The sequence below is a fragment of the Stegostoma tigrinum genome, chromosome 24 (genome assembly GCF_030684315.1).
Source record: "Stegostoma tigrinum isolate sSteTig4 chromosome 24, sSteTig4.hap1, whole genome shotgun sequence".
NCBI classification, from domain to species: domain Eukaryota; kingdom Metazoa; phylum Chordata; class Chondrichthyes; order Orectolobiformes; family Stegostomatidae; genus Stegostoma; species Stegostoma tigrinum.
The window spans coordinates 21,657,096-21,801,274 of NC_081377.1; the positions used below are offsets into that span (position 1 = coordinate 21,657,096).

Genomic DNA, 144,179 nt, shown 5'->3' on the forward strand with positions numbered 1-144,179 from the left:
AGCATGCAAGATGATGTTCATCCTCTGTTCTTAAAGGACAGTGTGAAAAGCAAGATTAAACAAGGGTGCTAAGTGTAGAACTCTGGAAAGTTCCCAAGGAGATTTGAGGGAAAATAGAGAAACTGTTGTAGAAAATGAGCTGGCTGTATTAAAAAGGTATGATTGGGACCAAACAAACAAGCTGGCCACTTTGTAGAACAGATTTTATGACTAATCTGAATATCAAAGAAAAATTTCATGTCATAGACTCAGTCAAAGAAAGTCAGTCTTCATCTACCAAGGTGGTAGGTGAACACTGCGGAAGAAGGAAATTGCACTTAAGAGATAAGAAAGAAAATGAAGGCAAAGCTAAGACTGAAAGGAAATTTCAACAACATGCTCAGGAACATGAAAAAACATAAATAAAATGGATAGAATGGAAGGATCAATGATCCAACATATTTCCATCACTCCTTTATGAAAAGAAAAATGAATTAGAAAATAATATAAAGGTTTTCAACTGAAGACTGGATTTTATGTAGCTGTGTAGTCAGATTTGTTAAATGATCTTATGGTTAACTATTCTGTTACTTATTATTCAAATAATAGCCTCAGGTCAGTTTAAAATTAGGTATTCCAAAATGCAACGTACTAATAAATATGCAAGATGTAATGTACTTTACCTCGTGCAGAACAGTGCATCCATTCACATCCATGAAATTTATGTTAGCACCTTGCTGTAGAAGTGCCTCTAAAAAATCTATATCAATCTAAGAAAAATGGGCATGCCAAGATTAAAAAAAATTCAAATTTAGTAGGTAAATATTCATCTTTGCTGTGTCATTTTGTTCCTACGTGCAAGAGACAAAATGGGTGTGAAGACATACAGTATATCATTATCCCACACTGGAAAATGGCCCCTTGATTTGATGGAGCCCTTAAAATGATATATTGATCAGTGGCATTAAATAACACGCATACTCATTTCTATGCCAGTCCTCACTGAGGCCTAAGAAACCCCATTCAACCAATGGAGGTATGCAGTTAATCCTCCTACTCGAAATCGTTACTCACAATTAAGATCAACATAGTAATCTGTGACTATATACCCTAGGCACAATCCAGGCACAGATTATTGTACTTAACCTTAAAACACAAGTTTAATCAGATAGTTAACTTCTCACAGAATTCTAACAGTAGTCAAGTGTAAATGCAGCTTTCACATCAAGTTGGAGGTTAGGCTACAGCTGAGGCAAGATGGGGGCTATATCATATAAAACAGCAGGATGAGCAAGGTACACTAAATTGGGACAAGGCCACTGGTATGAGGTAGGGGAAAGAGAAAGCAACAGAGAAGTTTAAGGATAGGATCGGTAAAACAGTAAGATAAGTGGTGGTGTACTGGTAGTGACTAGACTTGGAATTCAGGTCTCTAGGTAATGTTTTAGGATTATGGGTTTGAATCCCACCATGGCAGATGGTGAAATATGAATTCAACAAAAGTAACTTGGAGTAAGAGTTAGCTTAATGGTGATCACATAACCACTATTGTAAAATCCATCTTGTTTCAAGAATGTACTTTAGGAAAGTAAATACGTCATTCTTACCTGATCTGGCCAGCAAATGACAGCAAGCCTGCAGCCTCTCCTCTGGGCTATAAATGCTTTTTTCTAGCCAGCAACACCATGAACAAATAAAAAGCTTTAAACCTTCTGGAGATGGAAAATAATCAAAAGAAGCTGAAGAAGCAAAAGAAGTTGGACAGTTTTAACTAGTAATGTAATGGAGTGAAAATGGGCTAGAGTAGAGGAGAGAGAAAGAACTGGAAAGGGGGAGGGGAGTTCCCACTGTGCTTTTCATTGTAGTTTCTTCTGCCTAATGGCAGTACTGCTTTTGCTATATCCCTTTCTTGCTGCTTGCTAGGTTGCCTCCTTAACTGTTGAAAAACCACCACTATTTGGGGCTGCTACAGGATCCAGAGTAAAGCCAGTGAATTTTGGAATGTTTCTTTGCTGGGTTGGAAGAAAAAAGGTGTACCCAGACTAAGTATTTGGCTGTTACCTCATTTTTAGTTTTAGGATCGATGAATTGTTCAAAGAACGTCTTGCTGATCACTTCTGTTCGTGCTGACTCTTGATATTCATTGGTTATTATAGTTGTAAATGTTTCTGAAATACAGAAAAAGATCAGAAAAGATAACTATAAGAATATTGGAAAATCCTTAGTGTTTTCTCACGAATTAATGGCGGCTAACTCAAATATTATAGCCGACTGTACACTTTGTTAATTTCATTGCTATACGGAAGTACATCTTTAGTGCTATTATTTAGTTCTATCCAGGTAAAAGCAGTTTAGACATGACTTGGTGGGAAAATGTGGTTTGGGTCTTTGTTGAGAACACAGTGTGAAGCTGGAGGAACACAGCAGGCCAGGCAGCATCAGAGGAGCAGGAAAGCTGACACTTCGGGTTGGGACCCTTCTTCAGGTCCCACCCTGTAACGTCAGCTTTCCTGCTCTTCTGATGCTACCTGGCTTACTGTGTTCTCTCCAACTCCAGCATCGGCAGTTCTTACTTTGAGTCTTTGTTGACTATTTTATTAGATAAAAGGTGTATTCGATGTCAATTGGTCAAAAACTTCAATAACAGTCCAGTAAAGTTTATTCTTACATTTTACCCTGAATCCCATGAGATCTAACTTTAGTGATTAGTCTACTATGTGGAACCCTGTCAAAGGTTTTACCAAAGTCTTGTTAGACAACATCTCCTGCTTTGCCTTCGTCTTGCCACCCTAGACAGTCACTCAACTATGAGGCCAGTCAGCTTGGTAAGCCTTTAAACAAATCACTCTCTCCTAGTTCATCAGACATGCCATCTCAGGAATCAATTTAGTAAACTTTTGCTGCATTTATTACACCATATTAGAAAAAATTGTTTTCTTCATCAAATGAAATCTTAGTTGACGACTAATTCAGGAAAACAGTCGTCATCCATACGTTGAGAGCATGTGAAGGACACAATTCAACCGTCTGCATGAAATGGCTGGGAAATTGATATTGATAAGCTGCTGTCTCCAAGAAGTTCCCAGCTCTAGTTGGAGTTACAGACTTTGGGTGACTGTAACTTATTTACCTGAATAGTTAGTCAAGAAAAGTTAGAGGAATTAAAACTTGAGTTGTAATTTCTGGTTATTAAACTCATTAACCACCTAACACTGAGGTGCCCGATCTCCTTAAGAATCGACTTGCCAACCCCACCTCCCACCGGGACCGGACTTCCCAACCCTGGGACCCAACAGCTGCGGCAATTTTCCGTTCCTTCCTTTGTGGATTCCTGGACCGGAAAGTGTTGCTTCAGCTGGGAAGGTTCCTGATCCCAGAGGTTCCAGTTAGGAACTCCTCGACAGATACGTGGATAATTTTCAGTTTGATCTGCGTTGGAAAAGGGGATTCCAACCAACCCAGATCAGACAATTCGAGTCACTGTGTCTAAACTCATGGAGAGTTAAATGATATTGGCTGCATACATTGATCAACTGAAACTAACCAAGACGTGAAATACTAAGATTTGATCGTGTGTGTACAAGCATGCTCCTTCGTGGACTTTGTGATAACCACCATCGTCCATCAAAACGAGATATATGTTCCTACAGGGAATAGTAAGAAGAACATGTGACCACAAAAATTAACTAAGTTTAACATGGTGAAAAGTAGGGGGAGAGAAGTGGAGGAAGAGGGATGGAGGGAAGTGAGAGGTGGTAGAGGCAGCGGGGAAGGACTGGCGGGGAGACGGAAGGGTGAAGTCAGGAGTGGAGAAACGAGAGCGGAATTGGCAGGACACGAGTGAGGGGGAATACAGGAAGCCGAAGAATGAGAGTTATTATTAGTTGTGGAAGGGGGAGGTCGGAGAAAAAAAATGGTGGAGGAATGGAGACGGTCGGAGGAAAGCCCCGTCACCATCTGTGAAGTTAATCCAACTTCTCAGCGCCTCCGCCTTTGCTCACTAGTCACGTGGCCGCCACACTAACGGCTGTACCGGCGCGCGACAGCACGTGACCTGTGCGCGTGCGCGTCATCCTGGGCCGTCGTGGAAGAAGTTATTCCTGACTTCTAAACGATCGTCACAAAACTAATCATCCAACATTTACCTAGTCTTTTAGATGGAATAATCCATTGTTTCGGTATCTTTTGTTTTATAATTCCACGATTTGAGCTTTCTAACCCAGGCTTTTATTGCTTCTGGCCAATGTCATTTGTTTTGGTGAAAGCGCTGTTACTCAGGGGTGAATTTCTTATGCTTTCTCAAAACCTGGAAAGGGTGGCAGTTTTCTTCGATAATGAGCATTAGAGAACCAGATGGGCTTTCCCCTAACAATCATTAATTAATTTACAGTCATTATTAGATTCTTATTGAGTTCAAATTCCTCTGTATCTGCCGTGGTCGGATTCGAACCTGTGTGCCCCCAAAACGTTAGTGGGGTCTCTGGATTAAACAGTCTAGTAATAATATCGCTAGTCCATCACCTCCCCTTGTTTTCCAAGAGGGTCAGTCGAAAATATGAACATGTTTGAAATGTAAGCATGATCCTAAGTAAAAAGGTTAATAATCGAATAAAAGAAAATACTGTGGATGCTGAAAATCTGAAACAAACACGGAATGTTGGAGAACTCTGCAGGTGTGGCAGCATCTGTGGAGAGAGAACCAGGGTTAACATTTCGAGTCCGATATGACTTCTTCAAAACTGAACATTAAATTAATAATTTTTGTTAAAATGCTTTTTGATAAACTTTGTGCAATTTCCTCATCCATGAGGCCAATTCTGTCAAGTTTTACTGTTACTTCATGTTATTTAAGGCCAATCAAATGGAAAAAGACTACATATTGCATCATTTGCAACCTAAAGGTGTCCTAAACCACCTTTCAGCCAGTGAAATTTAGACACAAAACTGATGCAGTCCATGTTCAAATGTAGAAAGACCAGGACAACATCCAGGCTTGTGGAAAGTAATATGCCACACTAGTAACAGGCAAAGACTTCCAATAAGAGAATACCTAACAATTGCACTGTGATATTCCATGGCATTACTATCACTGAATGCCACCCACCATCAATATCCAGGGAACTGCCATTGAACAGAGACTGAAGTGGACTAGGCATATAAATACTGTGGTTACAAAAGCACGCTAGAGGCTAGGAATCTTACAAGGCATAATTCAACTGAAGACTTCCTGAATTCCGCCCACGATTGTCAAGGCATAATTCAGAAGTGTAATGGGATGCTCCCCCCATTGCTGGATGAGTGCAGATCCAACAATATTCAAGAAGCTTGACACTATCCGGGACAAAACAGCTCACTTTATATTCACCCCAGCCAGAAAACATTCAGTCCCTCCACCACTAATGCTGAATAGCAGTATTGTGTAACATCTACACGAAAGCACTTTAGAAGCAGCTTCCAAGCAGCATTCTCTCTAATTTTCGTGCCTCTGAGGTCTACATATGGCAACAATTTCTGGGATCGGAAGTCAGTTTCACAGTTGTGTAAATCCTCATGCTCGACACCTTGGTATGGTCGTGTGCATGCCACGGTGCAGTTTAGTGGAAACGTTGCTTCTGAGTGCACGATTACTGTCATCTCAAAGAACAAAGGCAAATACATGGCAACACCATAACTTGCAATTTCCCTTCCAAATCACTCACCATCTTTGACTTGGAAATGTACTGCCATTCCTTCTGTGCTACCAGGTCAAAATTGTGAAATACCCTCCTTGATAGCATGTGGCTGTTACCACAAAATGTATTGCTGTGGATCAAGAAGGCAGCTTACCATCATCTACTCAAGGGCAATGAACCGTTGGCAATCAATGCAGGGCTAACCAGCAGAACCCTCACCCCATGAATGAACAAAAAGAAAGTAAACCTAATTTTTGAATTACAGTATTGCTCAAGCAACAATCAAGTAAATGGACAGACACTCTGCTTTGATGTTGGTAGATAAATAAATATTGCACAGGCAAGAAACCATTGTTACTTGAACATCTCTTGGAATCTTCAACATATATCTGATATTCACCACCTAAGTGTATTTGCACTAAAATCAAATGGTCATCACTGCAAACAAGTGTAACTCTATAGGTTCAAATGAGTTAAAATTAGTTGGTAGCTTTCGTGTGAATTTTAATCTGCATCTCATTTTCTTCTTTGCATTGTTTTAATTCTTTTACATCTGTTTAAACCGTATGTGACTTAGAAAATTTGTAGATGGCCGTCTTCAAACCTCCAGTAATCTTGTCAAAACCCAAACATGCACAGATGCCTATGAGTACATTGGAATAATTTGTTTTTTTTAGACAAAGTGAACACAAAATAAGCAATAAAACAGTACCAATACTCCTGGCATTAAAATTTTCGAGTTGTAGAGCTGATTTTATAACAGTACAAGGTGCCATCTAGTGTTGAGAAATTGACATATGTATGATCATCTGGAAATTGGCCTCATTTATCTCAAACAAATAAAATAATTGCAAATCTTAACTCCTTTTATGATCACAGGTCTCTATATAAATTTTTAATAATGTCTGAGATTTTGATTCTCAGATTTGTATGCATTTTGCCAGTAGATGACTTTGCTATTTTAATGAACAGTCTGAAATTTCTGGAAAAGTTTGTTTCCTTATTGACTTTCTTACATATAAGGTAGTTAACTGGTTATTAGATTTGCTGGGACAACTACTTTTAAACATTTTTTCTTATTGCAAATATATACTTTATTCATTAAAAACACTTTATCTGCATTCACAGGTTCTAAGGCTGTAGCAGTGGCAGCAACAGCAGGACGAGCCAGACATTGCTCTACCCCAGTGCATGGTCTCCTGGCAAGCAAAGACCAGGTCCCAGGCTGACTCCCCGGCCTGGATTTGCAGGCTAGGCCATGGCTCCAGGTCCGCAGCTGGCCTCTGGCATCTGAAGGTGGAGAAGTGGAAGTCTTGGCGCAAGGTGGCTGTCTCCTCATGTGGTGCTCCTGTTCTAGCTTAGCATTCTTCTCCCTGTGTGGCAGTCTTGACCCAGAGTGGAGGCCTTCTTTGTCTTCGGCTTCCAAGTATTTCAGCCATCTGGCAGACAGTCTCGTCTAGAAGTAGCAGTCTTGTCCTGGCATGGTGGTTTTCTTCGGTAGAACCTTCTGGCCCAGTATTCCAGTGGCCCAGCCAATGATAGTCTTGACTGAGATTTGGTGATCTCAACCTGGAATAGCAGTCTCTTCCTGGCTGTGTCTTCAGGGTATTCCATTGTTCCTTTATCAGCTTTTCCCAAGGCCAGGAGCTGTTAACTGAACTGTGATGAACTTTGTCTTAATTTTATTTTTTAAAATTATTATATTTGACTCCTGTCATTGATGTAGGTTCTGTGGTGGAGTGACTTATAAAACTTTTCACTGTATTTTTCATGTAAAATTGCATATGACAATAAATCTCTATTTTCTATTTTAGCTTTGGATTCTCCTAGAAGATGAAAAATCCTTTCCACATATTCTCTGTCAAGAACTCTCAAGATCTTATAATTTTCAAACAATTTGCCATTTACTCTTCTAAATTCCATAGGATCCAAGCCCAGCCTGTCCAATATTCCCTCACAAGACAACCTCACCATTTTGTGTATTCAATAGCCAGCACTACCATTCATTATGATCATGGCTGATCATCCACAATCAGTATCCTGTTCCTGCCTTATCCTCATAACCTTTTATTCCACTATCTTTAAGAGTTCTATCCATCTCTTTCTTGAAAGTATCCAGAGAGTTGGCCTCCACTGCCTTCTGGGGCAGAGCATTCCATATATCCAACACTCTCTGGGTGAAGAAGTTTTTCCTCAACTCTGTTCTAACTGGCCTACCCCTTATTTTTAAACTGTGTCCTCTGGTTCTGGACTCAGTGGAAACATGCTTCCTGCCTCCAGAGTATCCAATCCCTTAATAATCTTATACGTCTCAATCAGATCCTCTCTCATTCTTCTAAACTCAAGTGTGTACAAGCCCAGTCGCTCCAATCTTTCAACATATGATAGTCCTGCCATTCCGGGAATTGACCTCGTGAACCTACGCTGCACTCCCTCGATAGCAAGAATGTCTTTCCTCAAATTTGGAGACCAAAACTGCTCACAATACTCCAGGTGCGATCTCACCAGGGCCCTGTACAGCTGCAGAAGGACCTCTTTGCTCCTATACTCAATTCCTCTTGTTATGAAGGCCAGCATGCTATTAGCTTTCTTCACTGCCTCCTGTACCTGCATGCTTGCTTTCATTGACTGATATACAAGAACACCTAGATCTCATTGTACTTCCCCTTTACCTAACTTGACTCCATTGAGATAGTAATCTGCCTTCCTGTTCTTGCCACCAAAGTGGATAATCACACATTTATCCACATTAAACTGCATCTGCCATGCATCCGTCCACTCACCTAGCCTGTCCAAGTCACCCTGTATTCTCATAACATCCTCCTCACATTTCACACTGCTACCTAGCTTTGTGTCATCAGCAAATTTGCTAATATTACTTTTAATGCCTTCGTCTATATCATTAATGTATATTGTAAGCATCTGCGGTCCCAGCACTGAACCTTGTGGTACCCCACTGGTCACCGCCTGCTATTCTGAAAGGGACCCGTTTATCACTACTCTTTGCTTCCTGTCAGCCAGCCAATTTACAATCCAAGTCAGTATTTTGCCCCCAATACCATGTGCCCTAATTTTGCTCACCAATCTCCTAGGTGGGACTTTATCAAAGGCTTTCTGAAAGTCCAGGTACACTACATCCACTGGCTCTCCCTTGTCCATCTTCATAGATACATCCTCAAAAAATTCCAGAAGATTAGTCAAGCACGATTTCCCCTTCGTAAATCCATGCTGACTGACCTATCCTGTTACTGCTATCCAAATGAGTCATAATTTCATCTTTTATATTTGACTCCAGCATCTTTCCCACCACTGACGTCAGGCTAACCGGTCTATAATTTCCTGTTTTCTCTCTCCCACCTTTCTTGAAAAGTGGGACAACATTAGCCACCCTCCAATCCGCAAGAACTGATCCTGAATCTACAGAACATTGGAAAATGATTACCAATGCGTCCACGATTTCTAGAGCCACCGCCTTAAGTACCCTGGGATGCAGACCATCAGGTCCCAGGGACATATCAGCCTTCATACCTAACAGTCTATCCAACACCATTTCCTGCCTAATATAAATTCCCTTCAGTTCGTCCATTACCGTAGGTCCTTCAGCCACTATTGCATCTGGGAGATTGCTTGTATCTTCCCTAGTGAGGACAGATCCAAAGTACATTTTCAACTCTTCTGCCATTTCCTTGTTCACCATAATAAATTCATCCATTTCCGACTTCAAGGGCCCAATTTTAGTCTTAAACATTTTTTTTCTTTTTACATACCTAAAAAAGCTTTTACTATCCTCCTTTATATTTTTGGCCAGTTTTCCTTCGTACCTCATTTTTTCTCTGTGTATTGCCTTTTTACTTATCTGCTGTTGCTCTTTAAAAGCTTCCCAGTCCTCCAGCTTCCTGCTCATCTTTGCTACGTTATACTTCTCTTTTATGTTTATACAGTCCTTAACTTCTCTCGTCAGCCACGTCCGCCCCTTCCTCCCCTTAGGATCTTTCTTCCTCTTTGGAATGAACTGATCCTGCACCTTCTGCATTATATTCGGAAATACCTGCCATTGTTATTCCACTGTCATCCCTGATAGGGTATTGTATCATTGAACTTTGACCAGTTCTTCCCTCATAGCTCCATAGTTCCCTTTATTCAACTGCAATACTGACACTTCCAATTCTGCCTCTCAAACTTCTGCCCTCCCCCCTTCTCCTCTCTCCCCCAACTCAGATAGAGTCCTTCTGGTCCTTAATTTCTGCTGCACAAGCATGTGCATGCAAAAGATCATAAGCAGCCATTTCAGTCACCTCCACTGGTCTGACACTATCAGATCATTTTCCTCTCCCTTCTCTTGTCAGCATCCTACTGGGACTATTTGCTCCAGGCACCTAGGTTCACTTCTCCTCCACCCCCAAGGCCTCTTCACACCCCAATGGCATCTTCCCATGCAATTGCAAAAGGTGTAAGACCTGCCTGTTTACTTCCTCTGTCCTCACTATTCAAGACCCCAGACACATCATCTGGGTGAAGCAGTGATTTACCAGAATTGCTGTATTTGTGTGTCACAATGTGGTCCCCTCTACACTGGGGAGATGAAGTGCAGACTGCATGTGGAATACCTACATTCTGTTAGCAAAAATAACCCTGAGCTTTCAGTTACCTGCCATTTCAACACACCACCATGTTCCCTGGCCAAAATTTCTATCTTGAGCCTGCTGCAGTGCTGAAGAAAGACTTAGTGCAAGCAAGAAGAACAACATCTCATTTTCCATTTAGAGATTCTGAAGCCCCTCAGGAGTCATCAAGTTCAATAATTTTAGGGACTGAACACCTTCTTCCATGTCCTTTATTCAACTGACAAACCCAGCTGTGTCTTAACATGAGATAACACGGTGTGAAGCTGGATGAACACAATGGGCCAAGCAGCATCGGAGGAGCAGGAAAGCTTGACGTTTTGGGTCGGGACCCTTCTTCCATCACTGCCAAATCATTTTGATCTATTAGTGGCCCTGATTATCAGTTTTTCTTTCTCCCTGGCTCACCATTTTCCATCCTTCATCTAAGTGCTGTTCTCTCTTGGGGGTCCATCTCTGCCTATTGCATACTCCTTCTGTCCCTATCCCAAAACCCCTGTCTTCAGAATATATGCCATCTTTTCCTAGATACTGTCAGTTTTGAAGAAGAAGACTAAACCCATAGCATTGATTCTGCTTTCTCTCTGCAGTTTCTGCCAAAGCAGCTGAATTTCTCCAGAGACTTGTTTTTATTCCGTATATTAGTCTGATAACCCTTCTTTGAACTGCTTTCGCTGCATTAATACCTTCCTTGAGTAAGGTGACCAATACTATACATAATATCTCTGATGTGGTTTCATCAGAACCCCGTGTACCTGAAGAATAACCTCCTTTTGTAATAAAATTCCCCTCACATCAAATGATAACATTCTATTAGTTTTCCTATTTACCTGCTGTCCCCACATACTGCCTTTGTAATTCATGCAATCGGACATCCAAATTCTTCTGCACCTCAAAACTCTGCAGTCTCTCACATTTAGATAACATGCTCCTTCTTTATTCTTCCTGTCAAAATGGGCAATTTTGTATTTTCCCACATTAGACTCTCTTTATTACATCTTTGCCCACTCACTCAACTTATTTCTGTAGCCTCCATTTACAACTTGTGTTCCTGACTATCTTTGTGTCATCAGCAAATTTGGCAGCTATGCCTTTGTTCCCTTCAAAGAACAATACAGTTCAGGAAGGGGTTCTCCAGCCCTCCAAGACTGCACCAACACATTTAGCCCTTCCATACTGAAACTGTCTTCACCTACAGGATCTGTAACCCTTTATTTCCTACCTATTCATGTATTTGTCAAGGTGTTTTTGAATGCTATTATTGTGTCTGCTTCCACCACTTCCTCTGGCAGCGTGTTCCAGGTACTCACCGCCTTTGTATGAAAAACCTGCCGTGTACATCTCTTTGAAACTACTCCTCACCTACCCACCCTGACCCACCCCCACCAGCGGCTTGAACCTGTGTCTCCTAGTAATTAATCCCTCCATCCTGGGAAGAAGCCTCATACTTCCCACTCTATCCATTTCATTCACAATCTTATAAACTTCTATAAGGTGACCCTCAACCTCTTGCATTCCATTGAAAACAAACCCAATCTATCCAAACATTCTTTGTAGCTAAAATCCCCCATACAATCCCCAGGCAACATCCTGGTAAGTCTTTTCTGTACCCTCTCCTTAGCATCCATGTTCTTCTGGCAGAGTGATAACCAGAACTGTACTCAAAATTCGAAATGTGGCCTAACTAAAGTTCTATTATGCTGCAGCATAACTTGTCGATCCTTCTACTCCTCGCCCCTTCCAATGAAGGCAAGCATGTCATCGGCCTTTTTTTACAACCTTATCTACCTCTGCTTCCACATTCTGTGATCTGTAGACCAGCACACCCAGATCCCTCTGCATACCAATACTCCTAAAGGTTCTGCCATTCACTGTATAATTTCCATGAGTACTTGACCTTCTAAAATGTATCACCTCATATTGTCCAGCCTCCATCTGCCAGTTTTCTGCCCACGCCTTCAACTGATATAAAGCCTGCTGTAAGCTCTGACAGGCCTCCTCATGATCCACCACTCCACAATCTTTGTATCATCTACAAACTTACTAATCAAATGAGATAAATTTTCCTCTAAATTATTTATGTAGATTGTGAACAGCAGAGGTCACAACATTGATCAATGTGAAACACCATTACTCACAACCCTCCATTCCATAAAGCATCCTTCCAATGCTACCCTCTGTCTCCTGTGACTGAGTCGGTTCTGTATCTACCTTGCCAGCTCACCCTGATACCATGTGACTTCATCTTTCGTATAAGTCTGCCATGAGGACCTTATCAAAGGCTTTACTGAAGTCCATGTAGACAAAATCAACTGCTTTTCCTTCATCAATCATCTTTGTTGCCTCCTCAAAAATCTCAATCAAACTAGTGAGGTACAACTCCCACACAAAACCATGGTGTCTATTGCTAATAAGTCCATTTGCTTCTAAATGCATATAGATCTTGTCCCTAAGAATCTTTTCTAATAATTTCCCTGTCACCAGTGTGAGGCTCACAGGCCTGTAATTTTCAGGATTATCTCTGCTACCCATCTTAAACAATGGGACTACATTGGCTGAGAAATTCATCCAAGTTGTTTACTTAACTTGTAAACAGCTGATATCCCAGCACCGACTCCTGTGGCACACCACTTGTTACATCTGGTCAACCTGAAAAAGATCCATTTATGGCTACTCTTTGCTTCCTGTTTAACCACTTTTATTCATGCCTTTACACCATGAGCTTTTATTTTCCAGAAAAACATTTTGTGTGGCAGTTTATTATATCTGCAGAAACTCTTACTCTCAGTATTTATAATTTCAGCTAGCTCTCTCTTTGCTCTAATCTCTCTCTTTTTATAGTCATTCTTTGCTGTGTATTACATTTCATCCTTCTGACTTGACACTAATCTTCATGGAATTGTGCTTTTTTTCAATTTGATTCTACCTTTAATTTCCATCATTAGCTACCGATATTGCATCTTTCCCTGCACACTTATCTTTCTCACCTACACCTGAAACAGAACGACAAAATAACAATTTACACACAATCATATACCATTTAGGAATTGCATCAACATGAGCTTAGCTTCCTTATTTGAACAGGATTGCAAATGATCAGTGAATATTTGTGCCATTATTAGTCCAAATTGCCCCTTGCCTGTTTTGTGTTCATCAGGTACTACTTCAGATGGATGTCAGCATTTATGAACATGCCTGTGAACATATGCTGAGGAGCAGAAGTAAGCCATTTGGCCCCTTGAGTTTGCTGTTTGACTTTTGCTGAGATTGTGGTTGATCTGTTGATGTTTCAAATTCAATACTGCTATTTACTTTTCTCTCTACAATGCAGAGTTCAGTTAATATAAATCATTTGAGTCAGCTGAAAGGCAAACAATGAAACTTGGAAAAAATACATAAGCAAGACAATATTATGTCTACGTTATTTAATCTGATGTTTCAACTACAATCTGAGGATGCATTAGTTGATTTGAGCCAATTAAGTTGTTGAGGCATTCCCTTAGCTGCAGCATTTCTACTGCTCCATTTTAAACACAACTTGGAAGAAGGACTTCACTTCCTACCACCATATTGACAATTTAGCTGAACAGTGAAAAGCACACAGTGGGTGATGAATGAAGGAAAGAAGGCAGGAACCTACATGACCTCATCCGACCAATCTGCTACGGGTGCACCTGTCCATGACAGTATTGATAGGAGTGACCACCGCCCTCCTGAAGAAGTCCTGTGGTTATGCCAATGATGCCTTCTGTTGTATGTCAATGCCACAGTGCTGAGTGAGACAGATTCAAAAGAGCTATCAGCTAAATATTGGTCTTTCAGGAAATGCTACGGATCTTTTACCACTATATTCCATTGCAGTCTAGAATCACATGGCCTGCCATGTCCCATAATCTCCCATTCCTATCATTCTACCATTATCATCAATCTCAGGCCTAACCACATATGATGAGGAGTGCAGAAAAGTGTTGCAGGTGCTGCACAAAGGGAGGGTAAAAATGAGATTACAAAATAGAACTACATGTATCACAGAAACATTTTACAATTTTTTAAACATTATGATTTTGACAGTGCTTTTCAATGTCATTGGCATTGTTTCCCTTTTACTGAAACTGTATTGCATACAGTAAAAATAATGCATGGCTCCCATTGAGCAATTGAGCTATAATTTAATCCCAGATTTGAGATGATACCTGTAAAATGTTTTGCTATTGTGGTTCATAATACTGTGGCAATATTATAATATATACACTATGCTGTAACATCGTATACAAAGGTATACTGAAACAAGTCAAGCTATTTGAATCCAACCATTTATTATTCTATGTATCTCTCCTCAGTAAGGGATGAAGACAAAACAAAATTCATCTACCAGGGCTGCTCTGTCATTAAATGGAGATGACTGGTAGTGAGTTAACCTGAGCGTCACCATGCCTCACATGAGGGGAAGATGTTGGAGAAGGATTATCTTCATGGTAATCTCAGCCCATGTGGAAATTAAACCCATGCTATCAGTGTCACTTTATATTGCAAAACAGCCAGCTAAGCTAAACCAACCTTCCAGGCATAAAGACCAAACCAAGACATAGAAAATCTGACAAGCCCCTCAAATTTAATCGAAAATTAGCAAATTTCCTTAACTTCTATGTGGGTTGAGGACTTAAATGAAAAGTTAACTGGATATGTTACTCACACACTTCAATATTATTTTAGGCAAGCAAATTCTAATCAATTAAATTCACCGTGTTATACCATGGAGGTTACATTGGTGTGACTTATTTTGCAAGTTTTAAATTTACGCTATTCTTTTTATTGATCAGAACAGTTTAACTCATATTCATAGCAAAAATAAATAAATTATAAATTTACATGTTGTTTTGACACTTTTAATCTCTTTTAAAGGCATTTATTGCTGGGAACACATCCACAGATATCTTTAGCCATTCTATAATGTAAGAAAGGGCCAATGGACAGGCTGCCAATTCAGAGCAGTATTTATGACATTATGTTTGTAGCCACATCAACACTTGTTAATTGCAATGGTAGCTGAATTGAATGGAACATTTTGAATTATGTAGAATTATTAACTGTAGAAACTTGGTCAAAGTCCGTACGTGACTAGGCAAATTGAGATGATTTGGGGATCAAATCTATCAGGCCAATCAAGTATCAGACTAACCAATCTGAATGCAGAAATTCAGGTTGTATATGAACTTTTTCAAAAACTACATTCTATTTCTAAACCCTTAAAAAAACCTCACAAAGCAGTGTTCTGGAAGGAAGACAGACAACATGTATTGACGGGGACATCTCAAAGAATGAAGCCAGAATGTCATGTATCAATGGTAAATGTCCTGGTGAGCTCATCAAGATAAAAGATCACTCTAAGCAACCTATAATCATTTCAGGATGGCCACCTAAGGGGTAATTATTATTTAATTTTACAACTATATAAGTGTTAATGAGAATGGGGAAAATCCAAGTGAACCAAACAGGAAGATCACAGCCAGAGCTCACTTGCATATAATATGACACGGTGTCAATTATAACTCTCGGCCTCTGAATTTAAGAAAGAAGTACAATGACCTACAATTCTTCTTCCAAACAGCCATTCCTCATTTTAATCTAAATAGGGAGTATTGGAAGGCACTTATACTCCAGCAGTATTATAACCAACGCTAAACTTGTCTCAACAAGTGCACTGGCAAATCAAGATCACCAGATAATACTGAGGAGTTAAGGGTCCAACCTGCTCCTGTTGCATGTGATAACATTGCTGAACAGTTTGATTAGAAAATAAAAAGCCAATAATGCAGAGTTGGAATCTTAATTGTTTACCATCTAACCATTCAGGATAAAGTGAGCCCAAGGTGAGTCTCTGAATGTTAACTTAGTAGAGTCAGTCAATTCAACACTAATTGAGAAAGGGATATGTGCCAACTGAAGAAACTCTGTATGTAAGTTTAATGCAACTGTTATTTCTATCTTTTCTATACCTACAAATTCAAACATGGAACCTAGTAGAAGCAGATAAAACTATGAATACTGGCTACTCCACCCAGAGCACGATCAATCTCTTCAAGGCTTTTGTTTTTTTCATGGAATATCATCTGCCTTGCTTATCCTTTCCTGATTGACCTGCAAATTTGCTGGTGAGTCTTTTTCTCAGACTGCTGCAGTCTGTCTGGTGATAGTATTCTTACAATGGATTTAAATAGACAATTCAATATCTTTGAATGAGCAGTTATGAAGGAACAGCAATGCAAGTTATTTTAGAATTGTGTATCAGTTGGAGATGATTGTATTCTTGTAATGTTGCTGATTTTACATCCAGGGTTGAGAATGTTCCATTGTGAGCAACAAATACAAGTCACTGTTTCATCTGAATGGAATGTTTGGTGTCTCATTTCATGTGTCTTCATGGAAGAGTGTAGTGGGAAGAGAATGAAGTGTCGGAATTAATTGCAGACTGGACGCAAGATGTCAAGTGTACAACAATCTCAGAAAGATAGGTATCATACTGGATTTGTGAAAGGCTAGAAGGTTCCTTTATATTGGAAAATTAAATGGATATTTGCTGACTGCATTGTGGAACACTGCCATTCAATCTTTAAGAGTAATCCCAAACTTCTTGTTACATATGTGATGAAACTCTATTTTCTTTATCAGTGCTAACTGTGGATACTAGCAGCCTGTGAACATTCAAGGCACAAGATGTTCTAATGCTGGTTACTTTTGATCCCGATGACACAAGTGGGGCTTGTTTTTCATGTCATTCAAATCAGTTCAAGAGTCAGTCAGTTTCTGTCAATCTGAAAAGTGGCTGAAGGCAGCTATTGTTAGCTCTGAGGAACAGAAGACTCGTTGAATTCTCAAGAGCCTTTTTTAAAAAAAAAATGCCCATGAATGTCAGTATCTCTGGCTGGGATATATTTATCACCCATCCCTAGAAGGTGCTATGGGTCTGGAGTCACATGTAGGCCAGACAAAGTTAAGAATGGCAGATTGACCTTCCAGAAAGATATGAATGAACTAGATAAGTTTTTAATAACAATGATTACATGGTTTCACTAGGATAGCTTTTAATTACAGATTTTTTAAAAAATGTGAATTCAGCTTTCACCATTAGCCGTGGTGAGATATGAATCCATATTCGCAGAGCATTAACATGGATTTCTGGATTACGAATCTAGTAACATTACTACGACAGGATTGACTGCCCAGTACAGCAGAGGATTGGGGCTCAAAGAAGCCCAGGAGTGAAATTTGTAGTTCAGTGTAGCTGAGAATCTGGCATTGGAAGAAGTACAGGGATTGTGCCAATTTAGTGAAACTAGGTGTCTATAAAAGAGCTGGAATTATGCCATGAACAGGTGCTGGAGTACAGCCTTAGAAATCCAGGAAGAGCAGTCCCAGAAAAAGTTCAAACCACTGGAAGGTGAGCACCCTTTGATGCAATCCAAAGTGAAATAGCTTTTGAGGAAAATCAGATGTTTAATCTTCAAAAGTGAAGATTTGATATTCCTTTGTGAAAGAGACAAAGTTTTAAAGAGATTTGGTGACTGACAGTGTTATTAACATTAGGCTGGGTTGCTAAAAATCTTGGGATCTGTCTTGGCTGCAGCTACTTTTTCAATGTCTCCTATGGGATGTTCATTCACATTTTGACTGCCAAATCATATTTAACTTGTTAATTCTAGATATTAGAAAATAAGCCATCTGTATATACTTGTGTTCGCTTTCTAATCTTGTATAGTGAAGTTTATATGTTGGTTTAAAATCACTGGAATCTGGTGGCTTTACTCGCTTAGTCAATACCTGAAAGGACAAATTTTGCATATTCTTAAAAGAAAGTTATTGATCCCTAACCAGATCATGATATAAATTTAACAGTTCTGTTTTGGATCTTAATATCGTGGGCTGAAGGGCCTGTTCTGTGCTGTACTGTTCTATTTGCCATTTAATTCTCTGACCTACTTCCATTTTGGCCTCTCTATCCTTGGCCTCCTAAACTGTTCCAATAAAATTGAAAATTAATTAGAACAATATAATCTTATCTTTTGATAAAGTACTTTACAGCTTTCCAGATTGACCTTGAGTTCAGTCATTTCAGATGATAATTTCTCCTGTCATTTTTAAAGACTGCAGCTATTTATGATAGCTTTATTTCCATTCGGAATTCAGCTAGCTCTGTCTTTAATTTATTTTCTTGTAATATTGGTATTGCCTTTTGTCTTGCATAATGACCCCTTATGTCATTTAATCTCTCCTTCATTTTGCCCTAGCACAGACCTTCACATATATTCTTCCAACTTTCTTTTGTACATGCTGAAAGTTGCTTATTTCTAACTTTTTCCCAGTTCTTATGAAAGGCCATTAGCCTGAATTGTTAACTCTGTGTCCCTTCCTCGAGATCATAGAATCACAGAATCTAGAATCCCCACAGTGTGAAAGCAGACCATTTGGCCAATCAAGTCCACACTTACCTTCTGAAGAGAATCCCAGTCAGACCCACCCCCGACCCTCTCCATGTAACCCTGCATTTCCCTCAGCAAATCCATCTAGCCTGCACATCCCTGGACACTATGGGCAATTTAGCACAGCCACGCCACCTAAACCGATGTCTGACGAACTGAGTATTTTTAGTGTTTTGTTTGTGTTTTTGATTCAGATTTTTTAAAAATGTATTTCCCTGTGGAATATTGGTATTGTTAGATAGGCCAGCATTTATTGTCTATCCTATTTGCATTGAGTTGGTGGTGATGAGCCAATTTCTTGAACCAATGTTAGGAAGGGAATTCCAGTTTCCGACATTAAGCATATGTTGCATTGTTTGTCTGTGATCATCATACTTTTTAAGAAGAACTTTCTGATGACAGTCAAATTTTGTTTTACTATTCTGGTAGTTAAGTTTAAAATACATATCTAGATTTATGTTTTCAATACTGGTTACCGTATTTCACATCTCCATAGTAGAAGTATAATTTAGAAATTTCCTTGATAGGCTGTAAAGTCCAAGACTCTCTTTCTTTCCTCATAACTCAGACACCTAACATGAGGCGGTCAGCCCTGTGGCCATTATGTACACTGCCTCCAACATTTTGAACCCTGTGTCACGATGACCAGAATTGGATACAGTATTCAGGGAGAGATATGAGTAAGGTACATTACAGTTAGATTGCAACTGATACGTCAAGCACATACCAGAAAACTTTTTTCCCTCGCTTTTTGCCATTTGGCTATTTATTTCATATTGCAGTTAAATATGGAGCTGGTGCCACTTCTGGTGCAGTATGAGTGAACAGTATGGAGTTATGCTGCTTCAGTTAAAACAGAGTTTGATGCAATTTGATTTAAGCAGATACTCAGTCTTTTTCCCACTTTTGATATACTATCAGTCTTTTTTTAAAATTAGAGTTGTTAGCTTTTGTCTCCTGTGAGGCAACTTACAATGTTTTACTGCATGAAATAAACCATAAAAATGCAAGTTGTTGCTGATGATTCTTTGAGTTTTTTAATTTAAAAAAAGTTTGTGGCCTAGATTTTGCCTTTGAGGGCATCGAATGGCAGCTTTGCTGTTTGTTAGTCGCTCTGAAGGTGTGTGTGATTCTGGAGTTTCAGGGCAACACAGCATTTGAGAGCTGAACTGACTGGGTAGGAATTGTATATCTTCTTAACTAATCAGGAACTGTAAAACTGTATATCTTCTTAACTGAAGGAATTGTAAATTAGAGAGATGAATTAAATGTCAAATCTGATTTAAAAAAACGAAAAAAGGTTGGATTGGGGCAAGAAAGTGGAAAGGAAAATATTTTTTAAAAATGTATAGATTATTGATACTTTCAAATCTTCAACAATTAGTACTTGAGGTAGTTGTTCTGTACAATTTTAATATTTGATTTTCAATGCCAAATAAGTCAAAAGTAGTACTTTTCATGTCATTACAAATCATTGGTCTATTTTATTTGGTGAGCGTGCATGTTCAAGTATCTTAAGTATAATAACTTTTAGCCAATTCAGTGGTAAGGCAAACAGTACAGCCGAGTAGTCCAACGAGGGCGGCAACTTTTTTAAGTTTTTCATCTGTCGCATAAATTTACTGTACTTTTCAAGCTTAAATTATAATGAATCTTACTGCCTTCACAATTATTTTGACAGCAAATCCTGGGCCGATTTTGAATTTAAAACGGTTCAGTAAATGGCCTGTATGATTTCACAGTTCTGTAGCTGGTGTAAAGAAAGGGTGGTAACAGCTAGCGTCCAAGCGCGCAACTGGATTGCGTGAATGGTTTCATCCTAGGCGAAGCAGAATACTGTTGTACCACCACTTCTCTGTGGGTCGCATTGAGTTTGGTGACAAAGGTACACAAATAAATCCTATCCCTAGATGATTATTTTTTAACATTGGAAACCTTCAGACGGTTTTCAGCCCTTACTTAGGGCAGGAGAAATTTATAAAGTTACCAGTAGATTCAACATATCGTCCAGGGACGTTTAGAATGTGTATTCGTACCAACCTGGAGTCAAGCTGCCTTCCACAGGTAATCTTGTGCTGATTTATAACTACGTGTACATTTTCGTTTTAAAGTGGTACATTGTTCTGGTTGTTTGTACCTTTCCTACTGAGTACTACCCACTAATTTAAATAGATTACTACCGGTTAGACGCAGATCTGGAATCACAATTTCTGAAACACTTAGTACTGTGTAGAAAAGTTTAGATCAGTTTTTTTAACAGAAATCATCAAATTTTGCTTCTGAGAAGAAGGCAAATGAGTGACTGGAATATAGACACCCACGCAACAGGGCTGCAAGATATCAGCATCATACCCCCAGCAAATAATCCTGAATACTCACAGAAAAATTGCAATTTCGTTTCAAGTAAAATCTAACTTCAATAACTTGTGGGGAGATGGCGATTACTGTTGCCTTCAGTTTGTACATGGAACAAACAGCTCATTGAATTCTGATTTTTCCCAGTGATAAAGTCATTTGGTAGGTGGCAGTGTCCTCGTGCGATTAACTATTTCAAGTCTTGTTACGTTGTGGTTGCAACAGACACAAACCTAAAAGGTTTCCACCTAAAACCTATAGTATGTTCGGAGATAGCAAGACCTGCAAGTGCTGGAGTGCACCATTCTCGGAGACACAGCAATATCAAGATGATGCGAGGATGGACGGAGCAAGTCCCTATTCCAACTCCCTGCTCCAAACATTAGATTAATATAGAGTCCTCCATTCAGGGACATATCAGACATTAAAGCTGCTAAGAACGGAGACTACACATGATCTTAGCCAAAAGGCCGAGAAGCTATCTGTTGTATATTCCACTGGGTGTCACTGTGACACTAATACACGGAACTGTCAGGGCGGAGAATGAAAATGGGAAGCCTGCTCTGTATCCAGCACACTGGCTGATAGATCGCAAAGTAGAACTGTGAACTCGATGCAGAAAAATCTATGAAAAAAACACTTTCTTTTGTGTTAGCAACTATAGAGCAAACATATGTTATCTTCGAATCAAAGATGAGTAGAAGTTGCAATTTGAATCTGACTTTAGAACGTTCATTTTGCAAGAGTTTGGAACTTGGCTTGATAGAAATCATCAAACAGTTGATTTTAATAATTTTAGAGATATCCTTTCATATTTGCATCTTACGTGTGCATTGGTGTGACCGTGCATGCTGGGGATGGAGCGATGTATGTGATTTACGGAGAGAAGTCGACGCGGAAAATAATTCGCTTTAAGGAACGTTTTGACAGAAAAATTTAAAATAAGTCGTCCCCCGGACAGGCTAACGATTTCTTGTTTGGAAAGAAAGATGAGAAAGTAAATCGATTAGTAGCTTTTTTTCTGCAAGGGAAATGAGATTTGTAAAGCATTTTATAGTGGGTTTAACTGAAGGTGAGATTAAACTGTTCCAAGAAGGAATTTAGGTCTCTTAAACGATAAGAGTCACCCCTTTCCATTTCTCTCCTGTCCAACGGCAACAACAGAAAACCGGGGATTGCTGCAGGCGACAGAGGGAGAATTCAATCGATTTTAATGTGAGATCATGAATCTGTGATGTCTCTCAAAGCTTACACCGAGAACCAGGACTAAATCTCCGAACAACATACGAATTACAGAAAGGCATGGCAGAAAGAATCGAATCACATACACTTTTATACCACATAGCATAACAGCAATGGAAGTTACACAAAGAAAACAGATCAACATTCTAAGCAGTTAAGGACGGGTAATAAAATTAAAATAAAATATTGAATGACATATGATGTCACAACTCGTTTAGAGAGGGCGACCAGGATCCCTGACGATTATTCAACATGAACACGCAAAAATGGAACCTATATGTAAAATGGCACGGTATTCAAATAGGGATCATTTTCAGACACGAGTATATTTGTACAGATGGAAAAATTCGAGATCTATAAGACATCGTTTTTCGATGTAATGTAATCAAAAAAGCGGTGGAGTCAATTATGAGGTTATAATCATTTCAAAACTGCAAAAGTATTTTTGAATTTAAATATGTGGAATATTATTAGAAGAGTCAGAAAACACTTAGTCAAGCGCCACTTGCTTCTGCCAAATTATTTCTGTATTATCATTTCCTGGCGTTAACCAGTAGGAAATCGTGCGGATGTTGTGCATCGAGTGATTTGTGTAGCTTTCAAAACTGGAGTAGACAGCTTCTCCAGATTTGGGAAGAGGCAAACGTTTCCAGTCTTGAACAATTGCTCAGTTGTGTTAATGCTAATAAGATACAGTCGGTCCCCTTTCTGTTTAAAGTATCTTATGAATAACTAATGTCATCTCTTCAAAACAAAACTTTAAAGGGGGCCATTAATTTCTTACGGAACTCTTGTAAAGCATGAATAAGGTAGACACCCAGCCTCAGTCCCAAAAGCAGTAAACTAGACGGGGAAATTGAGTTTATTTTTCCAGTTTCAGCGTTTCTCGAGGTCCAGCTACTGTCCCAATTACATTCGTAAATTTCTACACTTTCGCAGACTATGAAGCCTTATCGTGAAAAGGACATTACTATTCCATTCGCAGTGATGATAAAACCATCTATCTTTTGTTCTTAGGTGGAACACAGACTTTAGCCGTGTTGGCAAAAAAGTATGAAACATAGTTCAGATCAACGTAATAAAGTGATCGAACCAGTAATAAGATCGAGTATCTCCATGTGCCAGTTAAACTGTGAATAGCCTTCCGAAATTAATGTACATATTTACACACGCGCGCACATATGTAAATAAACATGGTAATAAACTTTTTATTCGTCCCTTATATCGATATTTGCATTCAAGTTAATTTTGTACACTTGGTTTTCCCCATTGATTTTCCGGCATTATATCTGTACTTTTTTTGTAGTAAAGGTAGGGCGACATGAATGTTCAGTGAGGGGGAATATCCCAGAATGTATTCCTTGCATTGAGTCTTCGATCACCGGCAAAAACATACCCTTAAAAATGCACAGGAAAATGCATTTCTTGGTTTTAGCATTAGTCTACAATAACTCCGAGGAAACAGTCCTTCGCTGGACATTATTAAAATGATCTGTTTGATTCAATGCGTGTGAAGTTAATTAGTATACACTGTGCAGCGTCTGCGAAGTATGCTTAAAACCTGTTCTTCTCGTTATGCAGCTTTCCCCATTTGCTTTAGTATGACAAATTCTAAATGTCTTGGATGATTCTGAGCATTCGTAATAAAATGCATTATCAGTGAACAGTTTGTCTAGGCTGCCTCGAGAACCCATTCTAGTCAGAAATCAAAAAGCTTTGATTTTCTTTTTCCAAGGTGTAGTTCTTGACACAAAGTGATCGTTACCGAGGTCTAAGCGATGCAACCGAATGAACGGAAGAAAGCCCACTGTGTGCATCTAGTACGCCAGTAAAGCTACCAGTGAGAGGCACTAGTATCAAAATCATGTACATCTGTAGATTGAAAATCACCTACACCTCCCCACGCCACACCTCCATCCCTCTGTTTCTTACAGACACCGTTTTTCTGAACTGAAAAGAGACAGCACTTTGTCATGCATTCAAATGCACTTCTCATAAACATAAGCTCCTTTTCAAAAAAAACAATTCCCATGCTCACAACAGCCTTTTTTTTCACTCAGTAATCTCTCTCCCGATAGCCAAAATATGTTACTTCTAGAAATCGCTGAGAAAGCTCTTGTTTCTCGTAAAGATTCACATGCTTTTCGATCCAAATGGACTACTTTCACAAGCTCCAAATTGAACTTACACATCAGTATCGCCCAGAGTCTGATTACGATCCTTGTTGCCACTAAGATCATTCTAATATAAGTTGCGTAGTTTTTTTTCGGGGTTGGGGGTGTATATTAATATTTACCGTGGATGGATTTAACGTTCAACAAATTTGAGAAAGTTTTCTTCGTATGGTTTTGTTCCTTAAACATTTTGTTTGGGATTTGAATGGAAATTGAATTATTAATGTTCGAATTATATGTGTAATGTTACCACCATAGCACATATAACTGACACGTTGGGGATTTAAAATGTAAATCAGATATCCCCCATGGCAATCCCGCTACGAAATAGTCATTACAACTGACCCAAACATTATTGTATTATTAACACTGCGGATATTCATACGTTGGAGTGAGGATGGAATATTTCTGAACACAGTCTGGTTTATAGGTAAAAACGAAGTTTAAATATTGTTCTGAAATGTTTGTTATTGTATTGATCCACCCTCCTGTCGAACAAATTGGAGTCTAATCTCCCCACGCCCGTTCTACTCAGCCCCTGTTTCGAATGGTCTATGTGCTGTTAGCGGCCATTTCTAAACTCTCCCATTCATTTGACGGGTAAATTCTAACTGAAATATAACAAGTACAACATTGGGTGGCCGGTTACGTGCAGTTGGAAGGGAGGACATGAACACAGTTCCGGACCTACATACTAAATCCACTAATTCATTCATTGCACCTGTTAGTGATCACCGTCCTCTCAATATTATTAATTTGTAAACGTAAATGCGGATTTTGTCGGCGCACTTTCACATTGCAATGGGAACGCTGCACATTTTCTACTACTGTTGCAATCTGAAAGTTTTATTTCAAAATACCTGCGGGAGTTAAGAGAAAATACAGTAGAGATGGACAGGAACGAGAAAAAACAAATTGATTACCTGAAGTGATGTTAACAAAAGCTACACAAAGGAAGTACCGTGCTAGATTTGTAAATGAGCTCCTCGGTAGATTGTGTGCGCGTTGACGTTTACTCGTGAAGCAATTTGTTAACTGTCTTTATTGTATGAAAATAGCAATATTTAACCATTAAATCGAAAAGGTCGATACGTCGACTATAGCACAGAAATCTACCGCGTACAGTTACCTACACTTTGCACAGAATGGAGTTTATGAATATTTAATTACCGCGCTCTGAATTTTTTTTGATATTATTTCATTTCCACACATCCACCGAACTATTACAAAAGGATACTAAACAATCATGAACTGTATTTGGTTTTTGCTTTGCTTTCGGCGGGGGCGACGATTCTCCGGCGCTGAAAACGGACATGGAAATTCGGGAAGAATTCAGCAGCAAGCCGGTCAGCCCTTTCCGACTGGTTTCAGAAGCAGCGAAGCCTCAAGCGACGCCAACTGCTCAATGCATTCAGATTTAAAATAAGCCCTGGGGCAACATCCCTGGACTGTAGAAAGGGTAGAAAAAGCTTAACAAGCGCAGCGATTGCCGGCTTCGACCGCCCAGGCGTCCCTCAAACTTTCACCAAGTTATCTTCCCGCAAGATTGGAACAGATTCCGGGCTGAAATTGATGTCGTTTTGTGTGTTTTTTTAAAATAGAAAGGGAGCCTTTCTTTTTTAAAAAAAGTGTTTATTTTCTGTAAAATGTCAACGATTAATCTGCCTTTCGAATGGCCCGTGTCTTTTTGGCCCCTGTCCTTGGGCTTTGGAGGATTTGCCCCCCAGCTGCAGTCACTTTGTATCCGGTATGTGAGAAGCTGCGAGCGGTGAAAGCAGAGGAGCGCGCACAGACAAGTCTTAATAAACAACAGCGCGCAAAACGTATTTATATCGGCTGTGGCTTTTCTTTGTAAATGTCTCGTTTCGGTTCCTTCGCTATTTCCCTCTCCCTCCCAGATCAGGAGTTGTTCCATTTGACACAGGAAGTGCGCGTCCCCGGAGCCGAGCGTCGGGAACGCGCGGTGCTCGTTCACGCTCGGCTGATTAGAGATTTGCTGATATTTAATAGAAGAGAAAGCCCGGACTCAGTGAGAGAGACAGAAAGAGAGAGGGAGAGAGAGAGAGAAACTCGGACCCGATCTTTGCCTCCAACGCCTTTAGCTTGGTACCTCTTGCGAACATATCCCCGACAGACGGATCTTTATGGATTTTGGGCTCGTTTTCTTTGGAATGTGTTCCGATTGAAACAAAAATAGAAACAAGAAACTGGGATTGTTCGGGATTTGGTGTCCCTAGATCGCACAGATGTTGGTGCACACATACGCTGCAATGGTAAGTACGGCACAGAGGGGAAAACGGGGCCGTTTTATGGGATGGAAACTAACTTGGTGAAATCGTCTGGGGGAAATGAAAAAGCTGATCTCACCAAGTAATGTACTACAGATGGTTTACCTGGGTCGCATTGTTTTTTTTCTCATTGCTTTCGTTGTTTTAGCCAACTTTCCACATTTCACAATGCAGCTGAAGCTCCCACATGGTGCAACTTTAATACGTTAGTACTCAAGAGAAATTAAACCGGGGACCGTGTGTGTTAAGGGAATGGGGAGGTATTTTCTGCTTTGGGCTGGCACTAGGTTTTATTTCTCGATATGTGGCCGATCTATTTGATCCCAGCAACTTACGGGGGTGGGGGTGGGGAGAGCGCAGATGTAGTTTTAAATCGAGGCAGAAGTCAAGCAGAGAAAAACAATTAAAATAATGGCACCAAGCTGTAAACAAAAGTAAGAATAACATTGAATAAAGAAATGTTTTTTAAAAACATCAACTATACATGAAGTCTCAGAGATAATGGGAATGTTAAAATTAGAAGGGGATTATTACATGGTTTTGCCCCATGAGTTTCACTCCTTTAATCATCTCTCTTGATTTCTCTCACCCAGGATCGACATGATGGGATGAACGGCAGCCACAGTGCCCGCCTCGCCCAGCTCGGCTCCATGAGCCAAGCGCCCTACTCCACGGCTCCGCCGCTCTCGCACACTCCTTCCTCGGACTTCCAGCCGCCTTATTTCCCGCCGCCCTACCAGCCTCTGCCCTACCCCCAGAGCCAGGAGCCGTACGCTCACGTCAACGACCCTTACTCCCTGGCCAGCCCCCTGCACCAACCCCAGCAGCACCCGTGGCAACAGAGGCAGCGCCAGGAGGTGGCGGCTGAGCAGGGTATCCTGCATCAACCCCGAGGTCTCTCCCAGTTGTCAAGCCTTGACCACCGCCGGGATTACCATGGGATCCGGCGGCCTGACGTGCTGCTCCACTCCGGCCACGGCCTCGACTCCAACCATGGACTGGTGGACACAATCGCTCTTCATGCCCTCAATCATCACGGACTGGATGATGTACAGGTACAGGCTCCAATACACTGAACACTTGATATGAGTTGTACACATACCAGAGAAAAAAAATGTTTCGAATGACTTCAGGAGAATATAATAGTTTTAGAGAGTGCGAAAGATCCAGGAGAATTTTACAAAAAAATTAAACCTACAGTAATTAATGACATGATGTTACAGTTACATTGGGCAACTTGTACCAATAAGCTAAAATTACAGAATTAAACGGAGTGTAAATGCTTGCTAAGTTTACAATGAAGTGTTTGGCATTTTTTTGCGCTGCACCCAGTACCCTTGCAGTAGTTTTACAGTCAGTCCGGGAGAAGGCGGCTGCATTGTTTGCAGACGCTGACGACTGTATTTACTGCAACCCGTTAATGTGGAAAAAAACCAACTCTTTTAATCTAGTCGAACTCCCTCAATTATATAAATATATTGAGGAAAAAGAAATACACCGCTTTATTTACGAATGCGTTTTTCTTACTCCGAGCCGAACATAGTACAAGTTTTAGTTTTATGTTGCAAATGTCTTTCCCAGTTGATCTTTAAACAGCTATCCGATTTGGCGAATGGTATGTTAACATATTTACTTCGTTGGTATAAGATAAATATTTTCACATTAACGCCTGCTTGATTGAGTCGCTGTCTGAAGGATAAGGCTATGAATGTGCGTGTGTGTGTGTGTGTATGTGTGTGTAGAACATATGATTTCGCGTCTTGCTACTTATGAATCATTGTGACCTATGCGCAGCGCTCTTGACAACAACGAGCTGGTTGGGGAAGAAACGTTAAGTAAAAACACATCTTAAGCCACGAAAAAGTGACAGTTTATAACACAGACATTTCATTATTTTCACACTTCGGATTGTGGGTTTTGTCCGGCTCACTCCCCTCCCTATATTTCTCTGGGTCTGTATGAAGGGTTTGTATGGTCTAATGGATTGTGTTTGAGCTATGACTGGCTGATCAGAGTGCAATCTGACAAATTTCACTAAACACGACTGGATTTGGAAGTGGTATCACGGTACAACGGCAGCAGCCCCCGTAACATGAACAATGATATACATATCTACGGGGTACTGGACAGGACAGCGGTGAGAGCCTCAGCGCAGAGTTTCCGAGCGCGTTATTTTTTCATTACTATTCAGTCTGTCTTTCCCCATAGATCAGCGGGGTTGGAGGCAGGGGGAGGAAGGGGAATGTGGGTTAGGTGGGGAGCTGTTCAATATATACCCTATGACGCCTTTTCCCGTTTTTTTCCCGTTAAACACCAAATGATTTCTAGTCACTGCAATCAGTTGGAAATATTTTGCAGCTTCAATCTCAGCCGTTAGCAGTCGCAAACAAGGCCACTTGGAACGTTCACGCCCACCGTTCGCTTTCCGTCTTCCATTAAGTGCAGTTGCAAAAAAAAGAGGTTAAAACTGGTTTGTTTTAGCGTGGAGCTCTTCATATCATTTGTTCAAGACGGCCCGAATCAAGTCGGGGGAGATTGGAGTTGCGCATTTCACTGGCGGCTCCCTGTCTTCCTGCATTGGCGGGATTTCTTCATTCTCATCTCGGTGGATTGATTGTTCCACTGAAAGATTTTTTTTGTCTAATTATAGGCTTTGTGAATACTGTTCGCTTTATTAATTCCGCAAGTTAATCCTGTGCGTGGCACATAGCAGAGGGAGAAAAAAATTCCAAATTCAACACCACAAAACAAACATTCCGAGAGAATTCATCTGTGATCGAAAGAAAAATCAATTTAGGCATTAGATAGAAAGATTGAGTAATAATCGTAAAGTGCCCGCTGTACGTGGGTTGCGACCATGAAGAAAAATATGTCCACTGGCGCGACAGTGCTTCCCTGGTTATACATGCAGTCATTGTCTATAATTATTTTATAAGTAGGTGCAAAGTAACATTTAATAGGATTTTCTCTGGTTGGATAAATTCAATCTTTCGTCCGCATTGAAAACAGTGCGCTGAGGTCGATTTGCTCACTGTTAATTGCGGGGTTTTAATTTTGTTATTATTGTTGAAAAGTGTTCTTTGACTTTTCAATCCCAGTTCCAAAGTGTAAGACTAATATCTAACAAAGAGGTGCCAAGAAAACGAACGCGTTTAAGGAGTCTCAGAATTGGCAAGCAATTTGCGAACATTGTGCGTATTAAAATTCCCCAATTCCAACCGGGCGCGCATTTTAGAAATTGTTATGCGAGTTTTCTCAAAAGGGGATGAAAATCTCACCCCGCCCCTGTCTCTCGGACACCACTCACTCGACAGCTCCCAGCAAAATTCGAGTAGAGGCAATGAGTTTATATTGCATTTTCCAAAACACGGACTGTGTATCAAGCCTGTGGAATGATAATTAATAGGAGATAGGATAGGATTTATAATCTACAGATACATAACAGTAATGTACTCAGCCGTTTTGCGCGATTGACCAAATTTATTGTCGAATGTCACATTAAAATGCATTGGGAACATTTCGATGTACCCAAGACTTTTACTAAATAAAAATCAAAATGTTAAACAGATTCAACCAGTACTTGCCCGGCTAATTGAAAATGGGATTCAGATAGTTGGTAAGTTAGCAAAATGTCCAGTGAAGATACGTCCTAAAAAAAGTGATATTTTTTGTTAAAAGGACTAATTCTGTCGCCACCCTAACTTGGTAGTCATATGACAATCGGACTTGCATAGGAAGCGAACTTTAATCACCGCTCTCGCTAAACTAGCTTGAAGATGTTTGCTACCATACATCCGCAGGGCGGATTAGCCTGCAATTCGCATTGCAGGAGTTTGGATGTAAGTTTTAAAACCAGGTGCACAAATTAACATCCAGAAGCGGCATTTCCGAACCAGGTGTCAATTTAATATGAAACGGGCTATCGCCCCGTACTGCATCTGCCTCTGGTCAGTAATTATTTCAGAACAATGCAACAAATCCCTAAAATTAAACAAAGGAGTGCGGGTGCTGGAAACCTGAAACAAAAACAGAAATTGCTGAGGAAACTCAGCGGGTTTGGTAGCATCTGTTAAGAGAAAACAGAGTTAATATTTCGAGTCCAGTGACCCTTCTTCAGGAGCTTCTTCAATTCTGAAGTGGGGCCACTGGACTCGAAACAATAACCTTCTTTCTCTCCCTCTCTCTACAGATGCTGCCAGACGTGCTGAATTTCTCCAGCAATTTTTGTTGCATAATAATATCTCTTGCTGTTTCCAGTGCTTGCGTCTCCATAGAACTGAAATTCCCCCAGAATACGGACAAATTTAGAGTCTATTTCAATTATAAAACTATCAGGTACGATTTTTCATCTTGATTTCAGCGCAACGGGTAATGACGGACTAATGGCAGTTCAGTCAGAACTCAGTGCAGTTTAACATAAAGTATGACCTATGGACTAAATATTTATCTAACAACTTCATTAAAGTAAGTTTCGAAATATTCTCCAACTTCCCAAGTTTTACACTCCTGTTGACCAAAGTATAGCCACGTAGACCCGGGTGAAAGTACTGTGTAAACTCGTCAGGTACAGTGTATTTTGGGTAATAAAGGAAGTTTGATGACTTCCTGCTTTATGAACATTTACTCCTTAAAGAACTCGAGAACCCCGGGACATCTTGTAAATGATCAGAACAGATACAGCTCAAACCACAAGCACCTGGAAAATAAAGTTAATTGCGAAGAATCCGCGGAATGTTCGAACTTGCTTGGCTTTTACTAGTTTGTTACACGAAGGTGCTGCCTGTGCGAGCATGTTTGCAGATGGCTTGGGGTGGGGTTGCGGGTGGAGGGGGGCGGACAATTTCATCAAGCTGAGCTTCCATTCAACGCCGTCTCCTCTTTGTGCCGCATTTCTGCCATCTCACTTTGTCCCAAATATGAGTTTCCTCTAATATCACCCTCTCCCTAGTGCCACATTTTCTCAGTATCACAGTGTTTCTAATGTCATATCCCCATTCTGTCACATCCTTCCCATACGTCATTTTCTCTACTATCAAATCCTTTTAATGTTACATACCACTAATAATACACCATGAGGTCATGTTCCTCCTAATACTGCATTCCCTTAATAATGATATTCCAGCAATATTCCAATCTCTTCTGTGTCACGTCCCCACACTATCATAGTCGCCCCAATATGACGTCTGTCCCAGCACTGCGTTTGTTAGGAGTCGCAAGTAATAAAACTGGGGGCCAATTTCGAACTCCTACAAAGGCAAATGTAAATTCTTGGTGTCTAAACATGATCGTTGGAAATCAAGATTTGAATGTTCCTACACTACTTGCAAAAGTAGAACTGACGGAGTTCTGGCTCCTGTGTGTGAGTGGAAGCGAAGTAGGAGTTACAAAATAATGATATTTAAGTCAGATAGGAACAGTGGAAAGAAAATCTCTTCAAAGATGAACACATGAAATGGAATTTTATCAAATTAATCTAATTTTCATTGGTGCAGCTTGCTCTTGCTTGCTTCAAATCTATATAATATGCAAAATCGAGAAAGCAAATTGATTTTGATTATTTTATTATTTTGATTGCTCTTTGGGGCATTAAACTCGCCCGGAATAAAAGTTCCATCTGCCCTGAAATAATCAGTCTTGTCCTTACCTGATGCGAATAATTTGATATGAAGCGATACTCACAAATTAATTCTTATTTTTTAAAATCCATTCTCGAGACTAGAAAATTAATTAAAAAATCACTTAGGACCCACAGTAACTTCTAACTTAGTATAAGTCGCAACTCTGCTTTTACTAGTTTGTTACACGAAGGTGCTGGGTTAGGGCGTATTCAAGGATATTACCCGCGCAGTATGACGTACTCTTGTTGGCTTCTGTATCTACACTTGAAGATTAATTAAAATGCGAAAGGCATTAGTCAAGAAAACTTATTTTGTAGTTTCGGGATGAAAGCTAATTTTAAAAGTATTATTTTTAAAGCTCAATTTGATTTTTAATTATATCATTAGATTACAATGAGCCAGCCTCGAATATTAAATCTAAATTCTATTTTTCTCAAAAATGTTGTCTTGTGGATTAACTTTTACCTGAGAAATGTAAACTTACTTATATTTTGTCTCCTATCTGTTGAGGACTTGGCACTTTTGAGTTAGTTCTGAATGGTGTACTCAGTAAAGATAACTTTAAAAAGAGGAACATCTTTGATCGTGCCAAGATAGAAATATCATTTGAAGAGCTCACTATTATACGCTATACCGGTTCCAGTCCGCACAAGCTTGTATGGTGAGAACCGCACATGAAATGCCTATTTTTATACTGCAAAAAAAAGCTAAGGTAGACGAGTCAAAGTTTAGGATTCAACTCCGTTATTCCGTGTAGTTTAATAAATAAACAGCACCAGTGAACGTCATGAGATCTTCACATGTGGGCAGTGATGTTGCACTTGGAACCTCTGGCACAGATGAATGTGACAGGCAGGCTTAGCTCGAGAGAGTAACTCTCGGTTACAAGACAGACCAGGAACCTCTGTCACGAAATACCAGTTCAATTCCAATCTGTTCATGCCTTTAGCTGTCAAAATTCTTGAATTTTGTAATTAATGTGTAGTATGTTCTCCTACGGTGTAACAGAGAACGAGCGCTCCCAATACAAAATCATCCAATGCTAAAAAATGATCATATTACACGCAAGGCAATCACGATTCCGAGCATTTAATGTGGTAAACATTAAAGTGGCGTGTTCGTGTACACAGGCGCATCCTTACTCTTATAACAGGGAAGCTGATAGCCCCAATAGTGTCCGTCTAGTTATTTCACCTAAGGTAAACTGCAGTCGGACCTCTTCTGTCAAAGTGTTTAGATGTAAATAGGATTTCCTGTTGATGATGATCATTGTCGTATCCCAGATGCTGTAGTTTAAATCCCAAAGTGACCATAAACAACCAGGACATATGGAGCTGATTCTGCTGCCTTATAACCCAAATCTGTTTGCACGCCTTTAATGCGGGCACTGTATGGAACAGCTGCTTTAACCATCTACCATACCCACTGGCCTTTGCAACTTTAAAAATATCGACGGATACCATGCAGCAATAAACTGCGGTAGCTCGGGAAGGAAAACATGATGTCTAGGTTTAGTTCAATGCAGCTTTCTCAACGTTGCAGTCATTGACGCAGCCAACAAACGAGCCCCGTGTGGCTCGCTCATCCCCATTCAGAAATTTCCATTCAAACGGGACAGGCAACAAACTGCAGGACAGAATAATTCTATTCACTCCCCTCGCCCCCGCTTATTTCCGGGGTTAAAAGTTCTATCGCTTGCTCCTTTCGTTAGTAATGAGCAAAATTGTCCACCCGATTTCCACATGGGGACTGTGCTGAAAGGAAAGCGATTAAAAACGTTGTTTATGAGCATGTACAGTTTAATTTTGATGAATTAATCATTAAATTACAGTTGACTTTTGGATCGGGATACCGCGTAATTTGAGTAAATGGATTGACACATGGGAGTGTCAATACTTATTCAGATGGAGGAGTGGGCTCCCATTTATTTCCACTACATATAAAAGTTTGGTCCAGCTATGTCCTGTCGTCTCTGGTTCGGATTCAAGGTTTAACCAGGCGCGAGTTTGGACCTGTAAAGTTTAAATCCATGCCCTTCGATGCAAAGCATCCCGCAACCAATAAGTTGCGGATCACTTTTCAGATCATTAACTGGTTATATTACTTCTAAGTTAAAAGTGCATAGTCTCTAGTTTAAATTCCTGGCATTCGTCTAGTTCACATTACCTCTCTCTTCAGTTCCGTCAAAATCACGTTCATAGTAATTTATTTGAATCCGATTCTATTCCTTCAATTTACAAAATAGAATAAACCTCATTGAATGTAAGGAACCGAGAGATTAATCGGTACAAGGTTCCTTGAAGCAAACTCTGGGCGAATTAAAGGCTTGGACACATCAATGAACCGTGAGCCTGTGACATTCCGCTTCCCGTATTTACCGCGCCAGTCATCAAAATGATCCATGAACATGATCTGTGACAGGACACACAGAAATTAGTCTCGATTCCCTCCCTACCGAATTGCCTATTCAGAGTACCGGATTTCCCCCTCCCTCCCACACACACATCCACACAAAATTTGATAACATAGATCGCTATCTATATGTAAATGTATGTACCCGTATACTTAGCTCCACTTCTCAACAATTCCACTCACTCAGGGATGAAATGATGACAACCTCCATGAGGGCCTCACTAGCAACGAAGGCTTATCTTTTAGATTAACATCTCGCGCGGGAATGATTGCAGAAAACATAACTGTTATCCCTCTTCCTGATCATTGTTGCACCCCATATGTAATGCTCTTCTTTTTGTATTTTGGGGAAAATATACTTTGTCCATTTGACTGGTGTTATTGAAAAGAACGGATCAAAATATTTTATTTCTTTTCCATAATTCCACAAAGAAGTACACGATAGCGTTGGACAGTTAAACAATGACCGGCAAGAATCGTCAGGAGGTGGAAAACCAACGGGGTCGTTTCTATCAACCTTGCATTTCACTGCAGAATTTGTCTCATATTTTCTCTCGGGGTACAATGAACGATTCTAGAAGGAGCCTTTTGTTTTAATCCATGAATTGAACGTAACAGTTCTGTGAAGATTTGCTTTGGCTGTGATTGATCCTAAAACCAACCACATCATCGATAGTGTCCTCTTGGACAGGAAGTGCCGAGTACCAAGTCCCGTCCCGTGCCCTGAAGGTTGATATTTCAGTGCGGTAGTGCAGGAGTGCTGCACTGGTGGCAATGCCGTTTTTCTAATGAGATGTCAATCCGATGCCTTCACTGCCCCTTCAGGTGGCCATTAAAGACTCCATGGCACTAATTCAAAAAGAAGCACAGTTGCCCTGGTGTCCTGGTCAATATTTAATCTCAATTAATATCATAATAAAAGGGTAACCTAGTCACATTGCCGTTTGTGGGAGTTTGCTGATGTCTAATTGATTATTGGGTTCCAACAGAGACTTCACTTAGAGTACTCTATTGGCTTGAAAACGAGTTTTCAGGCGTCTGCATGCGTTATAAAAATACACGAACTTTTTTCGGTTTTGTAGTCAGGTATACACACACGCCCACGTATACATGTCGCGCCGATAAATATTCGTTGGGGAAGGGGGAGTTGGCGTGGAGGAAAGTTAATCCAGAAAGATTTGATATTTGATATTTGGGTGGACAAACTCGAGGGGAAAACTGCGGCGTTAGGCGCAAGTGACAATAAGAAGACAGAGGAGAGAGACACTACCTTGTCCTGAATTTAAAATTTATTCAAACCAGGATAGTTTTACATAACTTAGAAACAAAGGAACCAAGTGAATTCAACAGTGAGTTGCAAAGACACCAGAGAGGGACGATTGTTACTGTATTAATGCTGTTAACCAAACGGCCTGATCTTATCTTTTTCCACCCCCTTCAGGCCGTGGATGATAACGGCAGCTCTGGGATGAGTATATTGGACCAGTCGGTAATTAAAAAAGGTAAACGACCCCTCCTACTCTGATCAAGCTGTAATAAACTGGAACTGATTGCGCGCGTTTAACTCGTTTTACGAGATATTATGAATGTGTTATTGTAAACAGATTTTTTCAGCAAAAGAAGTATTCAGTTATGCACAGCTTCACTGGCTAGGAACTCACCTGCATTGGTCAACCGAAAATGTGCATTACCAGAAGACTATTTGCAACCACATCATATTTGAATATTCAACTAGCTAACTGTTGCTGCCTCATTGTTATTTGTTCCGGTTTAGTTTATGGTACTATAACATTAGAGATATGATAGCGTGAGGTTTTAAAATTGGACTGATTAAAATATATTTGGCAGAATGCATCAAAACATGCCCAGTAAAAAGCAGTCATTGTAATAATGTTTCTACTTCCTCGCCAGAAGTTTAAAAGATCAAGCTTAAGCATGTTGATTTTTAAAAAAGTTTGTAAATTGAGACAACGTAAATACTGAGCATACAGTCGAAGCCTTGCTTACAGGAACAATCCATCACATCCCACAAACATTTTTGTTGCAAAATCTACAGGCTGATCAGAATGTTCTTCTGGCAATAACTAGCTAATAACAGATTGCTGCTGGCTGTCCTGTTTTAGCGGGTTTTTGCTGACACATAGCACACACTAAAGAGTCAAAAAGTTTTAACAAGTAACTTTTGTGATTTGCGAGTGAGAATAGGACCAAGAGCGCCATGGATTTAACAATGATCCAACAGATTGTACCCAATGGATATGCTGGCGAATACCAGTAAAAACAAGGACATATTAAAGCTCTCTTTTGATTGAATTCATTACAAATAGGTGGTACTTCATGGCAAAGTTGTGTCACGTTTAAGAAGATAGACTGTTGTTTGAGTTGGAAGTATTTATTTTGATTAAACCTCCAAATAATTTCGGGAAATTAGGAGAGCGGAAAAGGCTGGTTTGCTGAGTGATTTTTCAATGAGCTAAATTTGAATAGAGCAAACTTCAAAGTTAATACCAGAAAATCCCCTTGAGAAGTTCCTAAGAGATGTGACTGAGGCGCGAAAATAAATAGCCGTTTACAGGTATTCTAAAAGGAGAGACAGGCATTACATTTGGCCAAACTGAAATAATTAATCTCTGCCTTTATTCAATCTTGGTTAAAAGGTGTAAGACAAGCCTATATGATGTTGATAGTAAGTTTCTGAACGCATGGGGCAGTGAAGAGAAGAATTGGTCGAATCCTCCGTTTTTCATGTAGCGTGTATCGAATTCGGAGCGTACTCGATCAAATAAGGATTGTTTTGGCAAAAAAGAATGAACATAGCCAGCGCATATGTGTTGCAGCGTAGTATTGCGAGAATTATTCCGACAATGAAAATGACCAGCTCAATAACTGCTGTATTGCGATTCAGGGTGCAATTGGAACCGATATTTCAGCGAAGTTTCGAGATTCCGTGCGAATCCCCAGCACCCAACCACCAACCTTGTCAGTTCACTGAGCCGCCGGTGAATGTAACAGAGAAGGAGCCGGCGTGTTTTTGTCTCATGTTTCTATTTTTCCCATGAGTTTTAAGTGTCCCTAAACACAATCGAAATAAAAGTGAGCACCTCAGCCACAGAGAGTAGTCTAAATTACAGCCAAATAATAAGCCATCACTTCAGTGACACCTAATTCTGGGCCAAAAACTTAATCGACTCTAAGCGCATCAGTGTGATTGCAATATTTCTTTACAAACCATTTGCTCCAAAAAGTCAACTGAAACCATCCCCAATGCTTTTTCACGTCATACCTACTTAACAGCAGAATAATACCGTTCAGCACGGTCTTCTTATTGGTCCTTGAGATCTCAGCGTTTGCTTGTCCTCGCATTTCATATGGTTCTATTTAGCTTACATAATACCTACGTTTTAAAATATATTTAGAAAGTTTATATACATTGAACACGTGTTTAAATACATTGGACAAAGCCGTACAAATAAATATTAAGCGAATATAGCAAAACTACGTCATCAGGACGACTATGTCTGGGTGCTGTTTATTTTCCTTTTCGCGTTGTTCGCGTTTTGAAAAGCACCAATGAAACCATAACATTTATCGCGCGTCTTTCTTGTTGGGTTCCCCTTGAGGTAGGATCTTACAATTTGCGGACAGACAATGGAGGAACAGCACAGTCCCTTTACTCAGCTCTCCCCGCTACCCCCACCAACAAGTTCCATGAGCAGGGAGTCCGGAGGCAGTTCGAGGGGGGAATGTCCCAACATAATCAAACGGAAGCCAGGGACAGTCAACCAGCGGCGGCTGGTATAACCGCAAAGAGCGAGTAAATGCTATCAAAACAAAACAAGATGTAAAGAAGCAATACAAGCGATAGCTTTTTTAAAAACAATAGCGATGCATGTGCGGCTAGTGATCGATGGGTCCTTATGAATCCACTCCAGCGCTCGATTCCTCCTCATTTTCAAGTTGCGCTAGTGCAGCGCCAAGCTGCCGTCAGTCACAAGCGCGACGGAGGAGCGTCAGCTCAGGGAAAATCGTCATAACTATCTACACACTGCGCTGTGTTCATGTGTCTATCTGCATTGTTTCTCCCTCTCTCTACTTCTCTCGCCCCGTCCAGGAACGAGATTTCCCAGGAAGGTGACAGTTGGATTGATTTCCTTCATAGAGACCAGTTCACTTTACCCCTTTAGGAGTTAGGCGATTCCCTGAGTGACATTGTATGCCTCTTTTACGACAATTTCTGGCATAAAGTTAGACATTTTAGCACAATACTTTCAGTTCTTAACGTGAAATTATCCGTATACGATAATGATTTTGGAGAGAGACTCTGTAAGTGTAAAGACTATCTGAGGTTTAGGGATCACTTTTATTTTAAAGTTTGATCGTTCGAAAATGATTTGATCAAAGTGAATCCTAAATAAATATTCATTAAATTTTGGTGGATGCTATACATAGTACAAATAAACTGTTAAGAGCAGGGGGTTGTGGTTACTCTCGTTTAAACCAACAATTCCGAACTAACTTGGAATCTCTATCCTTGCTTAGGATGTGAATCGTTTACTTTAAACAAAAACCAAGTGACTATTTCCACAAGTGCCGCTTACAAATAAAAGTTATAAAGGCACATTGTCTACTTAATCTATTTCGACACACTAATGAAACTTTCGTTTTGTTATAAAAATACAAACCAAAACGTCATATTGTGCATTGCGGAATGTTTTAAACAATTGGACGAGGATAGAAAATTCTTAACGAATGACGAACTTCAAACTTTGAGGTGCTCTTGATGTAGAAGTGGGTAAATGTATTTCAGTCACAGAGTCAGACTTCCCAGATTTTCGGAGAAAGGGTTAATAGCTCTACTTCTGCAGTTGCAGAAATCCCACTGTTTAAAGCGTTCGTGTACTGAGATCCTTTCCCGCTCTAACAGCACGGACAATGCAACTTGCTCCGAAACTGGAGAAAGAAGGCTTGCTATTTCACAATGGCACAGCCAAGTTCAGATTCCTGTATTGGCGTGGTGTCGGAACAGTAATGGCCTAGTGCGACTGAGTGAACACAGAAACACAGACACAGACCTATTGTTGCGAACATTAGGAAACTCCGATTGGAATAGGCCGCAGCAATGCTCATTTCAGACTTCTCAGGCAGAAGTTTGCCACTTGGATGTGGAAACAATGATACATTGCGGAGTACACGACGCTTCTTACTTAATTCTCTCCTATAAATAAGGATTTTCTTCCTCGACGTTTCTGTCTTGGTCACAAGTAGTTTTTATATCGCTGTAATTTAATGTTTGATGGCAGAGTACAATTCAGTGTGGATTTACAGCAGAAATGAACAATTGCCGATCTAATTTAACAAATTACCTTACTATTAAGGGGGAACTAGATCTCACACACGCATAGCCGGAACTTGTATCAGAATCGGTACGAATGTGTCGCTCAGGATAGGGTAGAGAGTATAGTCCTCATGAGCATTTATGCTACTTCTCCACGGTACTAACAAATTAATATCAGGTTAGCAAACGAGAACTGACATCTGGCTGTGACTGAATAGCTAATAACAGCTCCCAAAACACTTGTTGCTGAAAGATGGCAACATAGAATGGCTGGCACCAATATGTATATTACACATTGCAGACGTGAAGTCAAAGAACAGTAATTTTGATTTGAGAAAGCTAATCTTTAAGTCATGGTTAGATTATAAAGATACCTCCAGGAAGGATATTAGAAAATAAAAAGAAGAAAACAATGGGCAACAACATCATTGATCGTGATTACTTAAACCGAGGAAAGCATAAAGAGAAAAAGTAGGGCGGCGTGTACCTCATTGACAGTCCTAGTCAAATACAAATTTGCATCAGTTTCTGCTCTTATTTCTTTTCCTCATTGAACCAATAGGTGAACTCGAATATTCCGGAGAGTTGTGGATAGGTACCAGCTCCTATGTCGGTAGTTTCATGTAGTCTTTGTATGGGGCTTTACTACACACGATTATTTTCAAGTTAAGAATATAAATTCATAAATTGGAAGTGCATAATTGAAAAGAAATAAGTAATTTTTAAGATGTAGATGTGATATTCGTTATAATAAAATTTATAAATCATCTGTGCAGACCAAACAATTAATACATTTACCCACGCATTTCAAATATTGGAACTGACTTGATAACCAATGATTTGTCTGGAATGCAACAGAAAGTATAAAATACCTGAATGAAGAATGTCGAGAAAGAATGAAATACTACTAGAAATACCAATATAAGGAAGGGGTGTAAGCCAAATGTTCAATTTATAATGGCAGTTAACATTGGTTAATTTATTAAAATTATTCCAGTCTCTCTTTACTTCTTGCGTATAAATGATCTACAACAAGAACACCAAAAGACAAGAATTTACTTTTTGTGACAATTATTAAAATTTGATTTGAATTCATGCTTCTCTCACAAAACTTCAAAATCTATTTTATTTCACCTGACAGCAGCTCTTCAGAGATTGTGTGAGAAATTTAGGCAACTATAATTGATCTTTTACAATACAGCAGACACTATAAAAAGTCTTGTATGCTTACTGAAATATTATTAATTTTATTGATTATAGAATATCATTTTCATAAAATGCACTTGAATATGCTGCAGCATTTTATATTTTTCCTGAGACACAACCCGTCATTTAAATGATGATTTAATAAAAAATATTTGAAATCTTAAATTTCCTTTAACTAACATTAGTCCTTGATGTGAGGCCAGGATTCAGTTCTCAAATATATCTCCTCTCTGTCAAGTTTTTTTTTCTGCTAAGACTCTTAGCAAGCTGTTAACAGTGTTTGGGAAGGAGTTTTTAAAATTACTATTTTCCTTTCATTCACTTTTGAATGAAAACAAATGTCAGAAAAAACAGTAACACTGTAAGATAAATCCTTCGCTATTTTATCCTGGATGTAGTAATACCAATCAAATAGTCAGAGAAAAAATTGGCACATTGTATCATTCATTTATCACACATATTTGTGTAACAAAAAGCAGCAACTGTGGTATAGCAAAATAATATGATTTAATTGACGCAAAATTAAGTTGAAAGCAATTCATCTTTATCTGCAATTTTACACACTGTTAGCATTTTTTTTTATTGTCCCTTGGGGACATTTCAAGCACCAAAATCAAATCCAGTGATAAAACTGAGCCTGGACCAAGAAAATGGAATTCATTCTTAGCACTATTCTTATTCATATTGATGGTCAAAGTCTTCGATTAAATGAAAGTTACCTGGTAACTGTATTTCAACAATAGAGTTAACCACTTAACAGAAAATAGTATGAAATTGCATTAAACTGTTATCTCTGTCCAATAGGGTATATTTTTTTAAATTGAGAAAAAAAATGAACTTTGCTTGCTGCATAATAAAATCAGTAGACTCAAGGCTAATCTCAAATGTACAGAAAGTCTTTCACTCCTCATAACATAAACATTTATAACATAAAGAAATATCAACATCCATAACTCTGATCAAATCCATTTGCTTTTCAGCCAGAAATCTGTACTACATTGTACTACATAGATAGTACTACATTGTCAAATATACTGTCTAATTTATTGCATTGGTCTCTGAAAATTAGTAATTGAGACAAAGTAGTGAACTGAAGGTAAAGTGCCACTGCAAGTGTGGAACCTTCAGAAATAGAATTTTTGACTCTGCTACCTTTGAGATCTGTGATTCATGACATTCTCTTGCCAATGGCTTGTTGCCAGTTCCAATGCTGATCTATTGGAGCTGTATGTCTGGCACAACCTTAAATTGTAACTCTCAAGGCTCGAGAATGCTTTGTGATGTTCGAAGTGAATTCTATTTTTTGAAATGTCATGCCACTACTTACACACATTGTCAAGAAAAGAGCTGGACTCATGGTATTTTCTAATACATTAGAGGCCTATAGCTTGACATGCAACAATGGAACATTTTGGAAATATCTATGTCTTGTTTGGGCAAAACACACACAGGAAAACACGCAAACATGAATGCAAAGACAGAAAATAATTTTCTTAGGACATCATCCCAGATAGTCTGAGAAAATTAGCAAAACATCCACAAAGATTGACAGTAATTCTGAATGTAATGTGAATCTGCCTTCTGCAATTCAGATCATGATATTTAGGAGGGATTTAGAATCTTAGGTCCATTTAAAATCTGACTACAATGCGCAGTGCTCACTTTTCAATTTCTTTTCGGAAAAAGTGTGCATTGTATTTGGAAAAATAACTCTCTATTTTTGAAAAGTTAAATGTAGAAAAATTGCATTTCCTCGATGATTTCCAGTTCAATAATAAAATATTAACAAATAAATGCTGCTGCTCATTATTGTGGGGCATTAAATAACCCACTTCTAAAATCAATGTGCCGAAGTGTGTACATTGTCATATACATCTCAGTCAACAAAGAATCATCTGTAGTGCTTAGTATTGCTAATCTCAGTTAAGACAATGATAGGGAGATATAGTTGGCTGTAGTGAACTTCAAACAAAGAAAGTTAGTCATAGGATCCTGCTACTGATTCCCAAACAAGTTATCCTTGCTGAAAGTATTATATTAGATGTTGGCTGAGGTGAGAGAAAAAGTTTGAATGTGGCATGTCTGCAACAGTCTTCCAAAACTCAATACTGAGGTTCATAGTATCCTAATAGAGAATGCATGACCAGTAAGTACTTTAGTAATGAGTCACGTCTCTTAGGAGAGGGTAGGACCACAGTAACTTACTGAGAAGAGAGGAAATAAAAACAATTAAAAGTAGGGCAAAAATACTGTATATTGAATAAAAATTAAATTGTATAGTGCATTTTTGTGTAAAATATTGTCAAAACAAAGGAAAATAGGCTGGAGGTTGAGAGAGATAGTTGCGGTTATGTTCGAGGCAATACTTTAGTCAAGATTTTCTATTGTAAGTATAACCTAGATATACATGCAGGTTTAGAAAGGCTAAAATAAAAGTAGTCACTGAATATTCTGAAGTTTACTAAGCGTCAGCTTTTGTTTCAGCAGTAGATTTTGACAGAAACCGTGAACACAATTGGTGGGAATGTAAAGTAGCATTTGAAATCTAAAGAGAAGGAAACAAAGAAGGGTATTGAGTTAAGGGGCAGATATTTATGGCAGGGTAGGGTGGTTGATTCAACCACCTCCCCTCCAGCCCTGGCAGGTAAGTTGTAAAAAAGACAACACATTGAATAGAAGTCCTCCTGCAGGCAGAATGCACAGCAGGTGGGGCTAAATTGACTAATTTCAGGACTTTTCTCCCTCCCATGGGAATAATTCCTGCCCTCGGGGGCTGATGGCCATTCTGTTTGGCCAGCAACTCATTTCTTTTGGCAGTAATGGAGCTCTGAGGTGGGTGCTGTCAGTAGAGCAGAAAGCAACCTGAAAAAGATCATGGCTGCCTCTTGGGATTTTATGGTGGAGATTGATACAGAGCCCAGGGAAGGAGAATGGTGGGTAGGTCCCCTCTGGCAGTTGGTGCAGAAGGATAGGTGAGGTGACATCTTGGATAAAGTTCTCCCCTTCCTTCTCACTTTGCTTCATGTAGGCTTTTAAAAAGGACTATCCACTCCTATCTGACTGACCATGCCTGCCATATTTTATCAGACTTAATTAATCCTGAATTCATTATCTAAATATGATTGGGACACTTCCAATTCTGGGGCCCATCCAGCCTCCTCATGCAGTTGTAAGTTCAGGGCCTGGGCAGTAAGGTAACAGTTTGGGCAGGGGTGCTCAATCTATTTTACAGACTCCTTTGCCAACTGAAAACACACCTGGTGGGTGAATGTAATATTCAGCTTAAGATCACAGAAATACCAGCTGCCTTGGGAGAGACTCAAGAGGCAACTTGAACACAGTGGCAAAGCTGAAGGGGCAAAATACTGAAAAGTGGCAGGTAAAATGGAGAGAAATTTCAATCCAAAGTGAGGGACATGTTTCCAGGCTGTTGACAAGATTGCTGATCCTTTGACTCCAAAACGTTGAGGTGGTCCTCTGCATCATTCAAGGACCAAAAATGATCAGCATTACAGCAGACCTATTAAGAGGTAGACCATCACTGAAGGTGCTCTTGTAGTAAATATCTCAGTGCTGCAGCTGGCTATTTGTTGACTCAGACCATTTGGAAGCAGGTTTACAGCCGTTATTGCCATATAGTTGCAACAGGACCAGATATATTGGTAGCATTCTCATGGATGTGGTCAATCAGGTATTGCATCCGGTTGATTCATACAACAAGCTTATTTCAAGTAATCTTGCTGAAAGTGTGCTATGTTGTAATTTGGCTACCTATCAGCTAGTGTGAACCTGACAGTTAGTCATGCATTCACATATCTTCTTAGGACTATAGCATTCTTTTGGAAGAGGAACCTCTCCATGTACTAACCATCTGCTAAACTGAGATCTGCCGACTTCTGCTTGCAGATACAAATTAATATATAGCAGCGAGTGGGTGTGGAGCAACCCTCATGCAGTTGACATGGCCTTGCATTCCACTAAAGTCTCTCTTTTTTTCAAATACATTTGACATTTAGATTCCTTTAGGGAATAACTGGGGTAAAATCAAATTGAACAATTGTTGCAAACGCCCAGAAATAAAAGCACATTTCAAGAGCAGGAAACAAAATGACTGAAATGTTTTAGCTTCAACTAATTTGTAACCTTTAAATGACATACTAATGTAACTGATTCTGGAAAAACAGCAGGACACGTCTTTCCCTTGGATATCTTTTGGAATAAATTTTCTGTATACTTGAATTTTGGAAATGTGCCTCACAACTCAATTTCCATCTGATTATTTCAATGAACCACCTATCAGTTTTAGATAGGTGCTTCCTGCATTGATAATTCATTACCGAAGAAAACTGGTATATTTCTGATGGAGTAGAACACCTACCCATCTTTTGCATTTAGGTTTTGTGCTTATGTCACTACATCAAACAAAGCAGTAGTAAAAAAAAATCACCTCTTGTTTCCAATCACTTATGAACATGTCAATATATACAGGAAATCTATCTGCTCATATTTATTGCTATGAAGTATTATTTAGTTGCCAAATTAATTTTGGGAAATCATATCGCTGAGTCTGATTTCACATGCACAAAGCTATATACTTGTGTGTTGCAGCTGTCAGATGCAATGGTAACTTTCATATTGTCCTGTTTCCTTTTTTATTGTTTAAATAAACTTGACTCAAGCTCGAGCTGTAAGATAAAATTAGTGTCATGCCATCAGCAACTTGTCTCTACATCAGTCACAGAGGTCTGGTCCACAGGAATAATGGCAACTTTGATTAGATGTACTTATTCCACAGGACCCTGGTGAGCTTGGCTGATCCCAGTGGTCTCTTCCCAGGTGATAAAGTGCTTACTGAGCAACTGTCATTATTGCAGGCACTCCATCAATGTAGAAGAGAGAGACCTGAGGTATGAAAAAGCTGCCGTGAACTCTAAAATATTATTCTGATAAAGAGTAGTCTCTGTAACAACCAGAAGGATCAAATCTTTTGAGGTAAATTCCTTGTACATATAAATAATCAACCTCTAACTGCTTGGCATAACAACTTCTGAAGCATTGTTCATCTGTTATTCTCTCAATGTACTGTCAGTTCCACACTTAGGGGACTGTTCAATACTGTGTTAAAGGTTTGGGAACAAAACACCTTTTGTGCAAATCTACAATCATTGCATTGATTCCTAGCAACATTAACTGAAAGCTTATATTTACTAAAACTACATGTCACATTTTTAGTTAAGTTTACATTTCAACTGGCACAATCGTCTTTGAAGCAACTTCCCAGGTGAATACTGCGCTCCCACTTATATATCCAAATTCAAATTATACACATTTGAATTTGAATGATTTGTTATCGCTTGCATTTACAGTGAATAATACAGTAAAATATAGTGAAAATCTTCAACTGCTGCCACAATCAGATGCCATTTTGAATGGTTTAAGAATAAGAAAGAGTAAAAAGATATAACTGAAAGAGAGTCAATCTTCATTTTGCTGCCTCCACTATGAGTCTTGAGTTAGCTCATCAGCGACATGACACCTGCACCACTACATCACCTTCACTGCCTTGCTGCTGTACGCACCGGACCCACCATCATAGGAGTTGCCACTCTTTAAGTGCCATCTCTTTGCCACTGGGCCCACTTTGCCAATGCTGATGCCAAGTCTTATGCTGAATCCACACCCTCCCCACAACCAGGAATCCCCACCTCTGCATAATTTACTCCTAAAAAAATGCTAAGCATATAAAATTATATTAGAGGTATTGGTACAAAATGCATAAACTATTATGTAACAACAGATTATGCAAAGTGAATGTTTATGCTAAAAACACTGATCAGCAAGGAAAATGCCTGTCTTTATTTAATGCCATTCGTTCTTCAAACATAACTCATTTATTTTAACATATCTTGTCCAGTATGGTTTCCCCTATAATACCAATGCAACATTAATCTCCAGAGTTCTGCTCAATTACACATTTTTTATTGGCACAAACTGCTTGAGGTTTGAATAACCAGCAAACAACAATCCCTGGACTGGGTGAATTAATCAGCACTGGATATCTGGGGCTAATCACACTCATTTTCAGGTTTTTGAGAAGGCTCACATATTAAGCTGGATCCTTTGCGTGCAAAGTCACTAATGGGTATGTTTTATTAGGATTTGAATGCATTTTGTTTTAAAAGGAGGAACTGAATCTATACACCAATCTAACTAAAACAGTTTTGCATATCTTTCTAGTGCTATTTTCAGTTATTTTAAAATGGATCAAGAGTAGGTGATGGAGGCACACTGAATTAACATGCATTTTACATTTACATTGTTCTATAAATGACATTTAGCTATGTTAATAAAATGACAATTTAAAATATATCAACAAAACTTTGAAAAGGATTGCTTTTAAACAAAACCCAGTTATGCTGGCTCATGGCAGACTTTGCATTTAGCAATGTGCAAATACATTGGGTCGGACACAGTGAAATAAAAATCGTTCAAAATTGATGCAATTTTGGGCAGAATTTAAACTGGGATTGCTATTATGCCCAAAATGATATTTTATCTTCTTTGTTCAATATATATTTGCTATAGTATATTATGTGTTTTATTAGGATGTCATAGTCATGTATAAGAACTGGTTTGACAAATATTATCTGGCATTTTCCACCAGTTGATAAGTATTAGTTATGGTGTTAACCATGTTAAAGAAATATTCACAACTTCAATCCATCTCACATGATTGTACCTTTATTAAACATTCATGATCCTGTAAAACTATTAATCTGTGCACAGATGTTTAATTGAAGAGCCGTAATTTGTGCTAATTCCCTTGAACTCTTAGTTAAACTATGAATTGTATTACTTAATTAACTTTTCAAAAAAATTGTCACTGTTAAGAAAACTCAAAGATATCGTGTCACATAGGCTGACAAAATTAATGAGCGGTGCTCAGGTTAATAACTTCCGTAACAGCAATTAAGAAAACAGTAAAATTTACTGGTCAATGGTGGTACAGAACTTAATTATTTTAGAAAAAAATACATTTTTTTGAAGCGTTTCATCTTGCACTTATTAGGACAATTCACATAAAATACTGAAGTTAAGGGAAAACAACACATACTTTATGTGTGGAGAGTGCGGATTGTTTGGCAAGTTGTCTACCAATGAGCACTCTTTTGACAATATAAATATCTCTCCTCAATAAAATCTAGTGTGGAGGAGCCTATAATATTTGGAAAGCTCTTCCAAGAATTTTTGGTATTGGCGTCTTGAGGTATTAATTTTAAATATTACATAATAGTATCACAAGTGTATTAAAAATAACATTAAAGGAACCAACTCTGCATGCAGGATTGGTATGGCTCAGTTGTTAGCATTGCTGCCTCATAGTGCCAGGGACACAGATTCAATTCCAGCTATAGTTGGCTGCCTGTATGGAGTTTGCACATTCTCCCTGTGTTTTTGTGGGTTTTCTTTGGGTGCTCTGGTTTCCTCCCACAGTCCAAAGATGTGCAGGTTATTGGATTGGCCATGCTAAATTGTGAATAGTGTCCAGGAATGTGCAGGCTAGATAGATTAACCATGGAAATCGGGGTTATAGGATAGGGTAGGGTCTGGGTGGGATCCTCTTGGGAGAGTTGGTGCGGACTCAATGGGCCAAATGGCCTATTTCCACACCTTAGGAGTTCTAAGAATGGGACTAATTTATTGCGATTTGTTGATCTGTAAATGTGAGAAGGTGTCAGGGAAATAACCAACATTTCAATCATATAAGATGCAAATAATCTGCTAAACAAAATAAATTTCATTCATTTTAATAAATAGAAATGGTACATAAATTTCACTTCTAACTATTTTAAACAGCAGGTAACTGTTGCATTAAACTAAGGGCTACAAGAAACAACTGTTTAAGTTTTGAGGATTAAAATAGTTCCAAATATCCCTTTGTGTGTTAAGCTAAAGAGTATGGAGAGATAAGATTTTGTTGCTAGCTAAATTAGTGCAACAAACTAATGAGTTAGGTATTTTTGAAAGAAATATTGTGTTCCATAGAATGATAAATTGTAGGCCAACTTTGTGATTCTTTACACCATGGTTTGTCAGCCTCAGGTGGATTGTAAAGACATTGAAGTTTGTTGTTTTTCTAATGATAGAAAGAGAAATGAAGACAAGGGGCAAGTCCCCCAAGTCCTTTAAAAATACACAGTGCTTCATCCAAGCAGAAGCTTGTAAAGCAGCATTACCTTAGTTCTGCGATCAGATTGATTGAATAGCCTCCATGTTGGATGATGTGGTGAGTCACACAGAATATTTGAAAAACACAAAGAAAATAATTTTGTGGATATAAGTATAATCAGAAATAAATGGTGAATCACTGAATTTTTTAAGTGCTTTCAAAGTCTTTAATTTCAATATATTTGCCAGAATTAATCTAAATACTAGAGAAAGACCGAACTGTGTGTAATTATTTACATTTTGATGTGAATAAATCATTTAGTATGGTTCAGAATACAAACTTCTGATACTGAAGCATAGTCAAAATTAAATTGAAAAAAAAAACAAACATTAAAAAAGTTGAGATAGCCATGTATCCTTCGATCTGAATGTCTTCCACGGAATCTGCCGAACAGAAAAATGATGGCAATCATTATACAGTTGGTTTCTGTTCAGTGCAGAAGTTGTTTGCCACAAATATCATAAATATCATACAGATGTTAACAATAGTCATCAGGGATTTACACTGCAATATGGGAATGTTTATTCCGTAATAAATCTTAAGATTTAGTTTGAATCCTTATTTACTTAATGGCAATATGCAGCTAAAGACAGTGAACTGGAAGGACAGGAGGTATGTCTTTGGATTTTGGCATTCAATTTCTATTCAATGCTTATTAATAAACTGTTCATTATGTTTTTTTTAAGAACAAAACCTGTTTCCCTCCCAATTTAATAATATTTCACTTTCCTAAACATTTATATTTCACTTGATGTAAGAAATGTACATTTAGTCTATGAAGTCAGTAGTGGCTGTAAATCAATTCTAATCAGTGCAACGTCTGCAGTGCTAAGTGGAAATTTTGTAGAACATTGTGGATCTGTACAGTTTGTAATAATTACTGATTAATAACAAACAGCACCAGATGGCTTTTATTTTCATTAAGATAACAAGCGACATTTCTGTTGAAAGTTATTCTAGCACTTGCTTTGCTGTGAAAATAATGCATGCATAAATGTTATACATTCATTCTTACTGACTGTGCAAAATATATGATTTTTAAAGTAATTGTGAATAAAGTATTGTGCAAATTCTGTTTGGCTTCCTTTTTGACAGTGAAACATTTCTTCCAATGTGAGACATTAAGGAAGCAGCATTGGTTTCTATGTCTTTGTGGGAGGCATTTCTCTTTTTGGCAGGGATTTGTAATTGTAGCTGTTTGAGGTGGCCTCCTGCTACCTGTGAACATTACATACCCCAGCACTCCAGTAAACTTCAATGCAATTCACTTCTAAACCTGTTTAATAATCACTTGCTGTCATGTTATAACTGCAACCAGGGAATAAGCAGCACGGAAGGACTGCACTTCAGAGAAGGAAACATGTTAGATTATGTCGTGTGCTTTGTTCATGTCCTTATCTGAGACAATCATGATAAAAAAAAACTTTTTCAACTTCATATTTGCCTAGATTTTGATTCAACAACATATAAGTTAATAAGTACACACAATATTTTTCAAATGCAATGTTAAATTAATGATTATTGCTACTCCACTTTATATGTCACAGTATATTCTCTGTGTCCAAATGAATGAAAGCAGACAAATCACAAAAATTGTCAGAACAATACAGCTGAACCCATTAAAGAATGTCTTCATATTGGGTCAGATTTCAAAGGATGTCCTGACTTATTATTTTTAATATGGCTTCAACTCTTACTACCTCTCTGTTCTTTAAATTCAGCTTGAATTGATGTCCCATACTATCAACTTTTATGTAATGTTAAAGAAGAAAGATCATGTTTAATCTGAAAGCAAATTGCTTAGACATTTTCTTTTCTGTTAATAACATTTTATTGGAGATATTCAAGGTTTTGGACACAGGAGGTGGCTACCATATAAATTAGATTGACATTTCACGTAGGACAGCATAAAGGTGTCATCCTCCATCAAATCACTGTCCTTTAAGGACAAGCTTTTTCTTCAGTATAACAAAATTATTCCTGTCAGCATATAAGAGTAATTTTAACTACTTGTCCTATTTAAGACAGCAAAATTTAATTATCCTCTGAGATCATATTGTTTAAATAATGGTTGAGGTAGAGGTTTGAACTCCAACAATTGAGCTTGTTTCAGTATTACTAGCAATTTTCTGATATAGGCATTCAACTTCTCATGTAATTTAGTTTTTGATAAACTCCCGAGTGTGATTAATTAGCGGAAATCTCTCACCTCAAAATAAAATTAAATAATCGCTAAGTGTTATGGTCATAAGTACTACTTTTCTATTTTCAAAGACAGAAAAATAGTATTGTCAAAGGATTTTAAAGTACTAACAAGTTAGCATATTTAGGAACAAAATTTTTAAGAGTTCTTGTTTGCAGACGCAAGTTCCTTATTTTTCCCTCATAGATTTTTTACAGCTTCGCTTCTGATAAATTAAGTGCTTAATTTAGGTTTCAATGCTTAATTGAGATGGTCAGGTGAATAAAGGTGACTTATTAAAAGCCGATCTCTTCACAAATGCTCCTTGATCAATGTCAGTATGCACGTATCAAAGCGAGATACAGCTAAATTTTTTTTTATTATTTGCGCAGGAGCTGCTATTTCCAGTTACCTTAGATTTTCTTTTCTTTTGAATGACAGCAATGGTTTTCTTATCTATGTCTAATGTTACATCATAACACATACATATAGGCTAACAGATGGCTGGCAGTCAGTTACAAAAGCAGTAATTCAATAAAGTGGTTCTGATGACGCCATTGATGGCAAGACTGAAGCTCGAGCAGACTTGTAAACGTCAACAGAACGCCAAGCTTAAATTACTGCCTAAAACTCACTGCCAGCTGCTTGTTATTCTTTAAAATGTGAAACCTATAATCTTATATTCACAAATTTTGGCATTTTTAAACATTTTGTGGTGAAAAAGTTGTATGCAGTAGATAATGATGAAGAAATAAAAAAATGCAATGATGGTGATAATGGCACAGATCTGGAAAGCATATCTCATCTCGTGACTGGCATTGATGTATGGTGTTGCACATTGTTTTAGCACTAGATTATCATGAAACAACTTCCACTGTGTAGGCTATATGTTTGAGTGACATACTTATGGCTGTTGGCCAACCAATACGTTAATGTCTTTCATTGGCAGGCACACCAGCAGCCTGAAAATTAGATTTGCTTTTTGTCTTTGGTTTTGAAATATTTTGAAAAAAATTACAAATGCCAAGGGCATTAAAAAGATACCAAGCATTAAAATAATAACAATAGATTTCAAATTGCCTCAGATCACATATGTCTAAAGTATTAGATATTGTGCTTATTTTTGCCAAAACCATTTTTACAGTATAAGTACAAATGAGTCTCTCATCAATCAGTAGCTCAGCGTACCTCAAAATAAAGCTCTGGATTTGCAGAAAGGCTGTTGAAATGCATACAGAACAAAATAAATATGTTTAAAACATCCTTAGAAGACAATAGAAATAAATGTCAACATTTGCAATGGACAGGATTGTAAATATTACCAAATACAATTCTACTTTATGGATTTTCTTTGGTTCACAGATAGAGAAATTGAGAGTTTTAGTTCACTTTTCATGGCAGTTTCAAAGCTTAATGACCACATTTGCTATGACACTTGGTTTTTATTGATGAAATTTTACTATTTAAATTACAGCAAAAGCTTGTTTATCCGATGTTTCTGCTATTTGGAAATTCCATTAAGCAGATTTACTGTAATTTGAATTTTCAAATTTGCCAAATATTTGTTAGATTCTGACTAATGTTGTTGTGATACATTACCTCCAGACACCAAAACACAGCACTATCACATGATAGGAGACAGGGTCCTTTCTCTTGGACCCTCATGACATGAATTCATGCAATCAGATAGGCTGCAGCATTTTATAAATGGAGCTGGGAGAGAGTGATTTGCAGAAAGTGTGGCATTTTCCCACACAATCTCTCCTGGTACCTTACTGTAGCCACTCTATAAGTACATGACACAGGTCAAGGGTTGTTTGAAGTTGTTCACTGCCGCTAATCCTCCTTTGTCTTGCTTTGTTTTGGATCTATCCACTGATTTGTGGTGGAAGATTCAGAAGGGAAACTGTTCTTGAATAATAAGAAGGTTTATCATGTAATAGTGATAAGACAACTACTTTTGGTAAAGTATAATTACTAGGACCTTACAGAGCTGATACAGATGCCTCTGGTACATCTGAAAGTGAAAGCCTCCACTCATTGACTGTGTGTGACATCAGTAGAATGGGTGGAGCCATTGTAACATGAACATTAACCACTTTAGACCATTACCTTATACAACTGAATGAATTGTGCAGCAATGTTCCTTCTTGAAGTTCCTGCTTAAAAGCCAATTATAACAAAATAGAAAGGTTGCTTGACCATCCTTTCACCCTCCATTTAGATTACACTATGCCATCTGGAGTAAAAAAACTTTCAGTGACAGCCGTAAAAGTTTGCCAGTTGCCCTACCTGCCATTGTGTTAACATTTGTTCCGATCATATATGGTCTGGGTGAGACAACAGTAATATACTATGAGCCTGGTTGACTCTTCTGATATTAGGAAGCTCTATACCAGAATCACAAGGTGGGGAATAATTTTTTATGAATGTCATGTGTACAGTCAATTTAGTTTACTGCCATAGTCCAAATTCACCCAGATTTGAAAACAGGAAATGAATTATAGGGATAGAAAGTCATATGTTTAAATTTGTTGACAGGTCAAAGATAGGCAATACTGTAAGAATGGTAGATGGAAGCATAACATTTTGAAGAATTAGTGGTATAGAATGTGAGTTGGCCAAACTCTAGCAAATTGAATTTCAAAGTATACAAATGTGACATTATCCATTTTGTTCCTAAAATGGGCAGGACAGGGTCTGGTTTAAATGGTGATAAGTTATAAATAATGGAGGTCAAAAGTAGTTTGAGGGTCTAGATACTTCACTCATTGAAATATCATGAACAGATAAAAATCTGTAAAGTTAATGGAATGGTTTGGCCACATTGTATTTCTGTAGGCAGTACTGGGCTCCGCACTTTAAGGAAGGTGTACTAATGCAGCCCAGATTTTACCAGAGTTGAAATCCCCTTTGAGAGCTAAATGCTGAGGGAAAATTTTACAAACTATGGTTATACTCCGTAGCATTTAGGAAGTTAACAAGTGAGAAGGTATTAAGGAAAACTGATAGGATAGTAAGAAAGAAACTATTTCATTTGTTGAGGAGATTGGAACAAAGAGGTATATTTTAAAACTAAGAACAGATAATTTTGGGAGTGAAACTAGAAGACACTTTTGTACACAGAGAATGCACAATTTTGGACGTCCCTTCTGCAATAGTAATTAATGCTAGATTATTCATTAATTTCAAACCTGAAAGTGCTAGGCTTTTGCTAACCCAAGTTATTAATGTATGCATGTGTAGTAATCACTTGGAAGAAGGATTATGCTTGCACATAGCAATAACCTGTTCATAAGAGTCTTTAAACATGGGGAAGCAGTTGCACTGTAGATAACACGCTGTTGTGGCTGATCAAGAAATTCTCCCACTGTTACCATCTGCCTCAGGCATATCAAAAGGATTTACAGAAATTTACAGAATGACAATCTACCTGTTTGGTAATATTGAAGCATATCATCTGTGGCCATCAAGTCCTCAGGTGGGACTTGAATCGAGAATTTTGACTCAGGGATAGGGGTGCTACCATCACATTTCAAGATCTCTTGTTAATTGACATGGGACAAAGTTGGACATATGTAGTTTGGTTGCAGAGCAGCCATAGAATATAAATGAACAGTGGGCTGGTTTCAGGGAGGGGGTGCTGAAATGGCCTACTTCTATTCTTAAGCTCCTAGCTGCTTAGAACTGATTTCTGTTGTCAGGGGTCCATTTTACAATATTACAGTTTTACAAAGGAAAAAAAAACCTACGTTGAGTAACAAGAGTTGCCACTCATAAATTGAGAAATTAATGCAAAGTTAAAATATTATATTGCCTCACAAAGCAAATTTACCAGCCGTTATTCAAATTTGTCTACTGAACTGATTGTAGTACTAAGCTGAATCCTTAGTTTGTTTGCATTGCTGTGATCTGATTAAATACAGAGATGTTATTCTTCCGGTTACTTAAAGAGAGTAGGAATTGCCTGCAGTAAGTCATTTTTTTAATCCTGGGGACTCATTCCGCTAGTTTGTTAATTAGTGCACAAACTCATAACAGTATGAGCACTATGATCTGGAAACAACATTAGTGTCTATGCTGTCAGTGTGAGCACCAGCTGTTTTTTTTCCAATACAACACAGGGCGTGTTAAACCACTACCAGTTGCAATTGATGCCACTAAGGTTTGTCTGCTTTTCTAAACTTAAAAAGCTGCAGCAAAACACTTTGGAAAAAAAAACCTATGTGTATGTTAATGCACTGGAAAATGGCCATGTTGAAAGATAATATTAAATTGGACTCTGTGGGATGGAGTCAGGGCTAGGAAGGGTGGCAAAATGGGAAGAATTGAGAATAGCTTGCACAGGAAGAACATAAAATATTGAAATTGTAAATAGCATGAGGTACCACACAAAGAAAAGTTACACTCATGCATCATGAACCTTGAAGAAACAGCTAATAATGGAACTGGGATAAAATGAAATCAAGCAGCCAGTTCAGACGTCAATCAATAATTCCCCCAAAATCCCAAGGAGATAGGACAAACTTTAAGCTTTTTTTTGAAAAAGGATTTATCAAAGCACACATGAAATAGGAAAGATAAGGCAAATTTGGAAGGTTATTTCATGTTAAACTGAGATGTTAGTATAGGGACACATAAGCTAAGATTAATAAGAGACAATATAGGGTCAGATGCATGGAAAAATGTTTCTAATAAACCCTTGGGCAAGGTTTGTCCTGCCTCCTGTCCCTATTTCTCTTATTCTTCAAACCTTTCCACCATTTTTTCAAAGTCCTCATCATTTGCTGCTTGCCTGATTTGACAAAATTCATTATCTAAGTTCTCCTCTTCAGCCAAAGCCTCTGCACTGACTACCTTTTCATCGTTGATAACTTCAATCTCCATCTATTTCATTGCACTAACACGCCTTTGTACATTCATAGTGCAGTTACAGTACAAAAGAAGGTAATTATGTGTGAACTGCTGTCCGCCAGAGCAACTCAGCTAGTCCCACTTTCCTGTCTTTTGACCCTAGCCCTGATTTTTCTTTTTCTTTTGATAATTATCCAATTCTCTTTTGAAAGACCCAATTTAATCTACCTCAATCAACTTCATAGGGAATGCATTCCAGATCCTATTCATTCACTGCATAATTTTTTTTGTGTTTCCTTTCAATTGTTTAACTACATTCCTCACTGAAACTCCCTCAACCGCAATCACAACCATGCTCCTTTGTTCCACTGATGGTCACATTTCCTGACTATGCTACCTTTATGGTCAGAGTTATCAATCATGCTATTTCCCACCCTTCTCGTATCCATCTTAACATCCACATCTCATTGTATTCTTTCAATCCATGTCCAGGGAAAGAAACCTAATCCAGTTCTCTATCAACTTGATTTCAAACTTCCAACCTCCTCTACTCTAGTCATCAACTTGCCGTGATACTACAGATGATGTTGATCGACTGAACAGATTCTTTTGTTCTGACTTTGATGCTCTCATCTCCAAATGCCACTCACTGTTGACAGCCCTGCTGTTCTTTTGGTACAATTTCTTTCAGATCTGAGGTCTAAAGGACATAAGTAGTTTTGGCACAATGCTAGCTGGTCTGGCTTGATCTTTGCTTCAAGTGCTATGATTATCCCAAGCCCTTCCTGGGTGATAAGGGCAGCCATGATGTTTTCTGTTTACAATAAACTGCTTTTATGAAAATACTTAACAATAATATTTTCACCTATCTCTCCTACGCCAAGCATAGTGGCTTATAGACATTTTTTTAAAGTTGAGATTTGTCTATTCAATCATTTATCTCTCCTCTTCCCATGACCGATTACCCAATAATTCTATCCTCTGCCAGTCTGAATCTGCCTACATGAATCGTTTCTTTCAAGCTGATCCTTTCTGTTGAATTTGCCTTGTGCCTCCTCTCCATGTGAGTTCTCCATGTCCCACACATTGGCCATTGTATAATTCCTCTCATTTTCAAACTGTCGGCATAATTTTTTCATGCAGAAAGTCAACCTTTTACACTTTTGCTTTTTTTTTTCGATTAATGCCAGATCATTAGTCTATTGCCCCTCAGCTAAGTTCCTGATCATGCTGTTGCATTTCAACTTTAAGTCCATCTAGTCAACAACCTCCTGTTAGAACTCTTTTACTTTTGTTCTACCTTGTTTACAACACTAAACACGTGCCTGATCAGGGTCAGAAATGTTATACTCTATAACAGCAACTGTGGTGCATTATACCTCCTTGATCCCCTCAAATCTCAATGGCCCTTGTCATGGTTGACTGTCCCACTTTGCTCCACCATCTTTCCCTTATGGTTCAGCTCCAGAGCATTGTAATTTTGAATTTTCACTCTATACTTCAGTGCAATCAGTGCATCACGAGAAATGGCTTTCCTCTCATCACTGCATAGCCACCTCAGGCATTCTCAATGATCTATTCTTGGCTTTTTCTTCTTCTTTAGATTTGTTTTCATACACTAGTGTATTTCACTGTTGTAATTTCACAATCCTAATGAGGTGAAATAAAATAATGTAATAAATGTCACTTTGCTGCAAAGACAAGGAACTAAAATCATGTGTTTCCTGCTGGGTCAAAGTTAGACACTATATTATTGAGAGAGTTTGTTTGATATTATGAACTGTCAACAGATTTGAAAATTAATTCCCACTGTCAATCATGCTGGCTGTACAAATTAGCAGCAAGGTAGAGATTTTTTTGCTTTACTGCTTATTTTTCTGTTTTTCAATAGTCAGTGGATATGCAGATAATAGCCTTCAGTTCCAGAACAACAAGCAAGAAAAGTTCTCCTCCTTACTTGAAAAAACTGAAATCCTGTTTCCAGCTTAGCTACATTTTTGACTACAGCAAATCACTGAGGGAATTTTCTTATCAAACAGGTTTTCAGTGCTGAGTCCTGACTTCTCTGGAATCTTTCAAGTAACATTATTTGCATTCTAGACAGCAGTTGTATATTAACTGGCAAAAAATAGAATATTTGAGTTTTTCAGCGAGAGAAATCTTGCCAAATATTAATAAGCTAGACCCACTGATCAACAGCAGTAGCTGTCTCCTGAGTAGAGTGCTCAGTCTCATGGCCTTCAAGAACAGTAGTGGATCTCCTTTATGTGTCTCAATGGCTAAATAGGTCATCTAGTATGGTATAAAACTCTATATTTTGACAAAGTCATAGGTTTGATCCCCTAATTTACATGGAGTTGGCTAATCTCAGTTGAAGTTGATGGAAGACTTGATGCCACTGGCCACATGAATGAAATGTTAGTTCAGATTTTTGTGTACTTTCATGTATAGAGCCATATCATGAGAAATACTCAGCATCATCAAGATAGGAGGGGAGAAAACGGAGAATTAAGGAAAAAGCCTATAAGATTAAGTGTTTATTATGTGAATGTTAGATTTTTCTAAACATGTTACAGAACTTGATCATATTTATTTTAAAATGGATTGAGTGTGTTGGAATCAGCTTATATTAGAACAAAATGAGGAAATTAAGAAATAACTGTTGCTTTGCTGGCTTGCAATCACAATAAGTGCCCAGAAATAACAATGGGGGTTGAGGGAAAAGTATTTTCTTGGATAATGACAAGAGTGCTCTGCTTTATGAAGTAAAATGAAGACATGTAACGCTTCTTTGTTTATCTATAAAGGCATACCGTTTCCTGGCAACAAGGCATTTAATAAGTATTGCATTTCAATGTTAGCCGAGATTACATGCTCAAGTCATTTAAATTACATGAGAAATAACAATTACAGTAAATGCACAAGTTCTGAACTGAATTTGTGAGTGAGTAAATATATGAATCATCAAGGGTTGAACACATCTCAAGTTTGTGCTGCTGAGCCACATGTGATCTTGAACACAAAGATGTTGGTCTTCCGGTGACATAAAGAGAGTAGGAATTGCCTGCAGTAAGTCATTTTTAGGCCTGGGGACTCATTCTGCTACAATGTGCAAATGAGCAGAAATCATTAATTACTGCAGTAGAACAGCATAGTATGTGCACTCTGTTCTGGTAACCAAAAGCGCTGGTTTTTCAGGTGTGTTCTGTTAGACTGAGCACCAGCTGTTTTCTCCCCAGTACAACTCGGGGTGTGTTAAGCTGTAGCCATTTGGAAATAATGCTGTTGAATACAAGCTTGTATTTCTGAATCAGTAAAGTCGTAATAAAATAAGAAGCTGACTAGCATAAGAATTGAGTACAGCAAATTAAGATGATAAACTGTGGTGAGAGTGCTTTAATCTGACAGTTGACTTAGCTTGTTATAGCTGTATCTAAATAAAAAGAGCACAATTGAAGAAATTGTTATTATTGAATGTCACAGCATTTGGGGAAAATAAAATGAAATATTAAGGATTAAAGAATGATCACTGAAACCTTTGATGTCTATTTGATTTATTCATTCCCCATTTTGCTTGAAGTCAGTGATTCACTTAGGATATAATTGAAAAATATCAGCAATCCTCCAAAATCTCAACAAGGGCTTTTTCCTTCATAAGTGAACTATGATAGTGAGGGATAGAAATTCAATTTAAGTGGGAACACAAATAGGCAGGCATTACTTATTTGCATTGCCCCAGACATCCAATCTATGCCCTGTCCAATATTCAGCTCTATTGAGACCTATAAAACTAATTATTACCTGGTTGTTATTAATATTATTATTATTGTTAATGGTTGACCACGGCACTTCGCCATCATACGACATGAATTTGTACTTCATGAGCATCCAAAGACTTTTTAAACTAAGGCTATGGGAATATATGTCTTCCCTCACTCCCATATAACTTCTCGTCTGTGACATCATCCATGTACAACCTTGCTTTAGCCTCAAGGAACTTAGCAACAGGAGGACACTTTTCAGCCCTGCAATGCTGAATATTGTGTCATTCAATTAGAGTCATAGAGTCATGCAACATGAAACAGACCCTTTGGTTCGACTCATGTATAGTGACCAGGTTTCCTAAACTAAACAAGTCCAATTTGTTTATATTTGATCCACGTACCTCTAAACCTTTCCTATCCACATATTTGTCCAAATATCTTATAAATGTTGTAATTGTACCTACGTCTACCATTTCCTCTGGCAGCTCATTCCATATTTGCACCATCCTCTGTGTGAAACGTTACCCCTCAAATCCCTTTGAAATCATTCTGGACTCTCCTACCCTGGGGAAAAGATCTTACGGTTTTATAAACCTTCATAAGGTCACCCTTCAGCCTTCTATGCTCCAGGGTATTAAGTCCCAGTCTATCCAGCCTCTCTATACACCTCAAACCTTCCAATCACAGTAACATACTAGTAAATTTTTATTGCACCCTTTCCAGGTGACCCCCAGAACTATATGCAGTACTCCAAATGTGACCTTACCAATGTCTTGTACAGCCGTAACACGACCTGCCAACTCCCAATCACCACGCTCTGACTAATGAAGGCAAGCATGCCAAAAATCTTCTTCATTGCCCTATCAATCTGTAATGCCACTGTCAAAGAACTATGTACTTGCAGCCCAAAGTCTCTCTATTCGACAACACTCCCCAGTGTTGTACGATTAACTGAGTAAGTTCTGCCCTGGTTCGTCTTACCGAAATGCAACACCTTGTATTTATATGAATTAGATCCATCTGCCATTCTTCGGCCCACTGGCTCTGTTGATCAAGATCCTGTTGTACTTTTAGATACCCTTTTTCACTGTCCACTCTACCACCAGTTTTAGCATCATCTGCAAACTTACTAACCTTGCTTCCTGTATTCTAACCCAAATTGTTTTTATAAATGACAAACAACAGTGGGCCCAGCACCAATCCTTGCAGCACACCACCGGTCACAGGTCTCCAGTCTGAACAACAACCTTCAAATACCACCCTTGGATTTGTTTCTATTTTCATCTAAAGACTTTGGTTGTATAATATTTTATAGCCTTTTACAAAAAAATTCTAAAGTTGTTTACATCTTACCTATAATAGAGTACCCAGAACCAAATGCAATACTCCAACTGTGAATGTACAAATGCATTGTTCAAATTCACAAAGTGTATATTTAATATGCTATATATAAAACCCAAACTGGCTTTCTCTATTTGCACTACCAGCTATGTAATTGCACCCTATAGTCTTTTTGTTAAAAATCTTTCCTGTTAAGATATAATTTGTTTCAATGTTTCTTTTCCTAAAATAATCAACTTGGCACATGCCATTAGTATGGAAATAATTTTAAGGTAGAAATTTTAACCAGACTGACATCAAAGGATCTATGTATCATACTGTATAAAGTAATTATTTAGGATTAAATTTCCACACGTGTTCACTGAATTTGTTCATAAAACTCCAATTTGAAATGTTTGTGATTTCAAAGGAAATTTCTCAGTGAGAAACAAGCAGATGCACGTAAAGTAATTTGCCAAAGGTGATGATTAAATGTGGACATCTGTTTTGCGAAGCTTCAATTTTATTGCTACTCCTGCTTTGATACAATCAGGAATTTGCTTCACAATGATACTTGGTGAAACTGTCTAACTCTTTTATCACAGTCAAGTAAGAGTGATGTATACATGCTGGCTTTCCAATACACAGGTGGCAGTATAACCCAGTTCTAGAAGAGTTTGAATGCAAAAATATTGGATAATTCAAGACTCGTTTTAACTAGCAATCTGTGAAATAACTGAAGTGCTAAATCCTCAGGGTTTTTCTGCTAAAGTGTTATGCAATAGATGGGATATTTAAATATCTGTAATGTCATGCTTGATAGGCAGTGGATATTATGTGAAGTGAGAAATAATGCTGATGGAATAATGACTATGGTCGACATTGGGGCTCAGGTGGTGTGCATAAACTGATCAGTTGCATCTTGTGACTCTCCTGTAACAATTATCTTGTGTACCACATCTTGGATGTTTAACCCTTTTGTGTAAATACCATTCAAACTCTGTAAAGTAAAGCCGCAACACATCATTATTTGGTGTATGAAATAACCCCACAGTGAACATCACCAAGTCATTCTTTATTTACAGGTGGCTAGCACTTGACACTGGTCTGGCTTCCTCACAGCCAGCTCTCAGAGTGAGCAGAACATCTGACACTCCTGTTTATAACTGTCAGCCGGGGTCCCTGATTGGACCAGATTAACAATCCCAATCCAGGAACTCATATTCTATGAGGTCCACCTGGCTGACCCCATTACAATTACTACATCTCTCTCCCTCTGAGCCAGGGGACAGAGGCATGTTCTTTACCTTGAAGCTTCCCCTGGGGTGTTTTTGTACCAGGGCCTGTTCCTCTGACTCAGTCTCGGATACAGGCAACGTGCACTGGATTATAGCCTGCCTCTTGCAACTGGATCATCTCAGAAGAAATTCAACCTCTTCTTCAGCCAGCAAAGGCATTAAGGCTGTGACATCTGTCATGTCCATCTCAGATTCTGAAATTTCTTCAACGTTAGATGGAGGGGGAGAAACAATGGGTTCAGATAGTGTTTTTGGCTGTTCTGAATGGCCGGGCATGTTTTGCTGCTGCCGTATTTTTGAGTTTGAACCTTTTACGTGGCCTATGTGCTTGTTCAGGACAGCTTCACTTACCCAAACTTTGTACGTCACGGGACCTGACCTTACGTCAACCATACTTCTTACCCATGCAGGGCTATTTCCCTGGTTTCAGCACCAAACTTTGCACCTGCGTTTGACAAATGAACTCTACTCACGTCCAACCACTTTGAGTGGGCATCCACAATGACTAAGAATGTTGAGCCTATTGAAGGCCTGGCGTAGTCAATGTGTGGTGGAGAGTCCACGGTTTATCCTGCCATTCTCATGAATATGGAGGAGCTGCTGGTGGTAAATTTTGTCCTTGTTGCCACTCTAGGCACTTTATCACCAATGCGATTATATCTGCATCCAATTCTGGCCAATACACACACCGACTCACTAACATCTTCATTCTGGACATCCCTGGATGAACCTGGTGGAGTTCAGAACCTGGCAGTGACTTTTGCTCAGGGCAATCATAGAGCCATGGAGATATGCAGCATGGAAACAGGGCCTTCGATCCAACTCATACATGCCAACCAGATATCCTAAATTAATCTAGTCCTATCTGCCAGCATTTGGCCCATATCCCACTAAATCCTTCCTATTCATCCAGATGCCTTTTAAAAGTTGCTATTGTACCAGCCTCCAATACTTCCTCTGGCATCTCACTCCATACATGCACAACACTCTGTATGAAATCGTTGCCTCTTAGGTCCCTTTTAAATCATTCCTCTCTTACCTTTAACCTATGCCCTCCAGTTTTGGACTCCCTAACCCTGGAGAAAAGAGCTTGTCTATTTAACCTATCCATGTTCCTCATGATTTTATAAATCACTATAAGGCCACCCCTCAGCCTCTGATGCTCCAGGGAAAATAGCCCCAGCTTATTCAGCCTCTCCCTGTAGCTCAGACTCTCCAATTCTGGCAACATGCTTGTACATTTTTTCTGAATCCTTTCAAGTTTCACAATATCTTTCTACAGCAGGGAGGCCAGAATTAGAGTCATTGAGTCATAGAGAGACACACCACAGAAATAGACCCTCTTGTCGGGGGACCAGAATTGCATACAGTATTCCAGTAGTGGCCTAAACAATGTCCTGTACAGCCGCAACATGATCTCCCAACTCCTATACTCAATGCACTGATCAATAAAGGAAGCATACCAAATGCCTTCTTCACTATCCTTTCTACCTGTGACTCCACTTTCAAGCATCTATGAACCTGCACTCTAAGGACCTTTTGTTCAGCAACACTTCCCAGGGCCTTACCATTAAGTGTATAAGTCCTGCCCTGATTTGCTTTCCAAATCTACAGCACCTCAGATTTATCTAAATTAAACTCCATCTGCCACTCCTTGGCCCTTCTGATCAAGATCACATTGTACTCTGAGGTAACATTCTTTGCTGTCCACTACACTTCCAATTTTGGCATCATCTACAAACTTACTAACCATACCTCTTATGTTAACATCCAAATCATTTACATAAATGATGAAAAGCAGTGGACCCAGCACCAATCCTTATGGCACACCGCTGGTCACAGGCCTCCAGTCTGAAAAACAACCTTCCACCACCAACCTGTCTTCTACTTTTGAGCCAGCTCTGTATCCAAATGGCTAGTTCAGTGTGGTGTCACCTTGCTAACCATCACAAGCTGTTTTAGTTTTGGCAGGGCCAGATCTTTTTGTGTCCACAGTCTGATATTATCTCAGTGGCAGGAAGGCTTTCCAGAAAGTTTAAAACCAGAACTCTTCCAGTGGTGGCACCTCTGATGATGTATCTGCCAGAGGGAGGCATCGCATTTGCTACTAGGCCTCCTAGACAGTGCTGCAACATTGTAATTGTAAGCACTTAGATTGAGAACTCACTGCCGAGTTTGATCTGAAGCTACGGGCAGCACAGCCTTGTCCTATCTGAGTAGCCCTGGCAGAGGTTTGTGGTTTGTTACTATTTAAATTTATGTTGTAAAGATATTTGTGCAATATTCTCACACCAAAGATGACCGCCAAATCTTCCTTCTCTACCTGAGCATATCTGCGCTGTGCATCAGACAAAGTCCCGGAAGCATATCCTATTGGGTGTTCCTCTCCATTGGACCATCTGTGGAGTCAACACTACCCTAATACTGCATGGGGAGGCATCACATGTCAGCACTAGATTTTACTTGAGATCACAGTGTGCCAACACGTCAGACAATGAGAGCTGCATCTTCACTTCCCTAAAGACTATGCCTTGTCTATGAGAACATCTCCAAGGCTGACCTCTTTCAGTAGGAGATGTAAGTGTACCAGGATGGAGGCCAGATTACTTATGAACCTTTCATAATAATTCACCAATCCATGTTCCAAGTAATCCACCATTCCAAGTTCCAGTACAGAGGTGGGAACTGGGGCACTTTTGATTACACTCACTTTATCTTCCAACTGGTGTTAGCTGGTCTTTTCAACCCTGTAACCCAAGTAAGTCACTTGGGGCTCCTGTAACAAACATTTTTACCTTCTGAGGGAGATGTCTGCCTGGGAGAAATGTCTAAGGGCTGTGTCCAAGTTTTCGAAGTGCTCTTTATCAGTCTTCCATGTTATTAGCTCCTCATCCAGATGAATGGTGACTGGTGGTAGACCTTGCAAAATGTTTTCCATCTGCTTCTGAAAGATGATACCCGAGATGGCAGTCTCATACATTGGTACAAACTTATGGATATTAATTGGAGCATACTTCTGGAAATCCTTCTCTAACTGCAATTGCAAGTACACATGGTTCATGTCCAACTTCGTGAAGAACAGTCCCCCTGCCAGCTTTGTATATTAGTCCTCTATGTGAGGAATTGGGTATTTCTTCAGCTGTGAGAAGTGGCTTGTCATTTGTTTAAACCCCAAAATGTGTATATGTGGGGGTGGGGATTGGGGATATGGAACTAAAGATTACATTTTCTAGAGCATTAGGCATACATTGATTCTATTAATTATGTTGTGTTTTAATCATGTGGTATTGATCTGTAACTTTGTTGCATCAGTGGAATACAATTTTATTAAAAAGTACAGCTTAAGGAAACACTGATGAATAGTGATTGTTATATTTTATCAACACTTAATATTTAGATAATTAGCAGAAGTGCTTACTAAATTGAAATCTACCTCAAGTGTTACTATGTTATTTTGATAAGTATCTTCAAATGCATGTATTTAATACTAGAAGCTTTTTTATACTGAATTAACATGATTAAAAAAGAGACTATCGAATCATGACCTCATTGTAGTTTGTTAGATCTTGCTGTGTATCAATTGGCAGCTGGGTTTCCTCCACTACAGCTTTGACGATAATTCAAACACTACTTTATTGGCTGTGAAGTACTTTGAGGCATCCAAAGGTTGTGAAAGATGCTGTATAAAACATTCCAGAAGTTCAGGCAAAACTGGTTCACTCAGTTTTTGGTTAGAAGTGGAACCTGTTACTGCGAGCAGCATTTAAGCCGAAGTTTGATAAGTATATCAGAGTAAAGTGAATAAAAGGATACGGTAATAGAGTGACAGAAAGTAAGATGTGTGGAGGCTCACATGGAGCATAAGAACTAATGTAGTTCTACTGGGCTGATTGGCCTATTTATGTGCTGTGACATTCCATGTAATAAATGTTTTCAAGATATATCTTCATTTAGAAATTAGTGGTTGAAATGGGCAGCTTGTCTATAGATTTTGTGCAAAACATACACCTATTTCCTATTCATGTATCTATCCAAATGCTTTTAAATCTTGTAATTGTACCCACATCCACCGCTTCTGCTTTATTGTCAATACAAATTTTTTCATTCCTTGGCTTGATACTTGCTGCTATCACATTGACATTTAGACATGCAGTTAAATCCTTTTAATAGATTAGGGGAAGCAAGATTGTACTTCTAATCACATTTGTATGCAGTAAGACTGGCTATACTAATGCTGAGTGTTATCTTGTTTGTATGGTGGGCGGGGAGACAGTTTGCATCTAATGTAGAAATTGAATATTTGTGCTTAAAATTAGGATGTGTTTGCATGTAACTGTAATTTGCTGCCAAAACAGCCTGAGAGAGAAGGCTTATGTTCAGTCACTGAGACCAAGCAAACAATAAGCACAATTCGAATTAACTTGCACAAAACCCCCAAGCTCAAAGAATGTTAATTTTCAGCATTGTAATCTTTTTCCTTTTGGAATAAATGTAAAGTGGCCTCAATGTATTTAATCAACATTCTCTACCCAACGGAAACAATGGAAGATCAATTTCCAAATGAACAATAGCAAAATAATTTGGTTGAGTATTGGGATGTTCGTTTGGTATTGACTATATTGCTTAACTGAAGAAATAGTTTTGCAGTGAGAAAGATTGTCATGTCCTACTTATACAATTAACGATAACCACGCCCCCTGCACCTACCCTAACACACACGTGCACAATACACACAACCAATCATATGGCCATCCATACTGCCATTCAATGAGATCATTACTGATCTGATAAACCTCAACTCCAATTTCCTATCTTATTTTCATCATGCTGACTTCCTTATTGATTAGAAATCTACCTATTTCAACCTTGAAAATACTTAATAACATGTCTTGATAGCCCTCTGTGACAAAGAATTCCACAGATTCACTACCCACCTCATTTCTGTCTTAAGTGAGTGACACTGAGTCCTATCATAGATTGTACTCTCCTGTGATGAGAGAAAGGGAGGGATTAACTCAGATGAAAGTGGGTGGTACGCTTGTTAGTGCCGGTTTTCCAAGGGAATGAGAAACCAGTGCAGAGGCCACAGAGAGTGAATGGTGTTGGAGGTTGGAGTGGGGAGACTGATTGTGAAAAATAAATTGCAGGCAAGAACGAGAGTGGCAGAGCATAAGCCTTGATGGGAGATGGGCGCAATATCAGAGATGGAGGGAGTTTGAGGAAGCAAAGTGTGGCACTTACTAGGAGTAATTGAGAAGACCGTTTTTACAGTGTCACAGCCCATTTATCTCTACTGTGGAGTTGGCACTGACTTGGGTGGAAACATGCAACCAGGCTGTCAGGATCTGTTAATGTGCCCTCCTTTGCCAATCTGTTCCTTTGCACCACTCTCTCGAGCAGGACCTTTGGTCCCTGTTGGAGAATTGCGGTGCCGTTTTGGTCTTCTCTGACATATTCAGAGTATGTTCATCAATGGGCAAGCCAGCTTCAGGATACCAGTGCTTGTCCAGGTGCACAGCAGCCTTTCAAATATGGTGCTGATGCAAGGAATGCTGGTCTTTCTGCAGAGTGGCAAGTTGTTTCGGAAATGGTACATGATAAGACCGTTCCAGAATGGTATGTGAGTGTTGCCGTAGTGGTGGATAGGTAAAAGTGTGGCATGTTTAGTAAGATATGGTGAGAGAACAAGCACAGCTTTGTGGCATAAAAACCCCTCCAAAAACAGGACATAGCAAGAAAACATAAAATTCAGCCACATGTCTTCCATCTTGCATTCTAAATTCCGAAGTTTTGAATACAGCCAAAACAATCTTGGGGAAGAATCTATGGCATGTGAAAATAAGAACATATACTAAAAATACAATAGGCTTGCTGCTCCCACTTCCTCCATGACTACTGTTTATTTTCTTTTCTGATGAAGGCGGCATTTGGTACCTTGCCTTTATTAGTCAGTGCATTGAGTAGGAATTGGAAGGTCATGCTGCGGCTGTACAGGTCATTGATTAGGCCTCTATTGGAATACTGTGTACAATTCTGGTCTCCCTGCTATAGGGTCTGGTTCTGTGCTGTATATCTTTATGACTCTAATTCTGGCCTCCCTGCTATAGGAAGGGTATCGTGAAATTGAAAGGATTCAGAAAAGAGGTACAAGGATGTTGCCAGGTTTGGAGAGTTTGAGCTACAGGGAGAGGCTGAATAGGCTGGGGTTATTTTCCCTGGAGGTCAAAGGCTGAGGGGTGACCTTATAGAGGTTTATGAAATCATGAGGGGCATGGATATGCTTAATAGACAAGCTCTTTTCCCTTCAGTAGGGGAGTCTAAAACTAGAGGGCACAGGTTTAAGGTGAGAAGGGAAAGCTTTAAAAAGGACCTAAGGGGAAACTTTTTCACGCAGAGGATGGTGCCTGTATGGAACGAGCTGCCGGAGGAAGTGGTTGAGGCTGGTACAAGCATAACATTTAAAAGGAATCTGGATGCATATATAAATAGGAAGAGTTTAGAACGATATGGGCTGAATGCTGGCAGATTAATTTAGGATATCTGGTTGGCATGGATGAGTTGGATCGAAGGGTCTGTTTCTGTGCTGTATATCTCTATGACTGTGACTCTATATTGGTGCTCTCCCTGCTGGTGCTCCTCTTGTTCATGGGAGTTCCTAATCCAATCAGAGTTCATATGCATAGTAGAGACTGCATCAATCAAAGCTTGGATAAGTGCTCCAGGTTAGAAATATAAAAGGAAACAAAAAAATTAATGTCAAAATGTGGATGATCCTGATCAACAGGAATATTTTGTATGTTTGTCCCCAGTCACTATGAACAACCTCTCCAGGAAGCAGGTAGATGAAAGTTGCTGGGAAACAGATCTGTGATGGTCCCCATCACTGAAACACACTGTTAAGGCTCAATAATGAAATGTCATCTCCAGGGCTACATTTTGAGCTGAATGATGTTCGTGGAATTATACGTTCATAAAAAGCAGATAATGTTGTGATTGTGGATGTGGTTGTGGGCAGTAGGGAATTGTCAGAGAAAATTGTCAAGAAAATATATTTAAAACAAAATTCTGAATAGTTGCTATAATGTACATGAACAGTTTGGGACTCATCAACAACATCTTTGAATTGAATCAGTACTTGGAAAAGTCTACTTTTGCTAAATTCATAACATTATGCATTTTATTGCAATAGAATTTTGTTACTTTGCACTTCTATATACTGTAGGCCTTTTTCATGCTGCCCAGACCCCACTAGGTCTGATGACTGGCAATAGTTTTATACTAGAGATAACAAGGTGTAGAGCTGGATGAACACAGCAGGCCAAGCAGCATCAGAGGAGCAAGAGTGCTAATGTTTCAGGCCTAGACCCTTCTTCAGAAATAGGGGAGGGGAAGAGGGTTCTGAAATAAAAAGGGAGACAGGGGGAGGCGGATAGAAGATGGACAGAGGAGAAGATAGGTAGAGAGGAGACAGACTGGTCAAAGACACAGGGTTAGAGCCAGTAAAGATGAGTGTGGTGGAGAGGTAGGGTGGAGATAGATCAGCCCAGGGAGGATGGACAGGTCAAGGGTGTGGGATGAGGTTAATAGGTAGGAGATGGGGATGGTGCTTGCGGTGGGAGGAGGGGATAGGTGGGAGGAAGGACAGGTTAGGGAGGTGGGGATGAGTTGGACTGGTTTTGGGATGTGGTAGGGGAGGGGAGATTTTGAAGCTTGGGAAGTCCACATTATACCATTGGGCTGCCTATCGCCACATCCGCAGTCACAACCGCATCCCAAAACCAGCCCAGCTCATCCCCGCCTCCTAAATTTGCCATTCCTCCCACCTCTCCCCTCCTCCCACCTCAAGCCCCACCCCCATCTCCTACTTACTAACCTTATCCCGCCCTCTAGACCTGTCCGTCCTCCCTGGGCTGACCTATCTCCTCCCTACCTCCCCGCGTACACTTACCTTTGCTGGCTCCATCCCCGCCTCTTTGACCTGTCTTGTCACCTCTCCACCTATCTGCTCCTTTATCCATCTTCTATCCACCTCCCCCTCTCTCCCTATTTATTTCAGATTCCCCCTTCCCCTCCTCCGTTTCTGAAGAAGGGTCTAGGCCTGAAACGTCAGCCTTTCTGCTCCTATGATGCTGCTTGGCCTGCTGTGTTCATCCAGCATCTACACCTTGTTATCTCAGATTCCCCAGCATCTGCAGTTCCTACTGTCCCTGAATAGTTTTAGCCTGGCTTTTTCTCACTGGTTGGCCAGTTGTTTAAATATTCAAATTCACTACCAGCAAGAATGAGACATTTTTTCCCCCTAGAACGATGGTTCATTTGCCTTTGAATGTAGACCCAGGTATAGTAAATATGTAGCTTGATGGGTTCTTTTCCCTCTGTTAAGTTAGAAAAAAGTTCCTGATTTTAGGGAAGGCAGATAGTTGATGTCCTGCTCCATTGAAGTCAATATCCATTTCTGAGAAGTTTTAATTTTTTCAGAAGATCAATATTTTGCACCTCTGAACAGTGTTCAGGACCCAGTAAAAAGTGGTTTTCAAATGTGATCTCTGGAGCAGAACTGTTGCAGGCTGGTGCATTTACAGTCCTCTGTCTGCTTTAAAGCATTCTATTTATAGATTTTGATCAGCAATGTGCTTGTTAGTATACAAATTAACCGATGGCTGGCATTAATAACTGAGGTGTTTTGGGCTATGACAGTAGCTTAGGATTTATCATATGAGTTTGTGGTTTTGCCACTGATGCACAGGCCTAGACTAATGGATGTTTTCAGGTACCTCTGTCACCATCAATGTTCCACTGGCACTTTCAGCACATGATCATAATCTAAATGCAAATGACATATTATTTTACTACCTGATATTTGACAGATGCTCTTCCCATCGCAGCAGGTCTCACCCATTCTGTGATCCCTGTTAGTTCTGTATGGAATACATTCAAAACTTGACGCACTATATTGTACAGTAACTTTCTTTTTCCTTGCTCTATTTCAGTTCCAATGCCGATTAAAGCAAATGGTAGCTCACTTTCTTCAAGCATACAGAAGGATGGCTTGATTGGAGGAGTGACGAACCCAAATGAGGTGTTTTGCTCTGTCCCAGGCCGCCTGTCACTACTCAGTTCTACGTCAAAATACAAAGTGACCGTTGGAGAGGTTCAGAGACGCCTGTCACCACCAGAGTGTCTGAACGCATCATTACTCGGAGGTGTGCTCAGGAGGTGAGTTAAGTAAAGAATAACCTATTTTTAGATTTAGAATTATTTATTTATTTGTCACATGTACTAAGCACTGGAATATGTAAGTACAGCGGAAAGTGTACAAAGTCGCCATTCATTAGCGCCCACTTGGTTACAAAAATCAGAATTAAAAGATTTAATAGAGCCAAAAGGTAAACAAGAGGAAAAAAATAATCAGATTTCAGAGTCCAAGTGCCATCTCCATAATTGTTCTGGCGCTGCTCCAATTGCTGGGACACACAGGAGGCCGCTGCCTTTACTGCACTAAAGGCCTGTTCTCACTGGCTCACTGACCCTCTCTCGCCACTGACTGCTCCCACCTCACTGACCCTCTCTCACCACTGACTGCTCCCACCTCACTGACCCTCTCTCACCACTGACTGCTCCCACCTCACTGACCCCTTCTCGCCACTGACTGCTCCCACCTCACTGACCCTCTCTCACCACTGACTGCTCCCACCTCACTGACCCTCTCTCACCACTGACTGCTCCCACCACACTGACCCTCTCTCACCACTGACTGCTCCCACCTCACTGACCCCTTCCCGCCACTGACTGCTCCCACCTCACTGACCCTCTCTCACCACTGACTGCTCCCACCTCACTGACCCTCTCTCACCACTGACTGCTCCCACCTCATTGACCCTCTCTCACCACTGACTGCTCCCACCTCACTGACCCTCTCTCACCACTGACTGCTCCCACCTCATTGACCCTCTCTCACCACTGACTGCTCTCACCTCACTGACCCTCTCTCACCACTGACTGCTCCCACCTCATTGACCCTCTCTCACCACTGACTGCTCCCACCTCATTGACCCTCTCTCACCACTGACTGCTCTCACCTCACTGACCGTCCCTCACCACTGACTGCTCCCACCTCACTGACCCTCTCTCACCACTGACTGCTCCCACCTCACTGACCCCTTCTCGCCACTGACTGCTCCCACCTCACTGACCCTCTCTCACCACTGACTGCTCCCACCTCACTGACTGTCTCTCACCACTGACTGCTCCCACCTCATTGACCCTCTCTCACCACTGACTGCTCCCACCTCACTGACCCTCTCTCACCACTGACTGCTCCCACCTCATTGACCCTCTCTCGCCACTGACTGCTCCCACCTCACTGATCCCTTCTCGCCACTGACTGCTCCCACCTCACTGACCCTCTCTCACCACTGACTGCTCCCACCTCACTGACCGTCTCTCACCACTGACTGCTCCCACCTCACTGACCCCTTCTCGCCACTGACTGCTCCCACCTCACTGACCGTCTCTTACCACTGACTGCTCCTACCTCACCGACCCGCTCTCACCCCCTACTGCTCCTACCTCACAGACCCGCTCTCACCACCACCGGCCCCTGCCTCACCAACCCTCTCTCACCACTGCCTGCTCCCACCTCACCGACCTGTTCTCACCACCACATGCCCATGCCACAGTGACCCTCTCTCGCCACCGACTCCTGGTACCCCAAGTCTTACCGGCCCGCTCTTGCGGCCGCTGCCACTCCAGCCTGATCTTAATCGTCCATCACTGTGGGACATGAACGCACATTCAGCTCCTGCCGCATGGATCCTGGTCGCGATCCGGCTCCTTCCTGATTCCTTACGTAGGTAGTTAAAAGGGCCTAGAAATACTGCAGAGAGGAGACAGAAGAAGAAGAAAAAGGATAAGAAATGGGTACTGGTGAGCAGAGTGGAGCTTTGAATGGGGTATCTTATCGTGCCATCATCTTGCTACATCGCAGAGAGGAACTGCTGAGAAAATACAAGACTTGGAATTGAGCAGAAAAGTAAAGATTAAGACATTGGGTTTGAACAGCGAGACAAAAGTAAACATGAGCAGTATTGAGGATGAAAGGCAATATGAACTGGAAAAGAAGATATGACTAATGAAAGAAAATTAGGAAGAATGGAATCTAACAAGAAATAATAAAATGCACATGGAAGGAGAATAGAGGAAGATAAGCAAAATACATTGAAATTAAATCTGTTCCAAGTTAGAATTAGCGTGTATAATATTATTAACATTTTCAAGAAATATAGCTAAATTCATAAATATCTTGAATAAACAGAGAATTGTGTAAAACCGTTACTTTTTCACCATGCACAAAATTGAAATGAGTCTGTCTTCCTTAGAGCAAAGTCAAAAAATGGAGGAAGATCTTTGAGAGAAAAATTGGAAAAGATTGGATTAAATTTGCCTGCAGGAAGGCGCAAAGCAGCCAACGTTACCTTACTCACCTCACTTGTCGAAGGTAAGGAAGTTTTCAACAAATACTCAAAGGCATCAATATTAGAAGGTCAAGTTTAAACCCTTTGGTTCTGCATGCGGATAAATGTACATAGGGCATAAAAATGTATTTATGCCTCTGTGAATTCATGAATACACATAAAAAGTCAATATTTAGTTTTGAGAATCAATCTCTGGAGCTTGGTTCTGCAGAATCCTACAGCAATTTCTCAGGCACTCAACAAATATGTATTCTATGTATTCCAAACTATTTCATATTAATACTGGATGACAACACACAAGCATATGAAGATACACCTGTCCATTGAACTCATTGCGCAAGTAAATGAGGTAAGGAGCATAACTTCATTTTGGCCCTCACTTAGTAACTACTTCCATAAATTTAGTCTATTTCCTTACAATTAAAAATGACTTTCTTTTGGTTAAAAAATTCAAATGAATTAATTGTTCAAATTGAGAATATAAAACAGCAAATTTGGAATTTAGCTGTTTGACCAATCAGTCAACTCAATATAAGCAACTTTGAATTAGAATTAGGTGGCATAATTTTATTGATAGCATCTTTTATATAGTTAAGATTCTCTTTTGCAAAGTGCTGATGAAGGGGAGAATTCTGTACAAGTGGTAGAAAATTCAATGAAGAACAAGTTAGCTACAAGAACTTGCATATCTATATAGATAACATTTTTGACGTGTGGATAAATATGGCAAGATGATTCACAGAGACATAAGCAATACCAAAATTGACCAAAGAAAGGAAGGTTGAGAATAAATTATTATATTACTTGAGACATTTTGCAAGGAAGGTTTTGATTGACAGAGGTTTAAAATGTAAATTCTAGAATTTGAGAGGTTGGTAGCTTGAAGCTCAGTTGCCAGATGTGGGGTAAAGAAGAGACTGTCAGAGGCCAAGACAATTCAGGGGGAGATTTTAGTGCTTAGGAAGTTACAGAGAGATGACAACATCATGTAGATCATTAATATGTTAAGACATTCCAAAATGCTTTTTGATTGCAAGTGAAAACAACAGATAAGAATTTCTGGCTGCCTGTTTTGTCTCTTGTAAACTCCATTAATAAATTTAAGTAAAGACATAGAAACTTTAGGTCGGTAGGCTAAAAATAAACTGACAATTTTCTCCTATTGTGAAGTGCAGCATCATTACAATCATTACAGTTTGATACAGTGCCAGAAAGATTATTCATGATGCCTGTCTCTCATCTCAGTAAACAAATACTTTACTGACTTTTTGCCTGAATGCTTTAAGAGTGTACTTTGCCCTTACTGTGTCCTTTGAAAAATCAATTACAAAGACTGGCCATAACATTCTTTTGTTCTGACTCGTTCAGTCTTATTGATTTGTCAGACTTTATAAACGGTAAATGGCGACATTAACACTTTAAGACAAACTGCCTTGTAAGAACTGGAAAACCCAGAAGTATCAATGAGTTAGAGATAATGGGAACTGCCGATGCTGGAGAATCCAAGATAACAAAGTGTGAAGCTGGATGAACACAGCAGGCCAAGCAGCATCTCAGGAGCACAAAAGCTGACGTTTCGGGCCTAGACCCTTCATCAGAATATCAATGAGTTAGACTGATATCAATCACAGTCCTGCTTTTATTTGTTAATTTAGAGCCACCATGATATTCTATTTATCAATTGATCTAAGTCTGCATTTATGATAACCTGTGGTGTCATTAAACAGGCTGAGCAATCATTAAGTTTGAAGAATTCTTGCAGGCAGCAAACCAGAAAGTATAAAACATTGGTTCTTAACCTCTTAATAGATTTTCAGACACTAGGTGGGTATCACCAAAGGCCTATATAACTGAAGCATAACCTCCTAACTTTTGTATTTAATTTTCTTGCAAGAAGCAATAACATGATATTAACTTTTCTAAGTAGTTGGTGTTCTTGCATACTAACCTTTTGCTGTCCATGAACGAGTACACCCAGATGCCTCAACATCTTGTATCCTCTCACCAATTAGATAATATGCTCTAATATTATTACTCCTGCTGAATTAAGCAAGCTCATATTTCCTGACATTATATTCCATTGCTACATCCTTGCCCATTGTCTTATTGCTTTGTAGCTTCCTTAAGTCATCTTAACAACTTAGTTTTTGTTGTAGATAGAAAAGTAAGTTGCTGGAAAAGCTCAGCAGGTCTGGCAGCATCTGTGAAGTTAAAAACAGAGTTAACATTTCGATTCCGGTGACCCTTCCTCAGAACTAAGTTAACTCTGTTTTTTCCTTCACAGATGCTGCCAGACCTGTTGAGCTTTTCCAACAACATTGTTTTTGCTTCCGATTTACAAGGTCCGCTGTTATTTTGGTTTTTCTTTTCTATCTATCTTTGTGTCATTGACAGATTTAGGAACCAAACCTTCAGTGCCTTCATCCAAGCAACTGATATAAATTATAAAAATATGAAGCCCCAGCACTGACTCTCTGGCACAGTACTTGTTACATCTCGCCAACCCAAATGTGGTCCATTTATACCTACTCTCTAACTCTTGTTAGCTAACTAATCTTATATTTATGCCAGTATGTTATCATCTAACATTGTAAACCTTAATGTTATGCAATTACCTTTGATGTGACACCTTAGCAATTGTCTTCTGGACGTATAAGTACAGTATATCCATCAATTCCCTTTTAGCAACAGATATCTTCCTTCTTAAAAGAGTTCTGATAAATTGGGTTTACATGATTTTCCTTTCACAAAAATCGTGTTGAGTCTGCCACATATATAAGTGCCAGACTATTGCATGTTTCATGGAAGCTTCTAACATGCAAATTTTAGGTGCACATTTGCGGACCAAAGGGTCCATTCCTGTGCTGTATAGTTCTATGCACCTTTCAGGATACTCTAATAAATGTTGCTCTTTTTTCGTGTGACAAGAATCTACCTTGGACACAATCAGTAGTGATGGATTATTTCTAGCTAATGAGCAGTAGCAAGCAGAGCTAATCACTGTTGGGTTGCAGTTGTTTAGCCAATCCCAGTTCAGAAGGGATCTAAATTAAAATGTGGGTTTGCAAATGCCAGACCCCACAAGCAGGCTGCAGGCAGACATGAAGGTCTCTAAAGCTGCCAAGAGCGCTGGGTGCCTCAGTCTGCTGCCAGGAGGCCACCTTCAACTTCTTAAACTAAGCCCATTCCAGGAGGTTATTGGAAAATCTGGAATAATTGCCCAAGAATTAGATGAGGTCGGGCTACTGGTTACTAGCCAGAAATGCTATTTTAGTGCTCACTCTCCACCCAACGCTAATCCTGCCACAACAGGCTTTAAATATCAATTACCAAGAGTCTGTGGAAAGATTTTATCGGCTAAACATGGGCTAATATTAATGTACGCACTGGACTGGAAGTTGGCTGGTTTGAATAGGCTCACTATATTGGAGTCAAGGGTGAATAAAATTGGATCAGTAGCTTGAATGGACAGTAAACTTGAAGCTGTGTTTTTCCTGCTTAATGACTTTCATTGAAATGACTCCAGTGTCCTGTAAAAATTATAAAAACAAATGTACACCTAAACTTTGCTTAAAAAAAAGACACAAAGCTTCACTTATCAAGACTAAGATGCAAGAAGCCAGATTTAGAAAAGGAACAACAATTTATGCAGCACAGGAAGAGGGTGCTTATTCTTTCGACCATTGTTAACATGGCAGATGTCACCTGAACTGTCAGCTATCAATCAGTGTTAGCTGATTAAACTCAGACCAACCAGAAGGACTATGATTGGACAGGGCATTGCCATGGGAAAGCAACAAAGATTGATAGTCTCCATAATCCTCTCCTCAATGGAAAAAGATGCAGTATACAGACAAATTCCTTTTCCCCACAAAGAAAAGGGCTCTGGGTGTGAATACATGCAGCTTCCAGGGCTTGCAAATGCATCATGCAAAATTGGTTGCAATTCTTAGCACAGTTAGGATTATTTGGTCAATGTTATCCAATGACAAAATCAAATCTAATGTTGGACAGGTATTTTGAGCTTTGCAAACATGGCCAATATGCTGCCTGCTGTGGATGATCAAAGGGCTTTGTTGTTTGATATGGTCAGCCAGTCATTGGGACTATAGTCTTGCACTGTTTCTGAAACTCACACCACATTACCCATTTGTGTGGTTAGCAAAACATCCTTCTAGCTTGTCAGCTGAATCCAGTCTGAGAGTATACTGCAAGTAGTAGTGAGAGGCGGTTAGCTTGATCTCTTACTGAAATTTTTTGAAATTCCTTTCTCTAAATATAAACTTGTTATTAATGGGCTGTGTTACTAATTATGCATCTTTTACACAAAAGTCATATACTTGGATGGAGGCTACTGTTCAAAATTTGGGTTTAAATTAAATCTCCTCTCCAAACATCTGAGTCCTCTTGAGACCAAACTGGGTATAAATTTGACTGGGCAAAATGAAGAAAGACCACTCATTGGCCTGTGCTGGCCTGCTGAGTGACCCAATTTAGTCACAATTAGGTAGACTGTGCATGGCATGGGTCTGCATTTTTGCATCTGAATTTCATCTTTAGACTCTTACAATCTGCAAAGGATTCCAAAGTTTTTCAAAAGGACCATAATTTCTGTTTCAGCAGGACCATTTCAAACTATTAAAAGTTAACTGAGCCAATGAGGCATCCTGTGCATCATCCTGGTGAAATTTAGATCCTCAACCTGGAAGTTGAATGATGAAAGATAATTTGAATTTCTCCTGTCATAAGTAAGATTTTGTTTTTAGCAATTATCAAGCCACTGAATCCTGTCCTTGCACTGGTTTCAGAACTTCATTTGAAATTTCTGTTCCTGCTACCTATTCACAGTCTTATTAAGAAAAAGGGTGTTCACACTGGTGTGATGTGAAAGTATTGCAGACTCTACAGTCTGGTTGGAGAAAGCAGGTCATTTGTGTAGGCAAATCTAATTATCTGCCTGATTAGCCAGAGTTTGTTCAAGGAAATGAAAAACTGTTTCTAAAAGGAAATTGCTAACACTTGACAAATAATAAACACTTGCTTTATAGATGATGTGTTTGTTTTCTCAATCATTGGCTTTGAAGAAAGCTAATCTATTTGGTATTTTTAGTTGTACTGAAGTTTCTTAACTGTGATTCTAAAGACTGAGGGAAACACCCTCCACCTTTGAGCTCACAGCATGCATACACACACTAATACACAGACAAACCAGTACGATTTATAGAAAAATTATCTCTCTGCTGCCACAAACATGTTTTCTCCCACTTACTGTCTCATTTTGTAATATTGGCACTTTCTTCATCCTATTTTGTTTCATTCTGTAACACCTATCCAGAATAATGAATATGAATCCTTCATTTTTATTTGCAATGTACCACTTTCCCAACATTGTGTGCATTCCAGTGTTCCATTGTGCAACCAAGTCCCATTCGTCCTGCCAAAGTGCTTGTTGCTTTTCCAATCTCAAGTTGTGTGCATCCCCCACCATCCTCAAATTCACTGTCATCATGAATCTTATATTTGTCTCACTTTCAAAATTGTCTTCAAAGCTAACTTCAACTGTCACCTTCACTAAATCAGTAAATGTTCTGTTGCTTGTTCTTATCATTTCTTCTCAATTAAGCACCTTGCATTTATTTACTGCTTCAAAGGTATATTTGCAAGATGTCATTTTTCTTGTCTTCCTCCTCGGTTTTCTTGACATAATTTCTTTATCATCACTCTCTTTAATAAACATCTGTCTTCCATTATTTTTACTCCAGTATCATTTTCTCTTATTGTAACCGTCTTCTTGATGCCCTTCCTTGTTTGTCTATTCTATCCTTTTTGTCTCTCTGTTTTACCATATTCCTTAATCATATTCTTAAATATTTGAACAGAGCCTCGCTTCTTGTTTTGACAGGACTCATTCATGTGATGTGAACATCATTGGGAAGGCCAGCATTTACAGACCATTCATAATTTTCCTTGATAAGGCAGTGGCGAGCCACCAACTGAACTGTTGTAGTCCACATGGTATTGATACATACAAAATGCTTTAAAAATTTGAGTTCCCAGAATTTTGACCAAGCATTATTTTTAAGCCAGGAGGATTCTTTCAGACAATGGTATTTTCAGGCATCTACTGTTCTTGTTCATCTAAGCAGCAGAGGTGAAAAGTTTAGACAATACTGTTGGAGTGACCTTGGCAAGTTGTTTATTTGTTTAAATTTATTCAATTTTTTTTAAAAAATTGTCTTATTTATAACTGACTGACTGCCATTTCTAAGAGTACTGTAATCATTCTCTGCCTCCTATCTTGTTTTCGTTCATTTCAAATAAGCCTCTCCACAAACCATTATTGTCAATTGTCACTTTTTGGTCCTTTCTGCGCAAACATATTCTTCATGTCAGTGTAATGGAGTGTGACTGTAGCCTGTTTGATGGCACTCTAACCTTTGAGTCACAGGGGTGTGGCACTTCCAGAAAATAAATCCAGGGTAATATTCCAATGCAGCACTGAGTAGAGGTTGCATTTACAGATGTGTTATCTTTCAGATGTTAGACTGAAGACCTATCTACCGTCTCAGTTTGATTCAAAAGATCCAAAAGCATCACTTCAAAGAATAGCATCATAGTTACTTTTAGCATTTTACCTAGTATTTATTACTCAATCAATATCACAAGAATAGATTATCTGGTGATGATCCTGTTCCTGTTTCTGTGAGCTAGCTGTGTGCAAACCGATTGCCGCATTTCCTACATTATAATCGTGGCTACACTTTAAAAAGGTCTTTTAAACTTAATTGGCTGAAAGTATATTGAAATATACTGTGTTTGTGAAAGCCACTATATAAATGCAAATACGTTCGTTAATTTTGTTCATTTTATGAAGCAATATCTAAGGTGGGTTTTCAATAATTCCTGCCATCTCCTGGTTGTTCATTATTCCTTGATCATATTAAGTGCTTTAAGATCTAGCTTTTCATTTTTCAACATAAACAGACTTCCTCTGCTAAATTAGATTGTTGGTCATTGTATAACGTAGTAAGTGAAATGGGCAATGTAACCACAATTTGCTGTAGTGGGAAATTAAAACTGTGAAATCTTGCAGTAACTCCCAGGAGATCAATGTTCTGTTCCATAAACCCCCAGATAAAACTATTTTTCTTTAGACATTTTTGATCCCAGTTAGCTCCCTTGCTCATTTCAGCCCCAGTCCCCAACCTCTTTCCCAGTCATTCTTTCCAACAAACTCCCAAGCCCCTATGCTCCCAATTCCCCTCTTCAACTCTTTTGCTTCCTTTTCCCCAACTGTTTACTGAATATTCTGCAGAGTACAGTTAATGAAAGATAATGGGGAGACTAAAAGTAATTGAAACTGTGAAATCTTGCAGTAACTCCCAGGAGATCAATGTTCTATTCCATAAACTCCCAGATAATGCTGAAGTGTTGGCATGTTAACTACAAATATCTGGGTCAATCCTATACATGTTATTGGAAGGGTATCATTAAACTTGAGAGGGTGCAGAAAGATTTACGAGGATGTTTCCAGGACTGGAAAATTTGAGTTATAGGGAGAGGCTAAATTGGCTGCGGCTTTTTGCCTAGAATGTCGAAGGCTGAAGGGTGGCATTATAGAGGTTTATAAAATCATGAGGGTGAATAGCCAAGGTCTTTTTCCCAGGGTGGGCGAGTCCAAAACTAGAGGGCATATCTCTAGGGTGAGACAGGAAAGATTTTAAAAGGACCTGAGAGGTAACTTTCTCATGCAGAGGGTGTTGCATTTTTGGAATGAGCTTCCACAGGAAGTGGTGGAGGTGGATATAATTACAATATTTAAAAGACATCTAGATGGGTACATGAATAGGAAGAACTTCTCGGGATATGGGCCAAATGCTAGCAAATGGGATTATGTAAGATTGGATGTCTGGTCGATGTGGAAGATTTGCACCATAAAGCCTGTTTCCATGCTGTATGGCTCTATGACTTCTATAGTTTAGCCTAAGTGAACTCCAGTTTCCAATAGTTTCATCTCTTCAGATCTTTTAGTCAGCTGCCCAGATGATAAACAGAAGACGTCCTTCAGTTTATGTATGCTACTGGCTCTATTTTGTTCACACATGATTTTCTTTTCATCAGAAGAATAGAAGATGTCAAATGCTGAAAGCTGATAAATGTCAAACAAATGTATTAAGCAGTAAAACAATAAACAACACACTAGTAATACAAGATTTTTTTGTAGTCATCATCAAACACTTAAAGTTTTTTTAATGGTTACAAATCAAACACATATTTGAATAAATTCCCAAAATATTGGTGTTTCAATTGGATGGCTTGCTTAGTGTTGTCTGTACTTTGGACAGTTGGACCAGTTTACATATTAAAAGCACTTTACTCAAGTGTTCTTGTCAGTGAGGCAGATGAAGGAACACAGAATTTGGTTCATGGCTCAACACAATTTTGTTAACAAGATATTCCTTATTTTTAAAAAAAACCTCGTGAGCTTTCCCAAATTCCCACAATACATGCTCTCTATCTAGCTCTATCTGTTTGAGAAAGGATATAACCTGCAATGATCCAAGTCTTTGAACTGGGCTGTAGGAATCTCCTTTCTCTCTGAGATGGGGCTGACTCTCTTCCACAAATCTGGGTCTTGCATGTCAGCGTGGATCTTCTTAGGCCACTGCATGGATCTCTGCCACAAATGTTCTGCAAATCTTCACTGAGGGCTGGAATCCAGTGGTGGGTTCTTAAGCCCCACACACCCTCACTCCTGAATTTCCAGAATGTTCTGTGGCTTTGGCCAATAGGGGTTTTAAGCTGCGTTCAAATCATCCAATAGTGTTGCATCAAAACCCTTCACCTTTGCCATGCAGGGAAGGGTATAGTGCATATATCCAGGCAGCCAAGATGCCAGAACATCTGATCAACACTTCCCAATACAAGAATTTTGAGCTGGTTGTAACTGATTCTTCCTGAACCATTTTAACCTCTTTGATGAAGGGTCCAGGCCCGAAACGTCAGCTTTTGTGCTCCTGAGATGCTGCTTGGCCTGCTGTGTTCATCCAGCCTCACATTTTATTATCTTGGAATTCTCCAGCATCTGCAGTTCCCATTATCTCTTAACCTCTTTGATCTTGGTTTTCACTGGACTCTGGTCACTGATAACAGCTGGCTACGGCTTAATTTAATTCGGCCAATTTTCTATAGGGCCTGATTTCTCCCCCCGGGGCTCAATTTAAAATGATCAGTTTGGGCCCATAGTTGCATGATCATATTAGGTATCTGCTCCTTTGTGAATTTGCCAGCATTATCTACCTTCATTTTCACTGTGGGTGCTCTAACTGTGATTTCATTGTCTTTGCTGTGAAATTGTTAATCTAAACAATTTATACATCCTTGCTCTTTTAAACTGTACTCTAATTACAGAGTTTGTAGTTATGTTAAACAATTTATGAAGGTTCAATTTTTAACCCTTGAGACCTAGAAGCTTCAATACAGAAACTTGTGAGGTTCAATTTTTTTGCTTTGGAAATTCCCACTTTCCTAACTGTTAGTTTCCCTTACCTCAGGTAAGATATACTGCCATTGGAGGCAGTCCAGAGAAGGTTCACTAGGTTGATCCTGATTATGGAAGAAATTTTGAGCAGGTTATACCTGCATTCTCTGAAGTTTAGAAAAGTGAGAGGCAACTGTATTGAAACATAAAAGATCTTACAGGGCTTGACAGGGTAAATGCTGAGAGATTGTTTTCCCTTGTGGAAGAGCCTAGGACCAGCAGACATAATCTCAGCGGAAGGGATTATCCAGTTAGGACAAAGATGAGGCGGAACTTCCTCTCACAGACAGTACTGAATCATTGACATTCTTTACCACAAATGGCTGTTGATGCTGGGTCATTAAGAATGTTTGATGTTGTGAGACAGATTTTTATTCATTCAAGGAAGCAATGGTCATGGAGAAAAGGCAGGAAAATGGAGATGAGGATCGTCAGATTAGCTGGAACAGACTCAACAGACCAAATGACCTAATTTTTCTCTGATGCGTTCTAGTCTTATAGTCACTTCCGTTGTCTCCTATATTCCTTGTCCATAATAAGACTATTCAATGTATCATACAATGACCAGAATAACTTACACTACTGCAAGTGGTTTGAGCCAATGAAAGCTCACCATCTCTTCCTTGAACTTGGATTCCAATTCAGAAGCTATACACCCAAAATTAGCAGAGGTTGAACATCTCAGTATTTGAAGAATGTATGGATTATGACATGAGAGTGAATAATGGAATAGCGGCATCTTTTGAATTGTTCTTAACATCATGGCATTTTTTCATGAAGGGAATGCTTCTTCAAGCATTGAGATGTCACATCCGCAATGTAAAATGTTTAAGTAGTCAACAAAAATTTACAGTTACAACACTAACACTATTTTTTTAAGAAGTATTTAAAATTGGAGCATGGTAGCACCACCAAAGGTCCTGCTTGACAAATGTATTAATAACATAAATCTAGATTATTTTAGTATTTCTAAACTACTTTTTGAATATTGTGGCAGTAGGGATGTGGACAAAGTAGGGAACCATTCAGGTACACATTTTAGTGACGCCTTCCTATTTTGAAAATTTGTAATTGATGTCACTAGTTGAAATACATCTGAAGTGTAACATCTTGCTTTCCTCAATCTCTAACAGGAATATTTACTGAAAGGCACTTACCTGTTATCTGTTTGAATACGAGATACTTTTTACCCAACTTCCAAAATACCTTAAGTGATATTTGTTGCTGAATTGATTAAAGGAAATACTGTTAGCCTGATGCATCTCAGACTGTGTAAAATGAGAGCTCGTATGTGGAGCTCAAGCTGGGATGTCAATGTTTCTTTCTTAATATGAATGAACATAATTACTTTTTCTTTAAATACCCACATGTGAATTAAATTCCTGCATTCTTGATGTGGTCCCAGGGTTGCCCTTGGTCAATTACATGCGAATAGTTTTGAACAATGCAATGACTGACTACTACTACCGAAGACAATCTGGTGATTACTGTCAAATACATATGCAAGGCCAAACCCACGTCTGGGAATCATTCACCAGGGCTCCCACCTGAGAATCCAACAAACTGGCTCTGTAACTAAAAGACTGTGCTGAATTTTCTTGTTTATAATGAAAATAGTAAAGCAAGATGTTTCAAAAGGAAGAAATGGGCAGGGGAAATGGACATGAAACAGGTGTTGGGTGGTGAGATAGAGAAGATTATTAAAGTGTGGCTTTTGAAGTTGGAGAGAGAAGAATCAAAGTTTATGAAGAGAATTACATAGCTCAGGAGAGTGATAGCTTGTTTGAATGCTATCAATTTAGAATTGAAGCAAGAATCAGAAAAACAGCAACAGTGGGGTGAAGTGGAATGCAGAAGAAGGGTGGAGTAAGGCCATTGAGGAATTTATAAACAGGTAAGAGGATTTTGAAACCTAAGTAATGGGAGGTGGGGAGCCAGCAAAAGTTAACTGAGGCAAGATGATAGGTGTATGGGGCATAAGACATGAAAAGAAGAGAGTTGCAAAGATCTGAAATAATTGGTGTATGGGATGCTGATTCATACACTGGCTAAGAAAAGGTCAGAAAATTGTTAAAATATGTCAAGGGCTTGAATTTGAGTCTTAGCAGGTATGGTGGTGTGGTAAGTTTGCCTTTAGATTGTACAGGCTTTAAGGTTTGAAACTTAGCTCGATATGAAGTCAACCATAGCAATTCACCAGTGGGAGAAATTAACTAGTACATTTCTGATTTCATACTGAACAAATTTTGTTCACATCCACAGATGCCAAATGACTTAACTCACTCTTTTTTTCCAACTTATTTCCTGCAGGAGAGGCTGTGCACTTGGCCCGGGATTTTGGGTATGTTTGTGAGACTGAGTTCCCTGCAAAAGCGGCAGCAGAGTTTCTGACTCGACAACATTCAGACCCAGCTGAGCTCCATGCTCGAAAAAATATGCTGCTTGCCACCAAGTGAGTACCAGATTTTCAATCATATCTTTAACCACTCAAAAAGAACTTAACATACATATAGCTTAGGCTTTGGTTGCTCAAACAAGAACCTTTTGAATATTTGGTGTTGTCAAAATTCAGCAAGAATGTAAGAAAATAAGAATGTAAGAAGAAAAAATGAAGAAACCTCCTCCATTCACTAAGATCATGGTTGGTCTTCTCCTCAAATTCACTTTGCCACCTTATCTCCTTATCCATTAATTCCCAACTTTGAGGCATGAGGCATATAAGTGTTGAAAGCCAATAGCTCGAAAGCAGATCAGAAGGATTTCCAATGTATTTCTTTAGGCTAGTGGCCTCCAGATTAACTGAGAAATCATGATTTTTACTCTTAACTATAGTATAGAAACTAATTGGCAGACTTCAAAGAGTTAATCTCAAAGACCCTGCTGAGTTTGAGTTTCATCTCAGGTTTTGTGAAACACTATTAGAGTCAGAATTGTACCCAGGCTGTTTACTTGGAATTGAATCTCCCAGTCCTTACAGGATCTTATTGTTGTAATCAATACACTGTATACATAATAGCAATAATCTTGTGCAGCCTGCAGATGTTTCCACAATGGAGTACTGTACTTTGAGTTGATTGAAGCACTTAGTTACCAGCTCTCTCAGCCACTTTTTCCAGTACATAATTAACTGGAGGATACAGGGCGACTGCAATGCTGATAAAGGTCACTCGGCTGTTTAACTGGAATACCATAATTTATAATGATCCAAAAAAACAGTCAGATGTGCAAAGCCTGCCTTCCAAGGACTAGAAGCAATGCATCCAAACTGAAGATAAAGGGAATTACACGTGAACACAAGACACAGCTCTAAAGAATTAGGCGATCTTGTACATAACTGTTTAAAAGTCATTGTTGTTTATGGCACAGTAGAAAGCCATTTGGCCCAAGTGAGTCTTTGCATGTTCTCTAATGGAGCAATTCTATCCATTTCCCCTAGACTATTCCCCATAGCCCTGTAAGTTCATTTCCTTCAAGTGCTCATCCCATTTCCTTTTGAAAAAATTGACATCTCTGCCTTAACACTCACCTAAAGTAGCAAATTCCAAGTCATTGCCACTCACTGTTTAAAGAAGTTCTTCTTCAAATCCTTTGAAAATTTAAAAGAGGATTAAAAAAGAATGAGTGGGAGTTTTCTGATTGCCAATTAAATATCGGTACCAATAGTATTTAGATTAAAATGTTGCCTGCCTAAATTGCTACAATTTGACTTTATGACAAAACAGTATTTTCCGACATGTGCAGGCAAGCTGCAGGTTTTTCAGTAAGCCTTGCATGAACTTGACATTGAATCCTTGCATCATTACAGCAGCACACTGTTCTCCACGTATGTAATGATTCCTTAACTCCTTGGTGCTGTTCGATTGCTGTTATCTTCTCATCAATACTAACAATGTCCCACCCTCAAGGAACATGCTACTGCAATCTCTTGAGATCTCAAATTTGTATTAAAGCAGAGAACAACATTGCCATCAAATGTACAATTTTCAGTTTCAAACTAATTGGTTTAGCATCGTTAGCTGGCCAAAATAGCTGTAAGATTGCAACTTGATGGTTCACATGCTTATTTAAAGGTACATGTCCCTGCGACTATACTTGCATTGCTGCTTGGGAAAGCAGCAGCACATCAAGAAGCAGAGTAGGCACAAATGCAGCATACTAGAGAGGAGTTAATGAGAGGTACACAGCAGTAGCGGGCAATAAGCAGAGAGACATAGAGAGCAATTACAAAATTAAGGTTGATGGCTTGAGAAGTTTCTTTTTAACTCCAGGTGACATGGAGTGATTGTGTGGTTTTGAGAGAAAGAATGTGGAAGGGAGACAATTGTCAGGGGCTCAGAAGAGATTGGCATGAATGAATCAGCAGCAGAGTTTGTGACTGTTTCCCTTATCTGCATCAAAATAACACATTCACTGAAAGAGTGCAGTTAGGTAATCATATCATTAATAATGACCTTCTTTGCTATGTATAAAGTCGCAACAGCATTCTTCAACACGCCTGAATGCAATATCCCTGCTTCTACTGAAAAAGCGGAAAAAGAGCCCTTACTTGACAATCAAAACTTGTTCCTTCAGACAGTTAGCACTGGAGCAGCAGCTCTGAAATCAGTAGCAACAGTTTTGTTTGGGACTGTCTGCCCTGAACTGGGCTTAGAAATGTTAGAGGAAATCTGAGTGCAGAGGTCTCTGCCATTCATCTGTATCAAATTAACATTGTTGTAACCTCTTTAAACACAGTCAAAAGCAGCCATCAAACTAACCATACAGGAAATTATTGTGCAGTGCTTTTCAGGAATAGAATGGTTTAGTACCTATTTCAACCTGCATTGCAAATATTTTTAGGAGCTATTTGGGAGCAGGGCAAAGGAAAATCATCACTCAAAAGTGACTTTTCTGGGTGGAGAGGAATTAACCATTAACCAATTGCTCTAGCAACCATGAAATGGTGACTATTGTGCTTGGAAGTATTTTGCATGATTAAAATAAAGAAAATTAAATGGTAAGAGATCTTCATAATAGTAATTGCCCTTTCAACATGAAACTAACAAGGAGCATCCTCTTTTTGACTTGGAATTGGCTGATCTAAGTAACAAATGCAATGGTTGCATTAAAGTTGATTTTGTTCTTAGGCAAATAAAAGGTTAAAAAAGGGGTAAAATTTGTGTAGCACCACCTTATGCACAGGGCTGTTCATTGATATAATTGAAGAATGGTCTACTAATGCCTAACTCTATGGAAATAAGAGGGTCTGCTGTCCAGATGCATCAAATATTTTTCCCTTGAAGAGTCCAGTAATGCGTTTGGTTTCTTTTTAGAAGCCAAAAATCTAAATGTTTACTAAAAGAATGAAGCCACAATGTTCTTAGTTTAAAACAAAGGATAACTCGCCAGTGCTAAATAATGTGAATGTTAATCGCCAAATATTTAAGGTAGAGTGTTGAGATGTTTAAGACATTAAAAATGTACACAGTTAGTTATAATCTGAACTAAATTTCTCAAGTGAAATTTCCTTCTACACCCATTTGACTTACACTGACTCATGTCAGATAGTTCTTGGAAATTAGAAGATTAACAACTTTGTCGGAGGACTATTTCAAAGATTTATCTAAGGATTGATATTTCTTGGGTCTTTTGCTTATTTCTGGCAAAGGGTTTCGTGTAAACTTTCTCTAACCTTTCTATGGTTCCCTGACCAACATAAGTGCCACTTGTATCTTAAGTGGAAATAACTTGAGTTAGGTTCACCACTCCCAGTTGCTAGCAAGTTTTGAGAAGATTTGTAGCTCAGGTTGAGGTTCTGGATGTGAGTTTGCTCGCTGAGCTGGAAGGTTATTGGTGATTACAACCCCCAGTTGTATTAGCCTTTTACTCTGGCTATTGCACCTGGAGCTTCTCCCCCTGGTTATCCCAGAGATCGAAGACACTATTAGTGGTATTTCAGAGTTTTAAACACTCTTTAGCCATTATGCAGAATATCACTGAATCTTACTTGAAAGAAATGTTCATACTTTGAGTCCTGAAGAAGGGTTTTGGCCCAAAATGTTGACTTTTCTGCTCCTCTGATGCTGCTGTCTGCTGTGCTTTTCCAGCTTCATACCTATAGACTCTGGCTTCCAGCATCTGCAGTCTTTACTGTCTCCTTCATACTTCTCAATTGACCCTTTGCTATTCTATTGTTTATCTCCCAGACAACCTGGCTACATATCAGCTACTGTACGCAAGGTGCTTTCAGAGACCTTATCTCCAGGAAAAACCTAGTTCTTAAGAGACCATCACTGCAACTTAAAATACAAGACAATCCCCCCAGAGGCACCTAGGCAATCACATTTCCTTCTTAAAATATAAAAAAAGTACTAGCCCTTTAAAATATGACACACTAATATGATGAACAACTTAGCAACACTCTTAGAGTCAGAGCTGTACAGACTCTTTCATTCAACTTGTCTATACTGACCAGATATCTTAAATTAATCTAGTCCCATTTGCCTGCATTTGGCCCATTTTATTACATACAATATACGCAATAAGCCCCCTGCTGTTGTTCAATCAAAATTCGAATATCATCTTGTAATCCCAGATCCTTAATTCAAAGATAATATTATTTAAGTAGATGGAGAGTTTTGTTCCAAAACATTTTTTATAGAAATAACAGTCATAAGTCTCCTTTATGAGGTTATGAGTCATTGAGATTAGTAGTTAAATTTTGGATAAAACCTTTGCTGTTGTGCTGTCCTGCAACATGGGCAGTTTTTAAAGTAAACAATTGCCACATCAGACTCTAGCAAAACAAATGGAAACCCTTGGTCCAGAGTTTCTCCAAAATTGTAGGCTGATTTGGTCCGTATTGATCACAATTTCTTTGGCTTTGTTGAAAACTGTTGAAAAACCAAAGCAAAGCTCAATTTTAATTCAACAGGGGAGTACATTCATTGACAAGGATTAAGTTTCCTCAAAAAAAACTAACTAGATGCTCTAGTCTGTTATCACCATCTAGTAACGATATGTCTCCTGTGCCCATACCACTGGCATCAATTTTATAGCTTGTTGAAATTCAAAGCAAGCAGCATAGTCTCATTTATTAAGATAAATCTTTAATTTCTCAAAGGCAGTCTAACAAAATTCTGTCCAATCATACTGTCCTGCTTCTTCAATAATGTTAATAACGCAGCTGAAATTTGTACAAACATCCTGTAAAATCCACATATGCTGAGGAACTGCAGTGTCTATCATTTGATTTTAAAAACAAGAAAGCCCTTAGCTGCTTGAACTTTAGCTTCTCTGGGCAATACTTGACCCAGAGACCAGTTGAGTGTATTGGTGTTTGGATATACTGTTGTCATCCGCCTGGTGCATGTGGCCAAGCTAGTGCAGATGTGCATATGATGTTAGAGTTAGCATATTCCAGGAGCTCTGAGTTGGTGAATTGTCCTGCCAAGAGATATTGAGGCTACAACTGGGACAATGAAGGCGGAATTTGTTCAGCCTTTTTTTCCTGCCTAGTAACTAGTGTCCAACTTTCGCTAGTGTATACGAGTGCACTGAGGAGTGGTCGACTCACAATTTGGTGCATTCAGTCAAGTTGCTGCAAGTTCCCACTTTTTTTTAAACTCAGCTTGGAGATATAAACTACAGTTTTTGGGATGCATGTGCTGATTTCAGCATCATGTGACAGATAGATGGGGACAGTGGAGCCTTGATATGTGAAATTGTCAACATCGCATTGTCAAGGCAGACTGATGTATTGGAAAAGATGAGAACAAGCCAGAAAGGTCAGAGAGCCCTGAGAAAACAGAAGTCAAAGTCTTGCACCTTTTCAGCCCATTGACCTTATCTACAGCTGATAAGGCAGACTGTCTTGCTTCAATGGAGTTCCTGAGCCCTACAAGGTGATGTTTTGTGCAGAATGGACTACTAAAGGTGCAAAACATCTTCTCGTGGCACAGAAAGCTGACAATGACTGTTCTTATAGATGGAGTTCAAGAATAGTGCCCACTGAGAAATTGTGTGTGTGGAGGATCTAGCTTGACTGTAATAACATGTACAAGGGCCAATATTCACTACTTCAGATCACACATTAACAATGGCCATTGCATGGGATTGGATGACTACAAACACCTTTAGAAATGAAGCAGGGAGAAATGCAAAGAAAATCGGGCTCATTAACATATCATGTTTGATATAAAGATTTTTCTAAAGGTGAATACTGATGAACAGGAAAGCATTTGTTCTTTATTGTTCAGGGTAAACAAGGCATAATCTTGACGCAGAGAACCATTCAAAGTTCTGATTAGAATTGTGATTGTGGGTGAAATACGTCACCCAGTGGTTGGAAAAGCTCTTTTGCTTCCCTTGGCTGCAATCCATGGCATGTTAGTTGGGAATTTCTTGGGCAGCTTTATTATTGTCATTTGGCCAGTGAAGTTGGTTGAAATTTAGGCAGAAGACAGGATCACATCCAATCAAAGAAAGGTGTTTCGTAAACCCAAAGGCTGGGCTCAAGCTTAGTGAGGTTTTGGCCTGTTGCTATATCAGAGCAGTATCTGATGTGTGTGTCTGTGGGGGAATAACTGGCAGATTTCCCTGTCTGGTATTAATTAATAGGTCATGATGTAATGTTTTTCAAGCATTGCCGTCAGGGTGTATTTTGTTTGAACTGGAATTTGTACACCTGCCAACAACCTTAGACCCACAGGGCTTAACACTGTGATATCATTAAATTTTCTTGGAAGAATAACCTTCACAACATTTCATACAATTGCTGTTGTATTGTATCCCTGTTACTGTCACCATCAATTTGTCAGCTCTGCTGGTAAGTGACACCAGGCAAAAAGCGACAGTATTAGGGCTTTACTTGAGTGCAGTGTTCTCCCCTGTGAAGCTTTCTAGTTGCAATGTTATTTAGCACAACCTATTTCAAATGAGACCAACATTCCAGGCAGCAGTGGGTATTTCTATCATGTTCATAGTTCCATTATTTGCTTCAATGGAATCAATTACATTTAGAAATTCTGAATGGTGTCTGTGCATGTGACAATATTGCATTTAGGAAGACTGACCATAAGTAGGAATTGGGAATAAATCTTGGTGACATTTCCAGTTAAGTGATTGATGAATCTATTGAAAAGAATAAAGATGACAGAAAGAAAAATAATAATAAAGAAGTCAGAGTGGTAGCTAATCTGATTTACATATATATATTGCCTGAAAAATTATACATCACAAAATAAATGTAGTCCATTGTAATAAAAATATTTTTGTTGTATTATTCCCTTTGACTTTTCCTGCACTGTGCACTCCTTGGACTTAAATCAAGATTCCGACCTGTTCCCAAACTGTTTAGTGTTGCTTCAGAGCTGGCAGCAGAGGAATCTTCTTTGTAAGGAACAGCTTGAATGGTTTTTGGTGCTGCTGACATTTACATAATTGAGAATCATGATGGAAACCCTCTTCCCATCACTACAGTACATGAAATAGTCAAAACACATACATCCCCATGAATAAACTAAATTATATTGCACATTTTAAAAATCATGTTTCATGTAATTATCATGCAAAGTAATATTTTATAATATATCCATCCATCTAATTGTAAAATCAGCATCCTTTTGACCACACATCAGCACATTCCAGTTTTGTAGTTTGCTGATTCAATCAAATAAAAAGTGACAAATCTCATCTGAGGAATCAGAAATTGTATGAGCCAAAAAGAAGGAAAGTAGCTGGAAATTTTTAAAAGACAATGAAAACAAAAGGCTAGAATTGTTAGTCAGAAGACCCTACCAGAAACGGTCGAAAGAAAATCAAATCTCAGCATACTTACTGAAAACTCAATGGCCCACCTTTTGTCCCCTTAGGTTTCCTGACCATAGGCTCAAAGTATACATTCTACTGTAATAAAAACATTTCAGAAGTTACATTTTCCTTAACAAAATTAAGCTCAGCTATACACTAAACAAATGTCTTTTTATGTACCATGATTAAGATTTTTACTCAGGGACATCAGCCTCTCTCAAAAGCCTGAGCTTTGCTGTTGATATTTTTCCCAGAGCTCTCACTCTGTCAGCTGAAGACAGTTAATCAACTACACCTGTGCCTGTAATTCCCATGATGCTACAATCTGAGCATGCAGTGTGAAGAATTTCCCAACATTAAGATGGTTTTCTCAGAGCAAGTGGAAGTATGCTTTTCCTCATGCTATAATGGGATTTTATGAGTTTCTCCAAGTTTATGAATGATGGGAATGAAAGCTGGAGAATGAATTTTAAAAGCTGAATATTTTTAATTCAGAGGTGGTGTGAAAGGTAGTGTACACACCACCTGTACCTTATTTAGTTTCTGGTGAGTAATCCTAAACCAATGTTGTTCACACAAAATGTACTCATTTTCATTAATATCAATGTCAAGTTATATCTTTACTCAGGCTATAACAGCTAGTTTTCCCAAATGATTTCAAGACAAACTGGAAGATGAATTTAATATGAGCTACACATCAAAGTCCCTTGCTTTTACTTAAAAGGGTTCAGCTCCAAGAGATCAAGAAAGATGATTATTCAAACCTGTGTTCTATTTTGTTTATACCTAGAAACTTAGAATTGCAAAAACATTTACTCGTAAGAGGTTTTTTATTGCAATATGAAACATTTCCTGACAAAGCAACCATTATTTTCCAGCTATGCATTCTGATGTGCTAAATTTTCTAACCAAGTAGTAATTAAACCTGAGGCTTCAGCAATTAGATTTTGTATCCTTAAAGTCTGTTTTACAAGTGGAATAGCAGATTGAACAAATGCTTGTGTTTTTATAAAAATATGTCAACTGAATTTTATGGAAGATCCATTAAGGTATATTAAAAACAGTATGTTTCTGTTACTCATAAAAGTGTCTGAATTCTGAAAATAAAATCAATTTCCTGCTGATTCTGATAATCTGGTCTCTGCTCTATAACACAGCCAAGAATTTATAAGTAGCTGTCAATCTAAAGAAGCTTGGATTCCAGATGATTTCAGAATGTCACAGGTCGACTTTCTCCCTGTGTTATCTGAACAGTGGCCTTAGAGAAATGGGGCTAGCTTAATGAAAATTCATATCATAATTTAACACTAGTTTTGAGATTGCACTTAAGCAACAATATGAGACCAACATGTGAATTATCCAATGTATTGTAAATCCTGGCTTTATATATCATCATTTGTATTATAGCGTGTTATGTGTTTCCTACAATCTGCTGCTGTACAAAACAGAGCATTTTGAAGTAGAACTTAACTGTGCAGTGTCACATATCACCATATGTCTTCCTGAGTTGAATGCTTCTCCATCTTCATCACTTTCCCATCTACATTACACCACCTTTACTGTGCTTGGTGAGGCCACCACAGAATTTTAATAAGTCAAATGTGAAATAATTATAGACTCTATATTATAAAGGGTAACAAATGTCTGGTAGTAAATTTCACACAGTAGTTCAATCTTGTGGTTCTGCTGAGGTTCGTAAGCCACTTTGCTCTCGTGGTTTATGGTGACATCAGAACCTTAATTGAATTACTGCTTGGCAACCTACTGCCAGACATTTGAATCCCTTATAATATGTGGTCTATAATTATTTTACATTTTGTTTCCATATCCTATGGGTATTGTAACTCACAGAATCATAGACAGGTTGCACACATTGTCCTTGCACTGGACACTCTGCAGCATTCTCCGAAATCATTGTAACCCTATTTATATTTTTCTGGCATTTAATTTTTTATTTTTTTCTGCTTTTTGTCCCTCCACAAGCTTTCATAACTTTTCCATGGCAGACACACTACCTCCCCTGGCTGGGGGAAACTTTTTCTGGGCCTGGGCTGAGATGTTCAAGAATCCACTACTTCCCCATTCTCATCTGTTCCTTAGGAGGAAAAACTCCAACAACTCACAAAGTGTCTGGGCCCATGTTGGCTAGGCCTGGCTGTATTTCTGAAATCAGGTCACTTAAGTCCCCCGTGAGTGGAAGAAATTGGGGTTACAGGCAAAATATGTGATTAGCTGCTGCAAGCTTTAAAGCCACTATAAATTTGAGTTTTTTTTGATCTGTTGCCATTTAACAGGAACAGCACTGGATTCCAATCCTTCAGTGCAGCCCTGCTACATCATAGACAATAATGAGAAGCTGAAGAGTCTCCTGGCTGGCTCTTGTCAGTAACTCCAAAGCACAGCCCCTATGAAGTCTTATGAATAGGTGTCCATTCAATGGAATTTCTGGAAAATTACACTAGAAGCATATGACATGACTCCTTCAAATGAATAACAGACATCTTTCAGTTCATAATTCAGCTCTGTTAGACAAACAGGTTAATCTGACAGTAACTTCTGGCTTTAGTGCCACCTGTATTTACTATTTAACCAAACTTAAAAAAGGTCACCAAATTCATTCATTCTGTTGTAAAACAAGGTTAAAGCTGAACCTTTTCCCATGAGAGGAGAAAGGCTAAAAGGTTGAAGAGACCTATGACCTAATGGGTTTGAAATCCAAAATTGTGACCATAGTAATAGATGCTATAATGTAAAATGTTTTGGTGTTGTAATTTGGACAAAGGTGTTAACATGTTTAAAATAAAATTTAAACATCCTCATTTGAAATAGTATCGGATTAATAAAGAAGCTTCAAAACTCTCCCTACTATAGCACAAAATGATTTCAATCCAAATATTTTTCTACATTGCCAATACTTATAATTCACATTTTCTTTCTTTTTTAGGCAGATTTGTAAAGAGTTCACAGACTTATTGGCTCAGGACCGGTCTCCTTTGGGAAACAGCCGCCCCTCAGCAATCCTGGAAGAAGGAGTCCAGAGCTGCCTGACTCACTTCAGTCTGATTACACATGGCTTTGGGAGTCCTGCCATCATTGCTGCATTAACTGCCTTCCAGAATTACCTGGTGGAGGCTTTAAAGGGGCTGGATAAGATGTTTCTGAGCTCATCCAACAGCCATCCCCCAGGGGAATCTGGGACTAAAAGCACAGACAAAGAGGCCAAACATAGGAAATAACCAGGGACAGATGGCATGGACCAAACTGTTCTAATTATTAAAGAGATTAAGCAGTCATTCAACGTGCAATTAAAAAAAAGGACAAAAAAAATCATCAGGAGGATTGTGTGGAGGTGACTACGCAGTGTCAACTTTCTAATTGAGGTGAGAAAGCAAGGAAGGCCAGGAGAAAAGAGTTAGCCTGGTTTTATCAGGACCAAACAAGGTCTCGGCCTGGGCTAATCTCAGTCAATGACATGCACATTGAATTACTTTGGAACAATTGATCCATAATTTGGGAACATAATGTGGCAAGACATTGATAAAGCACAAGCTTGGAGCATCACCCTCAGCAGAATGAGCAAATAGTGTTCCATATGTATATATTTATTTATGTGTAATTAAATGGGAACTTTGAATAGACCCTTGCAAGCTATTTATCTGCTGACCTGGTTTTCTGCTGTGAGTTAAAGGAGATGAAGACTTTGGTTTTAGATTTGTTTTTTAACTTGAGGATTCAGGTACAGGATAAGGACAGATTGGCAGTATCTGTGTATAGGTTATTGTATTTTCTTGTGGAAGTGATGCACAGAGGAATATTTGTGAACGTGTTCCTGAACCATATTTTGAAATGGTGGCGTATGAGGTATGAGGTTATAAATCTCTTAATTTGTTTGTCTAGAGTGTTTCATAAATTGTTGAATAAATTGTGCTGCTATACAGAACAATTCTATTATATATTTCTTTCATGTAATGAAAGCACGGTTGTCAGGACTTCGCAAAAAAAAAAGGTTTAAGCTGAACCAATGTTTGAGTTTTAAACCCATGAGGCACTCTGTCTTGTTAATAAAAGAACATGATTTAAACGGTGCTAAACTTTAAATGTTCACTTTCGTTGATTTATTTTTCCTAAAAAGTACAACCTGATGCAGTTTACACAATCATTTATTTTTAATCTGGCAGTTCCATTAATGATCTGAATTAAACATGATTCTGTTTGACACCCATACTAGGGGAAATTCTTTACTGTTAGTGTGATCAAAATGGAATTACCAGCATGAGGTGGCTTAATTACCTACCCTATTTCACTATTTAGAGAACAATCGTGAACACAATAAATAGGGTGGGTTGTATCATCAAATCAATAATGGAACAATTGGGCATCTTATCAGACACAACAGGAAACATCCCATAGGCAGAAGAGCTGTTGTGACTTTTCTATCTGCATTTTTCTACCCTGGAAAGGCCAACATTTGTTACCAATCTCCAATTTGGTATCACCTGAATTAGAGATTGTCTCCATACCCCTATTCCATTCTTGTAATTGTGAAGAGGAATACCTCGTATTAAAACAACAGAATATTACCAGCTGATTAATGAAACATTCAAAACTGATAATTACTGCAAAACAGTTGAGATGAAATATTTCCCCTTTACAATGAACTTTAAGGCCTCACTGCCTTCTGTAGGAACATGTAGCCCTGGGTTCTATGTAAGAGGGTGCATTTAAACATTATATTGATTCCATTAGGCTTGAGGAACAATTATCAAGAGTTCCCAAGAGAGTAGCACATTCTTTGTATAATAAAAAAACTGTGCCTTTCAGAAAGTACCTTAAAAACAAAGCACAGTATTGCACTGCAAAGTAAAAAAAAATTTTCAAGAAGAATTTATGTTGTTTCACGTTCTCTGCTATTGAATCAAGATCGTTGAATTAGCCCTGTGCAGTCTTGTTAAATATTAGCTCTCATTGAAACTCTCTTTACATTTAAGAAGCAATGACATTGAAGGATATCATGAGAATCCAGCTCAGATGCTTTGGCCCATTTGTCCATTTAGAATCCATAATAGAATTGGTGGCATTAGTTGAATCAGTAGAAGTTTGTTGTAGGAGTGAAAATTAACAAGCTAAATACGAATGACTTTTCCTGCCCCAGTTTGATTGAGAAACCAATTAAAGCCATTATCAGCATCAGAAAATATTTGCTGTTCAAGAAGTCTTGACTAGTTTGGCTTGATGATTGCTAATGTATTCCTGATAGAAATAAGACTGCTGATTTGCATAAAAAGGCATGTCTGTCGCAGATACCCTCTCAACACAACATGGAGCTGGCAGATAAACAAGGTAAACAAAACAAGAGGAAAGATTCATTTGACCATCAGTTCCATTTTAACGATGAAAATATTAAGGATGTGCTTTAAACAAATGCAGGATCAACAAAATTCACTTCGGATGACTTAACAGCTGAATTTTGTTGTAAATTTTGCATTGATGTGAAGTGAAAGATATCTTTGTATTACAAAAAGTGGGAAAAGTAACTGAGATAATTCTGCCTTGACATGCATTATTTTTAAAAGCTTGATGTCCATATCTCTGGCTTTGTGATTGAACACTAGAAGGATGCGTTTCATAAGCTGAGATGGTGGCATAGTGGTAATGTCACTGAACTGGTTATCTGGAAGCATAGGCCAGTTCTCTGGGAAAGTGGGTTCCAATTCTGGCATGACAACAAGTGGAATTTAAATTCAGGTGATACCAAATTGGAGATTGGTGACAAATGTTGGCCTTGCCAGGGATTCCCATAGATGGATACCAGCAAAGCTTATAGTCATTTGTTAACTTGAGCCTCCCAAATTTACAAATATGTGTAATTTTTAGTATGCTTTGTTTAGGAAATTTGAAATTGTAAATAATTAGTTGTGGGCTGCTGCACATTTAAAGTCATGGCTTCAGTATCAGTCCCTTCTGCCTTCCTGCAGATTGGATCCTGATATAGAGCAATGGGAATGAATGGGCCTATTGCCTTTGCCAAAATGGGAGTGATGGTAATTAATAATTTATGCCCTGGTACCTTATGACATTTTGACGAAAATAAAGAAAGCCTGTAATTTTACTAAAAAGAGACAAAGGAATCTTTCACATGATTCTCGATGTTAGGTGTGAACAGTTAAACGACTGGATGCTAATGCCCTCCTCTAAATGCCAAAAATTGCTTCCTATCTTGGAAAAGGCATAGGTGGAATTGGTTTAAAGTTGAGATGGAAGCGAATGAGGAAGGAAAGAAAGAAACAGCTTGAATTTATATAATAATTTCCAGCACTTCAAGGCTATTAGGTAGTTTAGACGTGCACTCCCTGTTGTAGTCAATGTTTCCTTGAAGCTGCACAATGGGTTGCACAGCTAGTGGAAAGCCCTGTGGATGCCAATTGCATGCAAATGCATAGCTTCTTCTTGGAAGCTGCTGCCATGCTGTCACCTCAAAGCAGAGGCAGAAAAAGTTAGAGGGAACATTGGCAGTGTAGGGAAATGCAGCAGTCAATTTCCACAAAGCAAGCTTGCACCAATGGCAATGAGAAAAGATTACCACAGTTTCTTTATATCCACACGTGCAACAAAAGCACATGATTGGAGTATGAGGACCCTACAAGGATAAGAATTTTTCTAGTTGCAAGACAAAACAGTTCAGTTTTTTTGTAAGAATCTCTCCTAAATCTGGGGGCTTATTACGCACCAGTGTTGGAAATAAAATGTGGGTGTTTTCAGTCATCAATATGATTGTACCTCTCTCCTCATCCTATGATCCCATTCTGACTCCACAGGCAATAATCTAGCAGCACTAATTGGAAACACAATTCTATTTAAAGACTACTGTGGCCAACAAATAGCTGATTTATGAAAACTGGATTGAAGAATTAGCACTGAATAGAAAGCATAACCCACTGCATTTGAAGGAAATCCAACAGTACGGTGACATGTTACAGAAGTAAACCACATTATTAACTTAGAGATCCCCTAGTGGAAGAAACTTTGATTACAGCACTGAATCCTGGTTATTTGACTTCTCTCAAATATTAGGCTTGTTTGAAAATAATAAATAACTTCATATTTTAAGAAAAAATGTCAAAAGGGAGGTCAATAGATAGTCTAACATCTTAAAAAACAATGAACATTCATGTAAAAGCAAAGTAATTTGTGCAAATTATGAATTTCACAAGTTCATTGAAAAGGGAAAAAATCTTGTAGATAGCTCTAAATAAAAACCGAAAGAAGTGTGGATGCTGTAAATCAGGGACAAAAACAAAGTTGCTGGAAAAGCTAAAGGGGTCACTAGGCCCGAAATGTTAACTCTGTTTTCTCCCCACAGATGCTGCCTGACCTGTTGAGCTTTTCCAACAACTTTGTTTTTGTTATTGTGAATAGCTCTATTGTTTTCATACCCACAGGATATTACAAGGTGCTACATAGAAAATTAATTATTTTTGAAATGTTGAATTTTGTAAGCAAATTAAATTATCAATTGTTTTGCAGAATGAATCTACTAGTAGCAAATGACCAGATTTTTTTGGTTTATTCATGGGATGTGAGCATTGCTGGCAAGACCAACATTTATTGCCCATTTCTAATTGCCTTTGAGGAGGTGGTGGTGAATTCCCACCTTGAATCACTGCTGTCCATGTGATTATGGATACATTCACAGTGCTGTGAGATAGGGAGCTCGAGGGTTTTGACACAGTGAAAATGAAGAAATGCCAATGTATTTGCAAATCATGGTATTGGTGTGGTGTTCCCATGGAATTGATGCCCTTATTTTTCTTGTAATAGAGGTAGAGAGCTTGGAAGGTCTTACCATAGAAATCAGGTGATTTGCTGCAGTGGTGGAGATTGAGAGTGAATATTCATAAAGACATTGGGAGACCTTCCTGAATTTCATTGATTATCACCATTGGATCTTTTATGTTCACAAGAACAGGCAGACAAGGCTCAACTAACGTTTCACCGAAAAGGCAGCACCTCCAATAATGACAGAAATCACATGACACCAGGTTATAGTCCAACGGATTTATTTGAAAACACAAGCTTTCAGATCCTAGCTCCTCCTTCAGCTGTTTGTGTAAGAGGCGGCATCAGACATAGAATTTATAAGTAAAAGATCAAAGGATCACATAACAGATGAGGGTGTATTAAATAAACCTAAGATACTGTTAGATCTTTAATCAGCTAGAAGGTTTTAATTTGATTAATATGTATATGTAAATCCCCGAGTTCCTTTCTAGTCACTGCCCTGAGAGAATTAAAGGTTTTATCAGTGTACAGAAGAGGTGACATTTTAGGTCAGACAATACATGTTAGGTGTGAAATAAATCCAAATAAACATAACTTCAAGAATAATAACATTTTAAAGCCATGAAATAAAGCATTTGCTTTTTCGATGGAAATATTCAACAGAAAAGTTAATCAGATCCTGACTTGTCAGGGACTAGAGAAATATGCATTTGGAATTGCAAAAGTAATAAAAACAGTCAGATTGGAATCTGAAGCAGAGTTTGTGTGATGGGATGAGCTGGGGGTGGGTAGGGAAGGAAATAACTCACAGTCTGCTTTGTACTCCTAAATGCACATTTTCACCAATTTATTCATTGTATGTGACCTGAAGAAAAACATTATAAAAAGCACATGGTGCAGCTGAGTGTATAAGTTCATGTTGGGTTAAAAAGAAAAGCTTGAATGTAAATCTAAAAGAGAGACAGTGCTAAAATATAGAGCACAGTGATCAGTGTTGGGAAGAGAAAAGGTTAATCAGAGCTTTAACAAAATGTCTCCTAGATATTATCAACACTTTAGCTAAAAATTTTGCTTTGACATCTTGTTGTGCAATAATCTTTTGTAACAGTTTTCTCTGCTGGATAATGGCATTATTACCCTATTCCACTTATTTTAAACAGATTATCATCTTAGTCATAATAGTTGATGGAGGAATTTGATGCATTCAAGACAGAATTTCAGAGATCTTATTGCCCAAAGTAATTGCCCCAGGATTTGAGAGAATGCTGTTCGAGGAACGTTTTGTTCAAACCCAAATATAGGAATGAATGAGTTAAGATTAAATTGCAGCCTTAAAAAAAGATGAAAAAGAACAATAGCAAACATATGGAATGCTTCGAGGAGGTCGACTCATTTTCTGAAGAGTTTTGAACTGCAGCTGTAGTAGGTGACACAGAAAGAACTCTGTCTCATTGGGCTAATTCACAGAGGCAGTCCAGGAGTCTCATGATGAACACATATTGAACAATCAATGACATTAGTGAGGGCAAACATTAAGAATAGTCTTAAAGAGCTGCTCTATGGGATCCAGCACAGAGTGGAGTCATCACATGGGCATGTTCCTGAAAATGCTCTGTGGATAATTTGCTGGTGAATTCCAAGTTTACTCTTCATATAATCAGATAGGATAGAGTTTAAACCAAAGATAGTAGATATTGGACAAGGTTCCATTGTGATCCTAATTATATTTATATCTCAAACGTACAATGGTATACTGTGAATGGTCAACTGAGTTTGAAAAAAAATGCTTGAAGCCCATTTTCCTGGCATAAATCATAGAAAGGAAAAATCTTATTTGCCACTCTGAAATGACTCTATGTCACAACGTTTTTTCAATGACTAATAATTTTGAAGAAATAGCTCATTGAGAAAGTGAAAATCAATGTCAAGGTGTTTAGCAATAGGGAACCCCATCAAAAACATGCTTACAGAAGATTCTACATACACAATCTGTGGTACTATGTAGCAACTTTTTCCCTCTACTCTAGTTGCTCATGAATCCATAAGACCTTCCCAATAATATTTTTATTAAAATGTGACCAGGAATGTGTTCCATTGGAATAGATCACCCCTCCCTTGTTATTTGTTTAAACTTGTTTTATGGACCCAGTGATCTCTATGATCCCATTCTATATTTGGAACATGTGCTTCCACCCATACTACTATGATTAGTGTGTTACATGTTGCCTGTTCATCCAAAAAATGTCTTGCTGTAATTGCAAAGTTTCTGTACCAGATTGAAAAATAATTGATTCATTACTTTATTTGTTACAACTAGGTGGGAAAGGCTTATTAGCCACCGCCTTTTTTAAGCTCCTAGACTGGCCATAACAAAGATTTTTAATTCTTCTTAACATGTAGCTATATTCCCACTTCAAATAAAACACAGTATCAGTCAAAATTAAGGAACCAATTACATGATTTTCTTGAATGAAAGAAGGAAGAACTTTACTCATTCATAACCCTAAGAAAAATAAGTGCTATCAAAGACACACAAAAACACAGATATCAAGTTTTAAAATGGGAAAGATTCCAATGCATGGTTTAGAAGTTCTTAGATTTTTCTTTGTTTATTCTTCTTTTTATTTGCTCTTGGGATGTGGACATTTATTGCCACTGAGAAGGTGGTGGTAATCTGCCTTCTTTAACCATTGCAGCCAATGACCTTCAGGTCTACCCACCATGCCCTTCAAAGGAATTTCAGGATTGTGGCCAATTGACAGTGAAGGAATGGCAATATATTTCCAAACTAGATTGATGAGTGGCTTGGAGTGTATCTTGCATGTGGTGGTGTTCCCATGTATCTTCTGCCCTTTCCCTTCTGGATGGAAGTGGTTTTGGCTTTGGAAGGTGCTGTTGAAGGATCTTTGGTGAGTTTCTGCAGTGTAACTTGCAGATGGTACACACTGCTGCTACTGAGTGTCGGTGGTGGAGGAATGGATGCTTGTAGATGTGGCAGCAATCAAGTGGGCTGCTTTGGTCTGGATGGTGTCAAGCTTCTTGAGTGTTGTTGAAGATACACTCACCCAAGCAATTGGGGAGAATTCCTTCACACTCCTGTGCCTTGTAGATGCTGGACAGGCTTTGGGGAGTCAGGAAGTGAGTTATTTGTTGGAGTATTTCTAGCCTCTGATCTGTTGTTGTAGTGCTGTATTTATTTGGCATTGTGTTGTATTATACAGCAAGTCAGTTGAGTTTCTGGTCAATGGTAACCCCAAGGATGTTGATAATGGGGGATTCAGTGATGGTAACGCCATTGAATGTCAAGGGGCGTTAGTTCAATTGTTTCTTGTTGGAAGTGGTCATTATCTGGCATATGTGTGGCATGAATGATACCATTTGATGCCATTTGTCAGCACAAGCCTGGCTATTGTCCAGATCTTGTTGCGTTTGAATGTAGACTGTTTCAGTATCTGATAAATCACAAATGGTGCTGAACATCGTGCAATCGTCAGCGAACATCCCCACTTCTCAACTTTTGATGGAGGGAAAGTCATTGATGAAGCAGTTGAAGATGGTTGGGCCTAGGACTCTACATTGAGACACTCCTGCAGAGATGTCTTGCAGCTGAGATGATTGACCTCCCAACAATGACAACCATCTCCCTATGTACCAGGTATGACTCCAAGCAGCGGAGAATTTGCCCCCAATGCCCATTGAGTCCAATTTCGCTAGGGCTCCTTGATACCAGATTTGGTTATATGCAGCCTTGATGTCAAGGGCTGTTACTCTCACCTCATCTCTGGAATTCAGCTTTTTTGTCCATGTTTGATCCAAGGCTGTAATGAGGTCAGGAGCTGAGTGAACCTGGCAGAACCGAAACTGGGTGTCACTGAGCAGGTTATTGCTGAGCAGGTGCTGCTTGATGGTGCTGTTAATGACATCTTCCATCATTTTACCAATGATCGAGAGTAGACTGATTGGGCAGTGATTGGCTGTATTGAATTTGTTCTGCTTTTTGAATGAAGGATATACCAGGGCAATTCTCCACATTTTCTGTAGATGCCAGTGTTGTAACTGTGACTTGGAGGTGCTGGTGTTGTAGGGTGGACAAGTTCAGAAGTCACACAATGCCGGCTTATAGTCCAACAGGTTTATTTGAAATCACCAGCTTTCGGAGTGCTGTGCCTTCGTCAGGTGAAGTCTGAATGGGGTTGTAACTGTACTATAAGAGTTTGGCTTGGCTAGGGGAGCAGCAAGTTCTTGAGCACAAGTTTTCATGACTTTCGCCAGAATGTTGTCAGGGCCCATAGCCTTTGCAGTATCCAGTGCCTCCAACTCTTACTTGATGTCATGTGGAGTGAATTGAATTGGCTGAAAATTGGTATTGGTGCTGCTGGGACCACTGGAGGAGGCCGAGATGGATCATTCACTCGACATTTCTGGCTGAATATTGCTGCGAATGCTTCAGCCTTTTCTTTGCACTGATGTGCTGAGTTCTTCCATCATTGAGGATGAGGATTTATGTGGAGCTCCTCCTCTAGTGAATTGTTTAATTGGCTACCACGACCATTCATAACTGGATGTGGCAGGACTGCAGACCCTAGGTCTGATCTGTTGGGTGTGGGGTTGCTTAGCTCTGTCTATCAGTTGCTGCTTTCACTGTTCGGCATGTAAGTAGTTCTGTTTGGTGCTTCACTAAGTTGACACCTCATTTTCAGGTATGCCTGGTGCAACTCCTGGCATGCTCTCCTCCACTCTCCATTGAAACAGGGTTGATTCCGTGTCTTGATGGTAATGGTAGAGTGGGGGATATGCTGGGCCATGATATTGCAAATTGTGTTGGAATACGATTCTGCTGCTGTTGATGATGCACAGTGCCTCATGAATGCCCAGCCTTGAGATGCCAGTTCTGTTCACCGCCTGTCCCATTCAGCATGGTGATAGTGCCACACAACCTGATGGAGGCTGTCGTCAATGTGAAGTGGGACTTTGTCTCCACAAGGACTGCGCATGGTCATTCTTACTGGTACTGTCATGAACAGTTGCATCAGCAGCCAGCAAATTGGTAAGGATGAGGTCAAATATGTTTCTCCCCCTGTTGGTTCCTCACCACCTTCCCCAATCCAATTCCAGCAGCTGTATCCTTTAGGACCCGACTCGCTTACTCAGTAGTGCTGCTGCTGAAACACCCTTGGTTATGGATATTGAAATCTCCTACCCACGATACATTTTGTGCCCTTGGTATCCTCAGTACCTTCCTCCAAGAGTTGCCCAAAATGGAGGACTACAAATTCATCAGCTGAGGGAGGACAATATGTTATAATCAGCAGGAAGTTTACTTCCCCATGTTTAACCTGAAGCCATGAGACTTCATGTGCTTCAGAGTCAATGCTGAGGACTCCCAGGGCAACTTCTTGCACTCTGCTGCCAGCTCTGGTGGGTTTGTCCTTTTGGTGATGGTATATCTGCGGTATGTGCATAAGGTATGATTCTGTGAGTCTATGTGTGACTATGCTTGACTAATCTGTGAGACAGGTCTCTCAATTTTGGCACTAACCCACAGATGTTTCAGCTGTTTCTTTTCCAGTGCCTTGGTCGATGCCAGATGGTCTGACCAGTTTCATTTCTTTGTTGAGACTTCAAAGCAATTGATACAACTGAGTGGCTTGCTTTGCCATCTTCCAATGATGCCAATGATGCTTTCATTGTCATCAGTAGTGTCTTAATTTGAATTATCCATGGCTGGGTTTAAACCCAGAACCCCAGAACATCAGATAAATTTCTGGATTAATAGTCTAGCGATAATACCATTAGGTCACCACGTACCCTCAAGTTGTGAGAGTTCAACCTGAGACCATGGCTGTTTGCTTGGTGTCTTGTGTTGTTGCAAGATTTTGTAGAATCCTTCAATTCTCCGTGAATGGATGTTTTTTCAGTGGGTATTATAATTCGTTCTGGTTTTCAAGATTAGAGAGAAACAAGGAGAAAATATTTTCCAGTTTTTGTCATTACCAATCCATTTTCTTCTTACTTTCTGCTGACTTTAAATAAGGTTCATATGTGTTTTCCCAAGTCTGTTTCTATTGACTTTCCAAGTAGGATGTTTGCAGGTAATGTTCCAATCCAATAGATGCAATGTATCAGATAAGTGGCAATAACAGGTGATGAGTTTTTTTCTACTCCTGAATACATTAACTGGTTTCCATGTCTTTAGTGAAAATGGTAATTTCACTTCAGCCAATTTGTTTATTCCACATCTTTTTTTTAACTTGCCTTAAACTGTGATCTTATGATTGCTGTAGCCAATTTAAGTCCATGTTTTTGCCTTTTAAAGATTGTTTCAGTCCATGAAGGTTTCAGCTATTAAAATTAAAGCATTGCAATTTGGAGAGTGATTGTCTCTATGTTACCAGTACTGCGATTATTTAGAAAAAGTGCAGATCATTACCTTTCTTTCCTCAAAGTCTCCTCAACAATTCAATTCCTCACAGCTACACTTCTTAGTTTCTGAATTACAGCCTGAAAATAGATCCACTGGTAAAACTTGCTATCTTGCACAAACACAGACAGGATGGCATTAGAGACCAAAATGTGTACTGGGATCTCAAAGAAAATGAACTTCTGTAGCACTGTAATCATCCAGCGCCCTATAATTTTCTATTATCTTTGGGGACTGTCAACTCATCTCTCTGTGGTTTGTGTCTGTTTGTGAGGTGAGTTTTGAAGTTGTTCGATAACACAAATTAGGTTAAAAGTGCACTTTGCATGAGTTTACACTGTGAATAATCTGCAACCAGCACTTCAGATGAAGACAGCTGCAAACATTTGCACATAGGTGCTACCATTTAAGAAATTCTATTGCAAAGCTACAAATCATGGAAGATTCCGAGATTTGCATTCAGTGATCCAACAAACATATTTCAAAATGTTAATATAAACTCTCTTGACTGTACTTTCACCCCAGTCTGTACTTGGGTCATGTGTCCTGCAGCAAATATATGTGGTTTAAAAATTGATTTGATTAAGTCAATTTTAACTCAAATAATCATGTTTATTTGGAGGTAAACTCCAATTATCTTTGCTGAAGCAATAACTAACTTACAAAAGAATCCTTTTGTGAATCTACAAAAGAAGCCCACTTGATTGGCAACAAGTCTACTATGATCATTCACTCCTGCATAGTGACAACAGTGTGTACCTTTTATAATTTTCAAATCACCAAGCCTCTTTAGACAACACCTCACTAACCGGTCAAGTCTACTATACAGAAGGACAAGGGCATAAGAAAACGACCTCCTGCAAGTGTCCCTTGAGATAACACTCCATCCTAACTTTGAACCATATTGCCACTCTTTCAAAGTCATTGTGTCAAAATTCTGGAACTCCTTTCTTACCGGTACCGTGGAAATATCTACATTGCAAGAATTGCAGCGATTCAAGAAGCCATATCATCACAATCTTCCTCAGTCAGCCTTTGTATACTTTATATTATGCATTGGGTCTTCAGTGCTCAGTTTTAGCTGTAAATGCCATTATTTGCTTGATATTGGTGGCTGATTCCACTTTAAGTATAAACACATTACATTGACAGGGAAAAATTTCAGTGAGGCACTGCACTAACAGAACATTGCAGTAAGGTTTTGTAGCTCTTAAGGCATCCAGGATATCAAATGGGATTATTATGTTATGCAGTCTCCTCAAATTGTCAGCAGATGAGAGGAATCCTGAGAAATCTGTTTTGACCTTTTCATCATCAGCTACCCTTCAATGTTTCAGAATACCTGTAAGACTGTTATGTCACCCTGAATTGCTTTAACATTCTGCAGTCCAGCATTGAATCTGTTCTGAGGAAGGGTCACCGGATCCGAAACGTTAACGCTGTTTTCTCCTTCACAGATGCTGCTAGACCTGCTCAGCTTTTCCAGCAACTTTGTTTTTGTTCCAAGTGAATATATATTTATGAAAGTGAAAGATTATTTACAATGATATGTCATCTGTACCACCAATGAGCCACCAGAAGTTTTCTTTGATCTTTTCCACCTTACCAGGTCTAAGTGCAGTCCTGCCTTCTGTACCTGGGGTGAAGCGAGCCTGACCTATAGTTGGCATTGTTGGCTTGGAATACTTGGATGGCTATTCCTAGCTCTTTTGGCCCTACAGGGTACAGGGCTGCTCGGTGTCTCCTACCAAGTTGCAGACCCAGGTGACTAAAGCATGTTGTTGGGTAGAACCAAAACCCTTGAAATACAATTCATCTTGTATGTTGGTTGATAGCAAGCCAGCTGCCTGTTTAACACTTCATCACACTAAATTTCCCATCAAAGTCTGAAACTTCTAATAAAGTATACAATTCAGATGAACAGGCTCTCCTGGGACTCCAGACACCAGATGGCACAATCTAGGTGAATTCTGCAGAATTGGCTCTAACCTTAGTGGTGGTTTGAATATCATATTTCTAACTCATTCATTCATTGAGAAGACTATTCCCTCGGGTTTTCCTGCACTGTGAATGGTAGCAGATATCTTCTGAAAAATACAGCCAAATGTGGAAGAGGGAGGCTTATGTGACGATGAGACGAGATGGCTCAGATGAGGCAATGGCGAATTATAAATTAGCTAGGAAGGATTTAAAGAGAGAGTTAAGAAGAGCAAGGAGGGGACATGAACAGACATTAGCAGGTAGAATAAAGGAGAACCCTAAAGCTTTCTATAGGTATGTGAGGAATAAGAGGATGACTAGGGTAGGAATAGGGCCAATCAAAGACAGAAGTGGGAAGTTGTGTGTGGACCCTATGGAGATTGGAGGGGTGCTAAATAAATATTTCTCATCTGTTTTCACTCAGGAAAAGGAGAATATTGTAGAGGAGAAGACTGAGTTACGGGCTACTAGAATTGAAAGGATCGAGGTTAGTAAGGAGGAGGTGTTATCAATTCTGGAAGGTGCAAAGGTAGATAAATCCCCTGGGACAGATGGGATTTTTCCGAGGATTCTCTGGGAAGCTAGGGAGGAGGTGGCGGAGCCTTTGGCCTTGATCTTTGAGTCCTTATTGTCTACAGGTTTAGTACCAGAGGACTGGAGGATCGCAAATGTGCCCTTGTTCAAGAGGGGCAGTAGAGATGATCCAGGTAATTATAGACCTGTGAGCCTTACATCTGTTATAGGAAAAGTTTTGGAAAGGATTATAGGAGACAGGATTTATAATCATCTAGCAAGCAACAATTTGATTGGAGATAGTCAACATGGATTCGTCAAGGGCAGGTCGTATCTTACAAACCTCACTGAGTTTTTTGAGAAGGTGACCAAGCATATAGATGAGGGTAGGGCAGTTGACGTGGTGTACATGGACTTCAGTAAAGCCTTTGATAAAGTTCCACATGGTAGGTTTTTGGAGAAAATACGGAGGCACGGGATTGAGGGAGATTTAGCAGTTTGGATTAGAAACTGGCTTTCTGTAAGAAGGCAACGAGTGGTGGTTGATGGGAAATATTCAGCCTGTACTCCGGTTACTAGTGGTGTGCCTCAAGGATCTGTTTTGGGACCACTGCTGTTTGTCATTTTTATAAATGACTTGGACGCAGGCATAGGTGGATGGGTTCGTAAGTTTGCAGATGATACTAAAGTTGGTGGAGTGGTGGACAGTGTGGAAGAATGTTGCAGGTTGCAGGGAGACTTGGATAAACTGCAGAATTGGGCTGAAATGTGGCGAATGGAGTTCAATGCAGATAAATGTGAGGTGATTCACTTTGGGAAGAATAATAGGAAGGCAGAATACTGGGTCAATGGAAAGATTCTTGGTAGTGTGGATGTGCAGAGGGATCTTGGTGTCCATGTACCTAGATCCCTGAAAGTTGCCACCCAGGTTGATAGTGCTGTTAAAAAGGCTTATGGTGTGTTAGGTTTTATTGGTAGATGGATTGAGTTCCGGAGCCATGATGTCATGCTGCAACTGTACAAAATGCTTGTGCGGCCTCACTTGGAATATTGCACGCAGTTCTGGTCACCCCATTACAGGAAGGATGTGGAAGCATTGGAAAAGGTGCAGAGGAGATTTACTGGGATGTTGCCTGGTGTGGAGCGAAGGCCTTATGAAGAAAGGCTAAGGGACTTGCGTCTGTTCTCATTGGAGAGAAGAAGGCTAAGAGGGGATTTAATAGAGACATACAAGATGATCAGAGGATTAGATAGGGTGGACAGTGAGTCTTTTTCCGAGGATGATGACTTCAGCTTGTACGAGGGGGCATAGCTACAAATTTGAGGGGTGATAGATTTGAGACAGATGTCAGAGGCACTCAGAGAGTGGTAAGGGCGTGGGACGCCCTGCATGCCAATGTAGCTAACTCAGCCACATTAGGGGCATTTAAACAGTCCTTGGATAAGCATATGGATAATGATGGGATAGTGTAGGGGGAGGGGCTTAGATTAGTTCACAGGCCGGCACAACATTGAGGGCCAAAGGGCCTGTTCTGCGCTGTACTGTTCTATGTTCTATGCTAACAAAAATCAATATAAAAATGTATATAACTCATGTGGCTGTTATACATATCTTTAATTCCTTAAATAGATCAGCCATTCATTTCACTCATAATGAATGTGTTGTCAATTCATTGACTTTGGCAATTTCACTTGGTTACAATGTAGGAAGGTTATATTGCTAAAACTGCCTTTTTCCATGAAGAACCTTTGGAAGATTCCTTAATCACAGGCAGGAGTTTTAACTTTGATTCTGGTACTGTTCGACTCTAGTGTGCAACAGTAGCAGGGCTGTCACTACAGAACATATGGAGCACTTTTCAACTCCAGTGTGGTTTAAATGTCAAATGCTCCAACAAATTTGCAGCAGTTTTAAAGTTGGCACATTCTGAAAAATAATTACGCTGACAGCAGAAGGCCTTTCTGTGGTGACACAAATAAAATTCAACACTCCAGACGTGATATGACAGGCATTTAATGAAGAACACAACACTGTTGGCATTTCCAGAGATGCCAAGTTAAAGAGATGGATCTCAGTGAGACTGAAGACTACAACAAACAAAATTTTGACTCCCGTCACCCACCTTATAAAATGAATTTGACGTGGCTTATTATTAAATTTTGAGTATTGCAAAATGATATGTCATTTCAGTGTCAGCAATGGAATGTTGTTACAAGACTACATTTCCTACCAAAGCAAAGAGGCAGCGATATGTCAACATCACCAACTGCAAGTTCCATTCCAAGCCTCTCACTGTTCTGACTTAGAAATGTTTTGCTATTCCTTCAGTCTGTCTGGAACTCCCTAAGGGCATTGTGTGTATACCAACAGCACATGGACGACAGCGGTTCAAGAAGGCACCTCACCACCACCTTATAGAGTCATACAGTCACAGAGACGTATAAGAGGAAAACAGACACTTCAGTCCAACTTGTCTGTGTCAACCACATATCCTAAATTAAGCCAGTTCTGTTTGACAGCAATGGCCCATATCCCTCAAAAATCCTTCCATATACCCATTCAGATGCCTTTTAAATGTTGTAATTGTGCCAGCCTCCACCACCTCCTCTGGCAGCTCATTCCATGTACACATTGCCCTCTGCGTGAAAAACATGCCCCTTTGGTCCCTTTTAAATCTTTCCCCTCTTACTTTAAACCTATGACCTCTAGCTTTGGACTCCTCTACCCTTGGGGAAAGACCCTGGCTAATTACCCTATCCATTCCCCTCAAGGTTTTATTAAACCTCTATAGGGTCACGCCTCCGCCAGAAACACCTACAACCTGTGTGCGAATTAAACAAAAAGCAATACATTAGACTTTTCTTTAAAAACCAGCAGGAGAGAAATATATCTGAGATAGCAATATAAACCTGGTTTCTTGTTATACACCCTTTCTCAATTCCATTGGCTTTAACAGAAGTGAATCTAGAATGATATGTATAAAGCCTGTGTGAAGCTGTCCATTTTGTGCTGTCACTCAAGATGAATTTCTCACTTGTGAGATTTGAAGAATGTGGGAATAATTTCCAGAATTGTATGACTTCTAAAGAGAAAACAAATTCTGAAACATGGCATGTATTTCATTTTGACAGTACAGTTTCAAATGGCTCAATGAAGGAAATTCATGCAACCAAGTCTATCCTTTTCGAGAGTGGAAATCTTGCAGGTCAAGGCAACTATGAGAAAAACATTTTAATACATGGATATGTTATAAAAGTTAAGATTGAAATAGTTTTATCTCTTTCTTTTTTCATAAAGCGACCACAACCAAGACAATAGATAATTGAAAGGCCACTTTAGTCATGGTCTGGCTGTCTGTCAGGGGTGCTTTACTCCCTGGACACAATAGGCGATTTACCATGGCCAATCCACCTAACCTGCACATCTTTGGACTTTGGGAGGAAAGCAAATCACCGAGAGGAAACCTGCACAGATACAGGGAAAACATGCAGACTCCACACAGACAGTTACCCAAGGGGGAATTGAGCCAGGTCCCTGGCACTGTGAGGCAGTAGTGCTAACCACTGAGCCACCGTGCCGCCTGCTTTCTGAATGATGTTTGGGAATCATGCTACTGTGAACTTTCCATTCATATTTACCTCCTCTCCGAGAGAAAGGTCAGTCTCTGTCATTGACATCACATAGTGATATGCTAAAGGCTAATTATTTTTTGGGTGGGAACTGTAGCCATAATTACTTCAGGCTTGGGTATGTTGACACTTAATAGTGTAATGCACAATTTTCTTCACGATCGCTGTACCTTTCCAATTGTGCACGTCATTCTCCAACTAATGGATGGGCAGCCAACTTTCAGTTTTCACTCTCTCTCGGAGATATACAGTAGCAGCTTTGGAAAGACTAACTTTACTTCTCTTTCCTTTGGGACAGTGTCGCATATCCTCTTTATACATGAACCTTCCTCTGGCAAAATAAGCAGGAGTAGGATCCTGCAATACAAGAATTACAAATATAATTTTCTCAGTTTACCAGATTTCTTCATTTAAATAAGAGCAATGATCTACTTGATGGTCTAAATGTTAAGTGGATTTATATTCTTGACAACACAATGTTTACAAGGAAATATTTGTCCCAATTCTTTGTAAATTACAATGTTGTTTAAGCTGGAGATCACTGTGGGTTAGAAGGCAAATTATAGCACTCATTTGCTATTCAGATTTGAAAAATTGCAAATTATAATTGGTCTGAGGAGAGCCAGGAGGGGGCACGAGAAAGGCTTGGCAGAAGGAATCCGGCAAAACACAAAGGCATTTTTACACTTACGTGAGGAATAAGAGAATGGTCAAAGAAAGAGTAGGGCCGATCAGGGATAGCATAGGGAACTTGTGTGTGGAGCCTGAGGAGGTAGGGGAAGCCCTAAATGAGTTTTTTGCTTCTGTCTTTACGAAAGAAACGAACTTTGTAGTGAATGAAACCTTTGAAGAGCAGGTGTGCATGCTGGAATGGATAGAGATAGACGAAGCTGATGTGCTGAAAATTTTGTCAAACATTAAGATTGACAAGTCGCCAGGCCCGGATCAGATTTGTCCTCGGCTGCTTTGGGAAGCGAGAAATGCAATTGCTTCGCCACTTGCGAAGATCTTTGCATCCTCGCTCTCCACTGGAGTCGTACCTGAGGACTGGAGAGAGGCAAATGTAATTCCTGTCTTCAAGAAAGGAAATAGGGAAATCCCCGGCAATTATAGACCGGTAAGTCTCACGTCTGTCGTCTGCAAGGTGTTAGAAAGGATTCTGAGGGATAAGATTTATGACCATCTGGAAGAGCATGGCTTGATCAAATACAGTCAACACGGCTTTGTGAGGGGTAGGTCATGCCTTACAAACCTTATCGAGTTTTTTGAGGATGTGACTAGAAAAGTTGATGAGGGTCGAGCTGTGGATGTGGTGTATATGGACTTCAGTAAGGCATTTGATAAGGTTCCCCATGGTAGGCTCATTCAGAAGGTCAGGAGGAATGGGATACAGGGGAACTTAGCTGCTTGGATACAGAATTGGCTGGCCAACAGAAGACAGCGAGTGGTAGTAGAAGGAAAATATTCTGCCTGGAAGTCAGTGGTGAGTGGAGCTCCACAGGGCTCTGTCCTTGGGCCTCTACTGTTTGTAATTTTTATTAATGACTTGGACGAGGGAATTGAAGGATGGGTCAGCAAGTTTGCAGACGACACAAAGGTCGGAGGTGTCGTTGACAGTGTAGAGGGCTGTTGTAGGCTGCAGCGGGACATTGACAGGATGCAGAGATGGGCTGAGAGGTGGCAGATGGAGTTCAACCTGGATAAATGCGAGGTGATGCATTTTGGAAGGTTGAATTTGAAAGCTGAGTACAGGATTAAGGATAGGATTCTTGGCAGCGTGGAGGAACAGAGGGATCTTGGTGTGCAGATACATAGATCCCTTAAAATGGCCACCCAAGTGGACAGGGTTGTTAAGAAAGCATATGGTGTTTTGGCTTTCATTAACAGGGGGATTGAGTTTAAGAGTCGTGAGATCTTGTTGCAGCTCTATAAAACTTTGGTTAGACCGCACTTGGAATACTGCGTCCAGTTCTGGGCGCCCTATTATAGGAAAGATTTGGATGCTTTGGAGAGGGTTCAGAGGAGGTTTACCAGGATGCTGCCTGGACTGGAGGGCTTATCTTATGAAGAGTGGTTGACTGAGCTCGGTCTCTTTTCATTGGAGAAAAGGAGGAGGAGAGGGGACCTAATTGAGGTATACAAGATAATGAGAGGCATAGATAGAGTTGATAGCCAGAGACTATTTCCCAGGGCAGAAATGGCTAGCACGAGGGGTCATAGTTTTAAGCTGGTTGGTGGAAAGTATCGAGGGGATGTCAGAGGCAGGTTCTTTACGCAGAGAGTTGTGAGAGCATGGAATGCGTTGCCAGCAGCAGTTGTGGAAGCAAGGTCATTGGGGTCATTTAAGAGACTGCTGGACATGTATATGGTCACAGAAATTTGAGGGTGCATACATGAGGATCAATGGTCGGCACAACATTGTGGGCTGAAGGGCCTGTTCTGTGCTGTACTGTTCTATGTTCTATGTTCTATAATTCAAGGATGACTCATGAGAAAATAATTTGAGCCGTGCCAAATCTTTTATGCCAGGGTAATTAACTCAGTTAAACCAAATCACCCCATGAAATTTTGACACTTGTTTTTTCATACTTATGAAAAATAACATAACCATCAGAACATAGATCTGCCCCTATCATTCCCAGAAGCCAAGTCTAAATGGGCTGTGTCAGTCCAGGTCAATTTTGTTCCTTGTACAAGCACCACCTGTGCAAGGATCTTTGTGTGTATATCCACATATCTCTCTCACAGGACCAGGAAATCAATAATTTCATAAAACACATATGGGATTGTACACATAAGTACACAATAGTTCATCAAATTAACACCCATATGTTTAAAGGCTTAATAAATTGTACAAACACAATTTAGAACTTAACATGATTCTCCCAAAGAAAAAACAGATCTCTAAGATGGTACAGCTGAAAAAAACCTGAAGTTTTGAAATGAAACCAAAAATGCACATCACATAACCAGCATCTGAGAGGAAGTGCGAGGTATTCAATCAGATGTTAAGAATTACTTAAGTTCATGCAATACACGAATGTGGAAGATAACTAAATTTTTAACCTCAACATAAACTGTTTTGACATCGCTCAAAGTTTAAGGCTATTAGTTTGCCAGCCATGCTGATGAGTCAATACTTGTTTGAATGAGATAGAATCATAGAAACCCTCCAGTGCAGAATTCGGCCTATTGAGTTTACCCCAACACTTTGAAGAACATCCCACCCAGACTCACCCCTTCCCTGTAACCCTGCTTTTCCCATGACTATCCCACCTAACATGCACACTCCTGGTCACAATGGGTAATTTAGCATGGCCTATCCACCTAATCTGCACATCTTTGGACAGTGGGAGGAAACCAGAGCACTGGGGGAAACCCATACAGAGAGTGCAAATTCCGCACAGATGATTGCCTGAGGGTGGAATTGAACCTGGGTCCCTGGCGCTGTGAGGCAATCACTGGCCACTATGCCACCCTTGAATGTTACCTATCTTTTCATCATTAAAAGCTACTGCAGTCAACTGCTGACTACATTAACTTGCTGCACACTCTAAGATTTAAAGGCCTCCCTGTATTCTGAAGTGAGAGTGGAAGAAATAGCAGGATTCTCCTAAAGATTCACAAAATCATAATGGCATTATTGATCCTACTTAAGTTGCTATGTATCATTGAATGTCTGGATGCTGTATTTGAATCAACCGGGAGCTTTTGCTTTTCTATCTCTGTGTCGCATACGAAGAGGTAGAATTATCGTACATTGCCAATTTGATTTACACTTCAAAGTCCTTTAATTAGTTCTTTAATTACAGCTATCGCTCTTGGTTGGGTGCCACCAACAAGCCATAATTTGAGAACTATCAGATCTCACTCATTGTGGCTCAGAAAATGGAAACTGTTACCAGGATTCAATGAGATAAGGAATAGTAAAGAGCCTAACAAGATAAAAGGCATGAATTATAACTTTAAATTTACATATGGTATAAATATTGCACATTTGAAGCAAGTTACATTATTGTTTCTCTGAAGTGGTAAGTGTAATATGTGAAGCACATTTGCCATTGGCCTATTGCCATTCTCCTTTCCAGTCCTTTTAAGATCTTACTATTTAAAATATATTTTCATTTCCTATTCTCACTTCAAAAATGCTTCAAAGTATCTTTTTCATCATTGAACTTGACCGTCACCTTGCCTGTCTATGCTTCTTTGGTCATTTCATTCATGATTTCCATATGTCACAATCTGTGTGGAATCAGGAAATTTTAATGTTACTCTCGAAATGTCTAAGTGCAAGTCACTTACAGATTAAGTAAACAATAGTGATCCAAACCCAGGCCCAGGAACAGTACAATGCCACAAAGTCTGAATGATTCGTTTTGCCTTTGTTTTCTGTCCTAGTCATCTCTGTAACCAAGTCATACCAATATTTAGTTTTGTCAACAATATCAAACTAATGATGTGGTAGTTTGCCATAGAAAAGATTTTGGAATAACTCATCTATCGGTATCTTCTTTGTTGAAGAGGAGATATTTGCCACCCTCCAATTCTTTTGCATGGTTTTCATTCATTTAAAATTTTGAATAATTAAAACCTTCACATTGCATAAAATCCACATGTAGGACTGCATTTACTGTATGTATCTTGCTATTGCTTTTCAAAGGTCGATCAAGCATTACCTGCCTGTTAAAGATAAGTGCTGGTTGGTTCCAAGTGCTTAGTATTTTTTGTCCTATGCCAGATTCAAAATAAGTCCTCCTGACTGCTGAGGTTCATGTGCCTTTTGTGACAGATTTAGGTTGGACGGTGAGTGGAAAAGTGTGCAGGGATTAAAGACACAAAAACAAAAATTGCTTAACGGATAGGAGCTAGGAAAAAGGTGTTATGTATGCTGAAGACAGGTGATGTTGGAAGGAGAAGAGGAGTGGAGGTGGAAGAGGTGAGGGGGTGTGTGGGGAGGAGTTTGTGATAGGTAGAGATGGAGCCCAGGGGGAGAGAGAGAAGTACAGCAGTTAGGCAGCTAAAGGGATGGATAATGGTAAGCCAGAGAAAAAGAAAAGCTGATCACCGGGACCACTGGTATGTGAAAATGCATTGGCTTTTTTTTAATCACTCATTGGACATGGGCATTGCTGGCTGACCAGCATTTATTGCCTGTCCCAGTTTTCCTTGAGAAAATGGTGGTGAGTTGCCTTCTTAAACCACTACAGTCCACATGATGTAGGTTGACACACAAAGCCCTTAAGAAGTTAATTTCAGGATTTTGATCCAGTGACAGTTGAAATTTAATGAAATTTATGAATAGCGTCAGTTTACCAATAACTAAAATAGGACTTCCTGATTTATCCCTGTCTCTTTTGCAGAGAAACACACTTTCTATCCTTTAATATTTTTACTCAGTTGTCACTTCTGAAAGCTATTGGAAAATTACATTTGAAACCTGGGCTATTTCATCTCTCATGCCTACAGGATAATCTGACACTGACCATTAGCTGCTGGATGACTTTAACCTTTGTAGTACAGTTCTCCCTGAACAGTAAGTTCTAATAACTACTTAGTTACAAACCTCTCAAGGTTTGGGTTTCAAAATCCTCCTCGCCTCTGAAGACTGAGACAAATTACTTATTTATTCCTTCTGCATTGTAACAATTCCGTGATTCTAATTTCTGTTGCCTTTGTTTAACTAAAAGCTTGTTTCCTTCATTTCCTAATGACCCATATTACCTTGATTCTCCTCTCACTATTAAATTTGCCACAGGGAGCTCATTATTACCGCTTGAAACAAATAAAATCAGACTAATAACACTGAAAAGTTACATTACAAAAATACATTGTCCTTACAGGTAATATAAAACTGTAATGGTATTAGACAGAATCACAACATGTTGGATAATCATTGACTAGAATCCACATGGCTATGATGCATCACACAGTCTGTTATTAAGCTCTGTAACATTCAAAACTGTTCATGTTCCTTTGTCGCCACTCATTGTAAGATCATCTAGGTTGGCTTGTGATATCACAGGCTTAAGTCAAAGGAAAAGCTGACTTGTTTCTGTTTATCCAACTGCCTCTGCCCTATGCTAACTCAGATTCTTTCAGATGAGCTGACAAAATTTAAGAATAATTATGGGATTTCATTGGTGTATCAATCGGAGGAAATATTGAGTGAAACATACAATATTTTTGGTATAATAACTCCGTTAAGCAATTTACATGTGTAAAATGTGAAAAGCAAAAGTTAACCACTGTTTGGATGATGTGAAAACCTGGTGTACTGTCACTGCCTTTAATCTCTTTTGGTGTAGCAGGTGTAGCAATCATTCCAAGCTGGCATGCCAATAGTAATGCTGAAATGCTTTAAATTAAACAAATGACTGCAGCCTAGGCTGCAATTTGTTCAACGTTTATATACTTAACTTTCCCTGCTTACTTTTTTTCGATTAGTGAATGTTGTATGGGCATGCTAGCTCACTGTGCTTTATGAGCTACTACTCATGATCAGGGTTGGTGCCACCATTCTCTTACAGTGTAGGAAACTACAGAGCCTGATTGGTCTAGTGTGATAGAGGAAAACTACTTCTTGGTCTAACTAAAATATATTCGATGTTAGTCAGTAGTTATAGGTTAAATTGATAGATAGACATTGTTCCAGGGGATTTTGAAGAGGACAACAAATTAAGCCTAACCCTTTTGAGATCCTAAGATGTCCTGCCCACACATACATGTGACTGCATAATTGTGGGTGGAGCTTATGGCTTTCATCAAAATTAACCCTTTCAGAATCTTTTAGATGGTTTTACAACAGTGAAGCCTGACAGGGTCCCCCTCCCATTCCTCAGACGACATGTCCATCATGGGCCTCCTGCAGTGCCACAAGGATGCCACCCGAAGGCTGCAGGAACAGCAACTCATATTCCGCTTGGGAACACTGCAGCCCAATGGTATCAATGTGGACTTCACAAGCTTCAAAATCTCCCCTTCCCCCACTGCATCCCAAAACCAGCCCAGTTCTTCCCCTCCCCCCACTGCATCACACAACCAGCCCAGCTCATCTCCTCCCCTCACTGCATCCCAAAACCAACCCAGCCTGTCTCCGCTTCCCTATTCTGTTCTTCCTCTCACCCATCCCTTCCTCCCACCTCAAGCCGCACCTCCATTTCCTACCTATCACCTCATCCCGCCTCCTTGACCTGTCCGTCTTCCCTGGACTGACCTATCCCCTCCCTACCTCCTCACCTATACTCTCCTCTCTACCTATCTTCTTTTCTCTCCATCTTCGGTCCGCCTCCCCCTCTCTCCCTATTTATTCCAGTTCCCTTTCCCCATCCCCCTCTCTGATGGAGGGTCTAGGCCTGAAACGTCAGCTTTTGTGCTCCTGAGATGCTGCTTGGCCTGCTGTGCTCATCCAGTTTCACACTTTGTTATCACTTTGCCAACATGTACCTATTTATCAGTTGAAGTGTCTGCTACCTTGCTGTTTGTGTTCTACCGAACTCTATAACAAATTGGCTAGCACTTTATCTCTAGACAACAGAAATAAAACATTTGTTTTGGCATTCAATCATTTCTAATATAGTTCAACTGTGTGGAAAATAGAATTTTCATAGCATGCAGCAGTAGAACACCTATTGTTATGATGCCACAAAAGTGATAATAATATCCAAAAGTGTGTGGGTGAAAGTGTAGACAGACAGGCATAATGAGAAAATGAATGGTAGTAAAAAAAAGATACCTTACATTAAAGAAAACATTTAGCTATTATTTATACTGCAAAGGAAAATGGCATAAGGAAGAAACACACAGAGATCCAGAGAATGTCGCTTACATAGAACATAAATATTTAGTCACAGAGAACCATAGAGTCATACAGCGCAGAAGAGCCTCTTTGAGCCTGCACCGTCTTTTCTATCCTAATCCCATTTTCAAGCACTTGGCCAAAGCCTTGAATGTTATGGCATTTTGAGTGCTTGTACTTTTAATGATGGTAAGGTATCCCAACTCTACTATCTTCTCAGCAGGGCATTCGAGACTCCTAACACCCTGTGGATGAAAACGACTTTCCACAGGTATAGACGTGTTGAGAATGAAATTCAAACAAAGAGCCAAAATGGAATATGCTAACAGACATACAGAACAAAGAAATGGGAAAAAATACGGACAAAATATTCAAAAGTATATGCGTTGAGAGAAAGACTTACAGAAACATAAATAGAATAGAAAAGAAACTAGCTGGAGCTGAGCGCTCCTCCAAATAGTACTGTAGGCTCACGTTATGTATCATTTGATCTTTGTCTTTGTTTTGTATAACATGAGCAACATAGGAATAACAACGGGATGAGTGGTCCTTTAATATATAATAATTCTCTTTGCAGTTTTACAGATAGTTTTTTCTTACATTTTCAAAACTGTAAAAGTTCCTTTGTTCATTGCTTATCTGCCTCTTGTTGGCAGCTTGCAGGAGACAATGTCAGAATTTACATTAGATTCTTCTTCTGCTTCCATTTACTGAAATATTTCCACTAGCTGAATTTAACTAGGCGCACCCTTGCTTTACATTACAATTACAAATGCAAACAGTGAGATCAACTCATGATTGAATTCGTAAAGCTAGCATGTAATGGAGACATACAGACTACAAAGTCTCAGGTTCACTTTCAGGTCATTGACAATGTAATATTGGGATTATATTAAGGATATAACAATTCACCTCCCTGAGTCAGGGAGAGGAGAGTCAGCCAGAGTTTTCACTTCCCACCCTGTGAAAGAATTCTTCCCCTGAGCACATTATGCAGGAAAATTGTTCAATTCAATGCATTCACAATTTTGTTGTTCAAAGAACTCTGAGGAAAGCTACATACATTAAATTCAACCTCTGGTGTGTGTTGAACTTTGGGAAGGAAGAAGGGAGCACATAGAAAGAGCAATAAACTAGTAGCATCTGTACGGAAGATAACAAAGCGTGAAGCTGGATGAACACAGCAGGCCGAGCAGTATCTCAGCATCTACGTGGAAACTGGAGCAAGAGATTATTGACATGATCCCGAGAGTGCAGAAATGGCTCAATTATTGCAGTTTGCTAATTCATTCACAGGAATTGTATGTTGCCAGTGTGGACAATTTATTGCTTATTCTCAACTGTCCTTCACAAACAAGTGGTGAATCACCTTCTTAAATACAACTGTAAGACTTTCTAACCATTTTTAAGGGCAGTTTAGAGACTCATGGATCTGGAGTTATACATAGACCAAAGTAAAAATGGCAGATGTCAGAGGAAGGCAGTGATTTTTACAATTAGATAGTTTTAAGCCCACCATTACTAATGTTAGCTTCTTCTTTCAGATTTTATTTAATTATTTGAATTCAAATTGAAAATGAATTTGTGATTTGACACCATGTCTCTGGATTATTGGACAGTAGCATAACCATTCTACTAAATGCTTCTGGATTAATTTGAGAACTAAATTTGACATTTGATCCTGAGATAAGCTTCTAACATCATATTCACACTCATTTCTAAGATTGCCTATTTGTGCCTCTGTAAATTACTCATCTTCACACTTATCTCAGTTCAGCTACTGCTAAAATCCGTTTCTGTGCTTTTGTTATCTCTAGGCTTGACATTCCAATATCCTCCTTGCTGGTCTTCCAAATTCTCTTTTCATAAACTTGAAGTTTCCAAAACTCCATTGCCCTTGCCATCTCCAACATCTGCTGACCTACGTTACCTTCCAGTCAACAAACAGCTTGATTTTAAATTCTCATCATGGTTTCAAATCTATCCTTGATCTTATCCTTCCCTATCTCTGTACTTCTTATTCAACCATACAATCCTCCAAGATATCAGCACAGCCCAATTTGATTTCTTATACACTTCCAAAAATAATTGCAACATTATCGATGTTCATGCCTTCAACTGCCTGAGCAACATGTTGAAATTCCCTTTCCACATTTCTCTTCTCTCTCTACCTCGTTTTTCTCTTATGACATTTCTTAAAACCTTCAATTTGACAAACTTTTTATAGAGTCATAGAGATATACAGCATGGAAACAACCTTCAGCCCAGCTCATCCATGCTGACCAGATATCCTACCACCCTCCGGATAAGAACATCTAGACCCATTTGCCAGCATTTGGCCCATATCCCTCTAAACCCCTCTGATACCCATCCATAAGACCATAAGACCATAAGACATAGGAGTGGAAGTAAGGCCATTCGGCCCATCAAGTCCACTCTGCCATTTAAATCATGGCTGATGGGCATTTCAACACCACTTCCCTGCACTCTCCCCTTGATTCCTTCTGAGATCAAGAATTTGTCGATCTCTGCCTTGAAGGCATCCAACGTCCCGCCTCCACTGCACTCTGTGGCAATGAATTCCACAAGCCCACCACTCTCTGGCTGAAGAAATGTCGTCTCATTTCAGTTTTAAATTTACCCCCTCTAATTTTAAGGCTGTGCCCACGGGTCCTAATCTCCCCGCCTAACAGAAACAACTTCCTCGCGTCCACCCCTTCTAAACCATACATTACCAGATGCCTTTTAAATGTTGTAATTGTACCAACCTCCACTACTTTGTCTGGCAATTCATTCCATAGCACACCACCCTCTGCATGAAAAAGTTGCCCCTTAGGTCCCTTTTAAATCTTTTCCCTCTCACATTAAACCCATGCCCTCTAGTTTTGGACTCCTTCACTCCAAGGGAAAAGACCTTGTCTATTTACCGTATCCATGCCCTTCATGATTTTATAAAGGTCTACATGGTCACCCATCAGCTGCTGTCACTCCAGGGAAAATAGCCTCAAAAAATGCAGCCCCTCCCTATAGCTCAAACCCTCCAACTCCAGCAACATCCTTGTAAATCTTTTCTGAATCATTTCAAGTTTCACAACACTATCTGAACCTAATAGGTCTTCATGGAGCTCAGTGTTGAACTTTATTTTGGATTATTCCTGTGATATACCTTGGGAGGATTTATTGTGTTAAAAGTTATAATTACATAATAGTGCACCTAGAATTTCAGATTTGACAGATTTTCTTCCCTAAAGCTTGATAGAGAAACAGTTGGGGTTTTAACTGGCAATATAGAATCACAGAATTCCTTCACACCAGATAGAGGCCATTTGGCCCATCATGTCTCCAAACAGCATCCCACCCATACTCTTCCCCCCACCCTGGCCCTGTAACCCCATATTTAGACTGGCCAATCCACCTAATCTGCACATCTTTGGACTGCGAGAGAAAACTGGAGTACCCAGGAGAAATTCATGCAGACATGGGGAAAATGTGTAGACTCCAGACAGAGCCAAATGCTGGAACCAAACCTGGGTCCCTGGTTTTGTGAGGTAGTAGCGCTAATCACTGTGCCACCATGCTGCCTCAGGGCAACTGAGATGCACTTTCAATTCTAGATTTATTCATTACTTCAATTGAATCAATTGGATTATAGTCCCTTGTGCCCTGGACCTTTGCATTATTAGTTCAGTGATGTCACTATCGTGCCATAATCTCCCTTTAAACATCCATTTGGGATATCTGTAGTTGGGCAGAGGAGGTTAGTGTGAATATGTATTAGTCTGTTTCATTGGGACATTTTCTTTGTGCTTTGTGTACTATAGACACTTTAAGTTGCTCAGCACTGATTTTAAGGCCATTCAGGAGTGAAATTAAACTTTGGTTGAAGTGGGCACCAGTCAATAACAACCTGGTTTACAATCCATACAATCTTCCATTCCAATGAAATTGGGCATACTTCATAGGAAAAATAATAAAGGAACTTGCTACAAGAGATAAGACACCTTTCATCAATCCCCTGTATATTGATAATGTTGTTAGCATCTTTACAGAGAATATATTGTCCTGATGTTGTTAGATAGAAAATTTGTGGGCATTAACCCAGAAATGGTGATAGAACAGTGGTAAAAGTTTAATTCAAGAAGATGTGTAACTTGGTTGCTTTTGTCCTTTTGGATAATAGGCTTCTCGGGGCGGTAGTTATATCAATGAATCCTTAACAAGTTGCTGTAGTGCTTTCTTAACATTGTAAATACTGTAGGCAGAGTGCATTAGAGATAGGCGTTGTGTCTCGTGCCAGGAGTCCCTGCTGAGTGAAATGTTCTGTTCTGCGTGCTATAGAGTTTCTTGAATGTTGTTGCAGTTACATCCACTTAATTCAATGGAGAGAATGCCATTACACTCCTCACTTATATCTGTAGATGTGGGAATAGGCCTGAGGAGTGAAGAAATGCAAAGACTATACTGTCTTTGTTATGTTATAGTAGCCACAATTTTTGTAGATTGTTCCATGAAATCTTTTAGTCAAGAATCATAATTGAAACATTTGTGGTGGAGATTCAGAAATTATTGATCCAGGAAAGATGTTTGGATTTTATTTCATTTGAGATGGCCATTACAATTGACAATTTAAAAAAAAGAAAGGTTTCAGGAAAGCCACTAGACCATATTAGAAATTAGCTCCTAAATTGACCCTACATCAATTGTTTAATTGTGGCAGTTGTCTACACTTCTACAATGATCATGTTACCAGGTTTGTTTTGTAGCCACAGTTGGGCACTAGGACCCAGATGCATCTAAGGACATAGTTAATCCACATATTGACCTGATAAATTGTATTGTTATCATACCAGAAAAATACATTCATTATAAGAAATCAACTTAGCACACAGCTGTCAATCATTTCCTAACAGTCCTGGAGGGGCAATGACCTGCTTTCCTCCATGTGTGCCCCAGTAACCAACTCTGAACTTGATGTTATGCACAATGATTAAAGTATGTGACAAAGGGATAACAGAAAAATGCATAATGCTTCTAGTTGTTAAGACCTTTCAGTGACTCTGGAGAAGGTAAAACTAACTCCAAACATGTTAAATCTTTATGCAGTGAGAGTTGGCATCTTTAAGAATTTTGTAAAAGGAAGCCTTGTGTTTTAATTCCTTCTTTATGTTTCAACAGTGCACACTATTTGACAGATGCCAAAAGAGATGGGCAATTGGGAAACTAAAGGTGGCACAATTTTATCAGTCATTTCTTCAGTTAAAAAAGAAACCTAGTTCAAGGACAGAAACACAAGTTAAATTCACACATGATATTTCCAGAGCAGAACCACTTCAGTTTCTATAGGGCAATCATTCTTGGCTTTCCCAACAGCTGCTCATATCTGCTAGCCGAAGTTTTGTGTTAAACCTATTCCGAAAACACTAAATGTTGTTACAAGTGGCTTAACCATTACAATTGATATTACAAGCATCAGTTTTCCTGGCAAGTTTAAGTAGCTCCTGCTTGATACCGGTTCTTTCTTCAAATAGAACGTGGATGACAGATGGATGAATGCTTGGGTCTACCTGTCTTATGCCAGAAGCCCCAGAGAAATACGCGACCCTTGAAAACACTCCCAAGCTGCAAACAAAATTGTATACAAGCAATGGATCCATTTAAGTGTAGTATGTAATGATTCACTTAGATTTAATATTAAAAATGTATTATGGGCCCATCTGTTCATACATTTCCATGTTTTCTGTACTTAATGTGTTGTGGCTGTGGTTGGAGGAGGGGCGTGAAATAAAAACAGGAAGTGCTGGAGAAACTCCTCAGGCCTGGCAGCATCTGTGGAGAGAGAATCGAGGTTAACGTTGCCTTTAAGAGGGGGTATTATTTTGTGGGTACGGGAATATGTGTAAGAAGAATTGCATAGGAGGGCTGTTGGGAAAAGAAAGGGGACAGTACACAAGAGAACTGCAAGGAAGCAATATGCAAAAGGAGTGAGGCAGGGTGGTTGAAAGGAATTTGAGTGAAGAGTTTGTGAGAAAAAAATGTGAAGTGGATGTATGGAAGAATCCCGAATATTTTGGACCCACAACTGCCAAATAATCTTAACCCAGTACTGAACAGAGACATCAGCCCTCAGTCCCATGTGATACTCTATGTTGAACTTTACTTCATGCTAACTTTTATTTTCCTGTGCTGAAACCATATAACAAACTACCTAAACTAGTGCAAAGCATTTCATTTGAAATTACAGCCTATTACACCGCACCATCAACCTTCCTAAGGTACTATTGGCTGAATAGTTACACATTATATTAATAAGATAGACATTGTTTCAGAGGTTTTGAGGAGGACCAGATGTTAGGGCCTCACTAGTTTGAAATCCTAATCTGTTATGCCCACAAGTCTATGTGACATCACCAGAGTAGGTGGTGCACATGGCACTTGTCAGTATTAACCCTTTCAGACCCATTTGAACTCAGATACAATAGGGATCTTTGGCAACTGAAGGCACAGTGACTTATGGTGGAAAGTGTAAAACTAGAATGCTCAAGAGGCAAGAACTAAAGGAGCACAGGCATATTTGAAGCTTTAGGAGTTTACAGAGTTAAGGATGGTGGAAGAAATTGATTGATTTGAAAAGAGAGTTGAGAATTTTCAAATCAAAGGCTTACTTAAGTGGAAGCCAATGTAGAAGCACAGGAGAGAAGGGTGAATGGGATTTGGTGCAAGATGGTGGCATCTTGATTTTATTGGAAGTAAAATGTGGTGGAAGCCAGCCATGAGTGGAATAGAACAATCAAATCTACAGGTAACAAAAGCATAAATGAGCTGAGGCAAATGTGGAATCAAATGACATTATAGAGGTGGAAAAATGTCAATGACGTGGAAATATGTTCTGAAGCTCAGTTTGGGAACAATCTTGACACCAAGGTCGTGAACTGTCTTGTTCTGCTTCAGACAGTGTCAGGGGAGAGATAGTGTCAGTGCCTACGAACAGAGTTTTAGGTAGGGAACATGAACTCGTAACCAAATAGTAAATCTTGAGAGTTGAAATGTTCAATTGAAATTGATATTGATGAAATCTTGGGCAATGCAGATGTTGCATTAGATGTTGCATGTAAACGTTGGTCTTCCCAACATCTAGTCAGAGGAAATTTCACTCATCCAGTACTGATATCAGCCGAGTCGCATGTCAAATCAAAACCCGTGAAGTCAGGAGATGCAATGGTAACTGTAAACTTAAACTTAAAAAAACCCCTCCAGATTAGGTGATCTCTTTCCTTCTAGATCAGGTAAATTAAAGGACTTGTTAGCAATCTTGAACTCTCTGTGAAACGGGCACACTTTAATTGAGTGAAACTCAGTGTTATTCTACACAGTCTACCTGGATTGAAATGTTTTAGTAAATTGGAAAAACCATTGTTCTGGTGGCATATTTTATAATAACTAATTATTTTAACAGATTTATTCCCAAACTCTTAGTAGCAGAATTACAAAGGCAGTGCAACTATTATCAATAATTCCAGTTAAATCTGCAGCACCTTTCTGAGGATATTTTTCAACCAAATGAAAAGTTGGATAATTGGATCAATTTCCCTAGTGAGAAGTTAAGATCAAATCTTAAGTTAGGAAACAATGGCCTTGTGTGGAACTGATCTGATATACATTACTGTCATTATATGAAAATTCACATTTTGATTGTGAATAAAAACTTGCATACTTAAATGAAATGGACATTTTTATTACATGTGGAATAGTTCAAGCTTTCAGAGAAACAAACTGGTAGTGGGGGAATGGGGGTAGGGTAAGTTTACATTTAATAAGTATGCAATCATAGCCAAATCCTGCAATGAACAATCCTCCGATAAAGTTCCAGTTTTGTATCTTGCTTGAAAAATAATGGCGTTATTAGGTCTTTACTGGAGATGCACACCTAACACACACTCAATTTACTGAATACACAATAACTTGTACCCTTTCTTTCAAAAGGTCGTTCAATGTTATATGTTTTGAGTTGAGAGACCAGAACTGAGTCCCTTCTTTGAAGCAGAAGCAGAATCAGCAATCTAACATTTGACCAAAGTGTGTTTGCGGAATTACAATGATAAACCCAACCAGTCAACTCATCAATGAGGACTAGTGAGATGGTCTCACTTTCTTTACAATGACTCCAAACATCCTGTACAGCAATGTTCTAATGAATTAAATGATTAATTGGACAAGCATCAAAAGGTTTACTGGTAAGATGCATGTGTTTTATTTGCAACATTCTAGTGGCATCTCTGAGCAGGCTTGGGAATCTTAAGCCTTGGTTTTGCCAGTGTCTTCAATGTTCTCTGGCCAGAATAACTGTAACAAATTAGGATGAAAACCACTAAAAACTAAACACTGGCTTTCTGTATCAGGCAATAGAAACGTAAATTGTGGACTTTTTAGTATTCTGGATCAGGAGACTGTTAGGTAGAATGACAAGTTTCTATGTATAATGACAAATTATACTCATGATAAGAAATATAAATTACTGGATAGTGCCTGAGATTTATGATTTCATGAATCTAAACCTAACTGTTTGGAGGCTCCTGGCTTTGAGATTTAAAATGCGTAAATATAATATAAAAAGAGAGTGATGTTTGGAGTTTGCAGATTCAATCCAAGTGGCGTTCTGGTGCATTGAACAAATAGTTTAGGTGTTGCTAACTCAATGCAATTGGAACCACACAATTTCACAGGTCTTGTGAATGCTGTCGAATGCTGTGAAGCTGGATTCCTTTGCATATATCAAAGGGAATCGCTGGTCTTTGGGGTTGATTTGGAGGAAGGAAGGAGAAAGAGAGTGGCTAAGGCTGTGATCACATAACACAATGTAAAAGAATATAAAAATATGTTTTAAATCTGGAATGTTAAGTCGGAATGAGAATCAGACTTGGATTCATAAGGACCGTCCTTTGAGTGCTGGATATAGCCTGAAACTTTTCAATGTTACAGAACTTAGCAACTACAAGATGGATTCCTAATAGATAAAGATTTGTGGATCGAAATGCAAAATGCTATACTTGCTTCTTACACCCTCTACGTTTTCCAATGGTTGTAAGTCCTAATAGTCAATATTAGAAAATTAATCTGTGAAGTTTGTGATTCTTTTCAACTTAAGGAGTGTCCTGGCCATTCCTGCCCAGATTTGTCAATGTTTGTTGCTGTAATGTATTCAGGATATCAGAGACATTAGGCTAGAACTAAGATCATGTCAAGAGTTGGAAGTTACATGATGGATCAAATGGCCTTTTTCTGAACTGTACAATTCTCTGATTCTAAGGACTCACATGCAATCTCCCCTTCAGTACATTCCCTGTAAACATAAAATGATTAGCTGTTAAGCACAGTAAAAGAAATTCACACAAGTAGAGGACTTATAATCAAACATCTTCAGAATGTAACAATGAAATCTTAGTTTTGTATGACAATTGAAGTGTTATTTGCACTAAATGAACTATATAGTGTTTCATGAACGCAAAACATAAACTATCAGTCATATCCCCACTTATTTCATGACATCAGATTATTGGCAATTAATCTCTATGAAAGCAGGAGCTCTTGTAGACCTTGATTTGGAAATAAATATTTAGGGCTTGGAGGTGGAGGGGTGTTCCTGGGATAGGGCCGCCAAGAGTGTGCAGTGAATGGAGAACTGTGACAGGCCAGGATTACCCTGTCATTCTGTGCTTCATTAAACTGGTAATAATAGGGGTATTGTCGATGACCGAGTACCTCTGACCTCCACAATGGGGAGAGGCAGCTGATGGCTGCAGCTGTTTCCAAACACACACACATCCTATCGAGTTCTAATCTGTCATCAACAATACTATTTAACTGAAAAACTTCAGCGTTTAGAAAAAGAGGCTAATGCTTCAAGACCCAATGAATTTAACGTGTATAACAGAATTAAGAGACACAGTCACACGAGCGTTTAGTTTGACTATTGAATCATTTAGCCTGGTACTCCCTTAAACTAAGTGCCTTCTCCCAGCCTCCATTAACCTGACCTCGGATTTCCTCGTCGTTTGTGAATCAAACATATGGTGCTGATTACAAGAGAAATCTAGGCAGCAAAGGCCAAGTATTACTGGTAGAGAAGAGCTAAATCTTTACAAAAAGTAAATAACCAGCGCTGTTAACTGTTTGAGAACCAAACCTTTTTAAAATTTCTCAGAAATGAGTTTACGCCATTATGTTTTAACATTAGTCCGAATGTAATGGCATAGTAGACAAGACCAAGTAGACGTTTTGGATTATGGAATAATAAACCGATCACTACACCAGCGGCTGGTGAATATCACTTCTTCCAATCTATGTTGAGTAAGTTGGCATCTTCCAAGGCGGCAGTTGAGGTGCTACTGTCCTCAATGGCAATGGGCAAGGAAGCTGAAACGGCAGCCTGAGTTCTTAACTCTCATTGCAACCTGATGATACTGACAGCTGTCTTAGAACTGTACCACAGGAATAAGCATCTTCAGAATATGAGCAGAAAACAATACAGCAAAATCAAAAAAGTTTATTTTTCTGTAAAGGTTATAGCAGCTTGAAGTAAGTTCTTTGGATCTACCCCAACATGACAAAGACATACTAATTACTTTTTTAAGCAAATTAGTGCATTCCACAATCAGCCAAGGCTGTGAATTTACACTAATATTTATTTAGGTTATTTGCAATAGAAATATGCATTGGTGTAGAAGCACTTTGTGGTGATTTTGTTAATGATGCTGAATGAACTACTTTGTTTACAATAGTTTGATTTTCCTACCCTCACCAAGCAGAAACCTGTGTACTAATTTTGATAAGTATTTACAGGAGACGCAGGAAACTTACAAAATAGAATGTTGTTATTTATTGCAAAGGCTCTGGAACATAACAGCAGAGAAGTTTTGCTACATTTGTACAGGGCATTGCTGAGATCACATCTAGAGTATTGTGCACAATTTTGGTCGCTTTATTTAGGACGGCAGATAATTTCATTGGAAGTAGTACAGAGAATGTTGACTAATTGATAGGATCATGAGGCTATCTTATGTTGACAGGTTGGACCTGAATCTGTTGGAGTTTAGAATGACAGTGAATTTATTGAAATGTATATGATCCTGAGTGGACTTGATAGGGTGGACACTGAAAGAATATTTGTAAGACAGACTAGAACTAAATTAAGGATTGGAAATTGTCAATATTATAACCCTATTCAAAAGGGGAGGAAGGCAAAAAGTGGGTAACTATAGGCCAATTAGGCTCACATTTATTGTCGGTAAAGTTTTGCAATCAATTACTAAGGAAGTAGTAGCAGAACATTTGAAAAATCATAATCTAATCAGAGAGTCAGCATGGCTTCATGAAAATGAAATCATATCTGACTAATTTATTAGAGATTTTCGAAGGAGTCACAACAAAAGTGAATGCAGGGAACCAGTAGATGTGTTGTATTTGAACTTGCAAAAGGCATTCAACAAGGTACCTCATAAAAAGCAGTAGATAAGAGCCCATTGCACTGGAGGTGATGTATTGGCATAGATAGAGATTTGACTAATGGATAGGAAGCAGTGAGTGGGAATAAGGAGTTCTTTTTCAGGTAAATGACCCATAACCAGTAGGGCTCCATAGGGATTCGTGCTGGGATAACAACTGTTTACAATACATTTTAATGACTTGAAGGAAGGAAGTGAATGTCATATCGCCAAATTTGCAGACAACACAAAAATACTTAGAAAGGTAGGTTGCGAGAAGGATACATACAGGTCACAGAAATATATTGTTAAGTAAGTGGGCAAAAAGTTGGCAAATGGAGTATAATGTAGGAAAATGTGAAGTTATTAATTTTGAAAAGGAGAAAAAAAACTATTATTTAAATGGAGATAAACTGCAGAAAGATCAACACAACAGGACTTAGATGTACTTGTGCACAATACATAGCTAGCACACAAATGCAGCAGGTAATCAGGAAGGGTAATGGAACGTTGGCCCTTATTTCAAGGGAGTTGCAATATATGAGAGTGAGGAAGTATTACTGTAACCGTACAAGGTGCTATTGAGGCTATGTCTGGAATACTACGAACAGTATTGGTCCCCTTATTTAAGGAAGATATTATTTCATTGGAGGCATTTCTGAGAAGGTTCAGTAGAATGATCCTCAGTATGGAGGCTTGTCTTATGAGCAAAGATTAAACAGGTTGGGACTCTACTAATTTAGAATTTATAAGAATGAGAGGATTCTCATTGGAATATTTAGGATTAGCAAGGAACTTTACAGAGTAAATGTTGAGAGGACATTTCCCCTCATTGGACAGTCTAGGAACAGAGGGCATAGTTTCAAAATAAGGGTTGCCAATTTAAGGCTGAGATGAGGAGGAATGTTGTCTCTCAGAAATTTGAGTCTTTGAAATTCCTTACCACAGAGTCCTTGAGTATGTTAAAGGCTGATAGGTAGACTCTTGATCATTAGAGGAATCAAGGGTTATGGGGAGAACATGGGAATGTGGACATGAGGAATATTGAAATAGCCACGATTCTATTGAATGTGGATCAGGCTTGAGAAGCTCAGTGCCCTGTTCCTACTCCTTTTTCTTACAGTCTTATGTTTTAAAAATAAGATCTTCAATTTAAGGCAGAGGTGATGAGTTTACTTTCTGACAAAGAATTTTGAGATTGTGGAATTTTCTCTCTCAGATAGCAGAAGAGGCAAGAAAATTGGATATGTTTAAGTCATAAGTAAATAAATTCTTGACTGACAAGCAACGCAAAGGACATAGATGTGGTAGTGGGTATAAAATTGGAATCAACCAGATCAGCTGTGATCTCCAGGGGAAAGTGGCACAGGCTTGAGGGGCGTAATCGATTATAACTGCTCCCATCTTATATGTACATATGCTTCCCTCTTTTTAAAAACTTAATGGATGTATTCTTGCAGATATTTAGGATATCCCTCTGGTTCATTTGTACACCTTGACGCCTCACAATGACATGCGTTGAAACATTCTGCATATATTCCATGTTTTTTTCAGTTTGTGCGTACATTTATCAGATGCTGAGGTGAATTAATTACCATCACTCCTGAAATGAGTTTTCTTGAGTCAACAGAGGTGAAAAAGTAGAAATATTTGATCTATGTATATATAATAGCGATTTTGCTACTTCTTAAGTTAACCTTTTGTGATGCAACGAGGGAGCACCTCCTTTGTTAAAAACGTTTCTTAAATATTAAAAATGAAAATGTTTTAGCCATTGGCAATGGAAACATAAATCAGTGAACACATTTTTTGAGCAAAGTCAGAAATATTTGGTAATGCTTTAAGCAATAGCCCATGAATATCACACCATGTAATTCTAATCTCATGTCTATTAAGTATTAATTAAACCACAAAAAAGGCTGATTGATTTTGTAGGGTGCTGACAAATCATGGTCTAAAACAAGTTATCAGATTCATTTAGTGTCAGACGTTATGGGATTTTGTTTGAGATTTCTTAGAAAATAATTTCAAATTCATAAAAGCCAGCAACAACATGCAAATAGATTAAAATTATAAATTTCATATATTGCTACTTTAATTCAAAACAGTCAACAAAGAAACTCCCTTCAATCGTGGATCTGTTTCTAGATTCATGTTAATGGCAACAACAATAAATTGGAGGTAGAATTTGAAAAGTCCATTCAGATACAATACAACTCTGTTGTGTACAACCTGATGAAAATATATTGATTGTTAATTAGAACAACATTCATAACTGCTATTAATATATTTAAAGGTTATACCTTCCAAGAAAACTATGCATCGTGGAGATGTTTCCATCTCAAAATTGATGGAAATGACAAATCATACTTTGCATACTACTAAAAACTTTGGTGGTTTGTTGAAATCATTGCAGATACACTTGTTACATTGTTGGTAACGTGTAAATATTTTACAACCTTGAAAGGAAGGCAATCTCTGGTAAAAGTGAAATACTGCACATGTTGGAAATCTGAAATGAAGATAGAAAATACCTATCAAATAGCAGCTATAGAGAAGGACAGAATTAATGTTTCAGGCCATGATGACATGTCATGAGAAATTTCCTTCTAAGAGTTTCAGAAATATTAGTACAGATGTTTTCATAAACATGGATACTTTTTAGTCTAATTGCAATGGATTAAAACTATTTATTTATGATAAATGTGTATTCAAACTGAGCTGAAAGTGGTGTACTAGGTAGTCACAAAGCACAGATTTTTAGTAAAACCTAGATGGGTGAATGATAAGCTTGGATAAATATAGCAACTCAAGGTGTACAGTTGAGGCAGGAGAGAAAGAGTAAAATTGGAAATGAAGGGAAGGAAAGAATGGGCAGACAAAACCTAAAAATACACCAACAGTCAAGATTAGATGTTACAAAGATAACAATAAAAGACAAAACTGAAGCCTTATTTTGTGAATGTGCATAACATTCATGACAAAGTAAACAAATTGACAGTACACACTAAAGTAAATAAATATAATCTAAGAGCCAAGCTTGCTGGATGACAAGGATTGGATCCTGAATGTTGAGGGGTAACTAACATTCAAGAAGAATAGGAAGCTAGGTAAGGGTGGGCTGGGGGGCATGGCATTTTTATCACGGATGAGATTGGTGCAATAGTTAGAGATGACCTTGGTTTGGGAGATCAGGATTGGTTTGGGTGGTGATGAGGAAGAGTAGGGGAATGAAGTGGCGTAGTCTAAAGGATCTGCCACCAACTACAGTACAGAACAATGTATACAAGAGGAAATATTGGGTGATTGTGAGAAAGGGTTAGCAATAGTCAAGGGTGACTTTCGTTTATATACGAACTTGAAAGAAACATAGCCTGGCTGAAGCGTTCATAGAACGCTTTCAAGTTAATTTCTTAGACCAGAAGACTGTAAGATATTGGTGCAAAATTAGGTTTTTGGCCCATTGAGTCTGCTTCACCATTTGATCATGGCTGCTTTGGTTCTCAATCCCATTCTCTTGCCTTCTCCCAGTGACTCTTGACCCCCTTACTAATCAAGATCTATCTCTGTCTAAAATACACTTGATAACTTGGCCTCCAGAGCCTTCTGCGGCACTCTGTTCCATTAGATTAATCATCCTCTGGCTGAAGAAATTCCTCCTCATCTCAGTCCTAACAGATTGCTCGTTCACTCCGAGGCTGTGCCGCAGGTCCTAGTCTCTCCGACTAGTGGAAACATCTTCTCCATATCTACTCGATCCAGGCCTCTCAGTATTCTGTAAGTTTCAATGAGATCCCCTCTCATCTTTCTAAACTCCATTAAGTACAGACCCAGAGTCCTTAACCACTTCTTTGGTGACAGGCCCTTGATCCCCAGGATAATTCTTGTAAACCTCATCTGGACCCCTTCTAACGCCAGCGCATTCTTCCTTAGATTTGGGGCCCAAAATAATATTTCAAATGCCATCTGACCAGTGCCTTCTACAGCCTCAGTAGTGCATCTCTGCTCTTGCATATCCAATCCTCTTGAAATGAATGCTAACATTGCATTTACCTTCCTAACTGAACCTGCATGTTAACCTTAAGAGAATCCTGAACTAGCCCTTTGAGCTTCGTATTTCTGAAGCCCTTCCCCAATTTGTGTCTCTATTCTTCCTATGAAAGTGTATAACTTCACATTTTCCAGCTGTGTATTCCATCTGCCACTTCTTTGCCCAATCTCCCAAGCTATCCAAGTCCTTCTCCTGCCTCCTGGTTTTCTCAGCACTACTTGTCCCTTTACCTACCCTCGAATCATGAGAGTACATTCTTGAACCCGAGAGCAGAGCATATTAGACTTGGTATTGTCAAATTTTTAACAACCTCAAAATAACTGTCATCAGAATACAATTCAATTGTATATGCAGTTTTAAACTAGTTAGTCTGTCTAGTATTTTAAACTTAAATAAAGGCAATTTTATTTTATGAAAGCTGAGCTAACTGAAGTGAATTGTAATGTTACTTTTGTCGATAGATCAGTAATGAGCAGTGGCAGACATTTAAGGTGGTAGTTCGGAATGAACACATTCTTACGATAAAGAGAAATTCTGGCGGTGGCGGCGGTGGGGGGGGAGGAGGCGGGAAAACAGTGAAACACCATTTGCGGTTAACAACAAAGGTTAAAGAAAGCATTAAACACGTTATTGCACAAACTTTGAGTAGCAGATTAAATGATTGAAGAATATAAGGAGCAGAAGAGAATGATTACAGGGTTAATCAAAAAAAAGAAATTAGAGACAAAGTTAACTAGAAATTCAAAATGGATAGCAAGAATTTCTACAACTATCTAATCAGGAAAAGTGTAAATAAAGTATTTTGGCCCTCTGGAATCTGAAAATGGGGAATTATTAGAAGATAAAGAAATGGTAGATGAAGCAAAAGTTATATTGTCTATGGTGAAGACAGAAGCAAAAAAGAAACAATAACTATAAACCAGGAGGTGGAAGAAAGAGATAATAGGAACTGCAGATGCTGGAGAATCCGAGATAACAAGGTGTAGAACTGGTTGAACACAGCAGGCCTGGCAGCATCATTGGAACAGGAAGGCTGATGTTTCAGGCCCAGACTCTTCATCAGAGTAACCTGATGAAAATATGATAGTCAGGGAAGTAGTGCAACAAATTGATGGAGTTGTGGGTTGATATGATTCCAGGTGTTGATGGGCTTAATTCCAGGGCCTTAAGAGAAGTAGCTAATGAGGTACTAAATGCGTTGGTGTTGGCTTTCCATGATTTACTAGTTTCTGGAAAGGTTCCATCAAATTGGAAGGTAACAATTGAAAATAACAAACATCTCTATCCAAAGCAGGGAAGCAGGAAACAGGAAACTATAGGCCAGCCCAGCTATAGGTCTGTATTGGAAAAAAAAGGGTCAAATCCATTATTGAGGAGATTATAATGGGTGGGCACTTAGAAAAGTTCAAGACAATCGTTAAGTCAAGTTTTGTGAAAGGATATCACATTAAACCACTTTATTAGAATTCTTTGAGGGAGCCAAATGCACTGTGGATAATGGGAAGCTAATTGATGTACTATACTTGTACTTCTTGCAAGTATTTGACAAGATGCCAAATAAAAGATTTTGCACAAAGTTGTAGCACATGGTATTGGAGATAACATACTAGCATGGATGGAAGTTTGACTAGGTAGCAGAAAACAACATGCTTAAAGAGATAATGGGAACTGCAGATGCTGGAGAATTCCAGGATAATAAAATGTGAGGCTGGATGAACACAGCAGGCCAAGCAGCATCCCAGGAGCACAAAAGCTGACGTTTCGGGCCTAGACCCTCTCTCTGATGAAGGGTCTAGGCCCGAAACGTCAGCTTTTGTGCTCCTGAGATGCTGCTTGGCCTGCTGTGTTCATCCAGCCTCACATTTTATTATGCTTAAAGAGGTTTTTTTTCCACTAATTGGCAGGATGTTACAGTGGGGTCCTACAGGGTCTGTGCTGGAGAAGAGAGTGATCTTTATATAACTTAGTTCAATGACTTAGATGAGGGCTGCAAAGACATGGTAGCTAAATTTGCAAATGACACAAAAATAAGTAGGAAACAATGGTGGGAAAAGGACACAAAGGGGTTTCAGACTGATGTTAGGTAGATTTAGTGAGTGGACAAAATCGGACAGGTGAAATATAATGAGGGAAAATTGCTATTTTGTTCTTCCTGTCAAAGTGAATGCTGTCACAGTATTATTTAAACGAATAATTACTAACTGCAGAATTCTGAGAGACACAGGGATCCGGATGTTCTACTGCAGGAGTCACAAAATGACAGCCCACAAGTACAGCAATTAAGACAACCAATGGAATGCTACCCTGTATTATGAGAGGAATTGAGCATAAAAATGAAGATGTTATGCTTCAGTTATACAGGGCATTGATGAGTGCGCATCTCAAAATACAGTTATGTTCTGGTCTTCTCTTTAATTATGTAAATGTGTTCAAGGAGGTTCACAGATTGATACATGGAATGAGTGGATTGTCTTATGAGGGGAAGACCGGACACACTGGGCTTGCATTCACCAAAATTTAGCAAAGTGAAGGCTGACTTCATGAAGGATGTAAGATCCTGAACGAGCTGGATGAGGTGGCCATGGGAGCATTGTTTCGTCTTATGGGTGAGTCGAGAACAATAGCAGCAAAGATTTAAAATTAGGGTTTGCTGTTTTAAGGCAGAAATGATATTTTCATTTCCCCCAACAGGGTTGAGGGGCTTTAAAATCCTACCTCACAAAAACGTAGCTATCAAGCATAAACGGAAATATGAAACACAAACAGATCAGCCATAACATTATTGACTGGAAGAGCAGATTTGAGGGGCTGAATTGCTAACCTCTGTGTCTCCTTTCTATGTTTATAATTTGTGTTCGGTTCCCAATCTGAGAGTAAAAATGTGACCTTTGTGTATTTTTCTTTTGGTGGCAGCGGGGGGAACATAGGGGATGTACATCCATGTGATTTTTTAAACCTACTGACTTAAACAGAACTGAATATCAATTTGGGCAAATAACAGGCAGCTGCCTCCGAAATATAACATTTGTATTCATCATTCATATTGTAGTAGTCATTTGCTTTAGAGAAATAATCAAATCTTATTTCACACTAGTGTAAATAAAGCACATCACTTATTACATCTTGCCAACCTCAAAAAGACTTATTTATACCTACTGTTTCCTGTTAGTCAGCCAATCTTCTCTCAACACCTATATGCTACTCCCTACACCATGAACTTTTACATTCCACAATAACTCTTTATGTGGTACTCTACTAAATGCCTTCTGGATGTCTCAGTACATTCCCTACTTCTTTATCCACAGCATATTACCTCCTCAAAGAATTTCACTACATTGTTCAAAGACAATGTCCCTTTTGCAAAACCATTGACACTACCTGATAACCTTGAACAATGCAAGTATCTACTGTAACTTATTTAATAATAGCTTCTAAACCATTTCCCCTGAAAGATGTTAGGCTAACTGGCATGTAGTTTCTTAATTTGCCTCCTCTCTTTTTGTATAAAGAAGTTACATTTGTTATCTTCCAATCCAATGGAATTGTGTAAAAATTAAAGGAGTTTTGGAAAAGTAAAACCAATCTACCAAGAATCTTAATAGCCATCTTTTTGCTAAGGATCCAAAATGAAATCCATCAGGACCTGGACAGTTGATAGCCTAGAGCTCCAATGAGTCAACTCAATGTTACTTCTACAGTGATTATGATTTTTCTGAGCCCCTAGCTCCCAATTCCTGATTTATTGCTGCTTCTGGTATGTTACATGCATCCCATATAACTAAGACTGATGCAAAAAAAAGTTCACTTTAGCCATTTTCTAGCTTGGCTTTCCATAGGACCAATTCTCACTATGTTAACTCTTTAAATATTTAGAGAAACTCTTACTATCTATTTTTATATTTCTTGCGAGCTTTCAAAGAACAAAGAACAGAAAAAATTATAGCACAGGAACAGGCCCTTCAGCCATCTAAGCCTGCGCTGATTGAGATCCTCTGTCTAAAACTGTCACCTATTTTCTAAGGGTCTGTATCCCTTTGCTCCCTGCCCATCCATGTACGTGTCTGGATACATCTTAAAAGACACTATTGTGTCTGTGTCTACCACCTCCGCTGACAACATGTTCCAGGCACCCACCACCCTCTGCGTAAAGAACTTACCAAGCATGTCTCACATAAACTTTTCTCTTCTCACTTTGAACTCATGACCTCTAGTCCCTCACTCTGGGAAAAAGTTTCTTGCTATCCACCTTGTCTATACCCCTCATGATCTTGTAGACCTCAATCAGGTCCCCCCTCAATCTCCGTCTTTTTAATGAAAATAATCCTAATCTGCTCAACCTTTCTTCATAGCTAGTGCCCTCCATACCAGGCAACATCCTGGTGAACCTCCTCTGCACCCTCTCCAAAGCATCCACATCCTTTTGGTAATGTGGCGTCCAGAACTGTACGCAGTACTCTAAATGTGGCCGAACCAGAGTTACACAACTGTAACATGACCTGCCAACTCTTGTACTCAATACCCTGTCTGATGAAGGAAACCATGTCGTATGCCTTCTTGACCACTCTATTGACCTGTGTTGCCACCTTCAGGGAACAATGGACCTGAACACCCAGATCTCTCTGAACATCAATTTGCCGCAGGACTTTTCCATTTACTGTATAGTTTGCTCTTGAATTAGATCTTTCAAAATACATCACCTCGCATTTGCCTGAATTGAACTCCATCTGCCATTTATTTGCCCAACTCTCCAATCAATCTGTATTCTGCTGTAATCTCTGACAGTCCTCTTCACTATCTGCAACTCCCCAATCTTTGTGTCACCTGCAAACTTGCTAATCAGATCACCTACACTTTCCTCCAAATCATTTACGCATATCACAAATAACAGTGGTCCCAGCACAGATCCCTGTGGTGCACTATGGGTCACAGGTCTCCAATTTGAGAAACCCCCCTCCACTACTACTCTGTCTCCTGTTGCCTAGCCAGTTTTTTATCCATCTAGCTAGCACACCCTGGACCCCATGCAACTTCACTTTCTCCATCAGCCTGCCATGGGGAACCTTATCAAACGCCTTACTGATGTCCATGTATATGACATCTACAGCCTTTCTCTCATTAATCAACTTTGTCACGTCCTCAAAGAATTCTATTAAGTTGGTAATACATGACCTTCCCTGCACAAAACCATGTTGTCTATCACTGATAAGCCCATTTTCTCCAAATGGGAATAGATCCTATCCCTCAATATCTTCTCCAGCAGCTTCCCTACCAGTGACGTCAGGCTCACTGGTCGATGCTTACCTGGATTATCCCTGCTACTCTTCTTAAACAAGGGGACAACATTAGCACCATAATTTAAGGATGCTGCAAAGAGATCTGTTAAGGCCCCGGCTATTTCCTCTCTTGCTTCCCTCATCAACCTGGGATAGATCCCATCTGGACCTGGGGACTTGTCCACCACAATGCCTTTTAGGATAAGGAGCTCCCTCCTTATGCCAACTTGACCTAGAGTAATCAGACTCTACTTTATTCTTTTTATTAATCTTTTTGTCATTCTTTGCTTTTACATATTCTGCCTAATCATCTCACATGCTATCTTTTTGCAAATTTGTGCGCTTTTCCATTAAATCTGATACTATCTTTAACATTTCTAGTTAACCACATATGTTGGAGAACTTGAGACAACGGGAAAGGGAAGGCAATGAGACCACTGTTGTGATTACTCTTGACTATAACTGGACAGATAAATGTTGACACTAAGTAAGGGCAGTCTCAGCAAAATGGAACTCTGAGGGATGTTGGAGTTGTTGACTCTGTCTTAGGAGAAATGTGGATGCAATGTGAATCCAAAGGGGAATAGGTTCGAGAAATTTGGACATGAAATCATTAGTGCTCTATACTAAATTAAGCTACTGCTATTAGTATACAACTTGTGAAAATAAGATGGGAACCATTTAGAGATAATGGGAAATGAAGATGCTGGAGAATCCAAGATAACAAAGTGTGAAGCTAGGAGGATTGGGGACCGCTTTGCAGAACACCTCCGCTTGGTTCGCAATAAACTGCACCTCCCAGTCGCGAACCATTTTAACTCCCCCTCCCATTCCTCAGACGACATGTCCACCCTGGGCCTCCTGCAGTGCCACAATGATGCCACCCATAGGTTGCAGGAACAGCAACTCATATTCCGCTTGGGAACCCTGCAGCCCAATGGTATCAATGTGGACTTCACAAGCTTCAAAATCTCCCCTTCCCCCACTGCATCCCAAAAGCAGCCCAGTTCGTCCCTGCCTCCCTAACCTGTTCTTCCTCTCACCTATCCCCTCCTCCCACCTCATGCTGCATTTCCATTTCCCACCTACTCTCATTCCGCCTCCTTGACCTGTCCATCCTCCCTGGACTGACCTATCCCCTCACACCTATACTCTCCTCTCCATCTATCTTCTCCTCTATCCATCTTTGGTCCGCCTTCCCCTCTCTCCCTATTTATTCCAGAACCGTCTCCCCATCCCCCTCTCTGAAGAAGGGTCTTGGCCCGAAATGTCCGCTTTTGTGCTCCTGAGATGCTGCTTGGCCTGCTGTGTTCATCCAGCTTCACTTTCTGTTATCTTGGGGGCCATTTTATATTCTTTCAGGCTACAGTTTACTATTGCCATTTTAGCAACAATGCAAAAATGAGCATGCACCAGTCCAAATCCAGC

General features: G+C 39.2%; 1 protein-coding gene and 1 non-coding gene across 4 annotated transcripts; one reads left to right on the forward strand and one right to left on the reverse strand.

Moving 5' to 3' along the window:
* Positions 1-21,396: 21,396 nt before the first annotated feature.
* On the reverse strand, positions 21,397-21,587 carry LOC125465195 (U2 spliceosomal RNA). The gene has a single exon (XR_007250190.1). It is a non-coding gene; the product is annotated as a U2 spliceosomal RNA (small nuclear RNA).
* Positions 21,588-26,101: 4,514 nt separating this feature from the next.
* LOC125464821 (transcription factor AP-2-beta-like) lies at positions 26,102-97,913 on the forward strand. 3 transcript variants are annotated; one of them, XM_059654291.1, is made up of 8 exons: positions 26,102-26,268; positions 26,532-26,794; positions 27,403-27,864; positions 36,281-36,341; positions 72,019-72,244; positions 74,407-74,525; positions 86,354-86,495; positions 96,777-97,913. In XM_059654291.1, exons 2-8 carry the CDS (start codon positions 26,768-26,770, stop codon positions 97,066-97,068), a joined length of 1,329 nt encoding a protein of 442 aa, XP_059510274.1. In that variant the 5' UTR covers positions 26,102-26,268; positions 26,532-26,767; the 3' UTR covers positions 97,069-97,913. The 3 variants fall into 3 exon arrangements, with proteins under 3 accessions (XP_059510274.1, XP_048413594.1, XP_048413595.1); XM_048557637.2 differs by lacking the exon at positions 26,102-26,268 and having other exon boundaries at positions 26,350-26,794; XM_048557638.1 differs by lacking the exons at positions 26,102-26,268; positions 26,532-26,794 and adding an exon at positions 27,135-27,243.
* The last annotated feature ends 46,266 nt before the right edge of the window (positions 97,914-144,179 follow it).

Excerpts from the sequence above, each read along its gene's own strand:
- LOC125464821 (XM_059654291.1), top strand. The coding sequence starts at position 26,768 with ATGTTGGTGCACACATACGCTGCAATG. Across the intron at positions 72,245-74,406 it reads CTCGGAGGTGTGCTCAGGAG|AGCAAAGTCAAAAAATGGAG; the intron begins GTGAGTTAAGTA and ends TGTCTTCCTTAG. Across the intron at positions 86,496-96,776 it reads AATATGCTGCTTGCCACCAA|GCAGATTTGTAAAGAGTTCA; the intron begins GTGAGTACCAGA and ends TTTCTTTTTTAG.